Source organism: Balaenoptera borealis, assembly GCF_965194805.1.
Source record: "Balaenoptera borealis genome assembly, chromosome: 1".
Lineage (NCBI taxonomy): Eukaryota > Metazoa > Chordata > Mammalia > Artiodactyla > Balaenopteridae > Balaenoptera > Balaenoptera borealis.
The window spans coordinates 76,511,163-76,654,656 of record NC_138860.1 but is presented as its reverse complement, the minus strand read 5'-3'; the positions used below and the strand labels follow the sequence as shown (position 1 = coordinate 76,654,656).

General features: G+C 42.8%; 5 protein-coding genes across 11 annotated transcripts; 4 read left to right on the top strand and 1 right to left on the bottom strand.

Annotated features, from left to right (window-relative positions):
- The first annotated feature begins 433 nt into the window (after positions 1 to 433).
- Positions 434 to 2,937, top strand: HSPA6 (heat shock protein family A (Hsp70) member 6). Its single transcript, XM_082405646.1, is given in 4 exon segments — positions 434 to 883; positions 887 to 1,015; positions 1,018 to 1,900; positions 1,903 to 2,937. Coding segments are annotated over 4 exon segments (1,932 nt in total). The 5' UTR covers positions 434 to 664; the 3' UTR covers positions 2,604 to 2,937.
- Positions 2,938 to 24,002: 21,065 nt separating this feature from the next.
- On the bottom strand, positions 24,003 to 30,679 carry FCGR3A (Fc gamma receptor IIIa). Its single transcript, XM_082407270.1, has 5 exons — positions 30,532 to 30,679; positions 29,828 to 29,848; positions 29,219 to 29,473; positions 26,286 to 26,540; positions 24,003 to 24,578 (listed from the first exon to the last, which is right to left on the bottom strand). The coding sequence occupies exons 1-5, from the start codon at positions 30,569 to 30,571 to the stop codon at positions 24,388 to 24,390; spliced, it is 762 nt and encodes a 253-aa protein (XP_082263396.1). The 5' UTR covers positions 30,572 to 30,679; the 3' UTR covers positions 24,003 to 24,387.
- A 40,877-nt stretch (positions 30,680 to 71,556) lies between these two features.
- Positions 71,557 to 96,892, top strand: FCGR2B (Fc gamma receptor IIb). 7 transcript variants are annotated; one of them, XR_014248804.1, is made up of 9 exons: positions 71,557 to 80,167; positions 84,447 to 84,467; positions 86,230 to 86,487; positions 90,774 to 91,028; positions 91,768 to 91,890; positions 94,108 to 94,164; positions 95,434 to 95,568; positions 96,122 to 96,159; positions 96,282 to 96,332. XR_014248804.1 is itself a non-coding variant. In XM_082406498.1 (8 exons), the coding sequence occupies exons 1-8, from the start codon at positions 79,912 to 79,914 to the stop codon at positions 96,369 to 96,371; spliced, it is 1,095 nt and encodes a 364-aa protein (XP_082262624.1). In that variant the 5' UTR covers positions 71,557 to 79,911; the 3' UTR covers positions 96,372 to 96,892. The 7 variants fall into 7 exon arrangements, 4 of the variants coding, with proteins under 4 accessions (XP_082262624.1, XP_082262623.1, XP_082262626.1 ...); XR_014248802.1 differs by lacking the exon at positions 94,108 to 94,164; XR_014248803.1 differs by lacking the exon at positions 94,108 to 94,164 and having other exon boundaries at positions 95,431 to 95,568.
- A 13,151-nt stretch (positions 96,893 to 110,043) lies between these two features.
- FCRLA (Fc receptor like A) lies at positions 110,044 to 131,392 on the top strand. Its single transcript, XM_082407844.1, has 5 exons — positions 110,044 to 115,354; positions 119,426 to 119,578; positions 119,899 to 120,165; positions 120,638 to 120,922; positions 121,755 to 131,392. Exons 1-5 carry the CDS (start codon positions 115,276 to 115,278, stop codon positions 122,054 to 122,056), a joined length of 1,086 nt encoding a protein of 361 aa, XP_082263970.1. The 5' UTR covers positions 110,044 to 115,275; the 3' UTR covers positions 122,057 to 131,392.
- Positions 130,608 to 139,996, top strand: FCRLB (Fc receptor like B; the record flags this gene model as incomplete). The annotated part of the gene is made up of 5 exons (XM_082371994.1): positions 130,608 to 130,686; positions 131,327 to 131,617; positions 133,198 to 133,464; positions 134,116 to 134,406; positions 134,714 to 139,996. The coding sequence occupies 5 exons, from the start codon at positions 130,608 to 130,610 to the stop codon at positions 135,127 to 135,129; spliced, it is 1,344 nt and encodes a 447-aa protein (XP_082228120.1). The 3' UTR covers positions 135,130 to 139,996.
- Positions 139,997 to 143,494: the final 3,498 nt, after the last annotated feature.

The following is a 143,494-nucleotide window of genomic DNA, read 5'->3' as shown; positions in this document are numbered from 1 at the left end:
AAAATCGGGCCACCCCTCTTAGCCACAATTTCGAAAACACTGCCTTTAGGTTTCAAAACAACAACAACAACAACATAATAATTAAGACTTAAGAAAAAAACCTACTATTTAAACCCCTGCCTCGAGGCCATGGCTCTATTCGCATGGTGACATGCTTTCGGCTTTTCTCGAGCCGCTGGACTCTGAACAGCCCTCTTCAACCACCCAGAGGAAAAACTGTTTTCTTGAGAAGTTTTTGCTTTACCTGAATTCTGCCCCAACCGCTCGCCCTTAGAACAAGCCGGGAGAAGCTGGAACTTTCTCTGGAGCTCTGAGTCAGACGCAGCTGGAGCCGCCCCTCCTTGCACGGCCCGATCCGCCCGACCCTTCCCCCGGAGTCAGCCCGGCGCCTCCTGGGCTGAGTCAGCCGGAGCGGGGGGCCGGGCGTCTCTGGGCTCGCCGCGAAAGCGCTGGAAGGTTCGCGTCGGCGTGGGCGGGGGGGACGGCGGGTCTCCGGCAACCGGATAAAAAGCTCGTGGAAGCGGAGCCGAGCAGATCCGAGCTGGGCAGGCAGGAGAGTCGCACCGCTGAGCGCACCTCCACGGCTGAGCCGCTCGAAGTTCCGCAGACTCCTGCATTTGAATCGGTCTCACACTCGTCCCCAGAAGCGCGAGAAGCCACAGCCATGTCCGCTGCAAGGGAAGTGGCCATAGGCATCGACCTGGGCACCACATACTCATGCGTGGGCATGTTCCAGCAAGACCGGGTGGAGATCCTCGCCAACGGTCAGGGCAACCGCACCACTCCCAGCTACGTGGCCTTCACTGACACAGAGCGTCGGGTGGGCGATGCGGCCAGGAACCAGGCGGATCTGAACCCACACAACACCATGTTCCACGCCAAGTGACTGACCGGGCGCAAGTTCGCACACCCCACTGTGCAGTCGGACATGAAGCACTGGCCCTTCCAGGTGGTGAGCGAGGGCGGCAAGCCCAAGGTGCGCGTGTCCTACCGCGGGGAAGACAAGGCGTTCTACACCCCGAGGAGATCTCGTCCATGGTGCTGAGCAAGATGGAGACAGCGGAGGCGTACCTGGGCCAGCCCCTGAGGCACGCTGTAATCACGGTGCCCGCCTACTTCAACGACTCCCAGCGTCAGGCAACCAAGGACGCGGGTGCCATCGCGGGGCTCAACATGCTGAGGATCATCAACGAGCCCACGGCGGCTGCCATGGCCTATGGCCTGGACCGGCGGGGCGCCAGAGAGCGCAACGCGCTCATTTTCGACTTGGGTGGGGGCACCTTCCACTTGTCGGCCCTCACTATCGACGCTGGTGTCTTTGAGGTGAAGGTCACGGCTGGAGACACTCATCTGGGTGGAGAGGACTTCGACAACCGGCTGGCGAACCACTTCGTGGAGGAGTTCCGGCGGAAGCACGGGAAGGACTTGAGCAGGAACAAGCGGGCCCTGCGCAGGCTCTGCACAGCCTATGAGCGCGCCAAGCGCAACCTGTCCTCCAGCACCCAGGCCACTCTGGAGATCGATTCCCTGTTTGAGGGCGTAGACTTCTACACTTCCATCACTCGAGCCCGCTTTGAAGAACTGTGCTCGGACCTCTTCTGCAGCACCCTGGAGCCGGTGGAGAAGGCCCTAAGGGGTGCCAAGCTGGACAAGGCCCAGATCCATGACATTGTCCTAGTGGGTGGCTCTACCCGCATCCCCAAGGTACAAAAATTCCTGCAGGACCTCTTCAATGGCAGGGAGCTGAACAAGAGCATCAACCCGGATGAGGCTGTGGCTTGTGGGGTTGCTGTGCAGGCAGCAGTGTTGATGGGGGACAAGTGTGAGAAGGTGCAGGATCTCCTGCTGCTGGATGTGGCTCCCCTGTCCCTGGGGCTGGAGACAGCTGGTGGGGTGATGACTACCTGATCCAGAGGAATGCCACCATCCCGACCAAGCGGACCCAGACTTTCACTACCTATTCAGACAACCAGCCTGGGGTCCTGATCCAGGTGTATGAGGGTGAGAGGCCCATGACTAGGGATAACAGCCGGCTGGGATGCTTTGAGCTCAGTGGCATCCCTCCTGCCCCACGTGGAGTCCCCCAGATCGGGGTGACTTTTGACATGGATGCCAGTGGCATCCTGAGTGTGACAGCCACTGACAGGAGCACAGGCAAAGCTAACAAGATCACCATCACCGATGACAAGGGCCGGCTGAGCAAGGAGGAAGTGGAGAAGATGGTGTGCGAGGCTGAACAGGACAAGGATGTTCAGGATGAAGATGAGGCCCAGAGGGACAGGGTGGCTGCCAAAAACTCTCTGGAGGCCTGTGTCTTCCATGTGAAGAGCTCTTTGCAAGAGGAGAGACTTAGAGACAAGATTCCTGAAGAGGACAGGCGCAAAGTACAAGACAAGTGTCAGGAAGTCCTTGCTTGGCTGGAGCACAGCCAGTTGGCAGAGAAAGAGGAATCTGAGCATCAGAAGAGGGAGCTGGAGCATGTCTGTCGCCCCATCTTCTCCAGGCTCTACGGGGGGCCTGGTGTCCCTGGCGGTAGCAGTTGTGGAGCTCAAGCCCGACAGAGAGCCCCCAGTACTGGCCCTGTCATTGAGGAAGTCGGTTAAATGGCCCCTCCTGGCAAGGCAGCTGTGACTGGAAGGGCTGGGCCTGTGGACTTTCTAGACTGTCTACTATGATCCTGCCTATCTTGAGGGGTGGGAGTGGAGGAGAATCTTGCCCCCAAACAGGGAGTTTTTTTGGTCCATATGTTTTATAACTGAGGTATTTGCCAGTTGACTTTTAAAAAATCTTCTCCTACTTCAAACAAGCAGAAGTAATCATTATGAACATTTGTGTGGCACTTTATCACTGCTTTTATCTACATTTAATGTATTTTGTTACTTGCATGTATGGATTTTGTTATGTGAAATAAGAGAGCTAAATAAACTTTTAAAGTTTCTTCTTAGTTTTCATTCTATCCAATTAAGTAGATGAAGGGGCAGGGCTATCAGAAGCAGAAAATGTTGGGGTGGGTGCTGAAGGAGGGATGGGAAGAAAATTCATGAGGCTGTGTGCATGATTTCTATAAGGGAAAACAAGATAAGAGGAAGAGTTTGAGGCAAGCACATTGAGATAGTATTGAAATGAGGTCAGACAGGAGAGAATTGTGACACTGTGTTAAAAGAGGGAGGGAGGTGGAGCTGGAAAAGCAGAGAATGAAGAGACACTTAAGCCCTAGCAAGACCCTAAAATAAAAATTCTGTATTACGAGCCCAGTTTAGTTTGTCAGTCTGTGTGTCCTAACACACTGCCAAAGAGTTTATATGCTAATTATCTGCCTCTAATAATGTGACCTTATTCATTGTTCATTAGAGAGCAGACCCCAAGTCTTGGACTCTGGGGAATATGTTAGACTAAGAGGGTAAGTCTAGTGGTGTAATTAAAGTTATTATTATCTTATCTGTGTGAGAGAAATAGCATGGCCCCATCTGCTTTCTGCTGATGAGCCCTAGGATGATGATGATGATGACAATGGCAATTGTGTAGCAAAATGGCTATATTGGAACCAGAAGGCTTAGGTTTTCAGTGCTGTTACTTTATCTACTCTGCAAGTTAAACTCTCTGAGCTTCAGTTTTCCCTTGTATATAATGGGGATGATGATGAAATAGTACCTCAGAATTGTTATAAGGGTACAATTAACTAAATATGAGAGGAGTGAAGAAGAATGTTAGGCATATAGTATATGAGCAACAAATATTAGCTATCACTAATTATTATTAATTGATTGTCAACTATGTACCAGGTACTTGATTATACAATGTAATCATCACAGCAACATCACAGTGTATTATCTCTTTTGAAGGTGAGGATCTGGAGGTTAAAAGACATTAAACGATTACTCAAGGTCCATAGCTATTAAGTCGGGGAAGAGGGGTGGTGGGGAGAGTTGGAATTAAGAACACTGTCCTGCCTGATTCTAGAGCCCGTACATTGTCACCTCACAAACAGGCCATAACTCCACGTATTACCAGATCTTCACCCAGATGTTGTGAAATTGTACGTATTGTTCCTTTAGAACACAGTTGGATGCTGAGCCCTGAGAGAAAAAGTATATTTTATTGTATATTTACATTATCCATTAAGTGAATATGTGTTTTTTATAGCAAGTGACTGAACCTGGGAAATATCCTAAGGCTCAACTCTATTGCCAGTTAAATGACATATAAGAGAAGGATAAATTTGTGTAAGTTACTTCCCAATCAGCCCAATCCACACTGTACCTCTCCTGTGTGCAAAGAGAGATTTATTTTTATCTCAGAAAAGAAGGCGGCCTTGGTTAGAGCAATGCTACGTTATATTTAGCTAAGGGTGATTTCTTGCAGGTGGAGAGGAGGTTGCAGTAACAACCCATTTGTCTCCTGGTTGTCATTTCACATTTTTAACTGCTTTTTCGTGCGCCTGGCCTAAGTCCTATGCCAGCTGGCTTCACATTGAAGCAACCTGCAAAAAAGAGATGATGTCACATACACATTCTGTATTATACTTTCCCTCTCCTGAATTTCCTTCCAGCTTCCAACATTGACCACCTCAAACTGTTTGTAACTTCTCAAGCAGAATGATGGCACCTACAGGGTTTGGACAGTTTCCTAGCATTTCAACAATCTCTCTCCCTCTCGTTAAAAACACACACAATATATAAGAAGGAGAATTTCATTGTGCTTAGTTGTCAAAACACCTCAGATCTTCTCATTTGGATGGTATCTATTTTTCTACAGAGGCATTTAAACAAACTAACCATTTCATCTACTTTACTTTTAAATGACTGCTGATGTTTTAGATCCTTTGGGGATTGTTTCCTGTTAATAGGCATCTAAATGTCATTGTATTGTGTGTGTATATATATATAGTCTTAGTTCGATTACTGTAATCACAACTATGCGTGATTACAATAAAAATATTAGAAAAAATTAAATATTTGTTCCCCAAAATATTAGAACAAATTAAATCAAAATATATGCCCATTATTAAAAAATCAAATCTTGCTACAATCCTTCTAATGAAAAACCAGCAGCCTTGGGAATTCCCTGGTAGTCCAGTTGTTAGGATTCTGCGCTTTCACTGCCATGGCCGGGGTTCAATCCTTGGTAAGGGAACCAAGATCCCACAAGCCTCATGGGGTGGGCAAACAACAACAAGAACAAAAAAACCCCAGCAGTTTCTTGCCCCACTCCTAAGTTCTACTCCTAACAGGCAACCACTTTCAAGTTTTTTTTTTTTTTAAGGCCTTTTTATTTTGCAATAATTTTAGACCAACAGAGAGTTGTAAAGATCTACAGAAAGTCACTGTATATACTTCATCTAGCTTACCCTAATGTTAAGGGGATTTCATATTTTTCCACTAATGTTCTTTTACTGTTTCAGAAGCCAATCCGGGTTAACTCGTTGCATTTAGTTATCATGTCTTCCCTACAATCTGCAACAGTTTCTTAATCTTCCGAGGTTTTTCAAGACCTTCACATTTTGAAGAGTACTGGTTAGGTATATTTGGTAGACTGTCCCTCAGTCTACCAAATTTGGGTTTGTCAGTTTTCTCATGATTACAGTGGGGTTTTGGGGAAGTATACCACAGGGTGAAGTGCCTGTCAGGAGGTATGTGACATCAATGTGACTTATAAATGTGGGAATCTTATAAAATGTAGATTCAGTAGGTCTGAGGTACAGCCTGAGATCTGTATTTCTAATAAGCTGCTAGGTCATCTCAATCCTCACAACAATTCTTTCTCCATTTTACTACAAGCAAACTAAGGCTCAGAAAAGTCAAATACATTTCCCAAGGTCGCAGCCTAGTAAATAACAAAGAATGTAGTTTGTCTGGCGAGCTTTCATTAACCAACCTAAGGATCCTTCCATCCTCATGCTTATGGACCTCACACATTCAGCCTCTTCGGACTGGCAGTTCTTCCCTCTTCCGGAAAGCACAACAAGATTTTTCTATAAATCAGCTCCTCCCAAATTAGAGAGTGGCTTGTTTGCGGTCTTCAAGAAAAAGTTCTTGAAACAACTCCATGAGTTTACCTTTGCTCTCTAGTACTTTCCCCCGTTTGGTGTGTTGATTTCCTTCCCGGGTCTTTGAGGACCCAGCAAACATACTGAATTAGAATTGGTGGTGGCAGCTGGCCCGGCAAGATGGTGGGGAATCCGAGTCTCACCAAAGTTTGACACTGCAGTCTGAGCATGAAAAGACTCACGTCAGTTATAGCAAGTTTAGGGATCTGGGTTGAGGGTTTTTCCTTGTTCAGGGGAGTCTTTTGTATCTACATGCAGTAAATAGGCATTGAGAAACCGGAGTCTAAAGGAAAGAAAAAAATTTTTTGTAGTTAGGGATAGATCTAAATAGATTCAGTTTCATAGTAAAAGGGAAGCACAATCTTCATATGTAGATAGGCAGCATTGAAAGGTGTTTATTAATCAATACTCCTTTCTCCACGAATTCAATCCTACTTGTATGTTGGAAAAAGGTGAGTAAAATGCGTATTTTGTCAGAAGTGGGATTCGAACCCACGCCTCCAGGGGAGACTGCGACCTGAACGCAGCGCCTTAGACCGCTCGGCCATCCTGACAGCTGATAAACACTTCTTCTTATTCCCTTCTAAGATTGTCAAACAGCGCGGTAGCATGATGTTAAACTATATCAATGCTGTTTGCTGTTTATTTAAATGAACTTAGAACTCTCCCTGGACTTCCTCGCAAAACAGGAAAAATAAAACTGCCTCCGACTCCTATCTCTTACTTCTTCATCATCCTAAACTGTAAAGATCCATTTCCCCAGTGTCCCTTCGAGCGCTCCTCTCGCTCCTTCTCTCGGGGGACCGAGCCACACCAGGGTGGACTCCCTTGCTGGCCGGTCTCCCTCGAACCCTCCGCCCCAAATCGCCGGTACCGAACCCAGCACCCGGTGGATCCAGTGCTGGGGCGCGCCAAGCGGCGGAGCTGGGAGCGCGGACGACAGAAGGCGGCGGGGGAGAAAATTTCCCGGGCCGAGCGAGGCGTTCGTTGGCTTTCCCTCCGGGCTCCGCGTGTTCCAGCCCTCCGGCTCCGGGCGCCGGGTGGTCTCTGCGTTCCCGGCGCCGCGTCGTTAGTTGGTAGGGCCGACTAAGAGGAGTAAGGACGGGGTCTATTCTCACCGAGAAAAGGCTTTGTGTGCTTTGGGATCTCGGATATAAAGCAATACCAAACGCCATCTGTGACGTCATGGCCAGTAGTATACTTATATAGGTAATTCAAAAAAACTTACAGCGGTGGCGTTGGTGGTATAGTGGTGAGCATAGCTGCCTTCCAAGCAGTTGACCCGGGTTCGATTCCCGGCCAACGCAACTGGTGTTTTTTCACACTCAGCAAGTTCCTGAAGAGAGCGAGAAATAAGGCGTGCAATATATTTTTAAAGCCTGAGCGAAACTGGGAACTGAAAATAAGAACGGCAGCCAAACCTCCCTTTCTCCCCTGATCTCCTTATATACCCTGGGGGCCTCATTCTCTGACCAGCCACATTTTGGAGGGATTAGATTCTAAAGGCTTTCTTTCCTCTCTTACCTTCCCTCCTGCCTTCCTTTTTAAACTGCCAACTCGTGAGAAATCTTTGGTATCTTCTGGATTCTGCGATGTCTTGTCTGAAACTCAGCCTCGGAAGGGGGCCATGGATTTATATCGGCGAGACTCATACGGTAGCTACAAGCTATTGGGCACTTGAAACTGGCGGGTGCGTCTGAGGAACTACATTTTATTTTTGTTCCCCAATCTCCCAATTCATCACACCACCCCGCCCCCCCCCCCCCCCGCCGCTTTCCCCCCTTGGTGTCCATACGTTTGTGCTCTACATCTGTGTCTCAATTTCTGTCCTGCAAACCGGTTCATCTGTACCGCTTTTCTAGGTTCCACATATATGCGTTAATATACGATATTTGTTTTTCTCTTTCTGACTTACTTCACTCTGTATGAGTCTCTAGATCTATCCACGTCTCTACAAATGACCCAATTTCGTTCCTTTTTATGGCTGAGTAATATTCCATTGTATATATGTACCAAATCTTCTTTATCCATTCGTCTGTCAGTGGGCATTTAGGTTGCTTCCATGACCTGGCTATTGTAAAGAGTGCTGCAGTGAACATTGGGGTGCATGTGTCTTTTTGAATTATGGTTTTCTCTGGGTATATGCCCAGTAGTGGGATTGCTGGATCATATGGTAATTCTATTTTTAGTTTTTTAAGGAACCTCCATACTGTTCTCCATAGTGGCTGTATCCATTTACATTCCCACCAACAGTGCAAGAGGGTTCCCTGTCCTCCACACCCTCTCCAGCATTTGTTGCTTGTAGATTTCCTGATGATGCCCATTCTAACTGGTGTGAGGTGATACCTCATTGTAGTTTTGATTTGCATTTCTCTAATAATTAGTGATGTTGAGCAGATTTTCATGTGCTTCTTGGCCATCTGTATATCTTCTTTGGAGAAATGTGTATTTAGGTCTTCTGCCCATTTTTGGATTGGGTTGTTTGTTTCTTTAATATTGAGCTGCATGAGTTGTTTATATATTTTGTAGATTAGTCCTTTGTCCATTGATTCGTTTGCAAATATTTTCTCCCATTTTGAGGGTTGTCTTTTGGTCTTGTTTATGGTTTCCTTTGCTGTGCAAAAGCTTTTAAGTTTCATTAGGTCCCATTTGTTTATTTTTGTTTTTATTTCCATTACTCTAGGAGGTGGATCAAAAAAGATCTTGCTGTGATTTATGTCAAAGAGTGTTCTTCCTATGTTTTCCTCTAAGAGTTTTATAGTGTCCAGTCTTACATTTAGGTCTCTAATCCATTTTGAGTTTATTTTTGTGTATGGTGTGAGGGAGTGTTCTAATCTCATTCTTTTACATGTACCTGTCCAGTTTTCCCAGCACCACTTATTGAAGAGACTGTCTTTTCTCCATTGTACATCCTTGCCTCCTTTGTCATAGATTAGTTGACCATAGGTGCGTGGGTTAATCTCTGGGCTTTCTATCTTGTTCCATTGATCTATGTTTCTGTTTTTGTGCCAGTACCATATTGTCTTGATTACTGTAGCTTTGTAGTATAATCTGAAGTCAGGGAGTCTGATTCCTCCAGCTCCGTTTTATTCCCTCAAGACTGCTTTGGCTATTCGGGGTCTTCTATGTCTCCATACAAATTTTAAGATTTTTTGTTCTAGTTCCGTAAAAAATGCCATCGGTAATTTGATAGGGATTGCATTGAATCTGTAGATTGCTTTGGGTGGTATAGTCATTTTCACAATATTGATTCTTCCAATCCAAGAACATGGTATGTCTCTCCATCTGTTGGTATCATCTTTAATTTCTTTCATCAGTGTCTTATAGTATTCTGCTTACAGGTCTTTTGTCTCCCTATGTAGGTTTATTCCTAGGTATTTTATTCTTTTTGTTGCAATGGTAAATGGGAGTGTTTCCTTAATTTCTCTTTCAGATTTTTCATCATATGTGTATAGGAATGCAAGAGATTTCTGTGCATTAATTTTGTATCCTGCAACTTTACCAGATTCATTGATTAGCTCTAGTAGTTTTCTGGTGGCATCTTTCAGATTCTATGTATGTATCATGTCATCTGCAAACAGTGACAGTTTTACTTCTTCCTTTCCAATTTGTATTCCTTTTATTTCTTTTTCTTCTCTGCTTGCTGTGGCTAGGACTTCCAAAACTATGTGGAATAATAGTGGTCAGAGTGGACATCCTTGTCTTGTTCCTGATCTTAGAGGAAATGCTTTCAGTTTTTCACCATTGAGAATGATGTTTGCTGTGGGTTTGTCGTATATGGCCTTTATTATGTTGAGGTAGGTTCCCTCTATGCCCACTTTCTGGAGAGTTTTTATCATAAATGGGTGTTGAATTTCATCAAAAGCTTTTTCTGCATCTATTGAGGTGGTCATATGGTTTTTATTCTTCAATTTGTTAATATGGTGTATCACATTGATTGATTTGCGTATATTGAAGAATCCTTGCATCCCTGGGATAAATCCCACTTGATCATGGTGTATGATCCTTTTAATGTGTTGTTGGATTCTGTTTGCTAGTATTTTGTTGAGGATTTTTGCACCTATATTCATCAGTGATATTGGTCTGTAATTTTCTTTTTTTGTGGTATCTTTGTCTGGTTTTGGTATCAGGGTGATGGTGACCTCGTAGAATGAGTTTGGGAGTGTTCCTTCCTCTGCAATTTTTTGGAAGAGTTTGAGAAGGATGGGTGTTAGCTCTTCTCTAAATGTTTGATAGAATTCACCTGTGAAGCCATCTGGTCCTGGACTTTTGTTTGTTGGAAGATTTTTAATCACAGTTTCAATTTCATTACTTGTGATTGGTCTGTTCATATTTTCTGTTTCTTCCTGTTTCAGTCTTGGGAGGTTATACCTTTCTAAGAATTTGTCCATTTCTTCCAGGTTGTCCATTTTATTGGCATAGAGTTGCTTGTAGTAGTCTCTTAGGATGCTTTGTATTTCTGTGGTGTCTGTTGTAACTTCTCCTTTTTCATTTCTAATTTTATTGATTTGAGTCCTCTCCTTCTTTTTCTTGATGAGTCTGGCTAATGGTTTATCAATTTTGTTTATCTTCTCAAAGAACCAGCTTTTAGTTTTATTGATCTTTGCTATTGTTTTCTTTGTTTCATTTATTTCTGCTCTGATCTTTATGATTTCTTTCCTTATGCTAACTTTGGATTTTGCTTGTTCTTCTTTCCCTAGTTCCTTTAGGTGTAATGTTAGATTGTTTATTTGAGATTTTTCTTGTTTCTTGAGGTAGGCTTGTATAGCTATAACTTCCCTCTTAGAGCTGCTTTTGCTGCATCCCATAGGTTTTGGATCGTCGTGAGTTCATTGTCATTTGTCTCTAGGTTTTTCTAATTTCCTCTTTGATTTCTTCAGTGATTGCTTGGTTATTTAGTAATGTACTGTTTAGCCTCCATGTGTTTGTGTTTTTTCCTTTTTTTCCCCTGTAATTGATTTCTAATCTCATAGCATTGTGGTCAGAAAAGATGCTTGATATGATTTCAGTTTTCTTAAATTTACTGAGGCTTGATTTGTGACCCGAGATGTGATCTATCCTGGAGAATGTTCCATGCACACTTGAGAAGAAAGTGTAATCTGCTGTTTTGGGATGGAATGTCCTATAAATATCAATTAAATCTATCTGGTCTATTGTGTCATTTAAAGCTTGTGTTTCCTTATTAATTTTCTGTTTGGATGATCTGTCCATTGGTGTAAGTGAGGTGTTAAAGTCCCCCACTATTATTGTGTCACAATTGATTTCCTCTTTTGTAGCTGTTAGCAGTTGCCTTATGTATTGAGGTGCTCCTATGTTGGGTGCATATATATTTATAATTGTTATAGCTTCTTCTTGGATTGATCCCTTGATAATTATGTAGTGTCCTTCCTTGTCTCTTGTAACATTCTTTATTTTAAAGTCTATTTTATCTGATGTGAGTATTGCTACTCCAGCTTTCTTCTGATTTCCATTTGCATGGAATATCTTTTTCCATCCCCTCACTTTCAGTCTGTATGTGTCCCTAGGTCTGAAGTGGGTCTCTTGTAGACAGCATATATATGGGTCTTGTTTTTGTATCCATTCAGCAAGCCTGTGTCTTTTGGTTGGAGCATTTAATCCATTCACATTTAAGGTAATCATCGATATGTATGTTCCTATGACCATTTTCTTAATCGTTTCGGGTTTGTTTTTGTAGGTCCTTTTCTTCTCTTGTGTTTCCCACTTAGAGAAGTTCCTTTAGCATTTGTTGTAGAGCTGGTTTGGTGGTGCTGAATTCTCTTAGCTTTTGCTTGTCTGTAAAGCTTTTGATTTCTCCATCGAATCTGAATGAGATCCTTGCTGGGTAGAGTAATCTTGGTTGTAGGTTTATCTCTTTCATCACTTTTAGTATATCATGCCACTCCCTTCTGGCTTAGTGTTTCTGCTGAGAAATCAGCTGTTAACCTTATGGGAGTTCCCTTGTATGTTATTTGTCGTTTTTCCCTTGCTGCATTCAATAATTTTTCTTTAATTTTTGACAGTTTGATTATGATGTGTCTCGGCGTGTTTCTCCTTGGATTTATCCTGTATGGGACTCTCTGTGCTTCCTGGACTTGGGTGGCTATTTCCTTTCCCATGTTAGGGAAGTTTTCGACTATAATCTCGTCAAATATTTTCTCGGGTCCTTTCTCTCTCTCTTCTCCTTCTGGGACCCCTATAGTGTGAATATTGGTGCGTTTATGTTGTCCCAGAGGTCTCTTAGGCTGTCTTCATTTCTTTTCATTCTTTTTTCTTTGTTCTGTTCCATGGCAGTGAATTTCACCATTCTGTCTTCCAGGTCACTTATCCGTTCTTCTGCCTCAGTTATTCTGTTATTGATTCCTTCTAGTGTAGTTTTCATTTCAATTATTGTATTGTTCATCTCTGTTTGCTTGTTCTTTAATTCTTCTAGGTCTTTGTTAAACATTTCTTGCATCTTCTCGATCTTTGCCTCCATTCTTTTTTCCGAGGTCCTGGATCATCTTCACTATCATTATTCTGAATTCTTTTTATGGAAGGTTGCCTATCTCCACTTCATTTAGTTCTTTTTCTGGGGTTTTATCTTGTTCCTTCATCTGGTACATAGCCCTCTGCCTTTTCATCTTGTCTATCTTTCTATGAATGTGGTTTTTGTTCCACAGGCTGCAGGATTGTAGTTTTTCTTGCTTCTGCAGTCTGCCCTCTGGTGGATGAGGCTATCTAAGAGGCTTGTGCAAGTTTCCTGATAGGAGGGACTGGTGGTGAGTAGAGCTGGCTGTTGCGGAACTGCATTTTTAAGTCTATTTAATTGAAATCAACGCATTAATTAATTGAAATTAATTAATTAATTGAAATAAATCAACGTAAAAATGTAAACAGATACTCAATCCAGCTATTGCAGAACGTTTAAGTATGTTAGGAAGAGCTTTGGTATGTGAATCCACTTTTTCAACTGCAAGTGTCATGAAATCTAAATATTAATCAAGCTTTTCCAATGAAAATTTAACGTCTGAGTAGAAATGTGCTGTCTGTAAGTGTAAAATACTTACTGGTTTGAAAACTAAGAACAACAACAACAACAACAACAAAATCTAATTAATATTTGTGTATTAGTTACATGTTGAAATAATATTTCGGAATATTGGGTTAAATCAGATATATATTTTAAATTATCACCTGTTTCTTCTTACTTTTTACTGTGGGTATTAGAAATTTTAAACTACCTGTGGAGCTCCCATTATGTTTCAGTTGCAACGTGACAGTCTAGATACAGTAAAATAACAACTTGACCAGCAACCAACAGTCTTTCAAGGAATAAATTGCTATGGCAGTTTAGAAGTAACTTCCTAATCAATGATTTTAAACCCTCTACTGTTGTTTTCCTCATCGGCATACTGGTGAGTGGCCTGGCCTTGCCTGGCCTCTCAGGTAGGAGATCGGCGTTCGATTCCCAGATGGGGAGAGATAGAAGAACTTTTTTGTTCTCTCTCACTGCCGAGACAAAAACTAATCTTAAACAACTTTGGGTTCTCTCCAAGAGAACGTCTCTTGCATGCGAATTTCCTGGATGGTGGGCAAGAGTACTAGTAGGTATGGTTGTTTTGACCCTGGTTCTGTATTAAATGCATTGGATGATTAATCCTGCAATCACGTTTCCACCTGATCTGCTGTTGAATGGGCCTACCACTGAGTGTATCTTTTCCCATCCCCATTATTTCCTGTTGCCCTCTGGAAGAGCATCCCAGGATTCAGGCTCTGCCTTAAGCCCTGTATTCCAGGTTCCCACCTTTCCTTCTTATCTTCTCCTTCTCCTTCTTATCGACAATTCTCCAGGCGCTGCTTTTTTCTTCCTCTTGTGTATATTGCTATCCAGTAGGGGCCAGCCTAAATTCTCAAGCCCACACTCTTTCTACTGCCATACTACACGAAAGTATGCAACTTTATGAAACAACCTCCCCTACAAGGGGTGATGAGGAATAAACAGAGATTTTATGTCTAAACCAGATACAGAGAAATGAGACACTGGTCTGACAATCAGAAGACCTGTTTTTTTTGTTTGCTTGTTTGTTTATCACTAACGAATGGTTTGCTTTTTTGCACGTCATTTAACTTCTCTGGGCTGCGGTTTCTTCATCTGTAAAGTGGAGGAGCCAAAGTACAGTTTTTGAGACGCTTTGCAGCCCTAGAGTCCTTTGAAGTAGTGCCTTGCACTAGCACCTGGTACATAGTATATGCTCATTTTTTTAAAAGATAATATTTTTTCCTGAATATAAGGGTAATATATAGTCCTTATAGAAAATATGGAGAATAAGCAAATCACTAAGAAATAAAATGCACCCATATTTCCATCATCCAGGAAATCCTTTTTAATATTTTGCTGTATGTTTATCTCTTTGGCATTTTTAAAACGCAAGGTTGGAATCATATGGTACATACTGTTTTTTTAAGCTACTTGGGTGTTTACTTAAACATGTGAATATTTCTATATTTATTAAATATTAGTCTAAAACATTAGTTTAATGACTTCATTGTGTTATACTATATGGCTGCACCGTAATTTTTTTAATCTCCTATTTTTGAACATTTATGTCTTTTCCAGTGTTTTTTCCCTCTCTAATGGAGCAGTTCTTGAAATCTCTGCTCAGTAGTCTTTTAGCCTTCCAGCTATTATTTTCACCCTGGCCTCCCTCAAATCAGTACATATCAGGTTCAAGGGTGAGTCAAAGATATGACAGGTGATTCATTTGCAGATTTGCTTTTCCTTAATGATGCTCCCTCCTTTCTGAAATTTACTCCTTTAATTTCCAGCCAATTTGGCAGCTCTAAACTCTACCTTGATGTATGAGGTATAAGACTGGTTTTCAGCATGAGTTTATATGCCTGAGGGTTTGACTGGTGAGTGCCCTCAGAATGAAGATATTACACATTGTCGTTACTTCTTCCAAGGCTTGAATCCTCTTTATTTTCTATCTAATTTAATTGCTCTTCAGTGCCTTCAAACAGATTTTTTTTTTTAATATTTTGTCCAGAATTTGTCACTGTTATCTGTGGAGTGGTTAGTCCTATGAAAACTATTCTTCCATTATGGAAACTGGAATTGCTTTTAAATTTTATTCGTAATGTTTGAAGTTCAGAAGTCTCTAATTTCATGTAGTCAAATATTTTTCCTCATAGTTTCTTTCTTAACTTTTTATATACATAGAAAAGTCTTTCCCACCCCCATATCAGGTCAGTTTTTAACCTTTATTTTCTTATAGTAATTTTGTTCATTTTTACTTTTTGGCATTATCTCTTTAATTCTTTTTGAAATTATTTTGAGATATAACATAAGGTAAGTCCATACTTCTACCCATCCCTCCACCTGATGGTTCTCTGTTCAATTTATCCGATAGCCCACCCCCCAATCACTGATTTGAAATCAGTGATTTGACATCGTTGATGAGTACTAACCCATCCATCCTCCTCAAACAAAGCAAAACAAAAACTCTGGGACATCCTTGACTCCAGCCCCAGCTTGGATCCATGAAACAGTGGTGAAACTAGAAGATATCGAGCTTCCTTTTGGATATTGTAGCTGATTGTGAGTCAAAGGCTTACACTCTTTTACTCTGCTGTCCTTTGTGTCATTTTCTGCACATGCTTTTTGATATTCAACTATGTGAGTGATGTCCCACTCTGATTTCCAAAACAGTTTGACAGCAGACCCACCTTGGATCATGAGATGTTAATCATGAATCCAGGAGTTTGCAAGCTTTCTCTTACATATTGAGGATGATTGGGATGGCTCAAACTTTGTTCTATTACGCTGGTTGGATCTTTTCCACAGGAATTTGGGAGGAGGAGTCCAACACAAGGACTTGGAGCCCTTTCCCCACCCCCCACAGGTTGTCATTTATGAACAAAAACATGCACAGACCCTTGCCACAGCTTATCACACCATAACCACATCCGTAGCCCACTACTACCTAGTTCTTTAGAGCTTTCGATCCCCTCATACCCTAAAAGTCCCATACTGAGGGTGGAGATGAGAAGTTTGTTTGCTTTTATTTTAATTTGGCGTTGATTTTATTTTATTTTTGCTTTTCAGTTTACTCATTGCAATGGATATGTGGATTGGTTTGTTCAACACCTATTCCAATGGCATTCTGGCATTGTTGTAGTGGCCTGTGCTGTAGTGGCTGGAAAGCCGAACTATATTTTCTAGATTCCTCTGCAACTGGGGCTCCGGATATGATTTCCTTTCACCAACCAGATACACTTTAGTGAGATTTTGATTTGGAGCCGAGTTACATGGGAGAGAGGCAGGAATATAATTTTGCTGATATAAATAGTGGCTAATACAGCTTTGTTCTAGAACTAGAGATTGTGAAAGCTTTTAAATTTATTTTGCAGCAGTTTTTACTGTATAGTGTGGTAGTCCAATATACAGAGTAGTTTTGGGGGAGTTATTCCTGGAAGTGGGCCTGGAGTCTGTTTTTTCAGTTTTCCCAATGTCTCATTAATTATCTGTACCCCTCAATAAATACTTTGTATTTAAACAAGCTAGAGTAGATTATCTTTTTTGCAGTTAAGAACTCTATGTGCTCATCTTTGAATGAGAAGTAATCTAAGTAATCTATCTAGATCTGGTGTTTGTCCATAAATATGGGGATAGAGTCTTTTTGCTTCTCCCTCATTGTCCACTTAAATGCTATTATTTTCCTCCCAGATCTTAAGCAGAAAGGCTAGTTTGCATTAACAAAGATTGAATTTTAACAAAACAATTCACACAAAACAGCACATTATAAATATAAAATGTAGAAAATAATAAAATGAGCATCCCTGTATTTCAACACCCTGCTCAAGAAAGAAACAGAACAGAAGAAGCCTTCTATGTTTCTCTCTTTGATGCATTTCTCTCCTTCCCAATAAGGAGTCTTATTTTGGATTTTATCTTTATTATTCCTTTGGCTTTTATAAAATTCACTACATGTGTATGTGTTATCAAATAATATTATTTGTATTTTCACACTTTTAAAGTTTATACAACTGGTATCAGGTGGTATGTATTCTTTTGCAACTAGCATTTTTTCCACTAAATATTATTTTTATGGAATTCATTTGTGTTGAAACACCGAGCTAAGAATGGTATTCTGAAGATTTAAAAGTTACAAGAATATATGTTTCAAATATTCTCTATTATTCTTTAATTATATATATAGATAAGTGTGTTTATGTATCTTATAAAACTGATTTCCGAGTAATGTAAGGGCAAATACTAGGTCAAATCTTTCTACTCATCTCCAAATTAGCTGATTTTTAATAATTGTTGGTTTTGTTTTATACAGCTGTCACTAGCTAAATGATGCCGCTACCTGAACCCTGGTTTAACATAGGGGAAATCCATCAAATTCCTCCAATTCCTTTCCAATAAATTGATAGTCATTAGGTAACTTGTCTCAATAAGCAGAAAACTTTTTCCTAAAATTAGGAAAGGATGGGTGTTGATACTGAATCCCTTGTCATCTTCTGTGGAACTAACAGCAATTTTATTAACAGTTTTTTCTAGCCTTTAAAATATTGTCTAAGGTTTTATATATTATCTGTATTATACAAAAATCATATATTGGAATGACATGTATAATTAGGTTGACCTCAGCCATTCAGGCTGGATGAGGCAACATAATGTGGTGGTTAAACACAAGGGCTCTGTTGTACTTCCTGTGTTTGTTTGAATCTTGGCTCTCTGTCTCAGTTTCCTCATCTGTAAAAGGGGATAATGATGATAATTACAATTCCCAAATGAGTTAATAAATGTTTAGAATGGTGCCTGGCAATGCACAAGCATTAATTATTCATTTTATTACTAAAACAAATTTTAATACCCATGGTGGGAGGATGTTTGGGATTAAAAAACAAAAACAAAACCTTGTCACAGGAAAGGAAGGTGAAATAAAACATGGATGGAAAAAGAGAACAACTGCACCTCAGTCATCCCTTAGCCCCCGATTTTTCTTATGCTCCAGTGCCAGAGTGCCAGCAGAGGCCACAATACCTGGCTGATGCCTTCATTGTGACCTATTACTTCCTGCCTGCTCTCTCTGTTATTCCCTGACTCTCTTGGTGCCAAGATTGCGTGGAGGCTGCAGTTCCCACAAGTGGCCACAAACAAGGGTGACTACAGAGGTGTACTGAGTAGTGGTGGGTAGCCACTGTCTTGGGGGACCAAACACTGGGCACTTATTAACTGGACCATGGTTCAGGTAGCCCTGTCCTGGGAGACGTACAGGGACAGGGACCTATATCCAGGACCTGCAGTAGGCTGGCTTAAATTAGACCTGCAGGTTGGGAGGCATTGAGTGGCCTCCTTGGAAGTGACTGTCTACAGTTTCTTAGAGTTGGCCAGCAGTGGTATGGGGTGCGTTTCTAAGGTGTCTAGGGAGAGCCAAAGCAGAACCCAGAGGATGATTCTTTCTGAGGAGTTAATTGGTATGGCACTGACCACTCAGAATAGTTACTAGCTATATATTTCCCTCATTGTAACAGGATCAATTGCATTTCAGAAGTTTCCTGTTGTTTTTTCTCTAACAGATTTAACAGAAAATATTGTTTAACACATATGCTAAACATTGATGGTTAGTACAGTATTCCTTTTCCCAAGTGCACATGTAAAACCTTGAGCATTTGATAATTCTGGTATGTTATATTTTTATTACTACTAAGTATTTTTCAATTTTCATTCAATTTCTCTTTGATCCATGAGTTATTTAAAAACAGGTGTTTTTAAAATTTCCAAATACGTGAGGCTTTCAAAAGTTATTTTTTGTACAGTAATTGCTTTCTGAGTTAAACTTCATTCTGTTCAAAGATACATATGTAGTAGTGCCAATTCCATGAGTACGTTAAGACTTGTTTTATGGACTCATACAAAGTCAATTTCCATAAATATTCCAGGTGCATTTGAGAAGAAAGTATAACCAATAATTATTGGTGGCAGAGTTCTCTCTCTATATATATATCTATTAAATCAAGCTTGTTAAATGTGTTTATATGCTTTTTTTTCCTTCTGCTTGACCTATCAAATGCTGAGAGAAGTATGTTGAATTCTCCCACTGTGGTGATGGGTTTGTCAATTTTCCTCTTGGTATAATAATTCTTGCTTTTATATTTTAATGCTATTTTAATAGATACATATGTGTTTAGAATTATTATATGTTCATCGTGAGTTTAATCTTTTATTAGCATATGGTGACCATATTCATCCCTAGTGAGGCATTATTTCTTAAACTTTATTTTGTCTGATATTATTGATATATAGCTATATACCAACTACCAACTTTCTTTTCATTAGAATATTCCTGACATATCTTTAGCAATTCTTTTACATTCAGTCTTTCTGTTTATGTTTTAATGTCATTCTTCTAAACAAAATAAAATGTATTTTAAAAATCCACTTTTGTCTTTAACTGGCAAGTTTTCTCCAGTTATATTTATTGTGATTACTGCTATATTTTGGATTTATTTACCACCCCATTTTGTACTTTCTTTTTGCCTCAGTTTTTCTTTGACTCTTTTTTCCCCCTTCTTTTGGATTGCTGTAATGTGTACATGCAAAGTGAAGCATAGGAAATATATGTATATTTAGAATAAACTTGAAAGTTATTTTTAGTTTTTGCAGCCAATCCAATAAAGGAGATGAAGATGAGAGTAGTGAGTCCCAAACTTGGACTTCACAGAGGAGTAAAAATTTCCCCGAAATGCTGGTGACCAATATAGGGTTGCCAACTTTTTATTTTGCCAAGTTAGGAAATTGATAAAACAATCGCAGCCACATCAACTATCATCTATCCTCATCATCATTTTATAAAGGAAAGGACATTTAAAAACAAAAATTTAAAGTGTGAAAAAGCAATGCCAGCTTAGAGGTCATTTAGCAAACTTATCTGAGATACACACACATACATATATATAATTTATGCACATACATCTCTATATTTGTGTGTATTCTCATTTCACTGGAAATCATTGAAAACTTTGACCTGCACCGAAACTGGAACCCAATAATTAAGAGGATGGTGGTGCAGAAAGAAGAAGAAGGTTCTATGTGGAGGGTTCAGAGGCGCCCTGGGGCTTGGGCAACAGAGAAAATGGCTGCTTATGTGTGCTTGGGTGCGGCGAGGAACCGGTGTGGTAGCCGGGTTGGGTATGCCTGGGGTGGAGGTGATGTGATTCACGAAGCCCGTGGCTGTTAAATGGCCCAAGAACAAAGAGAGGAGCTTCTCTCTAAGCTGGAGAGAAGAGGAGAAACTTATTAGGCCCAGCACTGACCAGGATCCCTAGGTTGATTATGTTGGATAAAGGGCCTCGGGTAGTTGGATGTGGATTATGTCAGAGTGAAAGTCCTTAAATTACAGGCATTTATAAATCCTGTGTCCTGTCTGGGTGCCTAATATGCTAGTAGAAACCTTTAAAAACAGCTGGGGTTGAAGATTAATTTTGTTATGTTACGCTCCCTTACTTAGATATAACATTTTGCCGGACATGATTGGACATGTGACGCAGTATTTTAAAATTTCACGATAATAAGCTTATTATAAGTTAAGACTCGCGCACGTACACATGAATGCATAAATTGTCTAGATCAGCAAAAAAGTATATTGATATACTTCTCAGAGCAAAACCAAGTGAATTCGTGAACCCACTGAGAGCATTCATTTTGGGTTCCCCAAAGACCCTTCGTTCATTCGTTCTCGGCTGCTCTCGTTTTCTTAGCATCTTCCGGGTAGAAAGTGAGTTCTGTCCCAGATCTAAGCAGGTGCTAGCGTAGGTGCTAGGGAAAAAGACCTGCTTCTCTCGGGGCTACTAACTGTCCTGGTGCGCTGGAACGTGATGGCTCCACCGGTTCCTATGCCAGCCTCAACCAGAATTTTTTTGAAGACGCAGAGAACACTACGGGGTTATTCGTCAGTGAACTGACTTGGTAACAAAAAGTCTTATTGTCTGTCTCTGTGGCGCAATCGGTTAGCGCGTTCGGCTGTTAACCGAAAGGTTGGTGGTTCGAACCCACCCAGGGACGGGAGTTCCACCCTTTTGAACCCCGGGACGTATCACAGTGTCACTCCACTCAGGCTGCGTCCAGCCTACCACGTGCTTTGCTAGCAGTTTCGAGTCCACGTAATTAAGGTTGCAACTACTAATACAATTTTTACTTGCTCTAGTAAGGTTCTACTAAAATTGCATCATGAAACTGACGCTTTAAAAATACTTACCAGCCAGAGGAAGTGAGTATTCATAATCTCAAACTGAAATATTTTATCCAACCTCTGCCTGCGTTGCCTTTGTACTTGTATTTCCTAACTCGTGAAACGGGCGTTTCCACACCCTGGGCCCTTAGTCATTGCTACGTCCTGCTGGTTACCAATATTTGGAGAACCTACCTTCTAAATATTGGAATAACCATCTTCCTCTTCAGCCTGCTGACATTTACTTCCTCATTACTTATCTCTTCGGTTACTGAAATAACTACCTAGCTGCCTAGGCAGTTTCCTGTCTTCAGCTGTCTAATCCTTTCCAGCCTCCAGGTAGCTGCCAGAGAAGCTTTCTTTAGAAAAGACCTGTTTAAAATCCCTCAATGGCCTGCAGGGTAGACTACAACCTTAGCTTGGAAGGCAGTGCCTTTCATAATCTGGCCCCTGAACCCTCTCCTCTGCTTCACTGACTCTTCAGAATTGAACATAACCAAACTGCTTTCTTGACCCCCTTCTCTGGCTTTTGAATCTTTGCCCATGGGCCTTCAGCGTTTCTCCTTTTTGCCTGGCAAACTCCTAGTCATCCATCAACACAACACCAAAAATTAAGCCTCTTTTCTGCAGCCCTTTCTTCATTCTCTCTTTATTTACGTTTTGGTTTTTTTTTTCTCACTAAGAATGAAAGTTCCTCCAGGGAATGACCCTGGGTCGTTCATCTTGGTATCTTCAGCACCTAAACTCAAGCTTGGCACATTGTAAATACTAAATAAATGTGAACTGAATGTTCAGCATTTCCAAATGGCCTTGTCTGATGTCTGAATCTCATCTAATATTCCTATACCAAGCTTGAATTGTCTTGGCATAAAGCTCATAACTGACACAATTAGGCTGGCCAGCTACCTCTGCCCAGGCCCCACCTCCTTCCTAGCTCTTTCCTGCCCCATGCTCTAAAACTACCTCTAATTCTCATTCATCCTCCTATCCAATACCACCTATGAAATTTTCCTTTTGCCCCGTTGTCCCAACAAGATTTGGTGAATTAGCAAGCTGACTAATTCATATGAATTGTGGTGAGATGGTTGCTGAGACGAGAGGGGTTCCTCATCAACCCAAACTGATCCCTGTGTAACCGAAAGTGGGGTCGGGCTGCTCGCCACTCAAAAGCTAGTAAAGAGGCAAGGTTGGTGGAAAGGAAAGTTTGCTTTATTTTGGATGCCGGCAACCTGGGGGGAGGGGTGGACCCTGTCCAAAGGCCGACTCCCCTCACTGACAATCAGTGGGCAAGAGATTTTATAGGCTGAGGGAGGGGGGCTACATGCAGAAACAGCACAGTCAGCTCTGACAGTCATCTTGAAATTGGTCATGGGTGGTCTAAGCAGCGTCATCTTGATTGTTTTAAGTACAGTTCGTCTTCAGTTTGAGGGTCGGTTTGTTCCCATTTCCTTGAGGCCAATTCTTGGAATTGTGGCAGCTTTTGTCATGGCTACAATCTGGACATCATGTAGTTAACTCTTTCCACCCGGTCGGGGTTTCAGTATCTATAAGACAGCTCACAGGAAATGGCTCAGAATATTATCTATAGCCTTTGAGAAAGAACTAAAGGTCCTTGACTATGCTTAATGACTAAACTATTATAATTTGGTCTCCTTTGACTGTTTTCCTTTGTTTCTGCATTTTCTCACTTCTCTGATTAAACTTAGTCTTTGGCTAAAGTTTTTCCACAGACAAAAGGCAGGCAGAGGACATGGGGGACAAGGACCATAGGGTCCTGCTTCATTTCACTGATAGAATTTTGGACAATGGGAGGAAAAAAGGATTTTTTCATTCTTGTTTTATTACCATGGTTTTTCCATCTTCTGTCTGACAGTAGAAGCAGGATCTTGTAAAATGCCTTGCTGAAATCAAGAAATGGTTCTATTTAAAACTTCTGAAACACAAAGAGAGATAGCTAAAGCTTTCTTCTATAAGCAGTGATTGCCTTCTCCACCTCTACTCCATTGTTACTGACATGCTGAGGGATTTCAAAGTTTCATAATTTAACTCAGTAGAGTTTAGTACATTTAATATTGGTTATCCAACATCTGTTTAAAGGATGATGTGATCAAAGCTATATGTGAATTTGATACTAAAACGGAAAAGCTGGTTTTATAGTCCCTGCCACTGCTCTCTAATTCTCACTATTGTGCCCAGTAAAAGCATTCTCACCTCCTACCCATTCCTTCCTGTGCAGTTGTGGTTGACTTCTTCTCATGCTTCCTCTGTTTGGGTGTGGAGGTATCTCTGTTCACTGAGCTTAATCTGGGACAGCAATGTTGCTCTCCTTCCAATGGCTTTATTCTGTGCTTTCTTTTCTAAATCCTCCAACCCCTACACCCCTTCCTGGACCATTTCCTACTCATGACATTAAGAGGGTTGATCATCGTATACTTGCAGACCATCCCAATTCTGACATGGACCCCCCTGAAAAACTCTATTCTGCATCACCTCTGTGATTTTCTTTTACCTCTACCATGGCTCATATTCTAGGAAGACAGCCCAGGTGGCGGTCTTCTCTGGTCTTTCCTGGACTACCCTGCTCTTTCTTAGCCACCCCCTTCATTGGTTCTGCTGTCTCCCCTAGACCCCCCAGACGTACCCGCAGTCTGTCTAGAAGGAGTTTTAGGGTGACTTGAAGGCAGCCAGCCCTGCAGCAACAGATGCAGACTACTATCCAGCTGGTTCTCAACCATGAATTCTCTTATTTACATATCCATTTATTTAAGGACAATATTCATACATCAAGGGTAATCATCAAGAGTCTGTATTGTTGCTTTGCTGGGACGGAATGGTTAGAATAGAGAAAGCATCCATTGTCGCTCTGAGACTTCTATTCCTGGTAATGCAGCTGCTTACTGGGGCTTCACTGTTAGCCCCTGAAGATCACAGTCCCTTCCTTTCCATAGGAGACCAAGAGAAAACAGAGTTGGGTGAAGGACCCTCAGCCTAGAGTCTGAGGTGTAATTTTCCTGCTGCTCCCAGAGATGCCTGTTGGGCATGGTGGGGCTGTGAATTTAGAAAGAGGTTCAGAGATGCTTCTTTTATCACCCCCATGGGATGGGGATGCTGCTTTTATTACCCTCATTTGCCCTGAGGGCCCTGAGTCCATGTGACTTTGCTATTCCTCCAGTCCTCCTTTGAGTTTCGAAGGTCTCTCTTCACAGAAAAATGCAGCCCCGTGTCCACTGCAAACAGGAGTCCCATCACCAGGAAGAAAGTGATTTGGTGCCAAGGTGGAAAGAATGACGAGCTGGATGGTGGACTTTCTTGACCTAATAGGAGAAGCAGAGGGATGAGAATAAAATGACATTTGTTAAGGCAGAAATTTGGAATAAACAGTGAGGTCATCGGTGGAAAGTCTTTCTGACACCTGCTAAGAGGCAGATTCTAAGGAATATGGGGGAGTCTGGCGGAAAACCATAGCTTCCTCCTACTGAGTCTGGGTCTTAATGCTACCTGAGCAAAAGTGTTTTCATGTTTGTTGGAGGTATGTGACATAGTGTTGAGCAAGGTAGGTTGTAGCTGGGTTTTGTGTGAAATTATGAAAGAAGTCAAAGTTGAAGTTGGTGTGAGAACACTATTTCTTAATTCAGTAACTTTCTCTTGTGTCTCAAAATAGTACTCATTGTTTTTACCCCACTAAAGGAAATCTAAAAAAAAAAAAGTGAACTATTGAAATCTGCTACTTACCATCAGAAAATTGATAATATTTCTTTATCACGGGTCAGTAACTAATAACCCAAAATGGAAAGAGGTAGAATTTGCTTGTTCTCAACCTCTTAGCCCTTAATATTGTTATTTTAAAGTCATTCCTCACTGTAGTCTACAAACTGGTAACATTAGAGTGGATTTTTAGTCTCAATTTTTTTAACTCTTAATTTTGATTTAATTTCAAACTTAAAAAAAGGTTACCAGTAAAGTATAAATAACTCTCATATATTCTTCACCTAGATTTACTAATTGTTTGCATTTTGCCCCCATTTTCTTTATTATTTGCTTTCTCATTCTCTATTTGAGAGTATTTATTTTCAATTTAAATTGTGATGAAGTTATTTTTTATACAAATTATGGCACTGTTTTGTTAAAATCTCAGAAGATGTGTGGCTATCTTGCTGTCTTACTACATGTAAATTGCTTACAACAAACTTCTTAGTATGATTACAGGTGGAAGTTTTGTGAAATTAGGAAGTCCAGGAGCACCGTGGCAGGGGATCTCTGACCCTGGAGGATGGTACTACAGAAACTGGAGATGTTTTCTAAGTGACTTAGTGGAATTCAAAATTCTGTCATAGGACATTGGCGCCTGTCCAATCCTTTCATTTTATCTAGTGGTTCAGTATACAGGCTTTGAATCTTTGGTGTGCCCTTGGAGACACATTAATTACCCCCCTCCCTTTTTTCCACCTCAGTTACTTCATCTGTAGAGTCAATATTACCGATCTCTTAATGTTGTTGTGAGGGGTTACTATGATCATCAGACTAGTTGCATGTAAAGAAGCACTCAGCACAGTGTCCAGCACGTTGAAAGATGCCCAATAAATGTCAGCATGTCTTTGTTACAGAAGTGGAAACTGACGTTCAGAGAGTTTAACTGGCCACAGTTACATGGTTAATTAGCAGCAGAGCCAGAACACAGGTTATGGGTCTTTCTGTGAGAAAGTGAGGCACTACTGCCAGCTTCGCTTTTGGCTATGACTTGAGGCTTGGAGGGGAAAGGAGAACAGGTAAAGATGGGCCAGCATGATAGAGACAGATAACATTATGGATATAGTTTGAAAGAGGTTAAGTAAGGACAGGCATATTTATGGGGGAGGAAATGTGACTTCTGCACCTGCTGTCACATTGCAGAGTGAATGATCCTTGTAAAGAAGTCTGTGGAATGGTCAGCAATCTCCTCCCAACTCATCTTCCCAGTGTGAATGCAGAGTCCCCACACATGGTGCTCTGGGCCCTTTAGATGTGCTCTGCACATCTCTTACCTTGAACAGTGATGTTCATAGCCTCTGAAGACTCGTTTTTCCTCCCGATAATCCCCCTGCAGAAGTAGGAGCCACTGTGTTCAAGTTTTGCTTCTGGAATGTAGAAGTCAGAATTCTGATAAGAAAACTTCCTGCCTTTGCCATTCTGGAAAAATTGAACCTTTTCTACAGTAGTATTCTTCCAACTGTGACACTTCAGCTGAATGGGCTCTCCCTCCTGGACCACCCACCGAGGGGCCTGGAGCAACAGCCAGCCTGAAAGACACAAAGAGAACACAGGCCCAGGAGGCCTCAGCATTCAGTGCAAAGCTCTTGTGAAGGGGATGCTCACTACCCAGATCCTGGGGGATGATGGAAAGCCAGACTGGGAGCCATCCTTACGTAGCTTTCTTTGGGAAAAAGCCAACTGGGCCCTGCAAGAGAACGCAAGTCACACCAAGAACTTTTGTCTAATGGTGGAGAGGGAGAGACACACACATGGTCAAAACATAAGGTTAGAGCATAGGGTCTCAGTGATGAGGCAGGTGAGAAGCAATTTGCAGTGTCCTTAATGGCTACACTTGGATTTGCTATGGCAGGTAATAAGGAGCCATTGTAAGTTCTAGATCAAAGAGTAAAAATTGTATTAGAAAATGATGATTTGCCCAATTAAAGGAAAGGTAGACTTCAGAAGGAATGGACAGTTGTAGGAATATTGGAAGACTGTTGCAGCCAGTCAAGAAGAAGGTTACTGAGTGGCCACAGGAGTGGCTGCAGAAATCATGAAGGAGAACTCAATATAAAAGTCAGGGAGGGGGGGACTTCCTGGGTGGCGCAGTGGGTAAGAATCTGCCTGCCAATGCAGGGGATATGGGTTTGATCCCTGGTCCGGAAAGACCCCACATGCCGCGGAGCAACTAACCCCGTGCGCCACAACTACTGAGCCTGCGCTCTAGAGCCCGCAAGCCACAACTACTGAAACCCGGGTGCCACAACTACTGAAGCCCGCGTGCCTAGTGTCCGTGCTCCGCAACAAGAGAAGCCACTGCAATGAGAAGTCCGTGCACTGCAACAAAGAGTAGCCTCCGCTTGCCACAACTAGAGAAAGCCTGCGTGCAGCCAAAAAAGAAAAAAATTAAATTAAATCTTAGGAAAAAAAAAAAAAAGTCACGGAGGGGAAAAAAAAGCATGTGTGGTAGTGCTGATGGTAATTGGTGGTTTCTGAAGGGCCACAGCGTCTCAGCAAGGCCATCTTCATTACTGAGCACAGCCTCTGAGAGAGAGAAGGTTATGTCACCAAGACACTTTTTTCACAACTGCCTTGCCAAGTAACCAGGCTCAACACACATACAGAGAACTTGAAATTGTGGTCAGGAAGTTGGCCTGAATAATTAAAAATGATACTGCAGAGAAATTTTAAAATGACATGAGAAAACATTCATCAGACAATGTTAAGTTAAAAAGACAGAATACAAAAAGTAGGTATGCTCAGAAAAAAAAGAAAAAACTTGGACTTAAATATTAACAGGGGTTACCTATGTAATCATATATGTGTATATATGGTCTGGTTTCTTTGGGGGGAACATTCTTGTTCCATTCTGGCTGTCATGGACTCAGTGAATGTCCATATGTACATTCGTTAAATTAATATTTTATTGAGCACTTACTATGTTGTGCAGACTGGGGATACCCAGATGACTAAGACACATCAAAGAATCTGTGATCTAGACATAGAAATAATTACAATACAGTGTGATAAGTGCTACAACAGGCTATGAACAAAGGACTGAAGGACCAAAGAGAATGGAGCAAAGAAATTCTGCCCAAAGAAAGTAAGGAAAGCTTCTCAGAGAAGGAGATAAGTGAAATGGGTCCTAAAGAATGATCAGGAGTTTGCCTGGTGAAGTTAATGCTCTTGGTCACAGTTTAAAACAGTTCTCACTGATTAGACTTCTAAAGTCAGTTTCTAGAGCCAAGTTTAAGACAAACTAATAACTCCCAGATATGATTTGTCTATTGCTTCCTGTTGGTAATTCCCCATTTTATTTGGTCATAGGTGGCCATCTATCTCTCACCTAGCTAGATGATAGACATTCCTCTTTGTAGCTCTGTAGACTGAAAACCATGTCAGCTAAGTGACACAGTCAGGCAAAGAAGCCAAGAAAATCAGCTTCAGATTCCATGGAATTCTGTTGCAGGTCCACCTTCACTAGGCCCTCCTTCCCCTCCAGACTTGTTCCACTCACATACATTATACAGATGGGGCAGCCATGAAAATAGAGTCAGGCTTACAAGGTGACGCTGCAGGTACCGGGCTATGTGGTGTGATTTCAGGGACACCAGGAGAGATCTCTGCCTCCAAAATACTTCTTCTACTTGCATTAATGACTGGATTCTGTTAATACACAAAGACTTTGATTCCATGATGAATATGCAGGCTGAATGTGTATATATATCTCTATTAGGAGAGATATCACATGGCCAAATTTATGCTGAAGTGTATATTTTGAGTGTGGCATTGATGGGAAGAGAGAGATAGATATTATGGTAAATTAGGGATGGCTTGCGGGGTAGCTTAGGGCATTGTGTGTCTGAGAGTGAGGAGACTGAGGTCCTAAAATGGATTCATTAATTTATTCAATAACTACTATTGAGCATCAGTGTCACGCCCTGACCTTCAGATGACACCATTCATGCTGTATGTATTCTATGTGAATGTTGATTCCTGGAATTGTGCAGTGCAGCAGCCCTGTAGTATACGCCAGGCTCTGACTTTTTACCTAAGGCCTACTTATAGCTAGGACTACAATTCTGATATAATTCAGTAGGACTACAGATCATCTCATCTTAGTTTTAAGCCCCAGGAACATCATCTTCTGGTGCTTCCCAAGTCTTTCAGGGCCTCTTGTTTTACCATTTATTGGTGATTTCCCTTTTCCCCTTCACCTACTCACCAATGTAGACTTTTAGCTTCACCGGGTCGCTGAGTGTGGAGAGGCCTGTCTGACACTTGTAGTCTCCACTATCCTCAACTTTGGCACGTGTGATGAAGTAGCTGGAGGCCTGGTTTGAGATGAGCGTCCCATTGTGCCACCACTGTGTGGAATTGTCTCCAAGAAGGTAGTCCCCCTGGCACTTTAGAGTCACATGGTCATCCTTGAGCACCCGGTCCCATTGAGGGTCTAGGAGCACCACAGCCTTTGGGAGATCTGCCGAGGAGTCAAGAGAATGTAGATAAGGGCAGGGAAATGAGCCAGCCCTACACTGGCATTCCCAGGGAGGCTCAAAACCCATTGCAAACCGAGAGTTGGCAACTCAGCCTTAGCATAGCACTCAGTCTGAGCATATTGGCTTGGAGAGGCTTGGCCTCCTTCTTGGTCTCCCTTTATCTTGAGCAAAATTGGCCAGAGAAGCATAGGGCCAAGCCCTACTGTGTTGGGGGAATTACCCCTGCCAACCCCACATCAGCAATTTCCTATGCAAAGAACATTTCCTAATACCCTGTGGCTATTGCACATTTACATTCCTCACTTGACCCGTCCAAGACCACGAAGCAAACTCACCAGTCTGCGTGCCAGCTGAAACTGTAAGAAAAAAGAGTGAAACGAATATTGAGTAGCAGCAGAGATCAGGGTGACTGGAGTGTGGAGTGAGTTTAAACTCCCCTGCCCACCTCTGCTCTGGGAGGCCTGTGTCCCCAAGAATCAAGGTAAATATAGTGGATAGCTCTCCCATTGCCTGTCCTCTGGTCTCCAACGTCTGTGCCTCCTACTCCCTTGTCCACCCAAACCCCTGTTTTCAACACCATTCCCTTACTCTGTGGTCCCCGTTCGAACTCCCAGATTAAGGGTACAGATCGAATGTCCCTGAATCAAGCCATAAAAACAAGCTCACCCCAAGTCCCCTGGAAAGGGAGGAAATTAAAAGACTTAGAGAGGAACACTGGAATGTGAGAATGGAAGAGACAGACCTTCAGGACCATCTCGTCCATACTCTTCAGTTTATAGGTAGACAAACTGAGACCCAGAGGGGTGAAGTAACGGAGACCTCACGTCCCCCTTCATCTCCTGATTATGCACAAATCAGGGCCAGCAATTCTCCACATCTCTAACGCTTGAAGCTTTGTCCTAGAAGCTAAATCTACATCCATAGACATGGTAAGGGGTCCTATCCCTTGGTAGGGGTCTCATCCCTTGCCTGAAAAGGGATGTCTGCTGAACCCAGGGCATCTTGAGCTCAACTCCCAGGCAGGGTGATTCTGACTTACCTAGAAGCAGCAGAGCCGTTGGTGGTAGCAGCTGCCACATGCTGTGCGTTAGAGTAGACAAGTCACCACAGATGTCAGAGCCCTAAGGGGACCTGGTTGACTTGAAGAGAGGAAGTAAACAGCCTTTCTCCCCACCCCTCAAGCCTATTACTCATCAGTTTCCTTTTTTGGAAACGTCATTTGATTCCTGAATCTGAACTCTGACAAATGAAACCCCACTTCTCTGGTTTGGATCCACCCGCTGACATGAACAGGACAACAGGACCCTGGGAATGAGACTCAATAAGGAGGACATTCCCTGAGGGGGTCTCTTGTTCTACCTCAAAACTTCTCACTCTCCTGCTTGGCCCAGACCCATCTCCACCCAGCCAGGGCCTGCCTACAGAAAGTAGTCATTTAAATCATCAGATCATTAGAAGTGTCCCTCACCCCAATATTATCTCCACCAACATTTTCTTTCAAAATTGGAAATGCATATGCCTCTGGGATCTCTTACTAACTCCTTAGTGTGAATTCCATCATGAGATTTGCATCCTCTAATAAAAGAAACACAGGCAGTGGGAGAGAAATGGGCTCTGGGAGGAGGAGTTACCACTGAAAGGTTGGAAGGAACACAGAAAAGGTGGAAACGGGGTGGGGGGGAAGAGGGCAGGGTGAAGCGAGGACCAGAGCATTTTACCTTCACCCCAGTGTTATTAGGGCTGTGCTGGGCCACAGTAGTTCAGGTTAGCTTGGGCCCCTCAGGGACCCACTGGGCCTCAGCTGGTCTGTGAGCCTAGCAGCCTGGGTTCCAGGGCTTCTTACCAGAAAAAGTGTAGGCGCAGTGGTTAGGAAGTGGTAAGGTTGCTAACCTCTTCTCCTTTTTTCTCAACATCCCTCCTGCCAACACATACACCCCCATACCCTCCCCCACCCTCACCCCTACTTTGTTTGCTCTCACTTCAGTCCAGGTCTCAGACAGAAAATCAAATGGCTCTGCTTGGCCATATCACGCCCCCAGCAGATTCCTGGACATCTGGGGCAGGTCTCACTTGGAAAAGCCTTGGAAAAGCCCAGGAGGTGAGCAGCAGACAGAAGTGAGCCAGTGATGTTTGGCAGGGGTAGAGTGGAGGCAGGGGCTGGCACAAGTGCCTGCTGACCACTGCTTTGGACTCATGCCCCTTTCTACTCCAGAGTCATATAAAAACTGCTTCACAGGTTTTGATTTCTGTTTTGTTTTGCTCCTGAGTAGAGTTAATTGATCCTCCACCATTCCCATCCTCCCCGCCCCCAACATGTTCCCGCAGCAACCCTCCCCCACAGGCCCTTGGATTAGATGTCTGACTAAGATGGACATTCTAGTGCTCCCTCTTTTTTTTTTTTTTTTTTTAATGAAAGCTTCTTTCTTTCTTTATTCATTTTTGGCTGTGTTGGGTCTTCGTTTCTGTGCGAGGGCTTTCTCTAGTTGTGGCAAGCGGGGGCCACTCTTCATCGTGATGCGCGGGCTTCTCACTATCGCGGCCTCTCTTGTTGCGGAGCACAGGCTCCAGACGCGCAGGCTCAGTAATTGCGGCTCACGGGCCCAGTTGCTCCGCGGCATGTGGGATCCTCCCAAACCAGGGCTCGAACCCGTGTCCCCTGCATTGGCAGGCAGATTTTCAACCACTGCGCCACCAGGGAAGCCCTAGTGCTCTCTCTTAAGGGATTTGTTTACATCTTCCAAAATCCAGACTAGTATCTGAAAGCTTCAGGCTCCATGATATGGTACTTCAGATGCTTATCTGGGAAACCTAAAACAGAAAGAGTGCCTTCGGGGCTTTACTGTGGTTTCTGAGGTGAAAGGTGACTACGCCTCAGCGCTCTCTGTTGTTCATTGTTACTGAAGTGGCTTTCTGCAACATGATGTGGTGCAAGGCATTCGCTTTAGTTTTCCTTCTTTGAGGTTTTATTTTCTTGTTAACTCGTTTTCTGTCTGTGGCCTTCAAATGGAGGGAGGAATTGTCAGCTGCCGAGAGGATGGGCTAGACAGGAAGGAGAGGAGGGAGAGCACAGGAGGACAGCAGAAGAATGGGAAACGTTCTTCAGGTTTTCCTGAACAATCCTCCAATTGAGTGTGTTGGGGTGGTATGGCTTAATTTTACAGTGATAGGTAAAATGCAAATTTTAAAAGAAGGACAGATGGTCCTGGCATATTTTATTACTGGAGTGTTTGTCTTCACGCTTGTTTTTTCTTTTCTCCCTCATCCTTTTCTTTACTCCCTCTCTTCTTCTCTTCCCTAATGTTGAAATGACAGCCACAGCACAAGGTTCTGAGATTACAGAGTTCATCAGGTATCATCCCCTGGGATTTATAGTTTCTTAAGGCGAGACTACCGGATGAGCATCTGAAGTGCTTTAGAGACTATGAGAGTATTTCTGAAATTCTGTGTATGCACAAAGAAGCCAGTGGCTAATTCTGTCTGGGGGAGGAGTCCACGTGGAAGAGAGAACACTTTAATTGGATCACAGAAGATAATTATGTGTTCAGCGGGAAGGCTTTTGAGGAAAATAGTCACTTCAGGCAAAAGGAGAAGCATCAGCAGAGACTTGGAGTGAAATAGGCTGGCGTGTTTACAGAGCTGGGTATAGCGCCACAGGATTCGTGAGTACTACAAAGGAGAAGCACAGGCTCTTAAAGGGTTAAGAGGGCTGTGTTTCAGGTGAGAGTGGGATGGAATTCCAACTCCACCGCTTATTTAACCTGTTGAGGTCTCAGTTTCCATATCTCTAAACTTGGGCTAACAAAAATGGTACTAACCCCAAGGAGTTGTTGTGAGGTTTAAATGAAATAATGCATATAAAGTTGTTGGTTCCACATCTGGAACCATACCAGTTGATGACTATCAGAAGTGCAACACAGGAGGTTGAGGCCTTCTCTCGTTTTCTGACTTAAGTTGTGACACTCCCATCCCCTGTACTCCTTCAGGAGCTTGTGCTTCTCCTTTGCAGTACTCATCACATTTGTGGACTGTAAGTTCTTTGAGGGTAGGGCATCTGTTCCTCTTGTTCATCATTGTATCCCCAGCATATTGCACAGTGCCTGGAACAGACCAGTCATTCAATTAATATTTATTGGGTGATCATAAAGTACTTGGTATGTCACGGTGAACAACTTGTACGTTCTGGAACTGCTATCACAGTAGTTTTTACAAAATGTAAAACTGATCATCAAGGTTTTAAGCTGGGGAATGACACAGTCCAAGAAACAGGTTGGAGGGGAGAAAGATTGAAGGTGGAGGGAAAATTTGGGAAGTTATTTTAACAGTTTAGCTGAAAGATAGGAGATTCTCTGATAAAAAAGTGAAAATGCAATGGAAGCGTCTAGGAGAGATGTTAAGAAAGTAGAACGGACGGGATCTGGCTGAGTGATTGGCAATGAGGAATGATGGAGAAGGAGAGGCTAGGTGATGCTCAACTTTCTGATTTGGGTGATCAGGAGGATGGTTACACATTTCCTGGACATAAGAAATAGAGGAAGAGGAGCAGACTTTGGGAGAGGGAGATAATGATCTCAGCTTCTGACACTGAGTTGGAGGTTGGTGGTGATTTTAGGTGGAGATGCCAAGTAGGCAGTTGAACATATGGCTCTGGAACTCTGAAGGTTTGGACAAAAGAAGATTTAGGAGGCACCAACATGGTTGATGTTTTAAACTTTTGATAAAAGCTTTAGGCCCTCTCCCAAGAAAAAATGCACACATACACATCATTTTCCCTATAATTTAAGACGCTCCATGTGAAGCCCATCCAAAGATCCTAGGTTAAGATGAAGTATAAATATCATCTCTCTGATTATGAGTATTGAGTGAGAAAAAAGGGGAACAGTGAGGGAAAGGAAGGGGAAATGAGGGGAGAGGTGGGGAGGGGGAGAGGAGAGGGCCAATGACAGAAACTTGACACTCAGCAACTTTGACAGGGTGTATGAAGGAAGAATAGCTGACAAAGGAGATTGGGTAGGAGGGGCTAAAGAAGTGAGGAGAACAGGACAGCCCAGGGAGGACGGATCTTCAAGGAGGGAGAAGTTAACAGTATAAAATTCTGTAGAAAAGTTCAAGAAAGAGTTCTTTCAATGTGGCAATCTGGGAACAATTCATGACCTTTGCCTGAGCAATGTCAGGGGCTGGGGTTGGGGGACAGGAGCTTGATAACTTTTGGTTGAAGATTGAGTAGAAATGAAATAGTGTTTTAATGAGTTACTACTCCTTTTAAGAATCTCTGTTATGCTTTCATAACAGAGAAAGCATAACAGAGTGGATTCACTCCCCTCCGCCTTCTTGTCAGCACCTCAGTATCCCTGGAGGAAGCCCCCACTGTGAGTAGTCAATAGAAAGTGGTGATTGCTTTTTACTACAGAAGCCAAAGGAGTCAGATCTCCCCTACCGTCACCTTGGGCTCGTGTTATGGGGTAAATTGTGTCTCCCCTAAATTTATATGTTGAAGTCCTAATCCCCAGTACCTCAGAATGTGGCCATATTTTGAGATAGGGACTTTAAAGTTAAAATGAGGTCATTATGGTGGACCCTAACCCAGTATGACTGGTACAGTTATAAGAAGAGGAGATTAGGACACAGACATGCACAGAAGGAAGACCATGTGAAGACACAAGAAGATGGCTATCGCGGGCTTCCCTGGTGGTGCAGTGGTTAAGAATCTGCCTCCCAGTGCAGCGGACATGGGTTCGAGCCCTGGTCGGGGAAGATCCCACATGCCGCGGAGCAACTAAGCCCGTGCACCACAACTACTGAGCCTGCTCTAGAGCCCGCGAGCCACAACTACTGAGCCCACATGCCACAACTACTGAAGCCCGTGCGCTTAGAGCCCGTGCTCTACAACAAGAGAAGCCACCACAATAAGAAGCCCGCATACTGCAACAAAGAGTAGCCCCTGCTCGCCGCAACTAGAGAAGCCCACGTGCAGCAACGAAGACCCAATGCAGCCAAAAAAAAAAAGAAGATGACTATCAGGACTTCCCTGGTGGTCCACTGGTTAAGAATCCATCTTGCAATGCAAGGGACGCTGGTTCAATCCCTGGTCAGGGAACTAAGATCCTACATGCTGCAGGGCAACTAAGCCAGCGTGCCACAACTAGAGCACCTGAGTGCTGCAACTACAGAGCCCGTGTGCTCTGGAGCCCGTGCGCTGCAACGAAAGATCCTGTGTGCCGCAACTAAGACCCTATGAAGCCAAAAATAAAAAAATAAATAAATATTAGAAAAAAAAAGATGGCTATCTATAAGCCAAGGAGAGAGGCCACAGGAAAATAAAACCCTGACAACACCTTGATCTCTGATTTCTAGCACCCAGAACTGTGGGAAAATAAATTTCTGTGGTTTAAGCTCCCCAGTCTGTGGTACTTTGTTATGGCAGCCTGAGTTGACTAATACAGAAAGTCAAAGAGCAGGCATGTGATTTGGCTTGGCCAGTTTGTCTTTTCTGGGATGTTGAATTCTGAATAAGTGAGACTTATTCACTTATAAGGGAGATTCACTTGGAAGAGAGGGAGATGGTTGGGTCCCATTCACCATAACAGTGGGATAGGCTGATCTACCTCCAGCTTCCACCCCACGATAAATTCCTTTCTTTAAACTGAATATATCCAGAATCTGATACAATTGCTTATTATCAAGAGCCCTGAGTGATACAGTAAGAAAGGAGAATTAGAAGATGGTACTTACGAACTTCCCTGTTGGCACAGTGGCTAAGAATCCACCTGCCAATGCAGGGGACACAGGTTCGAGCCCTGGTCCAGGAAGATCTCACATTCCGTGGAGCAATTAAGCCTGTGCGCCACAACTACTGAAGCCCGCGTGCCTACAGCCTGTGCTCGGCAACAAGAGAAGCCACTGCAATGAGAAGCCTGCACACCGCAACAAAGAGTAGGCCCTGCTCGCCGCAACTAGAGAAAGCCTGCGTGCAGCAACGAAAACCCAACACAGCCAAAAATAAATAAATTAAATTTAAAAAAAAGAAGATAGTAACTAGACGGGGTCAAGGAAAAAAAGGGAGATTTTGTTTTAAGTAAAGATTTGAACTTGTTTACGGGCCTTTGGGAAGAAGTCAGCAGAGTGGGAGAAGTTGGATGCATGATAAGGAGGGAATACCTGATGAAGCAAGTGTAGATCCTAAAGACATGAGAATAGAACATGGGTGGAGAATTGGCTCTGAACTGGGTATGGAACACCTCTCCCTCTGAGCTAAAAGCAGGAGGTGAGAAAGAGGCATATGCAAATCTATTTTCAGATATTGAGTAAGAATGTTAAAGTAGTTTATATCTGATAGCCTTGATTTTCTTAGGTAAGGAGTCGGTCATCTGTTGAGAAAGAGGGGGTGAAGGTGATGATAGTAGGGGGCTTAAGGATACCAGAGAAGGTTTAGAATGACCATTATGGTGAATAGGAGAGGGAGCTGACAGTTTGCATGTAAAAGGATTGCCAAGCAATGCCAAGGGCCCAGCAGAGGTTGAAGTTTATGGATTTGTAGCTAGGCCAATCCTCAGTGTTGGTAACTTTTCTTCAGTAGTATTCAGGCCAACGGCTCTCTGACTAGCTTGCCGAGAGCAGTCCTGAGCAGGAATGCAGGTAGATTATGCCACCTGTAGAACCTCCAAAGCAGTGCAATTGGATTGCAGAAATACTAGAATGAAGGCAGGTAGAAGTTCAGTGAAGTCATCCAAGACACAGAGTCAGGAGAGGGAATGTGCGAGGCAGGCTGGCCTGGCCGTCTTTGGTATAGCCCAGGACGAGAATTCCAGCTATCGATTGCTGTGTAACAAACCATCCCCAAATTTAAAATAATAATCATTATGGTGCAAAATAACTATTTTATTGTTCTCATGGATTCTATGGGTCAGGAATTCAGACAGGGCATGGTAGGGATGGCTTAAATCTGCTCCACAATATCTGGGGCCTCCCCTGGGAAGAATCAAACAGCTAGGGACTAGTATCATCTGTAGCCTTTTTCATACAAAAAAGGGGGAAAACTGAAAAAGACAAAGGCGCTCAGAAAGTAAAAAATACTAAGAAAGACACCCAGGTTCACAGACACTGAATCTCAGACATAGATGGAAAATGCACACAGAATAAGACACACACACACAGAGGTCTGGAAACAGATATGAATGTAGAAACACACAGAGGTAGTCGAGATGAGAGAACAACTCCAAAAATAGGAAGAGACAGATAGGCACAAGGGAAGAAAACTGCAAGGAACTGAAATAGGTTTTGTGGTGTAACCTTAAACCACAGCCTGTACTTTAGCAGTGGTCACTGAAATAATATAGCCTATTGACGTGTAAGAGCTTTACAGGAATTTGATGTTATACGCAAATGCCCTACCTTGTTATCTCACATCAGAACACACTTACACTCCTCCCAAACTTGCAGAATTTTAAGTTGGTGATGTGTTATGGTAAAGATACTGATTGAGGGGGAAGGAAATCCAGGTTTTGGTTTCAGTCTGACAGAGGCTAGCTGTCAAGCCACTTCTCTTTCCTAAAGTTCTATTTCCTCATCTGTAAGTGAGGTAACTGAGCTAGAGTATGTGTAGTTCTTTCCATTTTAATATTCTATCGTTTTGAACGCTGGCTTCCACTTGTAATTTCTAGGCATTGCAGAAAGCGAGGCAGGAAAGACAGGGCCGAGCCCAAGGCCAGCCTCCTCATGTATGCGCATTAGGGAGAAGGCAAAGACACTTTCTTGTTTTGCACTTAATGAGGCCATGATGCATGGAGGAATGACTTCTAAAACAGGAACATTGTAGCATCTGAACGAGAAACTCTCACCATGAAAACCGAGGAGCATGCGCAAAAAAAATGCACAGGTTGCCCAATGGCCCTGTAGGAGCTTCCACCTGTGGGGCTCACTCGCCTAGGACGGACAAACTAAAGGGAAAACAACTCTTAGAGTGCATGTACGGTGGCTTCAGGAGACAAGTGCACAGGACCAGGAGCTGATGCAACCTGGTGCACCCAGGCCACACTTCAACCCTCCCCTCAATGAATGTTCCACTGCTAATCAAAAAGACCCCCACCCATTCAAAAGCCTAAAAATAAGATTAAAAAGGAGATCAAAAATTCTGCGGGGCCGGTCTCACTTGGGAGGACACCCACACCCCCTTCTTCTCCGAGTGTGTAACTTTCGCTTCTGCCCTAAATAAACTGCTTCTTTGTTCTCTTTGCTCCTCAGTCTCTCTGTGTTTTTCTTTGTGTTATGTGTTCCTTGCCCAAATTCTTTTGGATGAACTGAACAGGAGCCTGGACTTTTGATAAAGCTTTTCCAGTATCAAAAGTAGTAAACTTTGTCTTTTGAAAATCCTAATGAAGGCCATTGGGCTATTTTTGAGAGCCCAGGGAATTTTCTAACAGAGCTAGCAAATTAATAGCTCTAAGATTTAAAAGTTAATTATAAAAATTGAACTCATGCTTTCTCTTCCATGCAAACCAGATAAATCTACTAGAAAAATAAAAGTGACGCTGAAAAGAAACCTTAATTTTGAAAGGGAAATGGAAATACTGTTTTGTTTTGGTTTTTCATTAGGGCTATCCCTTCATCAGTGGGAATGTGAGCAGAACTCAGAACCATTCCTAGAGATTCAGTCCTTGTTCCTCTCACCTGTATTTTGTGTTGGTGCTTTAAACAATTCTTTGGGAAAATACACACATTATCTATAATATATTCTTTCTGTTTCTATATTCTTCTAATTCAGAAGTAAATAAAGTAAAAATGACATGATACCTCTCTCCCCCAATTTCACTCCCCTCTTCAAGGATAACCACTGATAAATTTGTTGTCCTTCCAGAACTTTCCCTATGCATTCATATTCATGTAAACACACATCTACCGTTACATATTTATGTTTTGTTCATTTTTGTTGTTATTGTTTACATATCACATAATTATTCTGCAACTTGCTTTTTTACAACTATTCCACATACACATAGGCACACAAATGCACACACCACTCAATAGTTTCACTTTTTTTTTTTCGGCCGTGCAGCTTGTGGGATCTTAGTTCCTAGACCAGGGATTGAACCCGGGCCCTGGCAGTGAATGCTTGGAGTCCTAACCACTGTGAGACAGGCTGGGACCTGGGACCCTTTGCTGCAGTGCTGCAAGGCTTGCACCTGGACACACCTCTCCTCAAGCAACAAAATACAAAGAAACTGTATGGGACTAAAAATAACTGTGTGCCTGCACAGTTGGCACAAATTCTGGACCCAAAAGATACAAAGAGACCAAAAAACCCAACTGCAACTTCTGAAGAGCTTGGAGCAAAAACAAGGTACTGAGCATGCTCCCTGCACACAACCCCACCTAAGAGGTGGGCAAAACACCTAAGCCACCCCTCTGTTCCGACCCCCTGGACACACCCCTACCCTCACCCCACATAAGGAACAAGCTTGCCTCCTCCCTCAGGGAGTGAACAAGCAAGGGAACCTGTTGTTTGTTCCCGCTACGCCCTGCATGCGGCAGGGGCCCCAACAAAGCCTTGCCTGAATTTCTTGTCTGGCCTCTAGTCAATTTCTATTGATTGCGAAAGGTCAAGAACCCCGGTTGGTAACATATTTTGTGGCACGCAACGGGGGCTTGTCCCCTTCTGGGGAGAGGATCTGGGCCCCTCCAGGACCACGAACACAGCTTCCCGGTGGGTGACAAGTGGCCACCTGAACCTCTTGTTTCAGCGTCACCGCATTTGGTAAGTCTGCCTTCCTGGCCCCTAGGGGCCTCAGTACCCTCATTCAGGCAACGCTTTCCCCCTCCCCTTTGTCCTTTTTCCCCCCTCACCATTTTCCCTTTTCCCTCTCCTGATATCTCTCTACTTCTCTCTCTGTCCTCTCCTCCCTCTGTCCTCTCTTACTTCTGTCCTATCCTTCTGAGAGAGTGGACATAGGACAGCTACAGTGTCACTCCTCTCAGCTTGTGAGACCATGCTCCCTCTGACCAGCAATGGGTGACAAGCAGAGGTGGGAGAGGCTCGCCTCATACCATGCAGACCTCGGTCCAGCGGCCTCTCCCTGACCGGAGATTTATGAGCGTGATAGAGGTTCAAACCTCATCTCGTGTACTGGCTGGAAGTCCGATTGTCCCAGTATTCTCCCCTTTATTTTCCTGCCGCCAAGAGAAGTCCCATTGAGAACGGGCTGAAGTGGCAGATTTCTATATACTGGGGTACACGTGGGTGAGAGTCCCGTCTGTGGGTTGGGGACCCACAGACTGATCTCGGAGGGACATCGGTGAGCGGTCCTGAAGAGAGATCTTAGTTCCCTGCCCAGGAATTGAACCTAAGTAGCCTGGATGAAAACCAGGAATCCTAACTGCTAGGCCACCAGGGGCTAGAGGTTAGAAGTGAAGTGGCCCTAGCTCTTTCCCCAATTTGAAAGCAAGAATGTTTCAAGGAGGCAAAAACTGTTAAAACAGGTACAAAGTTTATTATTAAGGTCACAGCACAAGGAATGGGAGAGCACACAGAGAAGCAGTTTGTTTATCTAAGACAGAAGCAAGGCAGAAATAACACGCCCAGAGAGGAGGGATATGGGCGTCCTCTCTAATGAGGAGAGGGGCTGTAAAGAGGTGATTTAAATCCCTTGTATAGGACAGTTCTTCCGGGTCTCCGTTTACCTTTGGCCAATTATCTCGTTTCTTTTTTCACACCTGACTGGTCCCAGGACCCTCCCCAACATGCGTGCGCAACTTTTTGCTAAGATGGATCCCACCCCAGAGGTGTGTGGGTGCATGTCCACACTTATTATGGGGTGGTGCCCCCTCCATTTTTGACCCCCAAGGAGCCTTCCTGCGCATGTGTAGACAGGGAGGTTTTTCTTGACCTCAGGAGTGGGCACCTTATCTCTTTACTTCAGCAGAGCTCAGCTCTGCCACTGGCTTTGTCCTTGGAGTGTCTGGGTGAGAACAAAGCTTCAGTTTTACTCCACGTGACAAACACCAGCTGTCTGGCCCAGGTGCCCATCCATCTCGTACAAGACAACGTACAAATTGTATGCATGGGTGAGAGTCCCCCCTGTGGGTTGCAGTCCTGCAGACGACGTAAAACTGGCTGGTTTCTGGGCTTGATCACCCCGGTGGGCAGTGGACCGGGCGCTGCCTCCTTCACTGGCCCTTTCTGGAAGCGCGGAGGTTGGTGCCTGAAGAGACACCAGCAGGGGGCAGGTTGAAAAGGCAATCTCTCTCTTTCTGTCTCTTTTCTCTTTTTCAGTCTTTTCTGTCCCTCCTCCCTTTACCTCTCCCTTGGTCCTCACACCTGCACCCCCGTCCCCTTTATCTTGAAAACGTCTTGTTTGTGTCTTTTAAGTTTTTTCTTTTTTAAAAAATTTTTATTTATTCATTTATTTACTGGCTGCGTTGGGTCTTCGTTGCTGCATGCAGGCTTCCTCTAGTAGCGGCGAGCAGGGGCTACTTTTCGTTGTGGTGAGCGGGCCTCTCACTGCGGTGGCTTCTCTTGTTGCGGAGGGCAGGCTCTAGGCGCACGGGCTTCAGTAGTTGTGGCATGCAGGCTCAGTAGTTGTGGCTCGCGGGCTCCAGAGCGCAGGTTCAGTAGTTGTGGTGCATGGGCTTATTTGCTCCGTGGCATGTGGGATCTTCCCGGACCAGGGCTCGAACCCGGGTCCCCTGCATTGGCAGGTGGATTCTTAACCGCTGCACCAGTAGGGAAGTCTGAGCTGGTTATTTCTGAATGGAAAGAATAAGGGACAAAATATGGGTACAGAAAGTTATAGAAGGTTTGCGGAAGGGGAACATTGAGAAAAGAATTTTGTATGTAGTCAGAGTCTTCTAAGGTTGCATTAAATTTAATTAGGTAAATGGATTTTATTAAGAGTAGGCTGATACAGGACTGGATTTGGTTTTCCTCTCTCATAAGAGAACAAAATTTTCCTGGAATACTCCTTTTGATATCAGATTGTGTGAGTTTCTCTGCCTTTAAGTGATCTGTGTTTACTTTTGATATTTTTTTTTCCCACCTTAGCTCAAGGAATAATGGTTTCACAGCGACCTGCGACTCTTTCTGACCAGGTGTTTTAAAAGTTTTTCAAGTTTTTGGCAGACTTCCCAAATATCTAATTCTAATTGAAATTCTCTTGACTTCCAGTTAACTTTGGGGCGCTTCAGGGGACCCCTGGAACATCCCAAAGAGAGATCCTAAACGAATTGGGTTAATCTGTAAGGAGAGGTTTGGCAGGTTCTCAGAGAACCCTGACAAGTTTAGGGATGAATTTACCACGCTGGGGTTGACATTCTCTCTCACCTGGCAGGACATCACAGATATTCTGGCCCACTGCTGCACCCTGGATGAAAAGGAGCGTATACTGAGAAAGGCCAGGGACCACGCAGATGGCCTGCTGGCCGCCAATCCACACCACCAAATTTATCGGGTGGGGATGCAATCCCAGAACATGACCCACACTGGGACTATGAAGAATGTGTAGGCCAGGCTAGGATGAGACATTATATTACTTGTCTGTCAGAAGGAATGAAAAGGTGTATGGTGAAGCCTGTAAATTATGATAAGGTCCGAGAGGAAAAAGATGAAGACCCGGCAGTCTTCCTGAGCTGGGTGACAGGCATTCAGCAAGTACACCAATACAGACCCTAAGTCCACAGAAGGGAGGACATTATTGGCCATGCATTTTATCACCCAGGCTACTCCTGATATCCGGAGAAAATTGCAAAAGCTTGAGGCTGGGCCCCAAACCCCATTGTCAACCTTGGTAGAGCAGGCCTTCATGGTCTATAACAACTGAGGCTTAATGGAGGTGACCAATAAGGATAAGAGGCTAATAAAACGCAGCTTTTGGCTGCTCTGATTCACCCACCACCTCGAGGGGACCCTGGAGGGCTGAGAAGGCTGGACAGACCACCAAGAAGCTGCCTGGCCCGAACCAGTGTGACTTTTATCAGAAGGGGGGCACTGGAAGGGGGAATGTCCTGAGCACCCTCCTGCGGCATGCCCGAGGGGCAACCCCAGCAGGTCCCAGTTCCTTGCAGATCTCTCGGATGAGAGATGCCCGCACGCTGACTGATAAGGCCTGAGCGCCTGCCAGCCTCCAGATCCCACTTGATCCATCCTCATGACTCCAGCGGAGCCTCGGGTCACCCTTGATGTGGCAGGCAGGAGAATTGAATTTCTTGTAGACACTGGAGACGCCTGCTCTGTTCTGACTTGGCCAGCCTGCCCCCTCTCCGACCGTGACTGTACTGTGACAGGGGTTGATGGACAGCCAAAGGTAAGGCGATTTACGTCTCTCCTTGCCTGCAGAATCAGGTCCATTATTATTACTCACTCCTTTTTGTATATGCCAGAATGCCCTGTCCCTCTCCTGGGGAGAGATTTGTTAAATAAATTAGGAGCTACTATATTCTTAGGACAGGGTGAAGTCCAAGGAGGTAAATAATTCAAACAGAGAATGTGTCTATTAGTAGCCCCAGATGACCCACCTGTTGGGCATCAAAATATTCCCCAAGACATCCCCCAAGGAATTAGAGAACAGGTAGATCCTACAGTTTGGGATACCTCGGTGCCAGGAAGGGCAAAATGTGTTCCCCCTATAAAAATAAGGTTAAACCTGGGGAAAATACCCCTGGAAGAGACAATATCCTTGTCCTTTAAAGCCTGAGGCCCTGAGGGGAATCCAACTGCTGCTCAGCAGATTCCTAAAACACAGACTCATTAGGCCCTGCCGATCCCCTTGCAGCACCCCGATCCTCCCTGTTCAGAAGCCTAACGGGGAGTATTTGTTTGTGCAAGAATTATGAGCAGTGAATGAGGCAGTCATCTCTCTTCACCCACTGGTGCCAAATCCATACACCCCCCCTCACCCAAGTGCCAGGGAGCGCTCAGTATTTCTCTGTTTTGGACCTCAAAGATGCATTTTTCTGTATTCTCCTACATCCAGACTCTCAATACCTTCTTGCCTTTGAATGGAGGGACCCTGACACCCTGGAGGCTACCCAGTATACCTGGACAGTGCTTCCGCAGGGTTTTCGGGACAGCCCCCATCTTTTTGGAAATGCGTTAGCAAGGGAACTGAGGGAACTGAGCCTTGAGAAGGGGACTCTGCTACAATATGTTGATGATTTATTGATAAGTAGTGAGACCAAACAAGATTCAGATCAAAATACTGTTAGGGTCCTGAATTTTCTGGCAAAAAGGGGATATAAAGTGTCTCCAAACAAGGCTCAGATCTCACAGCAACAGGTTCAATATTTAGGATTTGTTTTGACCCTAGGGGCACGAGCCCTGGCCATAGATCAAAAAACAGCTATTAGTGCTTTACCATCTCCAACCACAAAGAGGCACCTCCGAGGCTTCTCGGGACGGCTGGTTTCTGTCGTACCTGGGTTCCAAATTATGGCCTTATAGCAAAACCCCTATATGAGGCTCTGAAGGGAGAAGAAAGGGAACCCCTTCCATGGAATAGGGACCACCAGCAGGCCTTTGAGATTCTAAAGACTGAGGTGAGTAGTGCACCAGCACTGGGGATTCCAAATTTGGACAAGCCCTTCACCCTGTATGTTCGTGAGCAGTCAGGGATAGCACTAGGAGTCCTGACCCAAAAGCTGGGACCGGAACAGAGACCAGTGGCTTACTTTTCAAAACAACTGGACTCAGTGGGGCTGGGATGGCCAAGCTGCCTTAGGGCAGTAGCCGCCACAGCCCTGTTGGTTAATGACGCTTGCAAGCTCACCCTGGGACAACACTTAGATGTGTTAAGCCCTCATCAGGTACAATCTGTGCTGGAAGTCAAAGGACATCATTGGTTGACTGGAGGAAGGTTAACAAGATATCAGGCCCTTCTAGTGGACGCCCCCAACATTACCTTAAAGGGGTGCCAAACCCTGAACCCAGCAACTCTGCTTCCAGCAGTCGAGAGTGGAGACTTACTGCATCAATGTATAGAGACCATAGAACAGACTTACTCCAGCAGGCCTGATCTTCTAGATGAGCCTCTTGACAGCCCTGAGGTCAGGTGGTTTACTGATGGGAGCAGTTTTGTAGAAATGGGAACCTGATAGGCAGGGTATGCCATAGCTAGTCTAGATGAAGTCATAGAAGCCAAGGCCCTGCCACCCCAGACGTCAGCCCAGAAGGCTGAACTAATTGCATTAATGAGAGCTTTGCAATTAGGGAAGGATAAGAAATTAAATATTTTTATTGACTCTAAATATGGGTTACACATGCTACATGCTCATGCTGCCATTTGGAGAGAAAGAGGAATGTTAACTGCTAAAAATTCCCCCATAAGACTTAAAGATTTGATTCTGGCTCTTTTAGAAGCAGTGCAGCTTCCGACCCAGGTAGCAGTAATCCACTGTAGGGGCCATCAGAGGGATGGATCTTTTGTGAGCCAAGGGAACAGCAAAGCTGATCAAATTGCAAAACAGGCAGCTCGACTACAGGAACCTGAACAAGTTATGGCTCTACTCACTGGCCCCCCTGAACTCCCTAGCCTCCCCCAGTATTCCCCACAGGAACAGGAAAATGCTGAGAAATGGGGCTATGAGAAGGGAAGCACAGGCTTGTATAAAAAGGAGGATAAGGTTCTAATCCCTGAGGCCCAACAATGGAAACTCACTAAGAGCTTACATGATGCCGCCCACTATGGGCGGGATATACTATGGGACTTGATGCAAAAGGCTTTTTCAGGGACGGGACTTAAAAGAACAGAAAAACAAGTAATGCTTGCCTGTGATTTATGTGCCCGTAATAACCCACAGACCCATCCAATCTCCTTTTCGTTACTCAAGCCAGTCCACAAGGAGGGACATATCCAGGGGGAGACTGGCAGTTAGATTTCACCCAAATGCCCCCATGATCAGGATATAAATATCTTCTTGTGTTTGTTGATACTTTCACAGGATGGGTTGAAGCCTTCCCCACCCGATCTGAAAAGGCTATGGAAGTCTGTAAATCCCTTTTAAAGGAAGTAATTCCTCGGTTTGGACTTCCAAAGTCCTTCCAGAGCGATAACGGGCCATCTTTTATAGCCAAAATCACCCAGGGACTCACAACGGCCCTAGGGATAGGATCTATGAGCTACACACCTCTTGGCACCCCCAGTCTTCAGGGAAGGTAGAGAAAATGAACCATACTTTAAAGAAAACCTTAGCAAAGCTCTGCCAAAAAACTCATGAACCCTGGACCAACCCCGAGGAGTGGTCTGAGGCTTAGCCCATTTAAAATGACCTATGGGAGGCCTTTCCTTACTACTGACATTCTACTGGATGAGGAAGTGAACCAGGCCCTGAGATATATTATTAATCTAGGACAAGTTCAGAAGGCAATCCAGAACTATGCCCACAAGGCACTGCCAGCTCCCACTAAAAGTACAGAGGAAGGAACAGTTCCTTCACAAATAAACCCTGGGGACCAAGTTCTTCTTAAAACCTGGAAAGAGGGGTCCCCTTGAAGACCAACTATTGCCAAAATGGAAGGGCTTCTATAAAGTAACTTTAACCACCCCCACTGCTGTCAAACTTCAAGGGGTATCTAGTTGGGTACATTTGTCCAGACTAAAGCTTTTACCTTCAGAAACCCAGCAGGTCACAACAGAACAATACACCTGTGAGCCAGTGGAAGATCTAAGATACCTATTCAAAAGACAGGCACCATCAATAGATAAGTAAAATGATGTAGTGGGTTGGCTCCTATTTGAAGCCTTAATGGGACTTGGGACCTCTCTTGTTTCCTTGGCTGATGTGGTTCTTGACGATCGTCTGGACCTTGATTACCTTCTGGCCGAACAAGGCAGAGTGGCTTCATGATTTTGGCAGGGTGATTTTGCCTCCCTTGTCTGGCCAGCAGTTAAGGAAGCCCAGAGTTAACCCTGGTTCCTTCCCTTACTAGGCCCTTTAATGGCTGTCAATGTTCTTCTCCTTTTTAGCCCTTGTTTGTTTAACCTTTTGGTTAAGTTTGTGTCATTTAGCCTCCAACAGTTTGAAGTAAGGCTCATGATGGCTCAAGGAATTCAGCCCATTCCAGCGGAAAGTGGCCCAGGTACCTACAGGTCCTTGGAACAGTCAGCGAGGGACTTCTACACCTCTAGGTTAGGCTAGGGTCTGTGGCCCCTGTCCAGCAGGAAGAAGTTTCAGAAGAAGAGAACTCTGGCCCCTTACCCCTTAAGAATAAGGGTGTAGAATCTCTCAGGGGAGAATGAGACAGGCTAGGACCTGGGACCCTTTGCTGGGACCTGAGACCTTTGCTGCAGTGCTGCAATGCTTGCACCTGGACACACCTCTCGTCAAGCAACAAAATACAAAGAAACTGTATGGGATTAAAAATAACTACGTGCATGCACAGTTGGGGCAAATTCTGGACCCAAAATGTACAAAAAGACCAAAAAGTCCAAGTGCCACTTTTGAAGAGCCTGGAGCAAAAACAGGGTACTGAGCACGCTCCTTGCACACAACACCACCTAGGGGGTGGGCAAAACACCTAAGCCACCCCTTTGGCCTGACCCCTGGATGCACCCCTACCCTCACCCCATATAAGGAACAAGCTCGCCCCCACTCGGGCAAGCAAGCAAGGGAACCTGTTGTTTGTCCTTGCTCCCTCCTGCTGCAGCAGGGGCCCCAGTTAAGCCTTGCCTGAATTTCTTGTCTGGCCTCTAGTTAATTTCTATTGATTGGGGAAGGCCAAGAACCCTGGTTGGTAACAAATAGACCGCCAGGAAATTCCCTCACATTTTTTTTTTGGCTGCGTCGGGTCTTAGTTGCAGCGTGTGGGCTTCTCTCTAGTTGTGGCATGCGGGTTTTCTCTCTCTAGTTGTTGCACGTGGGCTCCAGGGTACCTGGGCACTGTAGTTTGCGGCACGTGGGCTCTCTCATTGAGGCACGCGAGCTCAGTAGTGGTGCACGGGCTTAGTCGCCCTGCAGCATGTGGGATCTTAGTTCCCCGACCAGGGATCGAACCCACGTCCCCTGCATTGGAAGCCGGATTCTTTACCACTGGACCACCGGGGAAGTCCCTCCCTCACATTTTTTAATTGAAGAAAACATACTAAAAAAATAGGTATTTTTGAGGAGTGTGTGGAAAGGAAGACAGTGTTACTCCATTGACTTTCTTGTATCCTTAAGAGACTCATTATGAACACTAGAACAGAGCTTTCTCCTGTACACACCTTGCCTACGTCTCCCTTTCTTCCGGACTGGCAGAACCTGATTTTGTTCAGATATATGGTGGCCATGAGCTTTAGAGAAGGCTAGACCCTTTCCTAGCCCCAGGAGGTGGTTTTTGGTTAGTCTAAGTCAGTGGTTCTCATATTTGAGCTGCATCAGAGTCATCTGGAGGACTTGTTAAAACACAAATTAGTGGGCCCCACTGTCAGATTTTCTGATTCTGGTAGGGCCCCAGAATTAGCATTTCTAACAGATTATGATGTTAATACTGCTGGTCACACTTGAGAACCAATTCCCTTGCCAGTGATTGACTTAGGACTGAACATGTAATACAGCTCTAGACAATGAACCCTCAGAGGCAATCTGCTTGGGGGGGATTCTGGGGCATAAGAAGTAATAAATTCTCTGTCAGTCTTTTAAGATGGTGATGTTTAAGGATGTGATGCTGGGAGCTGCTGCAGCCATCTTGCTTACATGAGGGAAGTGGCTAACATGCTAATGATAGCAAAGCAAAGAGAAAAATCTGGGTGACTGGTGACATTATTGAGTTATAGATTAACCAACCCTGGAACTGCCCTATCTTCAGACAACTTGATATGTGACATAGAAAAATATATCTTGTTTAAGCCATCTGAGAGGAGTTTCCTGGTACTTGCTGCAGAAAGTCACCTAACTGATACATACACCTCTCTCAGTGCCCAGGGAGACTCCAGGTGATGTAGTTGCAGAGCGATTTACCTAAAGTCAGATTTTGGACATTTTTAGGTTTTTTCTAATTTTCATTATTTTCAATAGTGCTGCAAAGAACAATAGTTTTTCTTTTTTTTTTTTTTTTAATATTTTGGCATTTTTCCAAAGGCCATTTTCCCAGAAGTGAAATTACGATGTCATAGGCATGCATATTTCTTAGCTTTTGATAGTATTTCCACATTTCTTTCCAAAACAATTGTTTTAGTTTACACTGCATTCAGAAATCTGTTAGAGGGACTTGCCTGGTGGTGCAGTGGTTAAGAATCCACCTGCCAACGCAGGGGACACAAGTTCAAGCCCTGGTTCAGGAAGATCCCACGTGCCGCGGAGCAACTAAGCCCGTGTGCCACAACTACTGAGCCTGTGCTCTACAGCCCACGAGCCACAACTACTGAAGCCCGCGCACCTAGAACCCATGTTCCGCAACAAGAGAAGCCACCGCAAAGAGAAGCCCGCTCACCACTATTAAGAGTAGCCCCTGTTCACCGCAACTAGAGAAAGCCCACACGCAGCAAAGAAAACCTAACGCAGCCAAAAAAAAAAAAAGAAAAAGAAATCTATGAGAATCCACTTAATCACATTCTTTTTCTTAATCTTAGGCAATTAATAGACGAAAAATGGGGTCTCGTCATTCTAACTTGCATTTCTTTGATTTCTAGTGTGTCTGAACATTACTCTGGTTGCAGCTTCTAAAGAGGTTGGAGGGAGTAAGACTGGCGTAGAAAGATGAGTTAGGCTCTTGCAGTAGTCCTGGTGGCAGATGAAGATGGCTTGGGACCAAGGTAATGGTAGTTGGGTTTGGATATTTAGCAAGGAGAACAGGCAAAATTGGATGTGGGTTATGAAAGAGAGTAAGGAAACCACAATGATACCTAGATTTCTGGCTTAGGAGGTGCCATTCCTTGAAGTGGGAAATATGATGAGTTTAGATGGGATGGAGTGGGGAGATATAAGTTCAGGTGTGGCTATTCTGAGTTTGAGGTGCCTGTGGGACATACCAGTGGAGTGGTCAGGATCAGTTGGATATCTGGAAGGAGAAGTATGGGCTAGAACTAGAGACATGGCCTCAAGCTGAACTGTGCTTTAGGAAATTAACCGGAAACCATAGAAGTGATTCCTTTATTTGCTAAGGCCTTGAGGTAGGTCTATTTCCAGTGACAAGATGATAATTTTTAATCACTTAGAACCTCATTTATAGTTCTTCAAATGTTCATATCAAATATTTACTTGCTGCTGAGCTGGGCAGTTTCGGCCCTCCCCAGGAACAGTTTCCAGCAACTCTCAGCATGTTTGGCTTAAGACAGTGTTTCTACCCTCCTGAATCTTTACCCTTGCTGAAGACCATGCATTTGATACAGTTAGAGGACAAGGCATGCCTGAGGGGGAGCTTCTAAGCCATTTGAGTAGCAGACCCTAGATGTTGGGATCTAATTCCTAGTTTTCTACTCCCGCTTCAAATTGTGCCCTTACCACTAAGGGCCTAAAGCCAGAGTGCAAGTGAATGAAAGCAAGACGTTGATGCCATTGTCTGAGGTCAAGGGTCACTCAAGCACAAGACCAGAGCAGGTGGCTTAAAAAAGAGCATCCCCAGGTTCTCCTTGCTCCTGAACCTGACTCCCACTACCCTAGCCCGTTAGCTGGCTGCTTCTTATGTTAAACCACTCAAATCTTTCTTAAGCTTTTTTTGAAAACTGGGTATTTCATCCTGCAGAGGAGACTCACATTATCCACTTTGTCTCAAAAGAGGGCAGTAGAGAGCAGCAAAGAGCCTGGTTTTGTAAGCCAAGAAAAAAATAAAACAAGTCAGTCTACAACATTATCCCAACGTCAAGGTACCCAAAATATGGCACATCATGCTTCATGTGTTCATGAATGGGAGAGATCTTTGTGGAGGCAGGGCCATTGCTGGAGAGTCAGCAGAACTTAGGTGACTCCTCTTGCAAACAAGAATTTAGCTATGTGCAACTTATGGTTTTATGGAGAAGGAGCCTGGTCTTGAGGAAGGAGCACCAATTGGCAAAATAGCTCTGTTCACAGAAAACAGCATGGGAGAACATATGGCAACACATGGCAAATTTGGGGAAGAGCAAGAAATTTGGTATTGGTGGAACATAGGATTGGGGTGGGGATGGCAGTGATAGGTGCACTCTCAGATGTTATGTGCCGTCCTGAAGGGTTTAGATGTCATCTTGAAGGGCTGAACATCATTCTGAAGGCAATGGGAAGTCATTGAAGGATTGTGAGCAGAGCAGTGACCTGATTTGTGAGGCAATTTTGGTTTTCAGTTTTCGTTTTTTGTTTTTTTAATATTCATTTATTTATTTATTTGGCTGCGCCAGGTCTTAGTTGCAGCAGGCGGTATCTTTTAGTGCGGGATGAGGGATCTTCCCCTTCTTCCCCTCTAGGGTCTTTGGCTAACCTAATTATTAAATTATTAAATTGACATAAGACACATTAACAGGGGAAAAATAAATTTAATTTTGTACATTCATATGTGTGTATGGGAGCTCCACTAAAATATGAGACTCAAAGAAGTAAACAGAGCAGGAAGCTTTTATACCTTTCAGACAATGAAACAACAATTTTGTGAAGAATTGACAAGGGGGGTGGTGTTGGGCTATGGGTAGTAAATGGTGAAGAATAAACAAGGTTTTTTTTTTGTTTTTAATAAATTTATTTATTTATTTTTGGCTGCGGTGGGTCTTCATTGCCTCACGCGGGCTTTCTCTAGTTGCAACAAGTGGGGGCTACTCTTTGTTGTGGGGCTTCTCATTGCAGTGGCTTCTTTTGTTGTGGAGCACAGGCCCTAGGTGCACAGGCTTCAGTAGTTGTGGCACGCAGGCTCAGAAGTTGTGGTTCACAGGCTCTAGAGCGCAGGCTCAGTAGTTGAGGCGCATGGGCTTAGTTGCTCCGCGGCATGTGGGATCTTCCCAGACCAGGGCTTGAACCTGTTTCCCCAGCATTGGCAGGCGGATTCTTAACCACCATGCCACCAGGGAAGCCCAACAAGGTTTGTTTATATAGCCTTCTTGGCCCTAAACTTCCCATCTCTGTTGATAAGAATGTCTCCCTTTCTCCTGGTACAGGGAGGGTACCTTTTACTTGGGGTATTTATCTCCTGTTTTCAGGGAAGAAGGGTGTGGTAGGGAGGTCAGAGTGACCTTCCAGCTTCTGCCATTAAGAAAAAAACTCCTTCAGCTTAAAATACTCAATATGCCAAGCTACCATATTTTGGGACAGTGTATCCTGAACCCCAGCAGAGTATAGTGATATCTTGCGTTTTCAATTTGCATTTCCCTGATAAGTAATGATGTTGAGTATATTTTCATGTGCTTATTTGGCCATTTAGATATCCTCATTCATGAAGTGCCTGTTTATTTATTTACTTACTTTTGGCTGCGCCACAGGGCTTGTAGGGATCTTAGTTCCCCGACCAGGGATCGAACCCGGGCCCCTGGCAGTGAAAGCGCAGAGTCCTAACCACTGGACTGCCAGGGAATTCCTGTGAAGTGCCTGTTTAAATCTTCTGTTCACATTTTAACTGGGTTGTCTGTCTTCTTATTGACTTGTAGGAGTTCTTTATGTATTCTTGATATGAATCCTTTGTTAGATATGCCTATTACAAATATCTTCTCCTAGTCTATGGTCACTCACTTCTTAAGTGTTGTCTTTTGACAAAAGCTTGATAAGTCTTTTTGAAAACAGTTATAGAAGATGGATTAGAATGGAGCAAGACTGAGGAAGGCAAACTAGTTAAGATTCTGTTTCAATATTTTAGGCAAGGAGTAATTAGGACATGAAATTAATAATAATAATAATAGCAAGTACTTACATAGCACTTACTATGTGCAGGCACCATTCTAAGCATTCCAAGCAATAAATAATTAACTTATTTAATCCTTATATCAAACCTGTGAGGTGGTTGAACTATTATTGTCCCTATCTTACAAATCAGAAAACCAAGGCACAAGTAGATTAAGTGACTTGCTCAAGGTTTTATACTGCTAATAACTGGCAAGAGGGAAAGAAGTTTGAGAAAATTTAATTATCGATTGGATAGGAATGATGAAGGAGAGTAAGGGACCTAAGATAACTTGAAGGATTTTGACTTAGGTAACAGATCATAGAGAAAGAAGTGCAAGTTTGGAAGGAATAAATGAGTCTCATTTCGGAAAAAAAAATTTGAAGTGGAAATGCCTAATAAATAGCTGATTATACTTTTCTAGAATTCAGAAGAAAAGTGTTGGCTGGAGATAAAGATTTGGGAGTCATTAGCATACAGGGAGCAGAGCAGGGTGTTTTCACCTCAGCACTGCTGACATTTGAGGTCAGATAATTCTTTGTTGTGGGGGACTGTTCTGTCATTGGAGGATATTCAGCAGCATTCTTGGCTTCTACCCAGTAGATGCGAGGAGGACTATTCCCCAGTTGTAACAACCAAAAATATCTTCAGACATTTGTCAATATCCCCGGGAGGAAATCACCTTAGTTGAGAACCACTGGTCTAGTAGAAGCTATGTGTGTGGGTAAAATCATTTAGAAGAGATGAGAAATATACAATATCATGTTTCCCAATTTTAAAAAGTTTATTCTCAACCCTTTTAAACATAAACATAAAATTTTTCATCTTCCTTTAATTTTTTCTTAAGTTTCAAAATTGATTTGTCAAATTGCAAGTATAAAATTGTATCTCAATGCTGAATAATCTTTTCAAACTACACCTCTACCTCTCTTTCCCCTTCCTATTCTGATACACCCCCTGGGGCAGTCTCTCCCCATTTAGAAAATCATTGGAGGAGAGAAAAGTACACTGAAGACAGAGGGATGAACAAGCACCAATATTTAATGGGTGGGTGAAGATAGAGGAGCATTCAGAGAAAGTAATGAGGCATCAGAGGGGCAGCAGGAGAACCCCGTCTTGATGAAAGAGATGCTGTACAACATCAAAGTATTTTGGCTCTGCAAACTGCAACGATACATTCTGCCACTGGGGTTCATAAGTTATTTCTTAGAGAAGCGAGAGGATTTTGAGTACTCCCTGGGCTTGGAATGAAGGGAGAGTTTTATGTGGCAGGACCCAAGGCAACATCTAGGACAGCTCATGGGAGGAAGCTTGGAGATTCAGAAAGAAAAGGTACTTCCTCTTCAAGGCAAGAGATAAGGAAGATTGCAGAGCAGCCCCCTGGAGCCTGAGGAGATGACCTAAAATTTTCATCTTGAAGGGAAGACTAGAAAATAAGGTCTAGACACCACTGAGGTTCCCACCTATTTTGGAAGGACATTGTTGTATGGCATGCTTTAGAAACTGGGTTCTGACATTCTTCTTTTTTTCATTTCCATTTCTTAAAAAAATGTTCTTTTTAAACCTTCTAGACAATTGTGAATTGGTCAAGAGAAAGATTTAAATGTCTTCACATTTATGCTAATACAGCCTCTGCAGCAGTTATGCCTTTGGTGGCTGGCTATGGTGGTGGCACTGATAACATAGCTAAGATTTTTAAAAATTAAGATCTATTGGTGTTTTGATTATTTTTCTCTTTATCTCTGGTTTCAGGAGTTTGGATATGATGTGTTTAGGTGGTGTGTATGTGTGTGTGTGCATGTATTTAGTCTGCTTATAGTTCTCTCAGTTTCTTGGATCTATGGTTTGATAACTTCTATTATTTTTGAAAAATTCTTGGCCATTATCTCTTAAAATGTTTCTTCTGCCCCATTTTTTCTCTCTTCTTTGGCATTTCTATTACACATACATTATACCAATTTATAATTATTTCACACTTCTTAGATGTTCTATTTTCTTTCTTTTTTCACATTTTTTCCTTTGAATTTCAGTTTGGGTAATTTCTGTGAATCCATCTTCAAGGTACTGATTATTTCTCAGCTGTTTGGAGTCTACTGATGAGCCTATTGAACATATTCTGCCTCTCTCTTACCATGTTTTAACATTTTCTAACATTTTCATGTGACTCTTCTTATAGTTTCTCTCTATTGAAATTCCCCATCTGTTCATGCATGTTGTCCATGTTTTCTACCAAAGCCTTTAACATATAATTAGTGTCAACATCTAGATCATCTCTGATACAGTTTCTCTTGCTTGAATTTTCTTTTGACAAGGTTATTTTTATCTTGCTTTTTTGGGTAGTTTCATAATTTTTTTTTTTTTAATGTATTTTTGGCTGTGTTGGGTCTTCGTTTCTGTGCAAGGGCTTTCTCTAATTGCGGCAAGCAAGCGGGGGCCACTCTTCATCACGGTGCGCGGGCCTCTCACTATCGCGGCCTCTCTTGTTGTGGAGCACAAGCTCCAGACGCGCAGGCTCAGTAGCTGTGGCTCACGGGCCCAGTTGCTCCGTGGCATGTGGGATCTTCCCAGACCAGGGCTCGAACCTATGTCCCCTGCATTGGCAGGCAGATTCTCAACCACTGCGCCACCAGGGAAGCCCCAGTTTCATAATTTTTAATTGAATTCTAAATATCATATACAGGACAATAGAGACTGAGGTTATTTATACTTATGCTTGGAAATGGGCACTCCTTTCTTCTGTTAAGTTATTAGTGTGGAGGTTGAGACAATTCAGTCAGGGGTTGAGCTGGGTTTGGGTTTTCTTTTTGCCATATTTACCTTCAATTCTTCTAGTGTTATTTTGTGCTTGGGGTGGGGTCTGGTTTTCCTGGGTTTTTTTTCTCAGTGTTCCTGCTCCACCCTCAACTTTAGGCCTTCCTTGTGTACCTGCACCTCAGATGGTCTCTCTCCAGCAGTACTGTGCTACTGCTTCTTTTTCAGGACTTGCTAGCCTTGGAGGTGGGGCAGAGATTTACCTGTTGTCCTGGATTCACCTCAGTCTTAGGCAGGCCCTTTATCCCTGGATCTTGAGGATGGGACTTTCTCCAGTGATTCTGTACCTCTCCAGTTGCACTCCATCTCCTTCTCCTTCTCCAGGGGTAGAGGGTTTTTTCTCTTCCCTTCCTCCAGGTGTAATGATCTTTTATCTGTGCTCTGGGTCCTTCTCCTAATAATTTAAGGTGTTTGTTCCTTAGGGAAAATGGTTTAGGTGGGCTTCGTGCCCTTCCCACAGGGGCAGCTGCTCCTGTTATCTAGGCATGTGCCACCAGGGAGGCTTTCTCTAGTCTCCCTCCCTGACCCCAGCTTTTTCATGAGTACTGGATAGTGGTCCACAGAGAAGACCCTTTAAATGGGTGTGAACTCCTCTTGAATCAGCAGCTTCCAGTTCTTGGCCATGCTGGGCTTTGTTTAAAACGTTAGCTGAATTCTTCTAACCCATTTGTATGATAGGTCCTTCTTCCTCCTATGCTTTGTTACAGGTAAGCCAGTGCTCATCTCCTAGCTCTCCTTGCAAGCACCTATCTTTCCCTCTATTCTGTTGCATTGGTCTATGTGTCTATTTTTGTGCCAGTGCCATACTCTTTTTATCACTGTAGCTTTGTAGTATAGTTTGAAATCAGGTGTGATACCTCTGGCTTTGTTCTTTTTCCTAAGGATTGTTTTGGCTACTTGGTGTCTTTTGTGGTTCCATACAAATTTTAGGATTTTTTTCCTATTTCTGTGAAGAATGCTGTTGGTATGTTGATGGGGATTGAATCTATAGATGACTTGGGGTATATAGACATTTTAACAATATTAATTGTTCTGATCTATGAACATGGAATGTCCTTCCATTTGTTTATGTCTTCTTCAGTTTCCTTCAGCAAAGTCTTATAGTTTCAGTAGTACAAATCTTTCACTTCCTTGGTTAAATTTATACCTAAATATTTTATTGTTTTTGAAGCTATTGTGAATGGAATAGTTTTGTTTATTTCTTTTTCAGATGTTTCATCATTAGTGTATAGAAATGCAACTGATTTCTGTATGTTGCTTTTGTAGCCTGCAACTTTACTGAAATCATTGATTAGTTCCAAAAGTTTTTTGGTTGAGTCTTTGGAATTTTCTGTGTACAAAATCATATCATCTGCAGATAGTGAAAGTTTACTTCTTCCTTCCTGATCCGGATACCTTTTATTTATTTGTCTTGACTAATTGGTCTAGCTAGGATTTCCAGTACTATATTGAATAAGAGTGGTGAGAGTGGGCATCCTCTTCATGTCCCTGATCTTAGAGGAAAGTTTTCAACTTTTCTCCATTGAGTAAAGTGTTAGCTGTGGATTTGTCATATATGGCCTTTATTATGTTGAGCTATATTCCTTCTATACCCAGTCTTCTGAGGGTTTTTATCATGGAAGAATGTTGTATCTTGTCAGATGCTTTTCTTGCATCTATCGAGACAATCATGTGATTTTTATCTTTCATTTTATTAATGTGGTATATTACACTTACTGATTTACATACATTGAACCATCCTTGCATTCCAGGGATAAATCCCACGTGGCTATGGTGTATAAGGTATTACTGGCCTTGTAGAATGAGTTTGGAAGTATTCCCTTCTCCTCAATTTTTTGGAAGAGTTTGAGAAAGATTGGTGTTACTTGTTCTTTGAATGTTTGGTGTAATTGTCCAGTGAGATCATTTGTTCCTGGGTTTTTCTGTGTGGGGAGGTTTTTGATTACCAATTAAATCTCTTGTTATTGGTTTGTTCAGATTTTCTATTTCTTCATGATTCAGTCTTGGTAGGTTGTATGCTTGAAATTTATCCACTTCGTCTAGATTATCTGATTTTTTGGCATATCATTGTTCATAATAGTCTCTTATGATTCTACGTATTTCTGTAGTCAGTTGTAATGTCTCCTTTTTCATTTCTAATTTTATTTGAGTCTTCTCTCTTTTTTTCCTTAGTCTAGCTAAATGTTTGTCAATTTTGTTTAGTTTTTTGAAGAACCAGCTCTTAGTTTTGTCAATCTTTTCTGTTGTTTTTCTGGTGTCTATTTTATTTATTTCCACCCTGACTTTTTTTTATTTCCTTCCTTCTGCTAACTTTGAGTTTAATTAGTTCTTCTTTTTCTAGTTCCCTGAGGTGTAAATTTAGGTTGTTTATTTGAGATCTTTCTAATTTCATGATAAATGAACTTATTGCTACTAACTGTCCTCTCAGAACTGCTTTTGCTGTATCCCACGTGTTGATATGGTGTATTTCCATTTTCATTTGCTTAGAGATCATTTTTATTTCCCCTTTGATTTCTTCTTTGGCCCATTTGTTGTTTAGAAGTGTGTTGTTTAGTTTCCACAAATTTGTAGATTTTCCAACTTTCCTCACTTGTTGATTTCTAGTTTCATACCACTATGGTCAGAGAAGATAGTTGGATTGAGTTAAACTTTCTTATATTTGCTAAGTTTTGTGTCCTATCTTATGATCTGTCCTGGAGAGTGTTCCATGTGCACTGTAAAAGAATGTGTATTCTGCTACTGTTGGATGGAATGTTCTATATGTGTTTGCTAAGTCAATTTGTTCTAGTCCATTGTTGACTTTCTGTCTGGATGACTTATCCATTGCTGACAATGGGGTATTAAAGTCCCATACTATTATTATATTGCTGTCTATTTCTCCCTTTATATCAGTTAGTATTTGCTTAATATAGTTTGGTGCTCTGATATTGGGTGTGTATATGATGTATTGACCCTTTCATAACTACGTAATGACCGTCTTTGTTGTTTGTTACTGTGTTGGGCTTGAAGTATATTTTGTCTGATATAAGTATGGCTATGCCTTTCTTTTGGTTTCCACTTGGATGGAATATCCTTTTTCATACCTTCACCTTGAGCCTATGTGTGTCTTTAGAGCTGAAATGAATCTCTTGTAGGCAGTACATAGTTGGGACTTGTTCTGTTCATTTTTATTTTTTCATCCATCCAGCCACTCTGTATTTTTTGATTGGTGAATTCAATCCATTTATCTTTAGCATGATTATTGATATGTAAGGACTTACTATTGCCATCTTGTCATTTGCCTTCTGGTTGTTTTGTATCTCCATCGTTTCTTTTTCCTCCTGTTTCTGTCTTGAAATGGTGTGTTTTAAAGCTCCTCATCAAAAGTGACTAAGAGTTAGACCCTAACTATGACTAGGGTGTTACACAAGCAGGAGCCATGCTATAATGGCAGGATTTCTATATGTTCTTCTCGTCACTACTTCAATTTGCAATCTTTCTTTTTGCTAAATTTTCACCACCTGTGATATTGGTTTTGGTTTTCCCTGAGGCTATACTGTTTGTAACACAAACATGATTTCAATTTTATGACTACCATAACCCTTTATGGTGCAAACCTGCCTCTCTTAGCTGCTGTAGTCTTCATTGTTTTCTCACATTTATGTTATTACTGCTTGATCTCAGACCTACCTTGCAGCTAACCTGCAAATGTGTCTGAAATCAAATCCCTTTTTGATTAAAATGATTTGGCGCTACAATTAATAATTACCTTGTCTAATACTCATACTTTTCCCCAATTTTTAATTCCAGTCACAAACTCAAAGCTCCTTTCTACTATGCTAATACAGGTGAAAGACAGGATGTGTTTGTGTTGCTTTATACCTGTCTCTTGCATGTATCCTGTCTTCCCCATTATAATGAGAGTTCCTCAGGGCAGAGACTCCTGCCTCTATTTCTTTCTTCATCTTCTCCTCCCACCATTACCCCATTTTATTTTATTTTTTATTGAAGTATAGTTGATTTACAATGTTGTGTTAATTTCTGCTATACAGAAAAGTGATTCAGATATGTATATGTATTCTTTTTTAATATTCTTTTCCATTATGGTTTATCATAGGATATTGAATATAGTTCCCTGTGCTATATAGTAGGACCTTATTGTTTAATCACCCCATTTTATCAGCAGAGTGGGTGTTGACTGAGTCACTCAGTCTCTAGTTAATCGCTTCCCTGTGGGCAAGTTCTCCCTTGCACAGCATTTGGTGCTGTTGCCAGTCTCAGTATCCAGTTGTCCCAGAAGACCTAGCTTCACTTCTGCAATTCTGCCAGGGCCCAAGTTTACTCCAGCCTGCCACCTGCTTTGCACCTTTGCCAGAGAAAACTCTTTTTCTGGGGTCCTCTACTGAGACTAGGGGCCACAGGAAAGAACAGATGCTAAGCTGAGAACTTCCACTGTCTTCTTGTACAAAATAACTTCCCAGTTTCTAGATTGGTAAAGTGACCCCCATGGAGGAACTTTTCCATAAGGCTCCTCAACCAGAAACAACACTAGTTTTATATTTGCAACTTTACTCAACTGCTATGGTCAGAGGAGATCTCCTTTATTTATATTCTTATCCTTTTAGGATCTGTCCTTTCCTAGCAATCTGCCAACCAGTGCATGAGAGGAATGAATGATGGGAACTTCATTGTGGCAAGATTTGTTACAAACTGAATCTTGACCCACCACTTCTCTGGATACCTTCCTGACTTCTCATCCTCCAGTACTTCTGCTCTGGATACCTGATTAATGGGCCTCTCTGGCTCCTCACTCTTCTCCTTCTCTCCAGGTGATGGCGTGCCTCCTTCCTCATGGCACAGCACCTGCTTAGGATAGCAGTTATGGTAAGCTATCTCTTTGTTCCACCCTTCTGTGTGTTGCCCCAAAGAGTAGCCTGCCTGGGTGTGACCTAGGATCCCAACACTCTCTTGTCCTTGACAGGTTGTGGAAGATTGGTCACTCTCAGCCTAGGAATCACTATTGAAGAGAAAGTACAGTCTGGAGCCTTAACTGGGTAAAATTGGAAATGAACCAATGTTTATCTTCATTAACATATAGTTTAATGACCAGGAAGAACTGATTAGAACAGGAAGAGCTCTCAAAGAGCATCCTATTATTGGCAAAAGAATAGACAAATAAATCACTGGACCAGAATAGAGAGCCCAGAAATTGACCCTTATAAATATAGTCAACTGATCTTCGACAAAGAAGCAAAGGCAATACAACAGAGAAAAGACAGTCTTTTCAACAAATGGTGCTGGAACAGCTGGACATCCACAAGCAAAAAAAAAAAAGAAAGAAAAATCTAGACACCAACCTTACACACTTCACAAAAATTAACTCGAAATAGATCATAGACTTAAATGTAAAATGCAAAGCTATAAAACTCCTAGAAGATAATAAAGGACAGGGGACACAGTTTCGAGCCCTGGTCTGGGAAGATCCCACATGCTGCGGAGCAACTAAGCCTGTGCTCCACAACTACTGAGCCTGTGCTCTAGAGCCCGTGAGCCACAACTACTGAAGCCCGCACGCCTAGAGCCTGTGCTCCACAGCGAAGAGTAGTCCCCGCTCAATGCAATTAGGGAAAGCCCGCACGCAGCAACAAAGACCCAACGCAGCCATAAATAAATAAATAAATAAATAGATAAATAGATAAATAAATAAATAAATTTATATTAAAAAAAAGATAAAGGAGAAAAATCTAGATGAGCTTGGGTATGACAATGACTTTTTAGATACAACATCAAAAGTATGATTCATGAACAAATAATTGATACTTGACTATTAAAATTTTAAACTTATGCTCTGCAAAAGACTGTTCAGAGAATAAGACAAGCCACACACTGGGAGAAAATATTTGCAAAAGTCATTTCTGATAAAAAGCATCCTGTCCATTCCCCTCATTTCACTGAGGTCCAGAGAAGCAAAGTGCCTTGCCCAATACCAATACCAGAGCAAAGATGGCTCTGAAATCTGGTCTCATCTCTCCCTTCCTAACCTAGGTCCTCAGAGATAAATAGCCCTCTGTTGTCTAAGCCCCTCACTTTGTCATGGGTCTTTGCTTCCTGAGAAATAGCCCTTCCTTTCTCATATTATTTCTCTCTCCTCTCATCAAAATTCTTCAGCACTCTGCTGTTCTGAAAAAGAGTGACTGGTGAGCAGATCCTCACTCTGAAGTTAACGATCAACATAGCTTAGGGTATTTGCATTTCTAAAAGTTTGTTAAAGGTGACAATGCTTTAACGCAAAGACCTGAACTCCCAAAGGAAGTTTTCAGGCTGGACTGTTGATGCTAGTGTGTGGACCTGGCTGAGCCCCTTCAAACCAGGGCTTCTATAACTCCATCATTTGTTCTTCCCTCTTCCCTTCTGTGGTTGCCTTTCCTTCCAGACTTCCTCCTCCTTTGTGGTCAGCAGTTGATTGTAGTGTTGCCTGGGTGTCTCGGCTCTTGAGGAAGTGGCTGTAACAAGGAAACCCTAGAAAGGACTGATAAAGCAGTTACAGAGATCTGCTGAAAGGGTGGTCAGGGTATTAAGAAGACGAGAACAGAACCCAACCAAGCAGAGAAACAAAGAAAAAAGCAGCTTCTAATTCAAGTGGCTGGAATCTGAGAGTATCTAGAGTGGGGTCAATTGAGTTTCTAGCATTTATCTGTCCTTCCCAAAGTGGGTCCATAAACACCATCCCCCACTGGAAGCAGTGGACTAGATTCTCCTAGTCTTTTTTTTTTAACTGACTATATGGCCCACACTGTACCTTTCATATCCACGACTCATTTATTTTGCAAGTGAAAGTTTGTACCTCTTAGTCTCCCTCATCTATTTCTCTCTTTGGCACCCCCCTCCCCTCTGGCAACCACCTGTCTGTTCTCTGTGTCTATGACTCTTATTATGTTTGTTCATTTGTCCTGCTTTGTAGATTCCACATATAAGTGAAATTATATAGTATTTGTCTTCCTCTGACAAATTTCACTTAGCATAATACTCTCTAGGTCCATCCATGGTGTCACAAATGCAAGGTTTCTTTTTTTTTTAATGACTGAGTAATCTTCTATTGTGTATATACATCATACCTTCTTTAATCCATTCATTTATAGATGGACACTAATGTTGCTTCCATATCTTGGCTTTGTAAATAATGCTGCAATGAATGTAGGGGTGCATATAACTTTTCAATTAGTGTTTTCATTTTCTTGAAATACCCAGGAGTGGAATTGCTGGATCATATGATAGTTCTGTTTTTAATTTTTTGAGGAATCTCCTCAAAAACTGTTTTCCATAGTGGCTGCACAATTTGCATTACCACCAACAGTGTATGAGCGTTTCCTTTTCTCCACATCCTTAGCAACACTTGTTATTTGTTGTCTTTTGATAATAGCCATTCTGATAGGTGTGTGGTGATATTTCATTGTGGTTTTGATTTGCATTTCCCTGATGATTAGTGATGTTGAGCATCTTTTTATGTGCCTGTTGGCCATCTGTAAGTCTTCTTGGGAAAAATGTCTATTCAAGTCCTCTGTCGTTTTTAATTTTTATTTATTTATTTAGTTAGTTATTTTTATTTGGTTGTGCTGGCTCCTTGGGTGTGGCATGTGAACTCTTAATTGCAGCATGCATGTGGGATCTAGTTCCCTGACCAGGGATCAAACCTGCGCCCCCTGCATTGAGAGTGTGGAGTCTTAACCACTGCAGCACCAGAGAAGTCCCATCTCTGCCATTTTTTAATTGGTTTGTTTTTTTTGTTTTTTGTTTTTGTTGTGGGTTGTATGAGTTATTTGTATACTTTGGATGTTAACCCCTTGTCAGATACATTGTTTGCAAATATCTTCTCCCATTTGGTAGGTAGCCTTTCCATTTTGGTGATAGTTTCCTTTGCTGTGCAAAAGATTTTAGTTTGATGTAGTCCCATTTGTTTATTTTTGCTTTTGTTTCCCTTGCCTGAGGAGACATATCAAAAAAAATATTGCTAGGACTGATGTCAAAGAGTGTACTGCCTGTGTTTTATTCTAGAATTTTTATGGTTTGTGTCTTACAGTTAATTCTTTAACCCATCTTGTATTTTTTTTTGTATATGGTGTGAAAAAGTCCAGTTTGATTATTTTGCATATAGATATCCAGTTTTCCCAACACTATTTACTGAAGAGGCTGTCTTTTCCCTATAATATATTCTTGCCTCCTGTGTCATAGATTAACTGACCATGTAAGTATAGGTTCATTTCTGGGCTCTCTATTCTGTTTCAATGATTTATGTGTTTGTTTTTGTGCCAGTACCATATTGTTTTGATGACTATAGCTTTGCAGTATAGTTTGAAATCAGGGCGTGTGATGCTTCCTGCTTTGTTCTTCTTTCTTAAGATTGTTTTGGCTGTTCAGGGTCTTTTGTGTTTCCATTCAAATTTTAGAATTATTTGCTCTAGTTCTGTGAAAAATGCCATTGATATATTAGTAGGGATTGCATTGAATCTATAGATTGCCTTGGGTAGTATGAACTATCTAACAATATTGATTCTTCCAATCCCTGAGAATGGTATATCTTTCCATTGGTTTGTGTCATCTTTAGTTTCTTTCATCATCTCCTAGTCTTTTAACAGTAATGATAAAGACTAAATTTGTATGCCAGGTTCTGTATGAAACACTGTTAAAAACGATGGGCCCAAAATGGAGTCAGTTATGCTAAATACCACATCATGAAACTGAGACTTACTGCAGTTTTGGCTCTCCCAGAAATGGAATCTTAAACCCGTCAATCAGGAATTACCTAATAAGCACCAGTTAGGTAATCTGCCTGATAGACCCTTGCCATCCCTTAAAGGAAAGTAACCCTGCCATAACCAATCTGTTTTTTTGGCCTAGTACAACTTCCTTGTTCCTGCTCCTATCTGCCTATAAAAGTCTTTTATTTTGTACAGCTCCTCAGAACTCCTTTCTATCTGCTAGATTGCATGCTGCCTGATTCATGAATTATTGAATAAAGCCAATAAGATATTTAAATTTTACCCTGTTGAATTTTATTTATTAACAGCACAATTTATGGATTTTCTCATTTAATCTTCACAGCATTATATGGTAAGTAGTAAAGTAATCTCCATTTTACAGATGAGGCAACGGAGCTTAGAAGGGAAGATTAATATGTCTAAGATTACACAGCTGGTAAGGGATGAGGCTTTTGATCTGTGTCTGCCTGTCTACAAAGTCCATACTCTTAATCACTGGACTTTTCTGACTTTTGAGTTATTCATACATTTGCTATCTCCAGACATATACATTTTATTTTTGGGGGGTGAAAGTGTTTCTATTTTTCTTTCACTTTTTAAGGATATTTTCACTGGATACAGAATTTCTAGGTTGACACTTTTGTTTTCTTTCAACACTGCAAAAATATCATTATATTGTTTTTTGACTTCCATACTGCCTGTTGAGAAGTCTGGGGTAAATCTTGTTGCTTCTTTGAAGGAATGTGTTTTCTTCTCTGGCTGCTTTACAATTTTTCTGTTTGTATTTGAGTTTAAAGCAGTTTTTTATTTTTTATTTTGTGCTTAGATGTGCTTTTACTTCAGACATATACATTTTAAATCGAGCTGTTCCTTTTAAAGAATTCTCCTTTCTCATTGGCATATTTCAGTTTTGAATAAATTGTGTGCCCCTGTATTTATAATCACTTTCTTTTAGAAACATCTCCTTGTACTTTCTTTAGTTTTGTTGTTGTTGTTTGTTTGTTTGTCTTTTCCCCCAGCTCTGAGGGGAAAGAAAGACTCCTCTTTCTGTTTTGGTTCTGCCAGGGAGGAAAAATAGTTTTCCCTCCACCCTTCTAAGGTCTTGGCTGAGACATCCCCCCACCCTAATAAAAAAACAGATTAACAGGAGAAAAACAGACAGAATTTTAATAATAGGCATAACTCCTATATACATGGGAGATACCCAGGAAAACTGAGTGACTACCTGAAATGGCCAAAGCCATCACCTTAAATACTATCTTCTGCTAAAGGCAAAAGAAAGATTTTGGAGTTGGGGGAGCCAGTTTTGGGAGGTTATCAAGAAAGGCACAGTAAAGAATAAGGTTGTTATGCAGATTTAAGTCTGTGACTTCTCCATTGATAAGAGTTTCTTGTGATTTAGAGTCATCTTTCTCTTCCTGGTATATATAGACACCCTTATAGTGGAGATTTCCCTTATAAATGTAAAATTCCCTTACAACCGGTAACTTCTCAGTTTTCAGAACTTTTCCAGTGTCTGCTATTTCTTAAAAATAACCAGATCAAGGTAATTCTTATGCCAAAGAAGCATGTTTTGGAATGGCATATTCTGCTCCCCTTCACAATGAATTACAAACAGCCAACTGCTCTTTTCCAAATAATGCAAATGCTTAAGCTATAGCTAATCAAATAATTTCCTTGCTTTGCTGTCACCTTTTCTCCATAAAAGTCTTTCTCCAAGTTCCTATTTGTGGAGCACTCCTAACCACTTTCAGTTCATCACTGCCCAATTGGAATTGATTTTTGCTCAAACTCTTAAAAAATTTTTAATACGCATCAGTTTATCTCTCAATAGTTTGTGTGCAAATGAGGATGATGTAATTTACCTTCCAAAATTGTAAGTATTAGAGGTAATATATGTAAAGTGCCTCCTCCATAGTAAGCATTCATATGCTTACATACTAACTATTAATTTTGGTCTCTTAGTGTGTAAACTATATATTGCTCTTTGCTTTTGTCTTGTCAAATGACAAAACTAAAACAATTAAAGAACAAGTTTGATGATTTTTATTCAAGGAAAAGCAGTCTTTGGATTGGGGGTGTATAGTGCCTCACAAGAAGTGGAGCACATTTCCTGAGGGATTTTGGGCAAGAGTGAGTTGTTTTCTTTTTTAATAAATTTATTATTTATTTATTTATTTTGGCTGCGTTGGCTTTTGTTGCTGCGTGTGGGCTCTAGCTGTGGTGAGCGGGGGCTACTCTTTGTTGTGGTGCGCGGGTTTCTCATTGCAGTGGCTTCTCTTGTTGCGGAGCACAGTCTCTAGGCTCACGGGCTTCAGTAGTTGTGGCACGTGGGCTCAGTAGTTGTGGCTCACAGGCTCTAAAGCACAGGCTCAGTAGTTGTGGTGCATGGGCTTAGTTGCTCTGTGGCATGTGGGATCTTCCTGGACCAGGGCTCGAACCCGTGTCCCCTGCATTGGCAGGCAGATTCTTAACGACTGCACCACCAGGGAAGCCCCCAAGAGTGAGTTTTATAGGGAAGTATAAGGGGCAATGTGAAAACAAGGCATGATTGGCTAGGAGGTCAGGTATTTTCCTATAAGCCTGGAAAGTCCTATTTTCTAGGAAAAGGTAAGCTAGTTAGAGTTGAGTTTGAAAATTCTAGTTGATGTATTTTAGGTTTCCTTGATAGGTGTTTTCTTAAGTGCAGGCTAACTTAGGTTTAAATCTGTGATGTGGCAGGCCACTGGGGCAGCTGACATTTTTGTGGATCCCAGTATACTAATTAACTGTATCAATTCCCCCCATTTTGATCAAACTTTCAGTTGCACTGAGAGTATTGATCAAAATGTAAGGTATTAGCCCCACTCTAAGCCATCACTTCTTGTCGATGTTGGCGTCAGGTTGACTCTCTCCATAGGTTAGTATATGGAGGTCTCAGTCCCTTAGTTGACTGTTTTCTTCATCTCATTTTTGACATTCTAGGCAAAGGGAGATCATTTGTCTCATTGCCAGTGGCTACATATTTGCACTTAAAGCTTTTGAGACAACACAGCACACAAGGGAGACTATTAAAATGACTATAGGCAGAATAATTCCCGCTCCAAAGCCACAGTCCCCATGGCCCAAAACAACTTAGATCAAATAGATCAAAGAAAGACTGCATTGAAGAAGACAATTTTTAAAAAAAATTTTTATTGGAATATAGTTGATTTACAATGTTGTGTTAGTTTCTGCTCTACAGCAAAGTGAATCAGTTATACATATACATATATCCACTCTTTTTTAGCTTCTTTTCCCATATAGGTTACTACAGTATATTGAGAAGAGTTCCCTGTGTTATACAGTAGGTCCTTATTAGTTATCTATTTTATATATAGTAGTGTGTAGATGTCAATCCCAATGTCCCAGTTTATCCCTCAGCACTCCCCACCACTTTCCCCCTGGTAACCATAAGTTTGTTTTCTACATCTGTGACTATATTTCTGTCTTGAAAATAAGTTCTTTTGTACCGTTTTTTTAGATTCCACATATAAGTGATATCATATATTTGTCTTTGTCTGTTTGACTTACTTCACTAAGTATGACGATCTCTAGGTCCATCCATGTTGCTGCAAATGGCATTATTTTGTTCCTTTTTATGGCCGAGTAATATTCCATTGTATATATGTACCACATTTTCTTTATCCATTCCTCTGTTGATGGACATTTAGGTTGCTTCCATGTCCTGGCTATTGTAAATAGTGCTGCAATGAATATTCTGCGGTGCATGTATCATTTCAAATTATGGTTTTCTCAGGATATATGTCCAGGAGTGGGATTGCGGGATATGGTAGCTGTATCTTTAATTTTCTAAGGAACCTTCATACTGTGTATGAACCTTCGTACTCCACAGTGGCTGTACCAATTTACATTCCCACCAACAGTGTAGGAGGGTTCCCCTTTCTCCAGCACTTACTGTTTGTAGATTTTTTGATCATGGCCATTCTGACTTGTGTGAGGTGATACCTCATTGTAGTTTTGATTTGCATTTCTCTAATAATTAGTGATGTTGGGCATCTTTTCATGTGCTTGTTGGCCATCTTTATGTCTTCTTTGGAGAAATGTCTATTTAGATCTTCCATGCATTTTTTGATTGGGTTGCTAATTTTTTTGATATTGAGCTGCATGAGCTGTTTGTATATTTTGGAGATTAATCCCTTATTGGTCGCTTTGTTTGCAAATATTTACTCCCATTCTGTGGGTTGTCTTTTCGTTTTGTTTATAGTTTCCTTTGCTGTGCAAAAGGTTTTCAGTTTAATTAGGTCCCATTTGTTTATTTTTGTTTTTATTTTCATTACTATAGGAGGTGGATCAAAAAAGATCTGGCTGCGATGTATGTACGAGTGTTCTGCCTATGTTTTCCACTAAAGTTTTATAGTATCCAGCCTTACATTTAGGTCTTAATCCATTTTGAGTTTATTTTTGTGTATGGTGTTAGGAAGTGTTCTAATTTCATTCTTTTACATGTAGCTGTCCATTTTTCCCAGCATGTCTCATTGATCTATATTTCTGGTTTTGTGCCAGTACCATACTGTTTAGATGACTATAGCTTTGTAGTATAGTCTGAAGTCAGGGAACCTGATTCCTCCAGCTCCGTTTTTCTTTCTCGGATTGCTTTGGCTGTTCAGGGTCTTTTGTGTTTCCATACAAATTGTAAAATTTTTTGTTCTAATTCTGTGAAAAATGCCATTGGTAATTTGATAGGGATTGCATTGAATCTGTAGATTGCTTTGGGTAGTATAGTCATTTTGACAATATTGATTCTTCCAATCCAAGAATGTGGTGTATCTCTCTGTTTGTGTCATCTTTGATCTTTCATCAGTATCTTATAATTTTCTGAATACAGATCTTTTGCCACCTTAGGTAAGTTTATTCCTAGGTATTTTATTCTTTTTGATGTGATGGTTAGTGGGGTTGTTTACTCAGTTTCTCTTTCTGATCTTTCATTGTTAGTGTTTAGGAATGCAAGAGATTTCTGTGTATTAATTTTGTATCCTGCATCTTTACCAAATTAACTGATGAGCTCTAGTAGCTTTCTGGTAGCATCTTCAGGATTTTCTATGTATAGTATCATGTCATCTGCAAACAGTGACAGTTTTACTTCTTCTCTTCCAATTTTGATTCTTTTTATTTCTTTTTCTTCTCTGAAAAAGTCCTAGCTGTAGCTAGGACTTCCAAAACTATGCTGAATAAAAGTGGCAAGAGTGGACATCCTTGTCTTGTGACCTTAGAGGAAATGCTTTCAGTTTTTCACCATTGAGAATGATGTTTGCTGTGGGTTTGTCATATATGGCCTTTATTATGTTGAGGTAGTTTCCCTCTATGCTCACTTTCTGGCAAGTTTTTGTCATAGGAAACACTTTCTTAAGCCAAATGGCTTTTTCAGTAATCTTGGGTAGCTGAGTTTCAACTTCCCCAGAACTGTGACTCCACGTACAGCAAGTGGTGTTGGCTAGAGCACAGACACCTTCTTTCTGTCTAAAAGATAATCAAGGCCTATTCTATTACAAGAACAACTTTGGCCAGAGAGTCTACAGATTATTGTCAGGCAGCTATTGGTTTGCCAGTAGCTTCTGTGATAACTTTAAGAGTTAAGGAGAGGTTCCTGATCACAGCCTCATTTACACTTCCTCCTAATCAGGGAAGTAGGAATCTGCCACAGGAAGCAAATTTTGAATCAAGAATGCCTCCTGGTAATTCTCAATTGATCTGTAATTTTAGTTGAGAGGAGCAGCCCAACGTGAAGACTTGGTTTGATTGTGGACAGTCAGAGACATAAAGAGTTAGCTCAGACCATAGTGTCCCACCAATTCCCCAATTACTTAAACATTGAGCTTCCCGTGCATGCAGGGGCACTATCCTCCACAGATAAAGATAAACCTGGGAGGAGCACAGATGGCACCACCAAAAGAGGTATTCCATGGTGGAGAATATTGGAATAGGAGTGCAGAGTGATCAGCCAAGCCCTGGAGGTCAGATGATTTATGATTTAAGAGTTAAGGGTCTGTAGACTGCACAGAGAGTATTGTTCTGATTTCTCTTTCTGTTAGTTGTTCTGATTTCTCTTTGTATTAGTTGTTAACTGGACGCAGAGAAATTGACTTACAGGGTCAAGGTTAGGAGTCTAACAGGATATAGAGGGTACTTCATTTGGTCCAGAGAAACTGAGGCATTGGAAATCAGGGAGATGTTTGTAACAGGCAGAACTACAAAATCACGAGCATCATAGACCAACTGGGGTCTTTGGTGGCAAACCCAATAATCAAATAGGTCTCCCCCTTTGCAAAAGCTCCAGAAATACAGATGCTAGCATTATCTTTACAAGTGACAGAAAGAAAAAGAAGAGTGATGAAGCAGGTACAAAGGGGAGAAGGTATTTCATGATGAGAGTGAAAGGACCAGGATTCTTGTTCCAAAGTCTCGGGTGGAAGCATTCTACTTCATGAAATCAGCAGCTTCTCATTCAAATAAACTTGATTTTGAGCATTTGTACAGGACCAGATGTCAGGTGGAGCCTTTTTCAGTTGTGAAATATACATGCAAGATTTGATAACCTTGTAATTTGGTAGCAGTGTCAGTGGTCAAGGATTCTTGGTAGAGTCCTTTCCCTGAGTCTCACTTTTGCAAAAGCATTAGAGTAAAATAATAACTGTCTGTTAATGACAAAAGACTTAAAATGCCCATGGATAAAAATCTGATAATTCATTTGATAAGGAAATGTAGTTAATTCTGTGTTATACAATAAGTTAGCATGATAATTAGACACTGAGTATGTTGACACAATTCTAGAATCTTTAAACAATTTCTGGAATACCTGTATCAGTAACATATATCCACACACATATAACCTAAGAAGGTTTATCATCACTTATTGGACAATGCTTCCCATGTAATTTAGCATACCAAATAAACCTAATTAGTTCAACATCTCTCCTTTACAAGCTGAGAGACAAATCCCTTGAGAATTCCAAGGGGGTCTCTGGGAAATCTCAGTGTTAACTCTGAGGTAAAAAATGCTGCATTTAGAATTTGATTTTGGGAAAATGTGAAAATGACAAAAGGTTTGAACATTTGACTAAATAGGATCACAGATCATTATGAAAAAATAATTATCTATTTAAAGTGACTATAAAAGATTTTAAAGGCAAATGCAGAAGGTTGCATAGTTATGAACAAAACTTAGCTCTTTTAATATTGAGAAGACTGTGTTTTCTTAAGTAGTCAGTGACCTGATAAAGGCAACATGAAGCACAGGAAATTATTTTGGTAAGACGCAAAACATTTGCTTTCCAGGTAGATTATCGGAAAGATTAAAAAATAATAACAATAAACTTTCACAGCCTTTTACATTAAGAGCAGACCAATAGTACAATAAAACTTTGTTTTTTTTAACAGACAGAAGACCAAGTCTAATTTTGCCCCAGGATACTTTTTGATATTAAAATTCATTTTTTAAAAATTTAAATAGATCCTTTCCGATCTTAGCCACACCTTCCTGCTTGACCACACTCAAAATTTCTTTTCCAAGAATCCTTTTCCACAAATATTCTCCAACTTTTTATATCCATTCTAGTTTTGTCCTGTTTTTTCCTTTTTCTTTTTTTTTCCTCTTTCTCATTCTGGAATAAACATTTTACTTTAGGACAAAATTACTCTTTTTTCCCCTAACAAAAACACATCTCCATGTCTTGCATAGAAATGTTTCCCTTATTATTTCTAGTAGTTTTATATTAATTATAATTCTTATCCTTAAGAATCCCTTGATTCCTAGTGAAAACTAAAAAGTAAGCAATTGTGGACTGTCACTTGCCAATTCTGTTGATTGGCAAATTTGCAAATACATTTCCTAATTTCGAGAAACATATTCTTCCTCATACCACATTTTTTCAGTGTGACACAAACCATGTTTACTAAGAGATCAAAATATTTTTAGTTCCTCTGTAAAAGGAAGTCAAAAGTGGATAAATCTATGTTCAGTACTTAATGTTTCAGTATTTTATCTTACTTGGAAATGAACTAGATATTCAGCAAATATCCATCATTTAAGTTACCTTAGTGTAACTTTAGGATTCAAATAACCAAAATAATTTTGGAAACTGTTTTTAAGTAGATGTACCAAAAGCATAATAATTGTTGAAAAGTTCACTTACAAACTTGTATCTTTTTTACATATATTTAATTTACTTGTTCTGAACATTTATGTTTAGATTCTTCAGGACAATTTAAGAGACATTAAACAGCTAACCATCATCATAAGTTAGCTTTCTTGCTGACAAATTCTCTAACAGAGATAAAGTGAGCTTATTTGACTTTTAGTAAACCTAGGTAAAATAAAAGTATTGTATTTAATGCTGGTAACTCTGAAGACATGCCTGTTTGAATTAAACCAACAAATTTAAACTAGCTTTATCTTACAGAAGCTTATCTTACATCATGTGACCTTGGCAAACATTTGGGTTAATTTCTGTATTACTGAGAGTATAGTTGATTTATATAAATGCTTAAATTTCTTTAAGCCAATTAAGTAGAGCTCATTACAAATTAATTTTGGCAGTACCACCTGAAGGTAGAAAAAAACCTATGTATGTATGTGTTATAACATATATACATAGACATACGTAAACATACAGACAGATGCAAACAGAAGTCTTACAACTTTCATTTTAAAATTTTAGCCATGAGACAGCTATGATAATACAAAACTCAGTGGTTTATAAAGGAACAGTTGGGTCAAAATTGTGTTTCTGGCAGGTGGAATAAGTTAAAACTAGCTGCTCAGATGGCTTAAATTTTTTACTAATATTTGTGAAGACTGAAAATTTTTCATGTATGTAGTTTCCAAATAGCCTTTCCTTTTTTAAAAATTTTTTTTCCTAGTAAGGATTACTTCTCTGAAGTTTGAATTTCAAAAAAATGGCACAGGGAAAGAATGCAAGTTCCTCCAAGAAGGACTTTTATTTTCTATATCTAGAATTTTATGATACCTACAAGCTTTTTGAGATGAATGGGGAGGTTTGGGAATTGGTAAAAAGGATAGGTTGGTTTTGAATTTTTTCTAGAGCTGCGTTTCTGATCTTACAAGACAAGGACAGTTTTTTCCCTAATTAATTAATTAATTAAGTTTTGGCTGTGTTGGGTCTTCGATGCTGTGCGTGGGCTCTCTCTAGTTGCGGTGAGCAGGGGCTACTCTTAGTTGCAGTGCGCGTGCTTCTCACAGTGGTGGCTTTTCTTGTTGCAGAGCAAGGGCTCTAGGCACACAGGATTCAGTAGTTGTGGCATGAGGGCTCAGTAGTTGTGGCTCATGGGCTCTAGAGCTCAGGCTCAGTAGTTGCAGCACATGGGCTTAGTTGCTCCGTGGCATGTGGGATCTTCCCAGACGAGGGCTCGAACCTGTGTCCCCTGCATTGGCAGGCAGATTCTTAACCACTGCACCACCAGGGAAGTCCCAGGACAGTTGTTTTTAATTCCTCAAAGAATTGGGTTGAAGCCTGAATGATCTCAAAGCGTTGACCCACCCATCCAACTATACATTATCTTCATTTTGCTTCTTTATATCAGGGAAATCTTTAACTAAGATACAAATCAAAAGAACTCCATGTTCTAGATTTGTAGGTTTTTTTTTTTTTTGAATATTTTCTTTCATTCAGCTTAGGCGAGAAGGCCTTAAAAAAAGGTCCTATCAGACCCTGAATATCAGCTTCCAATTTGACCGACTTCTGACCATAGAGCTACTTTAAAAAAATCCTTTCAAATATCTTGTCAGGTTTCAGCTGGGAAAAATAGTAAATATTTCTGGCAGCATTGAACAACCCCATGAACCCAAGGGTGTCCCGAAAGAGGGTACAAAAGATACGAACCCTCCCAAGGTCCAGAGTGACTCGCAGAGATAGCCACGAGAAAGAAGACTTAGACAATTCCCCTGAGAGCTGGCAAAAGTCAGCAGAACCCCAGAAGCCAATGGGGTGCAACCCTGTTTTGTGCTGGTCTCAGCCTATCAATAACCAGTGTTGTGGTTGGACAAGCTCTTGGGGTTCTTATAATGATTGCAAGATGCCCTTCAGCAATAACCATCAGGAAACTTTGAAAAAAACAGAGGCTCATTACTTATAACACCTGGAAATTACACAGCACACCTGGGGCCACACAGCAAGGTCATGGGGAGACAGAGTGCACGTGGGCCTGGGGTTCTGCTTTTATTGGGGCTGAGGGTGGGTCCTAGGGTTTTGGGGGCTCACTCTTTATTGGTGAATTTAAAATATAAGAGCAGGAATTTAAAGGACAGGATGGAAAAAAACAAAAACCATGTAGACCAATTGGTCAGTTATTTAAATCTACCAAAATCTCTAAAACAAAGGAGCCTCAGCAAGTGGAAGTGGCCTGGCTCTTTATCTACTTGTGTGGTTGGTACTGTGTTTAGCTGAGATAGCCTTCTTTGAAAGGGCTGCCCCTTGAAATGGATGCCTTGGCAATCAAAGCTTAAGTCAGCCACTTGTATTGCAAAAAAGAAGAAAACTGTCAGGGCTTACACTACAAACCCATATTTCTGCCTGGCCATATTTTGGGGGCCCCAACCTGATGGTTGCCAAGTCAAGTTCTCAACACAAAATGAGACAAACAGAAGAAAATAGCTGTCCCTGGGAGAGAAGAATTGACAACCAATAGGCACCCCAAAACCAAAATCAAAAAAGCCTGAATTTGGAAAAGAAAGGACAACATGAAATTTAATTTTCCTCTCTTGACCAGGCACTACAGAGATCTGGGAGACCTGACTGTGGTAAGAATTCTCATCCTTCACCAGCTTCTGCCAGTTTTTCCAGGATCCCTTCTGGAGGCTCTGGAGCATGAGGTATTTAGAGTGTAGCTCTGGTATCTCTCAGAATTTAACAAGGGTTTCCATTAATCTTAGTTTTAGTGTCCCCTTGGCTGTTTAAGGGAATAATTGGTAGCAGTTTACCAGAGACGCCCTCAGAGTCTCACCAACCCTGAGAGGGGCCATTTGGTGACCTTCCTTTGAGGGTAGATACGGGGTATCTGTAAGGCCACTAACTTGGCAGACTTTTGTTTACAGTTCTATAGTCTCTTCAGAGTGGAAAGGCAATTCAGATAGAGGATTAGCAGAGTGTGGGTACTCAGGTAAAGGAGGACAGAGGGGAGTAGTAGGAGTCACATCAGGCTTGTAGTCTTTTGTTTTAGGTACCTCTTGTGTCTTTACTTTTTTTTTTTTTTTTAATTTTATCTATTTATTTATTTATGGCTGTGTTGGGTCTTCGTTTCTGTGCGAGGGCTTTCTCCAGTTGCGGCAAGCGGGGGCTCTTCATCGCAGTGCGCGGGCCTCTCACTGTCGCGGCCTCTCTTGTTGCGGAGCACAGGCTCCAGACGCGCAGGCTCAGTAATTGTGGCTCACGAGCCTAGTTGCTCCACGGCATGTGGGATCTTCCCAGACCAGGGCTCGAACCCGTGTCCCCTGCATTGGCAGGCAAATTCTCAACCACTGTGCCACTAGGGAAGCCCTTGTGTCTTTACTTTTACGTTCCCCTTTTGCAATGAATCTTTCAATGAAGCTCTCTGGGACTCTTGAAGCCTTTGGGAGGCATACCAATTAAAATAGGTATCCCATTCTGTTTGTTTGATTTGAGGGCTCTTACTTTCAAGTGCACTCTTAAATGAGCCATCTTGTCTAACTGGAAGATTTCCTATAATGGCCGTTGTCATTCTAGGTTGTCTTAGTAAGATGTTGCCACTTTTGTAGATATCTATAGCTTCTTGGACCGCATTTATCAGACATAAAATAGGCAGGTGTGCCAGAAGGTGACAAGCTTAATTCTTTGATATTTGAGGGTCCCACTTCTGTAGCTAAGCCTTGGATCTCTTAGAGCCAAATTAATGCCTAATAGGGATCTGCCACCAGATTATGTGGTTTGTTTTTTTTTTTTAACAAATTTATGTATTTATTTACTTTTGGCTGCGTTGGATCTTCGTTGCTGCGTGCGGGCTTTCTCTAGTTGCGGCAAGCAGGGGCTACTCTTTGTTGTGGTGTGTGGGCTTCTCATTGTGGTGGCTTCTCTTGTTGTGGAGCAGGGGCTCTAAGTGCGTGGGTTCCAGTAGTTGTGGCACGTGGGCTCAGTCGTTATGGCTTGCGGGCTCTAGAGCACAGGATTAGTAGTTGTGGCACACAGGCTTAGTTGCTCCGCGGCATGTGAGATCTTCCCCGACCAGGGCTTGAACCTGTGTTCCCTGCATTGGCAGGTGGATTCTTAACCACTGTGCCACCAGGGAAGCCCCGATTATGTGGTATTTAACAGTGTACCTTGTTACATGGAAATTTTCGTGAGGTTGGCATGTGACTTACTTTTCATCTAACCCATGCCTTGACCAACTTATCCTAGCCCAGGAGTCTGAGAGTGAGGTGGTGAGCGCTCAGTACACTCCACATTTATTGTCTTAATTTAATTCCCCAAGTCCCTCAGCAGTTCATGCTGTGGACTTACCTCAAGCTTTGTGAGTTTCCTAATGGATGCCATCAAGCTTTCTTTTGCTTCAAGGGCTCCTATTATTTTCCCTCATTTAAATAATTCTCCCTAGTTCAACCAGACTTACTGTTTCTGACTGCTTGAGCACTGTTCCTGAGATCCGTCAGTGCCTCCTGAAGGTGTTTACACTGTAGCTGAGATTGGGCATAAACTCAAATGTTGTGGCCTACTAGATCTCACCATGAAATATCTGAAGTCCCTCACACCCCAAATTTCCACCTAAAAAGATTAGAACAAACAAACTTGAGCTTCAAATGGGAACTTGGTGGAGCTCGGTCTAAGAGAAATTACCAGAGATACTGGAGAGCAGCTGGAGAGGTAGCAAACTAAAGTGGCTCTGTAGGAAACTTCACCTTCATCTAGGAGCCAACCCGGGAATCTTCAGTAGCTGTTTTCACATCACACCTCGTTGACAGTAGAGGCTATACCTTGCAAAGATTGCGGGTTTGCTTCCAGACCACTGTAATAAAGACAATATTGCAGTAAAATGAGTCACACAAATTTTTTGGCTTCCCAGTGCATGTAAAAGTTACGTTTACACCATAGTCTATGAAGTGTGCAATAGCTTCATGTCTATAAAACAACATACATAGCTTAATTTAAGATGACTTTATTGCTAAAAATACCAAAACAATTTCAATAATAACATCAAAGATCACAGATCATTATAACACATAATAATAATGAAAAAGTTCGAAATATTGTGAGAATTACTAAAATATGACACAGAGACACAAGGTGAGCCAAATGCAGTTGGGAAATAATGGTACTGATAGACTTACTCAACGAGGGTTGCCACAAACCTTCAATTTGTAAAAAATGCAATATCTGCAAAGTGCAGTTAAGTTAGCACAATAAAATGAGATATGCCTGACCTGTCCAATGATAAAACTAAAACAATTTAGTTACAAGATTATTCAAGGGAAAACAAGCCATGGATTGAGGTAGCACAGTTCCTCATAAGCAGTGGAGAACTCTTCCCAAGGGATTTGGGCAAGACCAAGTTTTATAGAGCTTCAGAAGAGGCAATGTGGAGACAGGGCATGACTGGCTAGGAGGTTGGGAATTTCCTTATAAGACTAACAGGTCCTGATTTCTAGAGTAAGGTAAGCTAGCTAAAGCTGAGTTGGAGGATTGTGATTGGTGTATGTTACGTCTCTGGACAGGTTTTTCCTGTTAAGTGCAGGCTGACTTAGGTTTAGATTTGTGATGTGGTCTGGTCCACTGGGTGGTTCCAATGTGTGGGTCCCATTATATAAATTAACCTTTAAAGTGTTGACGTCAGCTCACTGGAGTCTTTTCAGTGGTTAAAGAAATTTTTTCACCTAAAAATCAGATAAGGGCTGGAGGTAGGTTGGGGGTGGGAGGTGGGGTAGAACGGGGCCAGTAGAAAAGCCTTGGCCAAAGGAGTGGGGCTACTGAGGTTTCTGAAGACCACAGAGTGTAAGAACAGGTTTTACAATGTCATTTCCTTGAGTATTACAGCTTGCTTCCTGAGAGAGCTTTTGGGAAAGAGGCCCCAGCAGAGGGCCCCAAGAGAGATCACAGAGCAACTCATGTTCTGGGGATGTTGAGGGTGAACAAATATTGATGAGGATGACAACAGAAATCAAAAAAGGGAAACTAGCATTGACTGTATACCCACAACACGCCAGGGACTTTGCTAGCATGCAAATTCTCTTTTGATTTTCAAAAACCTTGAGTGCAGTGGTTCTCAACCAGGGGCAATGTTGTCCCCAAGAGAACATTTGCCAATGTCTAGAGACATTTTTTTTTTTCACAACTAGGGGGTGCCCCTAGAGGTCAGGTATGCTGCTAAACATCCTACAGTGTATAGGACAGGTCCTCACAATGAGAATTATTTGGCCCCAAATGTCAATAGTACTGAGGCTGAGAAACCCTGCTTGAAGGACGGGCACGCTAATCTTCATTTATACAGATGTGGAATCTGTAGTTCTGAGAAGCTACCTGTCATTCAAAATTAGACTTACACAGCTCTAAAGCCCTGCTCTTTGACCATGCCATAGTGATAAGAACAGTGATGGGTAAGAAAGATAAAGAACCAGGGCACTAATTGCTGCTCAAGGATATTTGTTGGAGGAATGAGTACAAGCGTGAACGACAAAGGGGAATAAGAGGATGGGTGTGATCATCCTATTGCCACTCTGACACACGTCTTTGTCCTTGTTCCACAATCCAAAACAGAGTCAGGATTATGATAATAAAGAAAATCAAATGGTGGGGGGTGGCCACAAGTCGCTATGCTCGATCTCAGGAGGGGTCTGATGCCAGTGTCTGCGCCTCTAAATAGATGTAGAAGTATGAGGAGTCTTCTGACTCACTCTCCTCCATCGCCTTTTCTAAGCAGAGAGACAGACAGGAGGTTCTGAGCTGAGTTTGGGTGACCATTTATTCCCCTCTTCTCCCAGAGGCTGAGCCCAGCTGTGGCCCCAGAGGAAGAGGAGAATCTGTTTCCCAGTTTCCACATTTTCTGTGAATTTGGAGTGGGACTGAGCCAGATTGATTCTGGGAAACCCTGAACTTCTGGGAGAGAAAAGTTGAGATGAAAGAGGGTGGAAGGGGAGGAGCCAATGACAAAAACAACACTTCTTTTCACTTCCTCTTTTGGACTCCAGAATTTGTCTGTTCTCTGGGGTGGAATCTGTCAAGCCTTGAGAGAAGTCTGTGTCTGCCGTGCTGGGCTGTCAGAGCCAACCTGCTCTCTCCAGGAGGTGATGGGGATCCCCTCATTCCTAGCCCTCCCTGCTGCCAGGAGTGACCAAGCTGACTGCACATCCTGCCATCCTTTGGGCCACATGCTACTGTGGACGGCTCTGCTATTCCTGGGTGAGGCAGGGTCCCAGGAGGGACAGTGGAGCAGGGACAGAAGCAGGCATGCTTTTCTAACTCAGCTGCTGTCACCTCGGTTGGGGCTGAGCTTTGGGCAAGGATGAGGGCTGGCGCGGGAAGCACGTCAGGAAAGTCAGGAGGGTGAAGGCAGGCTGATAAAAATCAGATTCTGACAACCTTGCTGGCCTTGGCAAATTATGAAATTGGCAGAGTTCTTTTTTTTTAAATTAATTAATTAATTTATTTTTGGCTGAGTTGGATCTTTCTTGCTGCACGCGAGCTTTCTCTAGTTGCAGTGAGTGGGGGCTACTCTTTGTTGTGGTGCATGGGCTTCTCACTGCGGTGGCTTCTCTTGTTGCGGAGCACAGGCGCTAGGCGCGCGGGCTCAGTAGTTGTGGCGCGTGGGCTCAGTAGTTGTAGCTCGTGGGCTCCAGAGCGCAGGCTTAGTAGTTGTGGCACACGGGCTTAGTTGCTCCGCAACATGTGGGATCTTCCCGGACCAGGGCTCGAACCCGTGTCCCCTGCATTGGCAGGTGGATCCTTAACCACTGCACCGCCAGGGAAGCCCGGAAGAATTCATTTTTTTTTAAGTCTTTTGCCCAATTTCACTCAGCACCAAAGTCCCTGGTGCTCTGCCACCCCCCAGAGTGGAGCCAGCTGTGAGGAAAGTCTAGTGACCTAGACTTGAAGGACTAATGAGTGGCCAAGGTGTTTACCTTCCTTAGAAATTTGTGTTTCACTGGGACCATATCTTAGGTGGGAGGGCTAATGCTGTCTTAGGCAAATAGGAGGTGGGGGGAACACATTGTGGTTGGGGGCAGTGGCTGTTCTCTGTGCTCCTGAAACCACTTCAGGCAGCAGAAGCGTATTCTCTTTATGTGAAAGGAGATTCCCCTGGGAAAAAGCACAGGAGGGTGTGGGTTATCCAGGGAATGGGGATCAGAGAATACATAAGCCAGGCAATTCTAAAATCAGTTGTGGGACCAGAGGAATCATGCATGTCTCTTTGCACTGCACAAATATGGGGATACGTCCTGTCACCGTTCGAATAGAAAGACAGGATCTTAGGCTGCAATTGAGCGCTCCTTTCTGACCATGTTCTCAGCTGTGAGCTAGGGACCAGGGACTGATAGTGCTGGTGGGTGGAAGAGTCTAGGGAAGGCCGAGTACGGGAGCCTTATTGCCAGGAATGTCTCCCCAAACTCAATTTCTAGAGTATCTACCCTCAAATCTGCTTCAGTGTGGTCCCAGAGGACATGCAGCCACTTTCCAAGTTATGTACTATGATCGATAGTAAAATCTGTTCAGCTCTGGGAGCCTTGGCCCTCAGTGCTGGATGATACTGGGGCAGGAGGTGGAGGTGAGGAAGCGAGAGTATCCTCCCATGAGCAGGATGAAATGGATTGAAGCAGAATAGCATGAAAAAGGAGCACTGAACTACCTCACTTTTCGTATGGAGAAGCTCAGGCCTGGAGTAGTGGCATGCTTCCCTACCTCTGCTGTAGTGATACCAATGTGATGCCTAGACAAGACTCCTGGGAGAGACTTTTGGAATTTTTATCCATTTGCCCTTTTGCTAAGTCACAAGGATTTACTCCGTCTTTTCCATTCTCATCTGGGCCACCATATTTAGGTCTTCATTGCTCAGTAACTCCATCTTTACACCACCTTCTGATCCAGTCTTGACTGTCCTGTCTCCTGTTCTCCGAATCCATGCTGCACACTGAGGCCATGACTTCTTCAACTACAGCTATGGCTGAGTCACTGTACTTCATAAATGACTTCAGTGCTGTTCCATTGCCTACTTTATAAAGCTCCAATTCTACTCTTAAAAGTAGATTCTCATCTAGAGCCAGGCAGTGTGTACACATATTCTCTGCTTTCCAAGATTCCACAAACTGCCTTGTTTAAACATTAAATAAATGCTATGTGCAGGCTCTGTTCTAGGACTTGGAGATTTATCACTGAACAAGAGAGACAGCCTTCTTGACCTAAAGCACAAGGTCTTTGCCTCCCTCACAGTGACAGTATTATACTGAGTATGAACATATTTAGTATTCACTAATATTTGTTGAATGAATAAATGGAAGGTGACTTCTCTCTACTTTTCTCATCTCTTACTTGTTTCTTCTCTTCCTCCTCCTCTTAGTCCTACTTCTTTACCCGTTCCCTGCACTGCCACATTGTCAGCCCTACACACTCTGCTTTTCAGCTATCACTTCTGTGTCAATGATTTCCAAACCTATCTTTCTTGTTTGTGTCAAGTACAATTTCATATTTCCACCTGCTGGTTGGAGACCTCCAAATTGATTTGTCAGCTCAGAAACAAAACACATTCAAAATCCAACTATCATCTTCCCCTCACAAATGTTCTTCTCCTCCTAACATTTATATTTGTGTGAGCACAACTAATGTTTTTCCTAGTCACCCATTTACAAGACCCCCATATCTCTTCAAGTGCCACGTTCTCTCTCCCTCTTAAATTTCTCTCATGCCCGTGTCCTCATCTTTACGTTCTATTGTCAACACAATTTTGGGCTCTCTTATCTCCCACCTAGATGGACTCAATGAATGATTTCCAGAGCATTGGCAAATAAAATTAATATGGCCACTGCCCTCTTTGAGCTTACATTCTACTGAGGGATATAAACAGTAAATAAAGGAACACAAATGCATAAATATGAATTGGAAAATGGCTATGAAGCTGTCAACAGGATACTCTGATAAGAACACTTGTTGCGGGGGACATGAGAGAACAGCCTACATTAACAGGATGATATGGCAAGAGTTTTCTGAGGAAATGACTTTTAAGCTAAGACCTGAAGCATGTTAAGGATTAAGCCATCTGAAGATACAAAGGAAGCAGGTTTAGAGTAGAGGGATCAGCATACAGAAAAGCCCCAAGTTTGAAGAATGTGAAGAGGTCTGGTGTTATTGGAGCTCAATGAGTAGGGGAAGTGTGGCTCGAGATGAGGCTGGAGAGGTGAGCGGGGCTTGTGTCAGGTGTGGCCTTGTAAATATTTACATTTTATTTTCAGAGCAAAGGAAGAGCACTGAAGGCTTGTAAGCAGGAGGGTGATATTATCTGATTTGTTATTTAAAAAATAACTCTAGCTTCTCTATGGGGAATGAATTGTCGGGGGAACAAAATAAGGGAAGGGATAAGTTAGGAGATGGGAGAAAGCTGCTGGTGACCTAAAATAGTGTGGACATGGACTGAAGCTGACGCATTCAAGAACTAACTGGAAGCAAGATGATCACGACTTTACTGGTGCAAAGGCCGATGGGGTTTGGGAGAGAGAGAGGAATAAAAGAGGACTTGGAGTTTTCAGGCACGAGTACCTGGGCAGATGGTGAAGATATACACTTACATGGGGGAACCTGGGAGAGAAATAGAATGTGTCCACTTGATTTGACATTGAGATCATTGGTGATTTTGACAAGAAAAGTTTTAGTGGACTGGTGAGGGCAGAGTTCAAATTGCAGAGAATGAAACAGTGATTGGAAAGAGAAGAAATGACGACAGCCTTTGTAGAAAAAGAATTGAGAAATCAGTTTGGGAAAGGGAGCAGAAAAATAATTTTGGAATTATATGTGGTGTCAAGTGAGATTTTTTCCTTTCAGTGAAAGATCCTGGAATATATTTATGTTGATAGGAAAGATCCAGCTGAGAAGGAGAAATGGGTGAGGCAGAGGAGAAAGGGAATAACAGAGAGGGGAAAATCCTTGAGCGGGTGAAAGGGAATGTGACCCAGGATAGAGACTGACCACAGATAGGAGGAGAGATGTCCCCAGTGAAAACCAAGAAAGGAAGATGGATAGAGATGCAATAGGTTAGATGACTTAGTTGGGGGAACATGTGAGACCTCCCGTCTAACTGCGTTTGTTTTCTCTGTGAAGGATAAAGGAAGGCATCATCTTTGAGTGAGACGGGACGGGAGGCAGAGGACTGGACAGTTTGAGGAGTGAGGAAAAAATGAGTGTCCCTACCAAGAGCCGCAGAGCAAACATACTAGACAAAAGTGTCAGAACGGCAGTTTAGTGTCCTTTTGAATATGGAGACAGTAAATTTACAGAGATACCAACCTGCCTGCTTATGTGGTAATTTCATTAACACACGGCTGAAGAAGTAAAGTCATGGACAACCCAGGTGGAACGTAATGCAGACAGAGACTGGCAAGAGAGTTAAGGGGATTTGCAAGGAGGTGATTATTTATAATGATGAATCATCATATCTAATGAGAAAGTAGGCTGATCTTTGCTTTCTCTCTTACAGCTCCTGTTGCTGGGAAACCTGGTAAGTGCTCACCACATCCTCTCCCTCCCCCAGCTACTCTCTCTCTCTCTGCTCCCTGCACCCTGTCTGGAGGTGCTCTGGGTGCACCAGCAACCCAGGACCGAGGTAGAACCAGGAAAGAGTAATTGTTCCCGCAAGATGCCCTGCCCGCTTCTCCTTCCTCCTTCCCTTCCTCCCAGGGAAGCCAGGGATGGGCAGCCACGGGGCACAGCCTTTCTGTTCCTGTTCCAGTGAGACCTCACAGATTCTGTCACAGAAAATAACTGTCTTCTGTCTCAGTTGCCTTCCTCTCTCCAAACTAAATCACGAACCCAGGCCATTTTAGTTTCAGCCACATGCAAAATCACATGATTTGCTTAGGTTAACCCCATGGGTTGATAAATCCTCTACTTTGCATGTATCTGAAGGCTTCAGGGCCTGTTCCCTTGGACACAAACAGGAGATACCACCGGTTGCAGCTTGGTGGGATGAACACTGCTGGGCACTGCTTTCTCTGCACCACTAACCTCTCCACCTCCCAGGACTGGTAGTGGGGTGGGACTCTACCTGGGCCACTGAACGCAGGGTTCCCTAGACTGGCCTGCCAGCCTTTCTCCTCTTTTCTTGTTCTTCTGAGACCACAGAGACTCCTCTGTGCTTGGGTGTCAGGACAGGTCTATTCTAAAAGATAAAGAATGGGGACTTCCTTGGTGGTCCAGTGGTAAAGAATCTGCCTTACAATGCAAGGGAAACAGGTTCGATCCCTGGTCAGGGAACTAAGGTTCCCACATGCCCTAGGGCAACTAAGCCCACACAACTAGAGCCCACAGGCCACAAACTACAGAGCCCACGCGCCCTGGAGCCTGTGTGCCACAATTAGAGAAGAGAGAACCCACACGCCACAACAAGAAAGAAGCCGGCGCACCACAACTAAAGATCCCACACTGCAACAAATATCCCTCATGCCGCAACTAAGACCCGACACAGCCAAAAAAATAAAATAATAATAAATATATCTTTTTTTTTGTTCTGACTTCTTCCATTCTTTTTTTTAAAGATGTATTTATTTCTTTTTATTTAGAAATAAATACATCTTAAGGAAAAAAGAAACTAATAATAAGCTGCTGTATAAAAAAATAAATAAAATTCTAAAATTCAAAAAACAATAACAAGCTGTAAGGATATATTGTACAACAGAATATAGCCAATATTTTATAAAAACTATAAATGGAGTATAACCTTTAAAAATTGTGAATCACTTTATTGTATACCTGTAACTTATATAATATTGCACAGCAACTATACGAATAAAAATTTTTATTCCAAAAAAAAAAGAAAGAATGGAAGAACTCAGAACAGAAACGTGATGCCTGACTCTCAGCCTGGCACCTCCACCAGATGTCCCCATTTGTCTTCTTCCAGCTGTGGAGAGAGTTTATCCACTAGTGTCCAAATGCCTCAGCTTACAGGGGAGGAAAGTGATTCCCCAAACGATGTATGTGTGTGCGTGTGTGTATGTGTGTTTGCCCCCTCTCCCATTCCCCTACCTCTTGTCCTCTCCCCTGAGTAGGAGCCAAGCTCCCTGAGAGAACCTGGGTTCCTGGGGGCCCCTGTGTGGGCTGCATGAGTTGCAGGAATTGCCTTTAGTTGCAGAACAGTTCTGCGTTGGGTTCCTCTCTTGATGTCTCCAGCGTGGCCACAGTTTTCCATCATCTGCGATTTGGGGTCTGCTTAGGCCCTTGGGGTCCCTTTCCTCATGCTGCCTTCTCTCTCTGCCCCTCAGCAGGTCTCCCGAAGGCTGTGGTGAACATTCAGCCTGCGTGGATCAATGTGCTCAAGGAGGATGACGTGACGCTGATGTGTCAGGGGACCAACTTGTATGAAGGCAACCTCACCCTGTGGTTCCATAATGGGAGCTCCATCCAGAGCCAGAACCAGCCCAGCTATAGCTTTAAGGCCAGCAGCAATGACAGCGGAGACTACAGGTGTCAGAGAGAGCAGACCAGCCTCAGCGACCCTGTGCATCTGGATGTGATTTCCGGTCAGTGGAGGAAGGCCTGGGAGAGTTTGGGACAACAAGGATAGAAGGAATCTGCTTATATGGGAGAGGTTTTTCAGAAAGGGGAATTGCCTGCTTACTGGGAAGCATGGCTGTGAGTTGTTTGAAGGGGCTTTTGTCCACTCATTTCCCTTTTCACGCACCCCATTGCTTAGTATTTATGGTGAGGTGGAAGTTCCTAAGAGATTTCTCAGAATATGTTGGGCTCTTTTGTCTCGGGGCTGATTGAGCAAGAAGGTGACAAGGCCACTGACAGGCAGCTGGGTATGAGAGAAGCAGAAGGAAATCCCTAATTCACAGAAATCCTTCCATTTTTATGGCAGAGTCGAATGCACAGACAGACCACAACTGAATCCTAGCCCTGGAAATTGCTAGCCATGTAAACATGATGATTTCATTTACCTTTGAGCTTCAGTTTCCTCATCTGCTCAGTGGAGATACTACTGCCTCCCCCATCAGGTTCCGGTGAGAATCAGCATTTCCCTGGCCCCCTGCCCTCTGTGCAACTTGAGGTGAAAGTTGTGTCTTAACCACCTTTTATGTCCAGCCCCAGGCACAGGACAGGGCTTAATAAATGTTTGCTGAACCGATCAATGATCCTCCAAAGCTCCTGGCAAGAAATACGTTCTCCACAGAGAAAAGCTGCAGTGTGATTATGATGAATATTGTCATTGCTATTCTTCACTTAGTCCCCTTCCCTCACCCAATTCTCAAATTCTCCTCAAAGGTATCTAGGCCCGGTGGGCCTGCAGCTCCAGGCCTGCAATCTCTACCCTCTGTGCTCAGCAGGAAAAGACAGTCCTGGAGGGAAGCCCCAGAGGCCTGGCAGGGCCTCAACCTCAGTGCTCCTGCCTCTCTAGGAAGGGGTGGAGGTGAGGGATCCCTCCCCCGAGACTGAGCAGGTGCGTTGACAAGGAGCCCTGGCCCATGAGGTGGACACCGCCCTGAAGGACCTAGGTGAAGAGCTAGATGTGAAGGCCTGGAGCCAGAGCACCAGCCATGGGGGCCCTGAGCCACTGTCATGGAGACTAGAGTCAACAGAACGCCGACTGCACCGATGGGAGTCCCCACTCAGGTGGTGGCGCTCGTTCCCAGACAGCTCAGGGCCACGGTCTGAACAGCAGGCAGAGCAGGCACTGCGGGGCAGCTCCGTGGGCCTCAGTATCTCCACCAGTTCGTGTCCAGCAGCAGCTCAGCAGGCCCAGCTGCACAGCCTGGCTGCCATCTAGTGGCCGCAACTGCTGCTAGTCAGCAGGCCAGCTCCCCCAGACACCAGCACAACGCAGCAGCTGAGCGCCACCCCGGCCTCAGTCAATCTGGCCACTGCATCAGCCTCCCAGCTCACCAGCCAATCCCGAGTGAGCTCTCCCAGTGTTACCACTGTGACCCAATCTGTGCTACTGGGGAACGCCACCTCCTCCCCCTCAACCTGTCCCGGGCCCAGATGCATCTAAGACCACAGCTGGGAAACCTATTCCAGGTAAACCAGACCTTGGCCCAGCATGTGCCTCTAGCTTCTCAACGCATCCTGATGCCTATTAGGGCAGTGGCAGTCATCCAGCAGGAGGGGCTGTCTGCTCAGGCTGCTGGAGTCCACGTAGATGCAGTTCAGGTAAAGAACTTGGCACTGAGGGACAACAGGCTCAGCCCGAAGCTCCACCCAGAACGCTATTCCCCTGTTGAGCCTCCCCCAGGTCCCTGTTGTCTTCTGCATGCAGTCCGTGCACCTGCCGGGCAAACCCAGGCGTTGGCTGCCAAATGCAAAGAGGAGGGCGATGATGTGTCCACATTGGGTTCCGTGCTCCTGCCAGGGCTTCTCCAGTAGCAGAGAGCCCCAAGGTCACGGAGGAGGAGAGCAGGCTTGGAGAAGAAGCTGAACTAGTGACCAGTGGGAATGCTAATTCACCAAGCAGTGAATTAGCAGCCGTGGCCCCTGCCCATCAGCACCTCCTCCTACACTAGCCATGGGGTCCAGATAAATGGTGACTCAAACAAACCTCCACAAGCCATTGTGAAGCCCCAGATGCTCACCCACGTGATTGAGGGCTTTGGTATCCAGGACGGAGCAGAACCTGTCCCGGTGTGGTGTTCTCCATTACTGAAAAGCCACTACAGACTGGTCTCCCGACAGGGCTGAATGAGAATCAGTCAGGTGGCCCCTGGGGAGGGGACAGCCCATCTGCTGAGTAGTCAAGAAGACAAATCTCCTGAAGTTCCAGCACTGTGGGAAGTACATTCCTGGAGAACAGTTTTGTGACTCCAAGAGTTTCTGCTCCATGACTTGTACTAAAAGGTAGAGTGTGAACTGTAGCTGCCAGTTCTGGTTGAAGAGGAGAAACATGAAAGAGTTTCAGGAAGCCCACTATGCTTGTGTTCACCAGTGCGGACCCAGCTGCAGCTCCTCTGCCATCACCCATGCTAAGATCCAGGGCAAGTGCCACAGGGGTCAACAGGACTCTAGCTGGGGTTCAGAGAATTCCAGTCATGGTAAAGGACTCTCTCCAATGTCCCTGGGCCTTTATCGGTGAGAGCTGGACATAGGGAATGTGACCCAGGGAACCTCCATACAGCTGTGCCTACACCAGGATTCATGGCATCAACCTTGTGTTCCTGTCCAGTAATCTTAGCCACTGGAGTGCAGAGGAGGTATATGAGTTTATTGCTTCTCTACTAGGCTTCCAGGAGATTGCAGAGGAGTTTTGTTCCCAGGAGATGGATGGAAGGGCCCTTTTTTGACTTAAAGAACACCTCGTGAGTGCCGTGAACATGAAGCTGGGCCCTGCCCTCAAGATCGGCACCAAGAAATTGTCCTCGAGGAGACCTAAGGTGGCCCTCTTGCACAAACCAGCCTAAGGCTGGCACTTCCACTGTCCAGGTTACAACCTGGTACCAGTAGAGACTTTGCCGAGAAGAAAGTGCTGTTCATATGATGTGCACCTTCAGTAGAGGGGATTACCCAGACAGGGAGGAGAAGTGCAAGAATTGGTTGCTGGTGCTACATGGAAGCAGCTTTGACATTTTCTCTGGGTTCTACTTCATTTAAAAAAATCTTCACAATTCTCAGCATTCCCACCTACCCCAATCCAACCGTTATAAAAGAGGCAGTCTAGGGAACCAGGACTGCTCACCTAATCCTGGAGTGGAATGTCTAGCCAGGGCCTGAGTTCCTCAAGAGGAGGAATACACAGGATGGTATGGGAGGAAATGGGTGGAACGCAGAGGGTGCCTCCCCAGTGGGAGAGGTGGGGTTTTCTAGCTTGTGTGACCCAAGTCGCAAGATCGGGTGCTCCCCACCTTCCCTCTGGATTGTCCCACTGTAGCCGTGGCCCAGAGTTTTCTCTTCATTGTCACTCCCTCCCTCAGTATTGAACATTTTCACCTGCATTTGTGGCAGGCTCAGCAGCCAGTGTAGAGACTTTTTTGGCATCATTCCGATCTGCTGAAGGGGCTAAGCGTGGTTGACTAGCACACGTGTGGCTGTTGTCATTTCTTTCTCATGTCCCGGCTCCCTTCCAACGTATCTATTGTTTTCTACCCTTTCTTTCCAATTCCAACTCTACTGTGTCCTATGGCTTTAGGAAAAAGGAGTGCGTGGGCTGAGGTCAGATTATAAGTACCCACCTTAGCCTCTATTCCCTATACGACAAAGAAATTAAATATCTTTTTCCTCAGTAAAAGGATGAAAATCGGGGGAAAAAAGTACATAGCAGGCTAATGGCCCACCCATGTCACTGCTGCCTTTAGACAAAGTCCCCGCTGAAGTGAAATTCCACTTTTACTAACATGCACCAAATAAGCTAATATTTGTTAGATGTCCGTGACTTTCCCCAAAGACACTTGACTCTGTTGTGTCCCCCTCACATGTTGTCTCCTATGTCAGAATGGATCCTTCCCTCCCTCCCTCCCTCAGGGAAGGGAGTGTACTATTGGGTCTCCTGTATCCTTCCTGCAGAGGCCTGTTGGGCAGGACAGGAACGGGAAGACAAGCATATCCTGAGCACCTCCTATGTGCCAGGAACTACTGTAGATAGCTAATGGGATTATTGTGACTATTTTCACATACGAGGAAACGGAGGCCCAGAAGACTTAAATTATTCGCCCAAGATCACAGAGCTCATACGTGATGGAGCCAGAATTAGAGACCAGGGGTGTCTGATTCCAAACTTAAGCTCTTCCCTCCACACACAGCGGCCCACCAGTAAGGATGGTCTGGGTCTCAGATTTGAGTCAAGACCGCCTGGGTCCTGTGGTCCCTTTGTGTCTTTCAGACTGGCTGCTGCTCCAGACCCCTAGCCTCGTGTTCCAGGAAGGGGAGCCCATCGTGCTGAGGTGCCACAGCTGGAAAAACAGCCCTCTGAATAAGGTCGTATTCTTCCAGAATGGAAAATCCAAGACGTTTTCCTATCTGCGTTCCAACTTCTCTATCCCACAAGCAAACCTCAGTCACAGTGGCGAGTACCACTGCACGGGATTTATCGGGCGGGCACTGGTCTCATCACAGCCTGTGACCATCACTGTCCAAGGTGGGAACTCTGTGAAGATGAAAGGAGGGGAGAAGAGGGATTAGACAATTAGGGGTAAGGTCACATGGACCTACAGGGAGATCTGAGAAATGCCCTAGCAGCAAACCTGGGCTCTGGGGCAAAGGACAGGGGCATGGCACCTCGCTAAGTACTGGCCAGAGCTTGGAGCCCTCAGCTTCCAGGTGATAGGTGACAAGGCTCTTGTTCCACTTTGAAACATAGGGCCCATCGCACCAAGCCCAGCAGTGGATCAGAGCTATCTCATTGGTGCAGAAGCTGTCTAAGCTCCTGGACATTCCTAAGAGCTGAGGTTTTCCTAATTTCTTCTCATGTCTCATGATATGTCCATTCACTCTCAAAGGCATGGCATGTCCTTGGCAGTTCAAGGCTGTGCTGGGTACAGTGGTGGAGGCGTCAGGTCCATCCTCCCTGCCATCCCCGAGGACTAAGAGGAACCCTTCCCTCTGCCTTACACACTCAACAGCGTGCCTTCATTTGATTAGCAGAGAAACATGGGTATAGGAGAGGCACAAACCCAGTTCCAGAAATCCTGTGCAGGCGAGGTTGAGGCACACTCAACAGCGTGCCTTCATTTGATTAGCAGAGAAACATGGGTATAGGAGAGGCACAAACCCAGTTCCAGAAATCCTGTGCAGGCGAGGTTGAGGGGGGAAGTGCATGTTGCGTTGGAGGAAGGACAGGGATGGGTACTGCCTGTTCCAACGCCTGTGTTCCCCAGGGTCCAGCTTGAGCAACTCCTTGTCGGTGACGATAGCGGTGGCTGTAGTCGCTTGGATTGCTGCAGTGGCTATTGCTGGTGCCATAGTAGCCTGGTTCTGCCTCAGGCGAAAGCAGATTTCAGGTTTGTGCCTCCTCTTGGTCCCTCTTGTCATCAGTCCCTACTTAGCCAAGGCCCTAACCCCAAACATTGCTAGAACCCTTATCTTTGGGCTAGAGAATCCTTAGCATTCAAATATAGTCCCATATTTTATTCATTCATTCATTTGACAGGCCTGAACAAACTTGCTTATGTGTCAAGCACTGTGATAGACTCTGTGGATGATGCCAAGACAAAGAAGTTCAGTCTCTGCCCTCAGGGAATTCATAATATTGTGGGGAAGACTGAAATGCAAATAGATCAGTATAATTAGAGGGGATAAGACCAGTATTAGAGAATGCAAAGGCTATGACGGGGGACAGAAGAGCTGGCGCAACCCAGCATGGGCCGGGGCAGTTAGAGAAGGCTTCAGAGGAATGCAGTGTTGTGTCGTGACTGAAGCACACCTGGTGGGGCCAGACTGCCTGAGTTTAAATCCCAGCTCCTCAGGTCACCAGCTGGATAACGTTGGGTGAGTTATGCAATATGTTGAGAAGATGGAGTTGGTGTATTAATTTAAGAATATGCCGATCATGACCTGCTGAAAGAGGAGGCACAAGCCACCCACATGGGCTTGGCAGCTCCCTCAGCAGCTGATTTCACTTCCCAGATTGGTGAAAGTGAAAACCCCGGGGTCATTTTGATTGAAAGTACAGTTTCGGTACACTCACGCAAAGGAAGTAGAGTCACAAGACTTGCTACTTACAGATCCCAGAAATGGGAAGGGGGGGTGGCAGTCCTCTGTCCCAGGTCATGGGTGAGCAGGAGAGAGAGAACAGTGTAGCAAGCAGCTATTACTTATAAGGTGATTGGGGTGGAGGACGCTATCTTGCGGGCTTAACTCTAAGTGGTTATTTTAAAAGGGGCCCCAGGAAAAGCAAAGCGAGCACTTATGGCGGGAATCTTAAATTCAAGTCCTTATCTTAAATGTTCCGATTCTGGGTGTAAGCAGGTTATCATACTGTAAAATGCCTAGGCAGCAACTCAGGGAAACAAAGTTGTTTTTTCAGGAAAATAAACGTTGTTTTTCTCATCACATTCAACTTCTGTGTGCCTCAGTTTCTTCATCTGAAAAATGAGGCCACGAATAGAACCTACCTCCTAGGGTTATGAGGGTGAATGAGTCGGCAGCTAACAGACAGCAAACATCACGTAGTATCACACATAGTATGAGTTATCGTTATGGAGGAGAGTTCTGATGTTTGAGAGTAGCAGTTAACCAGGCAAAGAGGGCTAGAAGAGCATCCCAGGCATGGGGCCAAGACATGGAAATGAGAAACACTGTGGCTAGGATGGGGATCATGGGACGAGTAAGGAGGTTGCTGTAGGCAGTTTGATGCCATTGAAGCCATAAATCACGAGGCAGAAAAAAAGGAGAGATGAAGCAGGGCAGAAGGATGTATTCCAGGTCATGGAATCCACGTAGGCTACCTTTAAAGAACTAAGCTGTATTCCAAAGGGGTTGGCAAGAGCACAGGAGGGCAGTAACCACGTCTCCTTGTTCTGCGCTCCCCCCTCCTCCGCCCCCCCGCCAGCACCTAGCACATGCTTGCCACGCAGCAAGATGGTCGATAAACATTTGTTCACTGACTGATCAGCTGAAGAATTTCAGCTCTTGGAAAGCAGCCTCCTTCCCCCATAGTACTAATGTAAAAGAGCCGAGAGAGAAGGGAAGGTGCCATACAAATCTAATAAGCAATTCATAACACTGAAAAGCTAGCTTGCTGGTGGGAGAAAGCGCTTAAGATAGCCAGATACAGAGAAAGTAAAGGGGAAAAAAGACTCAGAGCCATTGACAAAGAGAAAATAATACTACTAATACCTCACAAAGCACTTTGCAATTGGTTCATAGCCAAGACCTCAGTTACTGATGATAAGTAAATGTAGAGATTCAGGGAGAGATACAGAGAGAGAGAAAGAGGTGTTTTTTAAAAGGCAGAGCAAGCTTAAGGAAGATGCAATAGAATGGCCTTTCTGAGAGTCCCAGGAGTCCCTACTGTTAACCTAGGCAACTTACATCTCTCTAGACCAGCCCTTTTACAGGCTAGGGCGGTCCCTGGGGAGTGGGGAGGAGGGGGGAGGCGTCTGTGTGGGAGAAGGGGGTGTGTTGGTTCTAACCCGATCTTGCCTCTGGTGGTCTTTGGTCCTGAAGACTCGGGTCCTACCCCATAATCCTACTAACCTCCTATGTGCCCCTCCTAGCTCTCCCAGGAACCCCTGAGCACAGGGAAATGGGAGAGACCCTCCCTGAGGAACCAGGTGAGTGCAGCTCCCACTCTGGGGGCTCAGTGACACCCTGCCTTGTGCATCAAGAAGCTGCTTGTGTGAGTTCTGCTGGGAGCACAGGAGAGGGAGGGGGCAGTGGGAGGAGGGCAGGGGCTCAAATCTCTTGGTCAGTTCTGAGACTAACTCCTGGGCCTAAAGAGGACCTCACTGGAGATAAGGAGAAGATGAACACCTGTCCTAGATAGAGAGGCAAGGGCCTTGTCTTAGTTTCCAGGGTCAGAAATGCTGGGGATATTTCCAGAGCAGGACATCAGAGATACTTAGGTCTTTCTGTGGAGCTTTGGAAGAGCTGGCAGAGGACTGGGGTTAGATGTTGTAAGACTAAGGCAAATAGAATTAAGGGGATAAAATTCTAGAGGAAAGGAGAAAGAGCCCTAAGGAATAAAACTTAGATTTGCTGCAGAGTCTGTCTCTGTGGAATGATTGGGTAAGGGTAACAGGGCTCAGCTCTTAGTGGAACATTAAGAGGAGATTTTGGCCTGAGAAAGTTCTGGGGTACTAGGTGCATTAGTGGGCTTTACTCTGTGGGCAAAGCTTGGTTCTAACGCCCACTCATGTAGGTTTTTTAAAATGCAGGCCTGGCACTAGCTCTGTCACTATCATAAAATGGAATCTTGAGTGTCATTCCCCCTCTTGGGGTTTAGTCACCTCATTGAGGAGACGAGTGGGTTAGCCTGGATGATCTCTAAGCCCTTCCAGGTCTGACATTCTGAGACTCAGTGAGCATCCAACCCCTGGCCCAAGTGGGAACGTGTTAAAGGAGCAGTAATATTCCAGGCGACTTCCTGACTGGAGTTAAAGCCAGAGCACGAAGGAAACTGGAGCTTTCTCTGGGGACTCCCAGGCAGCAGAAACGGACAGGAGAAAGAAGCCCTCGAGGACTCCACCTCAGATGGCTGGAGTATGACTCAGAGCAGAGCCAACAGGTTTGAGAGCTTGAGCAAAATGGCACAGCTTTCCGGCTGCGCTTTGAGCAAGGCCCCTGTGTCCTGTGGCCAGGCCAAATGGGGATATGGACCAGTCTTCACCAGGACCAAACTGCTGTAGAAGAAAGTCCAAACACAAGTGGATTAGCCATTTTGATGTTTGGTTCTACCTACACTGGCATAAATATATTTCACAAGGCATTTATTTCACAGGAAAGCATTGGGGCTGACGGTTTCCCAAAAGGCACAGCTAGGTTGCCGGGATGGTTGAGGGATGCATTAGAAGGAGAATTCAGGACGTGGTTTGTTCCAGAAGTTGGAGCATGGCACACAGGGACTCATTGTGTCCTGGAGATGAATGAAGACACTAGATGCATTGTCTCAGACTCCCTCCCCACTTCCTGAGGAATGCTGCTTTGCAGTTACTGAGGCTGCTTTTCGCACTGGCAAAGTGAGTTTATTGGCAAAAGCATGAGGACATTTGGATGTGTTTTAGATATTTACCAGGGAGAGTACTGGCTGGGTTGCTTGCTTCCTTCTTTCCTTCCCTCCAGCCTTCCTTGCTCACTCTCACTCTCATGCTTTCTTTCTTTATGAGATCAGGGAGTGTCAGATCCTTCAAAGTTCCAACAAAGATATACCACATCTGGCCAATGTGGAAAGGCCACCATCTGTGGCTGGCAAAAATCTGGATTACTTCACTCTAATACTCAACACCCCCATCTCCTCCCCAGTATATCTCCGATCCCCAAAGCTGCCTGGTTGCTTTGAGGAAAACCCAGTGATCCTCTGAAATGAGTGCAGCACAAATGATCGCCTCCCTCTGCTAGTGTGGCCCGTGCGGGAGGCCATGTCTGGGATACCAAGGGCGAGTAGGGGATGAAGCTTTTGGCCTGCAGGCCTGAGTTGGGGTTCAGTGGTCCTCGCCTCAAGCCTGGTTTGGGCCTCAAGCAGCAGCGCGGGTAGGCAGTGCCCCCGCTGATCTCTGTTCTTTTTGCCCACAGCCAATCTCACTGATGCTGAAGAGGCTGCCAAAATTGAGGTGAGCCGTCCCAGCCGCCTGCTCTTCCTTCTCCCTTCTCCTTCTCCCCTGCCGCTGCTTCTGTTGCCTTCATTCTTGTGACCTCTCTGTGGATCCCCATTGCTCCTTTCTGCTTTCTCTAGGCTGAGAATACAGTCACCTATTCACTTCTCTCGTATCCGGAAGTTGCAGAGGAAGAAACAGAGTCGTCGGATTACCAGAACCACATTTAGTTTTCATTGTCTTGCCTGGGACTTGGGGAAGAGAATCAGAGAGGCCAAGATCTGGTGTCTTCTGTCCTGAATTCCTCTTAAGGAGGAGAAGAGGATGCTGCAGTTCTAAAGGAGAATGATTCTTCCAGAGTTATCTATGTGAATCCTGAAGCTCCCTGTTTTGAAAGCCACAGACGATATGGTCTCAGCTAACTGACTGCTGATTTCTTCTGTGCTTCAGCACTTCTCGCCATCAGGACTCTTCTGTTATACATCCACAAAGCCAGTGAAAATTACCTTTATTAAGAGATTGTAGAAACATGGGAAATGCTTATGTTACAGGTTACACGAGAAAAATTAGATAAGTATGTATGATTTCAAAAATGTTGAGATAGACTAACATATGCCACTATATTAAAAGTGATTGTTTCAGGGTGGTGGAATTATTGGTGATTTTCATTTCCTCTGTTAATTTTTCTGTACAGATCATGTATTACTTTTATAATAAAATACTACACTAACAGCATTACCTTTTAAACGCTGTACCGGTTGGAGTGTAGACTGATTTGGGGTCTGTTTCTTTTCAATGGTAAGAATCTTGGGAAGGTAGTAATGGGTAGGAAGTGAGGGAGAGAAAAGATTTAGAGTGTAGGACGAGTATCCCTCTTCTAAAAACTGAATATCCGTCTTCCAGTGAATTTGTGTTCTTGTTTTCATGTCTTCTTCCGCTTCCTCCCATGACAAATAAACACCAGTTCTCAGGAAGCCAAACTTCAGATGAGTCCTCAGTGGAGACTGCTGACTCTGCCCTGCTCTTCTCCTATTATAGTCACCAGAAGGATGTGAACTTCTCAGAGAAGTTCCCGGTAGGTTTGAAACGTGACTGACAGCTTCCTTGGGAGTTTGGTTGGTGCCCTTGGAGAGGGCTCGTTTTCCTGGGACTCTAAGAACTTCACTGTGCAACATTCTTGCAATCAGGATTTAGCTGCTTCCTTTGTTGGGTAGTTTCCATAACTTTCTATAATACTCACATATTGTATTTCATACTCACATATTGTTATAATAATAAGGAATAGTAATTGCAATTACTGGGTTATTGAGGGGCTTACTTTATGCCAAACTACATGCTTTAGAATTAGAGCATTTAAGAGTATTGGCCATTTATAGTTCTTCTTTTGCGATTTTCTTGCTCACATACTCATGCCCATTTTTATAGTAACAATGTATGTCCCTTTATTTATACATTACAAGGTAGCAACTTATTTTATTTATATGTAAATTATTTTACTCTGTTAATTTTTAAAATAAAATTAAAATACAGATAAGCAAAAAAGATAATTAAGATTACCTATAAATTCACAAATCAGAAACAATCAATGCTAAGTTTTTTTTTTCGGTTTTAATATTTTTTTATTGAAGTATAGTTGATTTACAATATTGTGTTAATTTCTGCTGTACAGCAAAGTGATTCCGTTATACATATATATGCATTCTTTTTTTAATATTTTTTTCCATTATGGTTTATCATAGGATATTGAATATAGGTCTCTGTGCTGTACAGTAGGACCTTGTTGTTTATCCATTCTGTATATAAAAGCTTGCATCTAATGCTAAGGTTTAAAAGATGTCAATCCACATTCCTGTCTATAGCGATATGTATAAGCATATGGATCACATTAGGTTTTTACACATAGGCAAAAACTCATACTCATTGTGAGCGTGAAAACTCAAACAAATATAAAGAGGAAAATTGAGAGTTCCATTTTGTCCTTGCCGCCCATCCCCATTCTGTTCTCCCTTCTGTGGGTAACCACTGTCGAACATTTGGAGTATATTTGTTTTTTTTTTTTGATATGCATCCAATACATATTTATAGTTTTTTTAAGGCCATAAATGGGATCACACTTTACATATGCTTATGCATTTGATTTATTTTGATTAATAGTTTATTATGGAGCTCTTCCATGGAAGTTTTTTTTTTTTTTTTTTACTTTAAATTTATTTATTATTTATTTATTATTTATTTTTGGCTGTGTTGGGTCTTCGTTTCTGTGCGAGGGCTTTCTCCAGTTGTGGCAAGCGGGGGCCAATCTTCATCGCGGTGCGCGGGCCTCTCACTGTCACGGCCTCTCTTGCTGCAGAGCACAGGCTCCAGACGCGCAGGCTCAGTAGTTGTGGCTCACGGGCCTAGTTGCTCTGCGGCATGTGGGATCTTCCCAGACCAGGGCTCGAACCCGTGTCCCCTGCATTGGCAGGCAGATTCTCAACCACTGCGCCACCAGGGAAGCCCCATGGAAGTATTTTTTTAAGGTTTATATAGTATTCTGTAGAACAAATGCTATGCCATATTTTATTTAACCAACATTTTAAATATTAGCACTTTTTCATTGTTATACACAATACTTCAATGACCAACATTCCTGGATGATTATTTTGACTACACGTGTATTTCTGCAGTATAAATTCCTAGCAGTAGAATCATTGGCTCAAAGGATACTCTCATATAATTTTAAAAAAGCAGTTTACATGTCCTCCCAAAGGAGGACATATTAGGGTACCCATTTCCTGACCCCCTTGTCAATGTTGAGTGTTTTTAATTTTTGCCAATCCAATTATAATGGACAGTGTTCTTATCCAGCATGAATTTTCCCTGATTCCAATAACGGAGCCTGATTTCCCTTTGACTAAATAGCTCTACCTCCCCTCAGTCCATGTGGGTAGGTGGGCTGACTTCATGCCTGATTTTAGAGGAGAACATGCACCCCAAACTGGGTCAATCAGGAGCTGTTTCCCTGGAATTTAAATCTTGAGCAGAGTGACACTATGACTGAAAACAAGTGAAGTTCATTCATCCCAATGGCACTGCCCAGATGAGACTAACTTCCTACAGCCCTGAATTGGCCCTGTTTCTTATAGTTTCTAAGATCCTTCAACTTCCTTTTATATCAGTTAATTTAGATTTGATAGAATTCTCCTATAATATCCTATGGGCTTGATACCTTTTTTAGGATAGACCTTTGACAAACTTTTTTTCCTGTAATTATTGGTCTGATCAGGCTTTTCTATCTCTTTTGGAGTCAATTTTGAAAAATGTTACTTTCCTAGAAAATCATCCATTTTATTGATATGCAGCTGTACACTGTATTTTCTTCTATTTTTTGGTAATAATTTGTGTCTGTACTTACATCCCCCCTCTCATACCTAGCTTTTGGGCTTGCTTTCTTTTGTCAGATGATTTCCGCTGGAAATAACAGGAAATCTGATTCAAGTTGGCTTAAACAATAAGGAAATGTATTATCTCACACAACAAAAAGTTCAGAGACAGGGTGTCTCCAGTGCATCAGGACTCTGGATCCGCTTTTCTACAATCCTTTGGGCATTGTCCTTGGCCTAGCAGCATGATGATTATAGCAGTTCCAGGCATCACTCCGAAAGATCTATAGGAAGAAGGGACTAACTCTCTCTTCTATGTGTCTCTTTCTTAAGAGTGAGAAAACCTTTCTGCAGCAATCTTCCCATCACATCATATTGGTCAGGAATATGTCCATTTCTAAATCAATCACTAGAAGGGGAATAACCTACTTTAGCTTAATCATTTTGAGGTGGAATGATTTTTTGAAGAGTCAACGACCTTGACCATTATATCTGTTTACCTTAATCAGGCTTGCCAAATGTTTGTCTTTTTTGGTCTTGTCACAACTTTGGACTTAATGATCAAGTCTTTGCCTTTTGTTTGTTTTCTTTTCTTTTCCTTTTTTTCTTTTTTGTTGGCCACGCTGTGTGGCATGCAGGATCTTACTTTCCCAACCAGGGATCAAACCCACGCCCCCTGCAGTGGAAGGTGGAGTCTTAACCACTGGACCACCAGGGAAGTCCCCTTTTTGTTTGTTTTCTAATGTAGTATTTCTTTCTTCTACTTTATTTCTTTATTTTTAAAATATTTTTTAATTTTCTTTATCTATTTTCTTTTAATTTTTTTGGCTGCGTCCAGCCTTAGTTATGCATGGCGTGCAAGATCTTTCCTTGTGGCGCGTGGGCTGTTCGTTGCAGCGTGCGGGCTTCTCTCTAGTTGTGGTATGCAGGTTTTCTCTCTCTAGTTGTGGTGTGCAGGTTCCAGGGTGTGTGGGCTCTGTACTTTGTGGCATGCGGGCTCTCTTGCTGAGGCGTGTGAGCTCAGTAGTTGTGGTGCACAGGCTTAGTTGCCCCACGGTATGTGGGATCTTAGTTCCCCGACCAGGGATTGAACTGGCGTCCCCTGAATTGGAAGGAGGATTCTTTACCACTGGGCCACCAGAGAAGTCCCTCTTCTACTTTATTTAGATTTACTGTATTATTCATTTATTTCTAAACTTCTGTTTTTAAACAAATTCACAAAAGGCTATAACTTTTCCTCTTATTGCTATTTTGGCCACATCTGTTAGATATTTGATATGTATTTCTGTCATTGCTATTTGTTTTATTGCTTTTGTTTTATTTCCTTCTTAACTTAAGGTTTATTAAATGAGTGTTTCATTCTGTCTGTTTGTTTTCTTTCCAAGGGGAATGAACACTATCTTTTTTGTTGTTATTTTCCACTTTTATTGCACAGTGATGTGGTCTGTATGATTTTTCTGCATGTGAATGTTTTAAATGTGTATGTGAAGACAATGCTTTCTTTCATTTTAAAATAAATTTTAAATTTTCTGTTAAAGTAATACACACATAATTTAAATTATATAACAGAATACAAGGCATATAACAAGAAATAACTGATTCTTGTCCCTTCCCTCGCATCTTCTCAGTCCTGTTCCCCAGAGGCAATCATTTTCAACAATTTCAGATATGTAGTCTGTTAATTTATCTCCATATTTCCAAATAATACAATATACTATGATTTCTTGATTTTAAATGTTAGATATTATTCATTTGATTTCCTACTATAGAATATGAAGACTGTTCTTATTATACCATGGTTACTCAGTTCCCACTTTCCTTACCCAGTGCTCCAATATAGTTTTATCACCATTTTATGGCTACTGTTCATTCCTGAGACAAATAGTATTTTCTGATTATGTTTCTTCTCCTGAATAATCTTTTTTTTCCATCTAGAGATAATTACTGCTTCATTTTTGTCACGTGCTTAGTTTTCTATGTGCCTATTATTAGCTTTTTCCAAATTTTTCAAAAAGTTTCTGAAGCAGATTAATGCTATTTCCCATATGGGCAAATGAACCAAATACTTTTTCATTTTCTTTTTCTTTCTTCTTCTTCTTTTTTTTTTTTTCCATCAGCAAGAAGTTTCTCCTGGAAATCTCTTTCTTTGACACTAATTTGGATTGTTTGATCTCTAGGCCCCCGGCACAGCTGTTGTCCTGAGACTTCCTTTCATCTGTTTTTTGTATTAAACCCATTTTTCCTGAATTTTATGTATTCCCATTTCTTGATTTACTTGGTTGGAGCAAGTTTGCCATGTGTCCTGAGAAAAGGTGTATGGGTGATACAACAGATGCCGTTGATGCCCAACCTCATATTCACTCAACTCACCTGAGTTCACCTGCACTTGCTGGCTGGTTCAATTTCGCCTGAGAATTAAACTAAGGTAAAGGAAAATTAGTCACCTGGAAACACCTGCTCCCCCTGGATATGAGAGAGGCCCTAAGAGTCTAACTTCTCCTTTTATAGATTTTCCAGCTATCTCCTATTTTCAAAATCATTCCTGATCCACATCTTGTGCTGTACCTAATTCCTCCAATTCCTGAACTTTTCTGGGAACTTCCAGGAAAATTGTTTTTCTTCTCAATACCATTCCCCTCATTAGGGAAATAAAATCAATTCCCTATGACTCAATTTTCTATAACAGCATGACTAAGATTTGTGGTCATCCCAACATTGCTTCATAGATATTAAATAAAATATTATTGTTAAATGGTTGAATACTAAAGAGACATCTTTATTCCCCTGTTTATCTTAATCAGACCTGTCAAAGGTTTATTTCATTGCTCTTTTCACAGACTTAACTTTTGATTGTTTGATCAAGTCTTTTGTTTGCTTTTTATTTTGTACATTGAAACCTCTTCCATATTTGTAATAATTTTTACTCTTGAATAATATCTCCTTTCTTATTTCTAATTTTACATTTTTTTAATACCAAAGAATATGTATAAAGCCATCTATGATATTTGCTCCACTAGTCTCTTATTTATTGTATTCCTGTGTCCACTGGAATTAAATATTCCTTAATTTCATTTTTATTTTTGTTGAAAAGCACAATTTCATCAGAGTATTTAAATTATACAAGTATTTATATCAACAAGATTACTTAAGACTTAACTATTAGTCAGATAAATTAAACTCTTCAATTTATTATTTCCACATATCCAATGAAAATCTCTGTCTTTTAATAGAGCATGCTTTTGGTATCAAGTCTAAGAACTCTTTGCTTAGTATTAGATCCCAAAGACATTTCTCCTGTATTTTTGTAAAAGTTTTATTGTTTTACATTTTATATTTAAGTCCATCATCCATTTTGAGTTCTTTTTTTTATGACGTGTGAGACTTAAATCGAGGTTCTTTTTTTTTTTTTTTTGCTATGAATTACCAACTACTCAAGCAACCATCTATTTAAAAAGTCTTTCCCCATTGAATTACTTTTGCACCTTTGTCAAAAGTCTGTTGGGCATATTTGTGTGGGTCTATGTTCTGTTCCATTAGTTTATATGTCTGTTCCTCTGCCAGTCAAGTCTTGATTACCGTAGATTTATTTCTCTCACTTTATTCTTTTTCAACATTATTTTGAACTATTCTTGTCCCTTTGTCTTTCCATGTACATTTTAGAATAATATTGTCTATAACTACAAAATTATCTTGTTAAGATTTTGACAGGAATTGTGTTAAACCAATATATTAGTTTGGGGAGGAATGGCTTCTTTACTATGTTAAATTTTCTAATCCATAAAACATGGTATGTCTCTCCATTTATTTATATTAAAATTTTTTTCATCAGTAGAATGTAGTTTTCATCATACAAATCCTGTACATGTTTTGTTAGATTTACACCTGTTATTTCTTTTCAGTGATTATAAATGGTATTGCATTTTAAATTCCAGAGTCCACATGTTCATTGCTAAATATATAGAAATACAATTAATTTTTTACTCTTTACCTGTGATTTGCAAACTTGCTGTATATTCACTTATTAGTTCTAGGAGTTTTTAATGAATTCTTCAGATTTTCTACATAGACAATCATCATGTACAAGTAGGGATATTTTTATTTCTCTCTTCCCAATCTGAAAGCCTTTTTATTTTATTTTCTTACTTTATTAAACTGGCTAGAACTTTTAGCATTATGTTGAGTAAGAGTGGTGAGAGCAGACACCTTTGCCTCGTTTCCTATCTTAGCGGGAAATCAAGCAGTGTTTCACTGTTAAGTATGATGTTAGCTGTAGGCCTTTTATAGATGCTCTTTGTCAAGTTGAGGAAGTTCTTTTCTATTCCTCTTTTTTTTTTTTCCTGACACCTTTTATCTCAATGGGTGTTGATTTTGTCAAGTGCTTTTTTTTGCATTAACTGATGATCATCTGGGACTTCCCTGGTGGTCCAGTGGTAAAGAATCACCTTCCAATGCAGGGGACATGGGTTCAATCCCTGGTTGGGGAACTAAGAGCCCACATGCCACGGGGCAACTAAGCCCGTGCACCACAACTACTGAGCTTGCACGCTTCAGTGAGAGAGCCTGTGTGCTGCAAACTACAGAGCCCATGTGCCCTGGAGCCTGCATGCCACAATTAGAGAGAAGCCTGCACCACAACAAAAGATCCGGCACATCTCAACGAAGACCCCACATGCGGCAACTAAGACCCGATGCAGCCAAAAGAATAAAGAAAATAAATAAATAAAAATTTAAAAAATTGAAAATCATCTGATTTTTCTTCTTTGGCCTGTTAATGTAGTGAATTACACTGAAAAAATTTTTAAATATTAAGCGTCCTTACACCCCAGGAATAAATCCCACTTTGTCATGGCATGTAATTCTTTTTTATATGTTGCTAAATCTATTTGCTAATATTTTGTTAAGAATTTTTGTATTTATATTCATGAGAGTTATTGTTCTGTAATTTTCTTTTTATATGTGTGTTAAACCTGTATTTGTTTTGGGCCAAGGATATGGTCTATCTTGGTACATATTCCATGGGCACTTAGAAATAATGTGTATTCTTTGTCTGGCTTTGGTATCAGGTAACTTCTTAAAATGAATTGGGATGTGTTCCCTCATCTTCTATATTCTGGAAGGGACTGTAAAAAATTGGTGTTAATTCTTCTTTAAATGTTTGGCAGAATTCTCCAGTGAAACCATCTGGGCCTGGAGATTTCTTTTTGGGGAATTCTAAAGTTACGAATTCAATTTCCTTTATAAATATAGAGCTATTCAATTATCTATTTCATTTTGGATGAATTGTGGTAGCTTGTACATTTCAAGGAATTGTTTCATTTTATCTAAGTTGTCAAATTTATGTGTATAAAATTATTTGTAGTATTTAAAAATTTTCCTTCTGATATATGCAAGTTCTGTAGTGATAGCCCCTGTTTCACCGAGATATTGGTAATTTGTGTCTTCTTTCCTTTTTTTTTTGGTCAGTCTTGCTAGAGGTTTGTCTATTTCTATTTAATCTTTTCAATAAACATCAACTTTCTGTATTTTTTTGTTTCACTGATTTTCTCTATCTTTTCTCTATGTTCATTGTTTTCTGCTCTTCTCATTTTTTCATTTCTTCTTTTTACTTTGGACTTATGTTGCTCTTCTTTCTCTAGGTTTTGAGGTGGGAGTTTAGATGATTGATTTGAGATTTTTCTATTTTTTAATGTAGTGGTTCATGCTCTAAATTTCCCTCTCAGCAGTACTTTAACTGTGTCTTACAGATTTTGATATGTTGTATTTTCATTTTCATTCAGTTTAATGTATTTTTTAATTTCCTTTGAGACTTCCTCTTTGACCTGTGTATTATTTGTAAGTATGTTGTTTACTTTCCAAGTGTTTAGAGATTTTTCTGTTCGTTTTCTGTTTGACTTCATTGTGTCTGGAAACCATGCTCTTTATGATTTCAATTCTTTCAATTTTGTTGAGTTGTTTTTTTGTTTGTTTTTGTTTTGTTTTTGCCCAGGATGTGATCCAGCTTGGTGTATATTCCATGGACACTTGAAAAGAAATGTGTGTTCCACTGTTACCGGGTGAAGTGTTCTACAAATACTAGATCCTATGGGTTGATGGTGTTGTTGAGTTCTTCCATATCCTTGTTGATTTTCTGTCTAATTGTTGAAAGAGAGATGTTGAAGCTTCCAACTGTAATTGTAGATTTGTCAAGTCCTCCTTCCATTCTATCACTTTTGCTTCACATATTTTACAGCTCTACTGTTTGCTACATATTAATGTAGGGTCTTTTTGGTGGATTGATCCTTTTATCATTATATAATGTCCCTCTCTGTCTCTGGTAATATCCTCTGCTCTGAAGTTTACTTTATCTGATGCTTTTGTGGGTAGTGTGGGGCCACATTTTCCCCTGCGATATTGCTGGAGTGGAGCATTTATTGTCTGAATGTTTTTGGTCATGCTAAGCTGGTCCTTTTCTAGTCATTTGGCTAGAGAGAACATACTTCTGCTGGGGCTTCTTTTTTTGGCTGTGCCATTGGTATTTCTGGGTCTCTGGTTTTCAACTCCAAATTTGAGATATAAAGCAAAGAGAAAACCCAGGGAACACACCACTGTGTCATTCTTCAGGTCCTAAAGTCTCTAGCTGGTCTACTTTCTTCTCCCCAATTTTTAAGAATCTTATTACATTATATGTAATGTCCAGGACTTTTATTTGTGCTTAGTAGGAGGAATAGGGAAAAGAGTCTTTTACCCACATTCCCAGAAGATGTCTGAAGCGTTCTATTTTTAATATGCATACTTAAACTTATATTTTCTATCAATATATAGAGTTAATCATAGGCTATAGTTTCCTCCTGAACTTGTTGTGGGGAAAAACTCCCAACCAAACTCTCCATAGGAAAAGTCTCTAGGTAGAGGAATTATGTGTGACTTTCTCTTTATTTCCTTTTTCTGTGTTTTCTACACTTTCTACAATTAGCATGTATCATTATAAATTATATTTGGAAGCTCAATGTTCTATGTGCCTTATGTTACTATTGTGAAGTAAAACCGTATCCATTTCTACATCACTTCTACTGCAAAATAGAATTTTCTAGGCCTTCTTTTTGCTTATAGTGCTAAACAATTAAAACTGCAGGTTCTAATCTGAAAAATGCATCTTCATAACTAATAAAAGAAGTCTCAGAAAGAGATGTCCCCTCTCTCCTGGATCAACAGAGGGAGCATTATCCTTCTGCCTAATAAAGCTGGCTCAAAGAATCCAATTTGATACATTGTTAAACTGAAGACTTTGATAAGAATATCAAAAATCTGAAATGCATAATTCTATTTGGTTATCTTATTTCATAATTTGTTACTTGGGCAATAATGTAATTGACATCTCTGTATTCCTGCACAGAATAAATACTTATAAAATTGCTCTGTCAAAGAAGAGGCAGTTATTGACACTTTCACTTTCTCGGTCATGTGTCGGGGGAAAGAAGCCTATGGTTCTGCTAGATAGCCTCCTTCAACAAAGACATTGAGAGACTTATTTCAATTAATTAACAAATTACATTAATAAGTCCATGTGGGGCTGAAAGCTGAAGGCTGTGCTCTGTGCTGACAGGCCCCAATAAAGCAGCAAAGAGAAGGCAGATAGACCATCATTTTGGGCACCAGCAAGAGCCTGCTTGCTTCTGTGATGTACCTCTTGCCAGCTCAGAATAACTCTGTTTTGCTGAATCAATCTGCAGAACCATCACAAAGAGACTAAGGGACTTCCCTGGTGGTGCAGTGGTTAAGAATCTGCCTGCCAATTCAGAGGACACGGGTTCAAGCCCTGGTCCAGGAAGACCCCACATGCTGTGGAGCAACTAAGCCTGTGCGCCACAACTACTGAGCCTGTGTTCTAGAGCCGGTGAGCCACAACTACTGAAGCCCGCGTGCCTAGAACCCATGTTCTGCAACAAGAGAAGCCACTGTAATGAGAAGCCTGTGCACCGTAACAAAGAGTAGCCCCCGTTTGCCACAACTAGAGAAAGCCCACGCACAGCAACAAGGACACAACGCAGCCAAAAATAAACAAATAACAAAGAGAGTAAGAAAAAATGCACACAAATATATTGTTTAATCCTCTGTGGTCCAAGAACCTCAAGCAGTTTCATTTTCTCAAGGAGAAAGAGCCCAGGGCACTATCCTCTGAAATACTCTTAATTCTTTTATTTGCTGCCAGCAATCAGGTTAAAGGAATAGTTCCAAGCACTATCTTCCAGGAATATGTGAGTTTTCTTTATGAAAATGAGGTCCACCTGGCAGCAGGGTGAGTTTCCTCATACTTCTAGTCTCCTGGAGGTAAGGAATTGGCTTTATTTGGGAACAGGGAACTGCTTCCTGGAAGAGAAACAATAGCGTGAGAGGTCTCGTGCATCGGGGAGCTCAGAGTATCTTTGTACATGCTTTCTGAATGTGTGTTCTAAAACTCTAATTGTGGACTTCCCTGGTGGTGCAGTGGTTAAGAATCCACCTTCCAATGCAGGGGACACGGGTTCGATTCCTGGTCCGGGAAGATCCCACGTGCCGTGGAGCAACTAAGCCCATGCGCCACAACTACTGAGCCTGCACTCTAGAGCCCGCGAGCCACAACTACTGAGCCCACGTGCCACAACTACTGAAGCTCGCACACCTAGAGCCCGTGCTCCACAACAAGAGAAGCCACCGCAATAAGAAGCCTGCCTACTGCAACGAAGAGTAGCCCCTGCTCGCCGCAACTACAGAAAGCCCGTGTGCAGCAACGAAGACCCAACGCAACCAAAAATAAATAGATAAATGATTAAAAAAAAAATCCCCCCCTCTAATTGTAGGTGAAACAGGCATCCAAAGAGGGGTATGTCAATTCATATCTGGCATGTCTGGAGATGTCCAGCTTCTACCTGAGCAACCTGAAACTGGACCTGAGTGTATTCTTTCTTTTTTCCTCCCCCTTCCTCCCTTTTTCCCTCCCTCCCTCTCTCTCTCATTTCTCCCCTCCCTTCCTTTGTTCCTTCTTTCTCTTGGAAGAAATATAAAAACAAGCTAAGTCAAGATGTGAGGAGTAACTTAGTGTACTGCAATACCTTTTCAAATCTTAGGAATAAGACAGGTGGCACCACTATAGATCCTATAGCTTTGCAAATAGTCATCCAAGCACTCTATACCTACAGTGTTGCTATAGATAGTAAAAGGACAATAAAACTTTATGCCAATAAATTTGATAACTTAGACAAAATGGACAAATTCCTGGATGTACAAAAACTATCCAAGTTTATTCAAGGAGAAATAGATAACCTCAATAGCCCTATATCTATTAAAGAAATTGAAATTATTATCAAAACTTTCCCACATAAAAACCTCGAGTTTCAGATGGCTTCACTGGTGAATTCTAACAAACATTTAAGGAATAAATAATACTAATTTTACACAAAGTCTTCCAGAAAATAAGAGGAAAGAACACTTCTCAACTCAGACATCCAGGCAAAGACATTATAAGAAAAGAAACCTAGAGACCAATATTTCTCATGATCATAGATGCAAAAAATGTTAAACCAAATTTTAGCAAGCCCAACAGTATAAAAAAGGACAGGATATCTTGACCAATGCAAGGTTGGTTTTATATTTGAAAAGCAATTAATGTAATTCACTGTATTAATAGAGCAAAAAAAATCATCATTTCAATAGATGCAGAAAAAGCATTTGATAGAATTCAACACCCATTAATTGTTTTTTAAAAATAATAAGTGGGAACAGAAGGAAACTTCCTTAACCTGATAAAGGGCATATATAAAAAACTTACATCTAAAGTCATTAATAGTGAAAGACTGCATCTTTTCTCCCCAAGATCAGAAACAAGGTGAAGATGTCTGCTCTTACTACTCTGATTCAGCATAGTCCTGGAAGTTCTAGCTAGTGAAATAAGGCAATAAAAGAAACAATTTAAATGCACAGATGGAAAGGAAGAAATAAAATTTTCCATATTTGAAAATGACGCAATGGTCTATGTAGAAAATCCCAAAGAATCTATATTTTAAAACTCCTATAACTAATAAGTGAGTTCAGCAAGGTTACAAAGTCAACATACAAAACCGTTTAGTATTTCTATACAACAACAATGAACAATCAGAAATTTATTTTTTGAAGTATCATTTACAATAGCATGAAGAATATGCCATATTTAGGGATACATTTGACAAAATATGTGCAAGATATATATATACTAAAAACTGCTAAGAGAAATTCAGGAAGACTTAAATGGAGAGCATGCTGTGTTCGTGGATCAGAAGACTTGGAATTGTTAAGATGTCAATTCTCTCCAAATTGATCTATGGAATCAAAGTCCCAGCAGGCTTTTTTTAAGAAATAAATTTATTTATTTTTGGCTATGTTGGGTCTTCGTTGCTGCGCGCGGGCTTTCTGTAGTTGCCGCGAGCAGGGGCTACTCTTCGTTGCGGTGCATGGGCCTCTCATTGCGGTGGCTTCTCTTGTTGCAAGAGCACGGGCTCTGGGCGCGTGGGCTTCAGTAGTTGTGGCTCGTGGGCCCAGTAGTTGTGGCTCATGGGCTTAGTTGCTCTGTGGCATGTGGGATTCCTGGACCAGGGCTCGAACCCGCGTTCCCTTAGTTGGCAGGCGGATTCTTAACCATCTGCGCCACCAGGGAAGTCCCCCCTTTTTTTTTTAAGTTGACATGCTGTTTAAAAATTTTATATGGAAGTGCAACAATGTTTGTATGGAAATGCAAAATTTATATGCAATAGCTTTTGAAAGTTTGAAAAAAAGAACAAAGTTAAAGAGAGTGCAGACATACAATCACAAACATATGGCCAATTTATTTTTGATAAAGATGCCAAGGCAATTCAATGAGGAAAGTATAATCTTTTCAACAAATGGTGCTGGAACAATTGATAGCCATATGTAAAAATTAAACTTCAACCCTCATTTCACAGTATAAATTAAAAAATTACTTAAAATGGGTCCTATATCTAAATGTAAGCACTAAGCCTATAAAACTAGAAGAAAACAGCAAAAAATCTTAATGACCTTAGGTTTGGCAGAGATTTATTAAATATGATTAAAAAACAATATATAAAAGAAAAAATTATTCTATAAAAGAGAAACTGATAAATTGGACTTTATAAAAACTTTAAATGTCTGCTTTTCAAAAGACAGTGAGTGGTGATCATTGTAGCACATAGAAATATCAACTCACTATGTTGTGCACCTGGAACTAACATAGTGTTGTAGGTCAATTATACTTCAATAATAAATTTTAAAAAAAGAAAAAGAAAAAAGAAAAGAAATACTGGACCTCACACACACAAACCCCACAAACACACATACACAAATTATTTGGATGATACCCCTCCAAAAAGAAAGACAATGATAAGAAAATAAAATGACAAGTCAGATTGGGAGAAAATATTTCTAAGACATATTGCCTGATGAAGGACATATATCTAGAATTTAAAAAGCCCAAACTCTTACAACTCAATAATAAGAAAACAAACAACCCAACTTTAAAACATGGGCAAAAGATTTGAATTAGTGTTTCATTAAAGAATATATACAGTTAGACAGGAAAAAAAAGGAGAATATATACAGTTAATAAATAAATACATGAAAAGATGCTCCGCATCATTAGTACATGGATGTTTATAGCAGCTTTATTAATAATTGCCAATCCTTGGAAGCAACCAAGACGTCCTTCAGTAGGTGAATAGAAAAATAAACTGTGGTATATCTAGACAGTGGAATCTTTTTTTTTTTAAGTTTTATTTATTAAAATTAATTATTTTATTTATTTTTGGCTGTGTCCAGTCTTAGTTGCGGCACATGGGATCTTTGTGGAGGGAGGCATGTGGGATCTTTCATTGAGGAGCGCGGGCTCTTCGTTGTGGCGCGTAGGTTTCTCTCTAGTTGTGTCGTGCGGGTTTTCTCTTCTCTAGTTGTGGTGGGCAGGCTCTAGAGCGGGTGGGCTCTGTAGTTTGCTGCACACAGGCTCTAGTTGAGGCGAGTGAGCTCAGTGGTTGTGGTACGCGGGCTTAATTTCCCTGCAGCATGCGGGATCTAAGTTCCCTGACCGGGGATCGGACCTGTGTCCCCTGCATTGTAAGGCGGATTCTTTACCACTGGACCACCAGGGAAGTCCCTGGAATCTTATTTCCGGCTAAAAAGAAATCAGCTATCAAGCCATGAAAAGAAATGGAGGAAACAAGTGCATATTGCTAAGTGAAAGAAGCCAGTCTGAAAGGGCTACACAGTGTATGATTTCAACTATATGGCATTCTGGAAGAGGCAAAACTATGGAGACAGTAAAAAGATTAGTGATTTCCAGGGGTTGGAGAAGTAGATGGATGAATAGGCAGAGCACAGAGGATTTGTAGGGCAGTGAAAATACTCTGTATGGTACTATAATTATGGATACATTTGTCTAAACCCATAGAATGTACAAACCCAAGAATGCACCCTAATGTAAACTGTGGACTTTGGGTGATTATGATGTACTAGGTTTATCAGTTTTAACAAAGATACCAGTTCTGGTGGGAGCTGGCAATAAAGAGGGAGGCTGTGCATGTGTGCGGGCAGGAGGGATGTGGGAACTCTCTGTACCTTCCCCTCAGTTTTGCGGTGAATCTAAAACTACTTTTAAAAAATAGTTTTCAAACATGAAACACACACACACACGCACCCACACACATGCACACACACATCTGACCTGAAGTGTGCCAGAAAAGGAATTAAGAACTTTTTGTCCCCACCAAAAGGCTAATAAAGAAATTCACAGAAAAAAGAGAAGAAAGTAAGTTTCAGAACAATAAATACAATATTATTCAATTTACTGAAGTTTATAGTGCAAAATTATATTTATTACAACTGTAAAATAAAGGGAGTGATACTTTACTGTACACCAGAAAATGAACATAACATTGTAAATCAACTATACTTCAATTTTTAAAGTAAATAAATAAAATTTAAAAAGCAAAAATAAATAAAATAAAAATAAAATAAAGGGAGTGATAAATGCAAGATCAGGATTGTGGTTGATTGTCACAGGGAAGGAAGAGGATGAAATCAGAAGAGACCCACACAGTACTTCAAGGATAATGGTAATACTCTATTTCCTCAACTGGGCGAGAGTGCAAAAGTCTGCATTGCATCATTATTCTTTATACCTTCACATCTTTTATAAATATCTTTTATCTATCCAATTAAAAATAAAGAAAAAATAAACATCAGCCCACTTGTGACAAGCCAGTAGCAGTTGGGGATGATATCAAAGGTCTAATTGGTATTGGGATGGGATGAGGACGGGGACTTGCCCCATTGCCCTGTGAAAATTCTGGGGTGATCTTGATGGCAGAACTAACTCAAGAAACTGAGGTTGGACTCCATAAGCATGTAACAGACCCAATGTTGCTCTTTTCCAAGTGAATCACATCTGTTCTAAATAGCTCATGGATCAGGCTTCAAGTGAGTAAAATTTTCTAGAGGCTTAGTAGAAATTACAGTGTAAAGAACATGATAGTTTCATCCCGTATGTTCAGAGACCTTCTTGCTTTCCATTTTGAGAGTAGGATCCTGTGAGAGTTGATGCAGACGGTACGTATAGATGAGAGCCTCTATTCAGGTACGACTCAATGGTAAGGACAGTTAAGGAGAAGGGGTGGCATGAGAAGGAAAAGATTTCTGGGGTTAGTTTGCAAGCCCCTTAAAGACCTAATGCTGAGAGTCTATATTTTAGGGAGTGCTAGGGGTGGAGGTCCATCTGAACACATTTCATTTTCTTAATTTTCATTAGGTCTGGCCTAGACTTCTCTTCCTCTTCTGAGGCTGCTGGTTCTTTCACATCACATCACATCACCTGCAAGGCTTACTGCCTCACTGCCTCCCCCCACAACCATATTCACCCCCTACTCCAACCAGATTCCCCGGGGCCACCTGCACAAAAACACTTGTCTCTCAGATAATGGAAAATTTATTCTAAATTCTTATTTTAGATTGAGAAGTATCCGCTCTCTCATGCCTCCGTTGCTAATATGTCTGTTCTGATGTGTGGTTTTTGCACAGTTGAAGGGTCATGCTGGCCCTCCTTCTGCCTTCAGGCAGGACTGCCTTCCCCCATTTATGATGGCTCATTTCATCTCCAAGTAACCAGCTGAGGGCCTGGTGGGTATTATGATGGGGAGGGGAGAGGAGTGTGGTCCCTGTGAAAAAAGGCATGGGCCCTGCCATTGAGGAGACCTCAGTCAAACAGCAAACGTTCAGAGGCAGGGACAATGGTTCCCATAAGGCACCCTGGAACTGAAGATAGATGCTGTGGCCTCCATATTGCCCCTATTCCTGACCCTCCTCAGGTTTCTCAAGCTATCGGATGCCTTCTGTCTCTAATTTCTTCAGGATCAGTGGTTTGTACTTTGGCCATGCGCCTGAGGCCTGGGCTTACTGCTAGGTCCTCTGGAAATTGACTTTCTTTTTCTCCCCCTCTGCTCTTTCCCAGGGGACTCTCTCTGCCTTGTACTCAGATTTCCACTGAGACTGAAAAGCCTTAGTCATACTCTAGAAACAGAGAGTTGAGACATGAGTCTAGAAAACTTTATGTACAAATTTGTGTGGACCCTGGGGGGGCTTCCCTGGTGGCGCAGTGGTTGAGAATCTGCCTGCCAATGCAGGGGACACGGGTTTGAGCCCTGGTCTGGGAGGATCCCATGTGCCGCGGAGCGGCTGGGCCCGTGAGCCACAATTGCTGAGCCTGCGCGTCTGGAGCCTGTGCTCCACAACAAGAGAGGCCGCGATGGTGAGAGGCCCACGCACCGTGATGAAGAGTGGCCCCCGCTTGCCACAACTAGAGAAAGCCCTCACACAGAAACGAAGACCCAACACAGCCATAAATAAATAAATAAACAAATACTTAAAAAAAAAAAAAAAAAAGAGCCCAGGGCTTAGGTGGGAACACCTGAATTAAAAAAAAAAAAAAATTGTGTGGGCTTTGGATGGTAGGATTATACCAGGGGACTAATCTGATATCTAATTTGGTGCCATTACCAATCTTCTTCCCCGTTCTGTCCTGCTCCAGTCTGGTTACTAGAAACATGTAAGGCTTGGAGCAGGACAGGGCAGGACACTTGAATTCTCACCATTGCTCTCCCTGTGACTTTCTGGGTAGGCTTCAAGCAATTTCCTGCCTCCTGTCCCTAGTTATTTCATCAGTGAAATGGATGATTGTTGCATTGACCTTTCCCAGAGTTTGTGAAGGCTGGTGGGATATCAGACAATTGTGTGCTTTGGAAGGTCTCTGAACTCTATGGGGGAATTGTTGAACAATTGAGAGGGCTATCATTTCATCCACAACCCTAAGGGTGCTGTTGATGCTGGAACCAACCTGGTCAATCTGAAGGATGAAAGCTGATTGCAAAGCTGAAAATAGGCCCCAGGGACTTGCCTGGTGGTCCAGTGGTTAAGAATCCACCTTCCAATGCGGGGGATGCAGGGTCTGTCCCCTGGTGAGGGAACTAAGATCCCCCATGCCTCGGGGCAACTAAGCCCGTGCGTCGCAACTACTGAGCCCACGCACTCTGGATACTGTGCGCTAACTAGAGAGAAGCCCGCACACCACAACTAAGACCCGACACAGCCAAAAATAAATAAATAAATAAATAAATTTTAAAAATAGGTCCCATAAGAAAGGAGATCAGACAGTTAGATTTACTTCCCCTTTTCTAATTTGAGAGGTATCGTGTTGAAGAAAATCAGTGTGTTAGAAGCTTCAGGAGGCCTAAACACAGTCACCATGAAGCTGGGCTATGTCCTCATGGCTGGGGCCTTCTACTTTTCTCCTGCTATGCTCTGGGCAGCCCAGATGCTGCTGGGTAAGTAAAATCTTTGAATGTGTGGAAATGGAGATATTCCTGACTTTGGGGAAAAGACCCAAAGGAAAGAAGCTTGGACTAACTTCAGCCCTCCAAAGAAGCCGTGTTCAGGTGGGATAAGAAGGATAGTATAAGAAAGTTTGGTGCGCAGGACTGAATGGCTCTTTCTGAATATAAAAATCTTCAAACTTTTTCCATCCTAAAAGTCCCCTTGACTATGATGTCTTCTTTAGCTACAATCTCAGTTCTTTTCTTCCTTTTCTCAGATGAATTTCTTGAAAGAGTAGTCTGAACTTGCTTTCTCCACTTCCCCACTTTTCACTCACTCCTCAATGCTTGCAGTCTGGCTTCCACTGGAGTCAGTTTTGGTCAGGGTGCTATGACCTTTATATTGACACTGCACATTTTTAAAATCTTATCCTGCTGGACTTCTCTGTATTGGGCACTGTTGATCACTTATTCTTCCTCGGCAATCTCTACTCCCCTGGCTTCTCCCTGTACTCCATGTATCTCTCTTGGTCTCTTTGGTAGCTCCTCTTCTCTTTCTCTTTTTTTAAAAAAATTTTTATTTTATTTATTTATTTATTTATTTATTTTTAAAATTAATCAATTAATTTATTTTTGGCTGTGTTGGGTCTTCGTTTCTGTGCAAGGGTTTTCTCTAGTTACGGCAAGCGGGGTCCACTCTTCATCGCGGTGCACGGGCCTCTCACTATCGCGGCCTCTCTTGTGGAGCACAGGCTCCAGACGTGCAGGGTCAGTAGTTGTGGCGCACGGGCTTAGCTGCTCCACGGCACGTGGGATCTTCCCAGATCAGGGCTCGAACCCGTGTCCCCTGCATTGGCAGGCAGATTCTCAACCACTGCGCCACCAGGGAAGCCCCTATTTATTTATTTTAAATTAATTAATTTATTTAATTTTTTTTTTGGCTGCATTGGGTCTTCATTGCTGCGCATGGGCTTTCTCTAGCTGTGGCGAGTGGGGGCTACTCTTCATTCTGGCGCACGGGTTTCTCATTGCAGTGGTTTCTCTTGTTGTGAAGTGTGGGCTCTAGGTGCACGGGCTTCAGTAGTTGTGGCATGCAGGCTCAGTAGTTGTGGCTCGCGGGTCTAGAGTGCAGGCTCAGTAGTTGTGGCGCACAGGCTTCGTTGCTCTGCGGCATGTAGAATCTTCCCGGGCCAGGGCTTGAACACATGTCCCCTGCATTGGCAGGCAGATTCTTAACCAATGCGCCACCAGGGAAGTCCCTCTTTCTCTTAAAGACTGGTGTTTTCTACAGTTGCATCCTTGCCTCCCTACTTTTTAATTTACAGTCTCCTTAGTGAGCTATTTGTCTGTATAATTTTTACCACTACGACTCTACAATTAAGAGTTCTAAATCATATCTCCAACCCTAATCATGCTTTTGAGTTTCACATTCAAACATCAAGCTTTGCACAAGACATAGCTACCTGTATGTTTCAAGGTATCTCAGCACAATATGACCAGAGCTCTGTCCTCTTGGTCCCTCCCTCTCCTAATTTCATCTTTTTTTGGTTTTTTTTTGGCCGTGCCACACTGCTTGCGGGCTTGTGGGATCTAAGTTCCCTGACCAGGGATTGAACTCTGGGCCATGGCAGTGAAAGCCCAGAATCCTAACCACTAGGCCACAAGGGAATTCTCCTAATTTCATCTTTCACTATTTCTGATCTCAGTTAATGGTATCCACCCAGATATCCTGGTCAAAAACTTGGGAGACAACCTAGATTCCTCCTTCTCCTTCATCCTCTACACATGATGAATTATCAAGTTTGGCAATGTCTACCTTCTAAGTTGGTCTTAGAGCCAGTCTCTTCCCTGAAACATAACTAACGGTATCATAGGACAAGCCCTCATCATTTCTGTCTTGGGCTAGTCCAACAACTTCCTAACTAATCTTCATATCTCAGCCTTGTGTCCTTGAAATAAATTCTGCACTCTGCAGCCAGAGTGATTTCTAAAATTCAAGTCTGCTAGCCTAAGCTCCTTATCATGGCGTTAAGGGTCCACCATAACTTGGTCTCTTTTAAAACTTTTCAGCCTCTTCTCTCACCCTTTGAGCCTTGCAATTTATTCTCTAATAAATCCCAACTTGCTTATATTCACACACCAGACTCTTACCTATCTCCAAAGTTTTGCTCATACTGCTACCTCTGCCTGAAATGAGCTCTCCCCATTACTCCCTATTCCTCTCTCACTTACAAACTTCTGGGCATCCTTAAAGACTCAGCTTAGGTGGCGTCTTTACCAGGAAATCTTCCTTGAACCCTCCTCTCTGCTTTGATGGCTGCCTGTGATAATTCTTTCATATTACTTTCTTCCTCATGCTGAAACAATCTCTTCACATGCCTGTGCATCCACTGAACTGAGAGTTATTTGTAGTCAGGGACAATGCCTTTTTGTTTGTTTTTTAACTTTCTCTTATTTATCTTTGAATTCTCAGCACCTGCTTTATCCCTGCACAATAGTTGTTTTATTGAATTGTTTTATTGAACTCATAGAGACAGGACTGGGTGACTGTATTAAGATACAGCAGTAGTATTGTTGTGAGAACTCTAGACATGGAATCAGATGCTCTGTTTTCAAGCCCCTCTTCTTTTATTTACCAGCTCTATGCCACTTTGAAAAAGTCACTTTTCATATTTCTGAATTTGGTTTTCCTATCCATAAAATGAGAATAATAATAACTACCACATAGTTTACTGAGTGAAAGTGCCTGATACCCCAACAGTATTTTATTTTAGAAAAAGACAGGAGGCTGAGTCTAGTTGAGTGACAGTGGAGGAACTGAAAATGGGTAGCAGAGTGGCGAAGGGAGCTGAGAGAGGATCTAAAGAAAGCACTTGGTACTGATGTAATGAGAATTAGGAAGTAGAGAGGGGCCTTGCTAAGGGAAGTTACAAGGTCAAAGAAGAGTCCTGGGCCTTTGGAAGTGGAAGGGAACAAAAGCAAGTAGGATAGGAAAGGACAGAGTGGAGAACTGAGCACATGTTAATGACCATGGAGCCAGAAGAGGAGGAGAGGCATTACGAGGGACACGAAGTAGTCATGGAGATGGGAGAAATTTACCTTGCCTTGGTCAACCATGGAACTAAGAGAGAGGTTGAGGAGACATGTGGTGAGAAATCTGTAACTCTATTCAACCCCAAGCAAAGAAAGAATTGTTCCATAGTTACCAGTACAGACTGGGAGTAGAGGTTCAGGTGTAGAGAGAAAGACACAGGATGGACTCTACCATTGCCAGGGAAAGTTCAAGGGACAGAGGATATTAAGGTAGAGATGGTTGAAAAAGGAAGACCTGAAAGGGGGAGCAAGGAAGAAGATACTAAAAGCTAGTTTGTAGATAACATATTCAAGGATGAAGAACCAAGTGAATTTGGGGAAATGAAAATTTGGAAGAAAGTCCCCAAGGACGGTCTGAAGACTAAAGTAGATCACGTCTGAACAATGAAGTAAAAAGAACACTGATTTTGGACTCAGACATACCTGAGTTTCTTGCTCCGCTCCCTACTCTCTTTTTAAATTTGGGGTAAATGAATTGGCTTTTCTAAACCTGTTTCATTTAAGATTTATAAAATGGAAGTGAAATCACATACCTAGAAATCTTGCAAGATTTGTGTGATAAGGTGTGAACGTGCCTGGCAGTGTCTGGTATGTGGTAAACACCCAACAAATGTTAGAATCTGATCATCTCCCTTTCCCTCCTGTCCTGTGTCTGCCTGCTCTGGCGTCCTCGTTGTCTTTGGCCTCTGGTTTCCTGCACCTGCAGCTGGATGTCATGCTGGTGAGTTCACCATTCTCTCCCCTGTACCCCTTCTTCAAACCACAGTCCATTCACTGACAGCACCTGGAAGCCAGCGAATCAAGTCAGCTGTACCCCTCTGAGAGATCCATATGGGTCTCTTGGAAAAAATGTTTTGATGTCTTCCTATTCTACTCTAAAAAATATAATTCCCTGAGGAGATGGAGGAACACTTGTGGAAAGCAATTTCCTGTCCTCTTTCCCAATCACAGCATCAGTTTCTGGTTCTTCTCGGACCACGCCCTCCTCAGCTGCCAGTTTTGAGGCGCTCCAGTGCGAAGGACCTGTCAGCACCCAGGAGAGCAGTTGCCACCCTGAGGATGACTTGACGGACCCAAGAGAAGTCGACTTCCAGGTCAAGGGCTACACTTTCAGCGCACCCTTCCATCTGGTTGTGTCCTACGGTGAGGTCCCAGGAAGGACTGACCAGTGCAGGCCAGGTCTTTCTCCCATTTCCCAAAGCTCTCCTTTCAGCCCCACAGCCCACTCAGGAAGGTGCCCCCTGAAACTGGCCATGGGATGAGATATCATCTGCCCCATCTTCAGCCCAAGAAGCCAGGGTGCCCTCTGTGCTAGGCCCTAGAGAAGTTGTTCCATACTCCCAACCAGTGGTGAAAGTTACCCGGCCCCTCAGAGAAAGATTAGAGGGGTCTGTTGTGGGCAGCACTGAGGGAGCTCCCAGGGAAGGCAGTGGGTCACACTCAGCCCTTGCTTTGGACCGCAGACTGGCTGATCCTCCAAAGTCCAACCTGGCCTATATTTGAAGGAGACCCTCTGGTTCTGCGCTGTCAGGCCTGGCAAGACTGGCCACTGACCCAGGTCACCTTTTACCAAGATGGCTCAGCCCTGGGTCCCCCTGGACCTAACAAGGAATTCTCCATCGCCGTGGTGCAAAAGGAAGACAGCGGGCATTACCACTGCAGTGCTATCTTCAGAAGCCCTGGTCCTGGGAGCCCAGAAACGGCATCTCCCGTGGCTATCACAGTTCAAGGTAAGAGCTAGAGGCAGTGTCATTGTGGCAGAGGCAGGTGGGGAGAGGCAGAGGGACCAAAAATGTCTCTCATTAGAGATGGTAAGGTCACTGAAGGGTTAAGGAGTAGGTTGCTGGCAAACGTCCAAGTTGGGCTTCAAAAGGGGCAGCATCTTAGCATTGCCTTTTCAAGTCATTTAGCCCAACTCCAAGTTCAGCATGTTTCCTGCTGCTTTGTCCTACAGTTCTATGCTTCCCAATGTTCACTGACTGGGCATCTGGATTACAGTCAGATTTGCCCATCTCTAGATCTTTTCTAGTCCTGTCTATTGAAGAGAGAGAGGACTTGAAAGGTTCAAATGGAACTTTTCTAAGAGAGCTCCTTCCCGATAGAAATAGGGGAAGGAAAGTGTGACTGGGGTTCTTTGCCTGTCATGGGTCCACCTGAATGTAGGATGGCTGAGCTCTTCTTTCTCACCTATCTCTCCCCCAGAACTGTTTCAAGCCCCGGTTCTCAGAGCCACACCCTCAGCTGAGCCCCAAGAGGGAAGCCCGGTAACCCTGAGCTGTCAGACAAAGCTGCCCCTGCAGAGGTCGGCTGCCCGCCTCCTCTTCTCCTTCTACAAGGACAGCAGGACAGTGCGCAGCAGGGGCCCTTCCTCAGAATTCCAGATCCCCACTGCTTCGGAGGCACACTCTGGGTCCTACTGGTGTGAAGCAGCCACTGAGAACAACCAAGTTTGGAAACAGAGCCCCAAGCTGGAGATCCGGGTGCAGGGTGAGTTAGTGTGTATATGTCTGGTGTGTGCGAAAAGGCAGGGGAAGGGGGAGAATAGGACAATTGGGTTTTTGAGCTAAGATTCAGTGTAAGCAGGTTAAGAAAGGACACATGGGAGGCAGGAACAATAAGCCAGAGTCCCTAGTGATGGAAGAAAGCACAAATAGGAAACTTCTCCCTCAGACTGTGGTGTATACCTCATCAAACGAAGACCTGAGCCAACTCCACAGCTGCTTCCCCATAGACTTTACACTCCCTACATGACCTCTGGGCATTTGTAGGAATATAGTATCTAGTGTGAGGACGAAGTAGTCTGGAGTTTCTATTCATTTCTGGGAGTCCCCATTAACAAGGCTGCATTTGACCTGAAATATACCCAGAGGAGGTGTCCAGGGTAGTGAGGGTGCTTGAGTCATGTCATAAGGTGAATAATGGGAGGAATGCTCATTCTGAAGAGGAGGTGACTCGAGGGGCCAGCAGAGGTGTCCTCAAAACACTGAAGGCTGGCACAAGGATAAGGAATTACACTAATGTCATATACAATAAGAGGTTGACCTAGGGCCAGTTACCACATGCATGTTGCAAGGAATTAGATTGAAAGAGGAAGAATTGGCTAATATCCATAGCCCTCTAATGATGAGGTCTCATTGTGGAAGATTTTCAAGCAGAAGTAACTATGCTTCACATTCAAATTTGGACCAGAGTCCTCAAGATTTTGATGCCATTGGGCCCCACAGCTATTTTCAGAGAATAAGAAAGACTGACCAGGAATATGAGGGTAGGGCCAGAGTCAGACTTCACTCTTGTCTGTGTCTCCTATCCCATAATCCAGGTCCCTCCAGCTCTGCTGCACCCCCCACATTGAATCCAGCTCCTCAGAAATCAGCTGCTCCAGAAACTACTTCCACGGAGCCCCCTGGGCCTCTGCCTCCACGGCCCACCCCTTCTTCTAAGGATCTGGGCTCCTCTTCTCCTCTGCAGTTCCCAGATCCCCATCTGCATCACCAGATGGGTGTTCTCCTCAAACAAATGCAGGATATGAGGGTCATCCTTGGTCACCTGGTCATGGAGCTGAGGGACTTGTCTAGCCACCTGAAGCTCAAGACCACAAAGGGTCCTGCCAAATATGAGTAAACAATTCACCTACCGTGTTGCTCAACTACCCCCAATAAATCCAACTCTTTCTATTTTTCCTCTTTCTGTTCCATACCTAAGCATAAGTAGTTTTACAAGTTGCCCAGTGTTTTGTTAGAGTAACAGGGATAAGTGAGTATAAATAAATGTGTACAAAGTGATCATTGGAGTTTAGTTATAATTGTATATTCTCCCTTAACATGACAACATATTCCTGCTCTATCTAGACCAGGAGTTGCCTTCTGTTGCCCAGACCAGAATCTGGTGATTGAAAGAGAAGCAATGAGATGATAGATTTAATGCAGCAATCTCAACCAAGGGCAATCCCTCCCCACCCTAGGGGACATTTGGCAATGTCTGGAGAAAGTTTTAATTGTTACATTGCGGGGGGTGGTGTGCTACTGGCGTCTAGTGAGTAGAAGCCAGGGATGCTGCTAAACATCCTATAACACACAGAACAGCCTTCCACAGCAAAGGATTATCTGGTCCAAAATGTCAATAGTGCTGAGGTTGGGAAACCCCAGCCTAAAGGAGGTGTTGGACTCTGGAATGGACCTTTTCTTCTTCTACTTATTCTCTCCTCCTAGCCTTATTCAGCAAATATTAACTACGTGCTGGTATTTTGTTGGCCTCTGCTACATACCCAAGTTGATGCTATGTTAAGTATACCCATAAGACAGTGTCTCTGTCTATAGAAAGTTTACAATTTGGGATGGAGGGGCAGTAATACTCCTACCCATTAAACAATTAAAGCAGGGTATATAAAAATTCCCTATGGGATCCTACTGGACTCAGAAACATGTGATCGAGTAGAACAATGCCAGAGCAGCAATTATTTGTTTTAATCCATCTCTGAAATATTTTTCTTTAAAAATATACATAAATCTATTTTGGTACCATAGTAATACTTTTTTTTTAATGCTTGGACTGTTATTGTACATTCTCAGCCAATGAGAGCTAGCCTGCCAGATTCTACAGTAACCTTTGGTCAGTGAGTTAGCACACCATTTTATGACCTCAGCCAAAGAGCATTCTACCATGTTTCTCCTAAATTATGTGGTATGAGGTTATCCAGTGTACTTTTTCTTTGTGCCATTTATTCTGTGTGTAGTTTGGACCCACAGTGATCTACAAAATATGTATATGTGATCGTTCCAGACATGCCACAAAGAAATAAAGGAATAGAATCATGCTGGATGTTAAAATTCGAGTCTTATGGTGGTTCCTAGCTCCCTCTAAAATGCCAGTTTTACGGTGGCTTCTAACACCTTCAAGTGGAAAGATCAGAAAGCAACTGGAAATTGGTAAAAGTCCACAAATACCACTGCAGCATGAGAGGATCGATTAACAACTGTATGAATGGGAGTTGCAAGAAATGATGACCAGATATGTCATTTGGTGGATGACCAAAGTGGAAGCTCAACTGCCAGTGGACTATGCTGGACCTCCAAAGATACTATGTTATAACCATTCTACATGGAATTGATTTCAGCTAATGGTACCATGTTCATGAATGCATCCTGCAAGCTCATGCTAAATAAGGAGGTCATGTACAGACAATAAAAGCGAACCGAGATCAAGGAAGGAAGAAATGGGTGCAGCTGGCTAAGTGTCTCACTTCTGTACTCCTCATCCATGTGTCTGTGTGGACCTCTATCGTCACACTGCATTTTAATTTTTTACTACCTTATTTCTGCTCACTAGAGGGTGAGCTCTTTGAGAGCTCCTTGAGCTCTCTGTTCCACATTGACTCATTGATGTCTAGTTTAATGAGGCATATTTAAACTCTCAGTAAATTTTGTTTCATTGAATTGAATTGGGTCAGCATAATAAGGGAAGGCATCGTGAAGAAGATGGGAATTAAGCTGAACCTTAAAGGATGAGTGGTATGTCTGGCATCAGCAAAATCTCCAGATTCTCCCCAGGGGACCCAGATTAGGTCAGGAACTTGGAAGCCTCAGGGAGAGAATCTGCTGTCATCAGGGATGAGGAAGGCAAGAGCATAACTGAAAGAATGAGAGAGAGAGAGAGAGAGAGAGTGAGAGCACTTTCATCTGTCTCTACCTGTCCTGGGGAAGTTGGAGAGGGGGTGGGAAAGAGGAATTGTTATACTAGATTGGGTTTATGGCCTGTGCAGTTTAGGATTCTGTAACCCACAGAGGTCCTAATGCAGCTACACTGGATGTTATCTCTGAAATAAACATTAGATACAAAGCACATCTATTATCTTGTAAAGGCGAATACTTGCATACCCTATAACCCAGAATTCCATGCCTGGGTATATATGCCGAGTACATGTATACCAGAAGACAAGTACAATAATGTTCATAATAGCACTATTTGTAAAATCAAAACATTGGAGTCAATTCAGTTGTCCAACGGAAAAATGGGTAAGTTGTGCTATCTTCACAGAACAGAATACTATACAACAGTAGAATAAATGAACCATAGCTACAATGCAGCAACATAAAAGAATATCAGGAATATTAACATTCAGTGAAAAAAGCAAGTCCCAGAAGACACCATATGGTTTGATGCCCTTTACACAAGGGAATATATTGTTTAACCATTCACTCATACATATGATAAACCTTTTTAAAAAGGCACAAAAATGGAAACACCAAGGTCAGGATAGTAGTTACCTCTGCGGGGCTAATGGGAGAAACCATCGGGGAGGAGCACATAGGTAGATATAAATTATTAATTTCTTTAATTTAAAAAAATTATTTATTTTATTTATTTATTTTTGGCTGCATTGGGTTTTCGTTGCTGCACGCAGGCTTTTTTAGTTGCGGCGAGCAAGGGCTACTCTTTGTTGCGGTGCACTGGCCTCTCATTGAGTGGCTTCTCTTGTGGAGCACAGGCTCTAGGCGTGTGGGCTTCAGTAGTTGTGGCTCGTGGGCTCTCGAGTGCAGGCTCAGTAGTTGTGGCACACAGGCTTAGTTGTTCTGCGGCATGTGGGATCTTCTCGGACCAGGGCTCGAACCCGTGTTCCCTGCATTGGCAGGCGGATTCTTAACCACTGTGCCACCAGGGAAGCCCTAAATTATTAATTTTTAAAATCTTCTCAGAGTAGGAATTTAGGCCTCCTTAAATATATATATATTTCTCTAAATCATCTTCAAATTCCTTTATATTTTCTGCCATTGTCTTTTCTTAGAGGTAATAAGAAGCCAAGTTTATTACCTACAGTATGAAGTAGTTCTTTCCTTTACTGATCCCCAAGTAACCCCAACTTACTAAAGATTGCCCCCAGTATACCCTTAGTATTGCTGGATTTGGTGAACATTTTTTTGTTGACCTTAAAGGCATGACTGTAGATGTTTCACACATTTTCCCAGCCAGACAAGACAGCTAATTTTTGTCAGTACAGAAGCACCTTCATTTAATTTGACATTTATGTGCAAAGTACTGTGCAATGTTCTAAAAGAAAAAAAGAAGACAAATTTAACATGATCTCTGCTCTCAAAGGAGAGTTCAATGGAAGCTTATGAAGAAAATCCCATCTCATTGATTTGTAGTTGCATTTTAAGAGCCTTTTCATATAATTGTGGATATTCTCCTTTGATGCTTCCTGAAAACTCGACAAGGGGTAGTTTCTTAAACAGGAGTTGCATTATGGAATCTGAAACCATAGCAGCAAGCATTTCTTACTCTGTTACATTAAAATTCATTCATCCTTCTTGTACTTTAAACAGATCTTTCACCCATGCATGGGTCGGTTGAAAATATTTGTTCACAAAGTTATACAGATCTTTCAAATGTTGATACCATCTCACTATATACAATATTTTAAAAATCGAATTTAATATCACCACCAATATCATCAGAAAAGTCTTTAATTACTGGGAAGCTGTCAAGCTCATGATCATGAATACAAATTTTTCCAAAATTCTAATTTTCATTTGAAAGCTTGAATTTCATCATTGGCAATAATTACTGTCAGATGTTTTCCTTGAAGTGACAGACTCACTTTGTTCACTTTTGAGAAAATGTCTGAGAAATACCCAAGTCTGAATGACCATAGTTTTTTAGTCATTCTTTCAATTAAAAATGATATTCCAAGAAAAAGAGTAGCTTGTTCTGGTTCACCTCCGAACTCAATTGTGTAACAGCTTTCAATGAAGACAGCCTTTGTATTTCAGTACAGAAGTGCATACTTCCTATTTCATCACACAGAATATTAAAAGTATGTATATTTTGAGTTCAATATTTAATAAAATTAATTTTAAAAATTATTTCATCAAGGTTTTGTTTTGGTTTTGGTTTCTTACTGTGAGTACATAACATAATGGTGAAAAATACAGTTTGGTGCCACTGCCTTAAATTGTGCTTTGGAGTTAGCAGTTTTATCCCCTGTTGCTTTATGCCATCAATGCAAGTGTCAACCTAGTGAAAAAGGCAAATAACCTCTTAGTATTATTATAAACATAGTTTTGACTTTGCAGGCCCCTTAAAGGGTCATTAGAACCCCCAGGTATCTACAGACCAAAGTGAGAATTATTGAAATAGATCATTCTTAAAGCCCAGCCTGACACTACTCTTAGAAATCCCAATATTTATGCATTTCTGAAGAGAAGAACCCATTTATTTTTCTATTCCTAAATCAGTTCTCTAGGTATAATAAAATAATTTTGACCTCAACTTCAGGTCAATCATTTTAAAGCTTTTAACTGGATGCTTTTTAAAAGTCTAAGTTGTTTATATTACATGTTTCTTTATTCCTTTGTACATCTATGAGAAGAAGCAGCAGCTTCTGCACAGCAATGGAAATAATCAACAGAGTGAAATGGGAGAAAATATTTGCAAACCCTGTATCTGATAAGGGGTTAACATCCAAAATATATAAGAAACTCAAACAACTTAATAGCAAACAAACCAATAACTGGATTAAAAAATGGGCAAAGAATCTGAATAGACATTACCCAAAAAATGACATACAGATGGCCAATGGGTATATATTATAAAAAGGTGCTCTATGTCACTAATCATCAGGGAAATGCAAATTAAAACCACAATAAGATATCACCCCACACCTGTCAGAATGGCTGTTATCAAAAAGACAAAAGATAACAAGTGTTGGCAAGGCTGTGGAAAAAACGGAACACTTGTGCACTGTTGGTGGGAATGCAAATTGGTGCAGCCACTATGGAAAACAGTATGGAGATTACTCAAAAAATTAAAAATAGAACTGCCTTATGAACAGTAATCCCACTTCTGGATATATATCTAAAGGAAGTGAAATCAGTATCTCAAAGAGACATCTGCATTCCCATGTTCATTGCAGCATTATTTACAATAGCCAAGATGTGAACACAACCTAAATGTCAACAAATGAATGGATAAAGAAAATGTGATATATGTGTATATATATTATATTATATACACTATATATTGTATGTATTATATATATCTATTATACACACAATGGAATATTATTCAGCCATAAAAAAAGAAAATCCTGCCATTCACAACAATATGGATGAACTTGGAAGACATTATGCCAAGTGAAATAAGCCAGACACAGAAAGACAAATATTGCATGATCTCATTATGTGTGGAATCTGAAATAGCCAAACTTGTAGAAGCAAAGAGTAGCATGGTGGTTGTCAGGGGCTGGGGGAGAGAGAGAGAGAGAAAGTTGAGTATGAGGAATTGACTCACGAGATTATGGAGGCTGAGAAGTCCCATGATCTGCCATCTGCAAACTGGAGACCTAGGAGAGGATAATTCAGTCTGAATCCGAAGGCCTGAGAACCAGGGGAGTCAATGATGTAAATCCCAGTTCAAGGGCCAGAGAAGATGAGGTGAGATGTCTCAGCTCAATCGTCGAGGAAGGAAAAAAAAAGAAAGAGGTAAATTCCTCTAAACCCTGGCTTTTGTTCTAAATGAGAAAATAATATCTAAAACACAATACATTTATGTAAATTAATAATACAAAATATTTCTCAAGCATAAGTATGTGCATGTATAAAGGATTGTAAACATTATATAGTGGGTGCTCATGTGGGGGAGAGAATGGTAATGTGAATGAAGGTAAAAAATCATAATAAAATGAGAGGAGACTTGAAAAGACTAGTGATGACAGTCTGCCGTGAGCACGAGACACAGAGCAGATTTTAGAGTGAGACAGATTTCTATTCAAATTCCAGTTCTATCACCACAGTTTCCACACATGTAAAATGGAGATAATAATAATCCTTCCTTAGAGGGCCCTCGTGGGGATTAAATAAAGTAACATCTGTGAAGCACTTGGCGTGGTGCAGGCGACATGCTCACGGCTGCAGCACTCACTGAAAGTAAGCTGGTGTCATCATCAATAGCAACAGCAGCAATATCCCATTATCATCACTGAAAACATCTTGTTCCTCAGAATTCTTATCAGATGACAGCATATCTTGTCCAGAAATTATGTCATGATAGGCTTCAAACAATTGCTCAGCTAACAAATGATAACTGTTAAATTTCTCTGCATAGTAAAGGCGTGAAGAATTAGAAATTCTGCAGGGAAAAGTCCTGGATGGAGAAAAAGATCCAATTTGGGAAAAATTTAGAAGAAAGCCTAGAATACAGAAGTGTGGGTGGGACATTCTTCAAGCCAAAATTTGAGCACTGTATGATATGAACCCTATGGGTGATTCTAGAAATTTTCAGGGAAGATCGGACACCTCACAAATTTTGAGTGTAATCAAATCTCTTATGGAGGGACTTCCCAGGTGGTCCAGTGGTTAAGACTCCGTGCTCCCAATGCTGAGGGCCCGGGTTGATCCCTGGTCAGGGAACTAGATCCCACGTGCTGCAACTAAAAAGATCCTGCAAACCACAACTCAAAAAAAAAAAAAAAAAAAGATCCTGCGTGCTGCAACTAAGACCCGGCGCAGCCAAATAAATAAATAAATATTTTTTAAAAAAACCCAGCTCAACTGCCTAAATACATGAATCACCTTCAATGACTTAAAAAAAAAAAGTTTCTTATGGAATCAGGTGAAGAGGCTGAGATCTGTCTTCTGAGTGATAAGAAACCAAAACAGAGTCGGCTTGTGTAGACTAAGGGACAGCTGATGGGTGCATTACATTCTTATCATAGAGGTGGTGACCTGGTGCAGAGGTCAGACCTTGGGGGCGGGTTGTAGATGATGTGGGAAGGCCCATACAGGCCCCGGATGAGGCATCAGGCAGGAGGTGGGGAAGCTGGGGGCACTGCCTAGCCTGGACCCTCCCAAAGCAGGCAGTTATAATCTCTGTTCCCGGTATCTAGTTCTCTCCCTCCCCCACTCCTGAGCACCTTATCAATTACCTCTCTACTGTTCAGACCCATATGACTCTATCTCTCTTTTATCAAAACATGCTCTCAAAACAGGATCCGAAGTGACCAGCTTAATTTAAAGGACCAATCACATTTCCCTAAGGGGCACCTGCATTTCAACAAGGACTAGCACATTAAGAGAAACTATGAGGGAATTCTCCGAGGGAAGCTTCGGGCATCAGCAAGGAAGAGGGGAAGGGACTGTCTTTAAGAGAGTTGACAGGGTCTGAAAATCGATCTCCTTCCTGCCAGAGCTCCAAGGGAAGGAGATGCCCCAGTATTAAACAGCCACGGGTGAGGACAGAAGACGGTCCAAAGAGACATACTATCAGGTTGGAAAATTCATTAAGTATTTACAGGAGAATTCAGGTTCCCCATTGCTCAGGGTATGATCACATGGCTTGGAAAGCACAAGCAGTAGAGTTGGGAGGACGGTTCTGAGAAGCTTCTAAGGGGCTGATGCAGTGACTTCTCTAACACAGGTAAGAACTATTAGAACTGGGGCATGGTTGGGGACAGAGAGAAGGAAGGAAGGCACAAGTGAGTGGAGATGCTATAGGGTGAGATCATTGAGATGGGTAGGAAAGAAGAGTCTTCTAATTTCTGAAGGTTTAAGGTTCCAGGAAGGGAGAAAGGGGAAACATAACATTTCTATTCTTGACTGTGACACTGTAAGACAGTGACAGAGAAGGTGGTTGGTGAGTCATGCTTTTCTGTCTATTCACCCATGGGAGGATGTGAACTCTGGGTGCACGCAATCCAGTGTCAACCTCACTAGGCCTCACGCCAATGTCTGTCACCAGGAAGTGAGCAGAATAAACGTCCTGGGTGGCCCTCAAGGACATGAAGATGTCTTTCTCAATTGAGGCTTATGGAGCCTGCTGGAGGATGGGGAGGAGGTGGGATGGGAGTGGGATGTTTAGGGGAGCCTGAAGGTGGCAGGGTCACCTGCCAGAGTCTGGGGTTCTGTGTGGCTTTCGTGGGCTGCAAAGGGCACAGACTCTGCTCAGCAGGCCTTCTCTACAGGAGTTGGGGCTGGCCTGAGATGTGAGGCGGCTTCAGGGGTTGTAGTTGGGACGATGTTTGGTGCCTGGGACACCTGAGAGTTGACACGTATCCAGCCTGTCTCCTGCTCTCTCCAGCCCATCGTCTTCAGGAATTAGAAATGGGTGGGAGAAGCAGCAGTGTCTCCGAGTACTCAGTGGTCAGCATTGGCCATCTTCTCTCTCTCTCTTCCCCCATCCCATGCCGGTGCATCTCCATTGGTCTGCAGCTGCTGCTGGCAGATCCATCATGTGGGAACTGACAGCCCTCCTGCTCCTGGGTGAGTCCTCAGTGAGGTAACAGCGGCACAAGGACTTTGGGTGTGGGGAAGAGTGGGGGCCAGGGTATTTCTGTGTGTGCGTGTGTGTGTGTGTGTGTGTGTGTGTGTGCGTGTTGGGGGAATATTCAATCCTCGATTCGTTACCTATTTTTGGAGAGGAAAAGAGGAGGGGGCTTGCTGAGAGCTGAGAGAAATAAAGGCAGAAGAAAAACAGGTCTTGAGACTTGTTGAATCTTTCCTACGGTCAAGAGAGTCCCTTTCTTTCCTCTCATCTCCAACATCCTCCTTCTTCTTGCTTCTTTATTTCTTGTTTTGCAGTTCCAAGCAGTGGGCAAGCTGGTGAGTCTTACACATCCCTCATCCAAATTTTCTACAACTTCCACTCCAACCATCCTAAGTGACCTGCTTGGGTACTCCCCACTTCTTAGCTGCTCTGGGGTAGTGACTCTTCTCATGGCTCCTCAATCCCAGTGACTCAGTTTGCCTGTAGGCACTGGCACTTAGAAATGGTGCTGACCAAGAGACTAGTTTGTAGCCCGATGAGGTCTCTCCTCTCGCAGGGATGGGTCCTGGAAGCTAGCGTTTTCTGAGATTTCCCAACCTCAGACCTCATCTTTGGGCACCTCACCGTGATTCTCTTTTTCACATTGCCCCCTCCCATACCCCACCCTCCCAGCTACTCTGGAGAAGCCCATATTGTCTCTACATCCACCCTGGACCACAATCTTCAAGGGGGAAAGGGTAACCCTGCGGTGTGATGGGTATCACCCTCTGCTCCTGGAGCTCCGACCCAGCAGCACTCTCTGGTATTTGGGCCACCTACTCCTGCCCTCTCACAAGAAGAGCATCGAGGTGCAGACACCAGGGGTGTATCGATGCCAGACACGGGGAGCACCTGTCAGTGACCCCATCCACCTCTCTGTATCCAATGGTGAGTGTTTGAGCATGGCGGAAGGGCAGCACACATGTCCTCTGGTAGTGGTGGCCCTCCTGTGGGGGAGGACACTGGGCCACTCCCATTGGGGCAGGAAGGAGGGGGTTATATTGAGTCTCTGGGGGCAGGCAGGGACCTGCTTGGCACTATGTGAGAGATGCAGTAAGCCTTGCGTGGCCCCAAAAGTTCCCTTACCATCCTGCCACAATGGACACTAAATAAACATTTCTGTTCATTTAGTAGCTCAGAAGAGAAGAGGCTCCAAGGACCTGGTATACTGAATAGAGAACTTCTGAGGAGGGGGGTTGGGTAGGGAGAGAAAGGGCAAAGCAAAGCAGGAAAAGTGAGGGTCCCTGGGCAGGCTGCGTGCAGCTGGGGGAATTACTCCTGCTTGAACAGTGTGATGCTTCTCTGTGCCTCCCATCACTAAAATACGGCCAATGATAGTATCTATTTCTTTGGTTGTTGTGAAGATTAAAAATGAATTATGATAGGTTTTCAAAGAAAAAAGCAGATGAAGAAAGCACTTCAGCAAAATTTTATTATAGACATGTACACATGTGTACATAAGAGTCAATTAAACTAATTCCCTGGGGGATAAAAGGATTGCCAAACAGGATAAGAGAAGTAACAGTAATTTGTTCATTAGGGCACAGGATTGGCTACTTTGCAGGGAATATTATGTCATTTTAGCCTGGTAGGTTATATTTTGTATTCAGAATTTAAAGATCATCACTCAGTGTTCAGATTAGCACTTATACTTCACATCCATACTCTGTGGTTTCTTGTTTGGAAATTGATAGCGAGTACAGATAAGATATTGAATATGATAGACGGTAGTTACTGCTTGCAGAACTGTGAGTAGCACAGAGATTGTGGCTATCACTTGCGGAATTCTTTCTCCATGTAAAACACCTGAAGTGGCATCTAGCGGACACTAGGGCTATGTAAGTGTTGGCTATGATGATGATGGTGATCAGGTAAATAAGGGTGCTGGGGGAAGTGCCTAAGGCTGGGGGTGGGGTCAGGTAAGTTTTCTCAAGGAGACAGGATCTAAGCCCAGATCTGCTGGATAAGTAGGCCTCAACTACAGCAGGTGAAGTGGTCTTCTCGGCAGGTACAAAGCCTCTGGGCTCAGAGCAGGGCCAGTTCTCCCAGCAGTCCAGTACGTATGGACTTAGTCTGCATTAGGAATGGAAGGTGGAGAGAGAAAAGGAGACATGGGGCAGGGGAGAATCCTGAGATGGTGCTGAAAAGGTAGGCAGGGGCCAGGTCAGGAAGGCCCTGATACCATCCTAAGGAGTTTAAACTGGATTCTGACGGGCATTACTCTTTGAGGCTGGAACCAAGTCTCAGGCATCTTTGTCTTCTTAGTACCTAATAAAAGGCTGGCCTTCCCCTTTCCTTCCCACTCACCTTCTGATGCTTCTTGTTCTGAGGCTCCTGGGGTGCGCAGTAAGGGGCGAGGGAGTTGGTGAGGAGAAAGGGAGAGGAGGGGGGAGCAGGGAGGCGGAGAAGTATGGGAGGCCTCAAGGGCTGGACTTTCTCTTGGAGTCTGTCTGTGCTGACTGTCGTAGACTGGCTGATCCTGCAAGTACCCTATGCTGCGGTGTTCGAGGGCGAGCCGCTGGTCATGCGCTGCCGCGGTTGGTACGACAAGGTCGTCTACAAACTTCACTACTACCACGATGGCCAACCCGTGCGCTACTTCCACTCCAGCGCCAACTACACGGTGCCCCAGGCGCGCGCCAGCGACAGCGGGCGCTACCAGTGCTCCGGCACCATGCGCATCCCGGTGGAGAGCGCGCCCATGTTCTCCGCCAAGGTGGCCGTGACCGTGCAAGGTGGGGGAGACTTGGGGCCGGGGACGGAGGCAAACGAGCTCTGGGAAATTCTGGGACAGAAACCAGGCGGGGAAAGGAGGGGCGGAGGTTACAGTAGCTGGCACGTGGCGGATTTCTCTGCGGGACCAAGTACACATTCTCCTCTCCTCCTCCTCAGTGAAGTCGCACTTGATCTGTAGCCTGCGTGGGAGCAGGTGTCCCTTCTCCCCGATACACATCCGGCTTCTTACTCCGGGTAGAGGCCCCCATATTGGGGGCAGCTCTCTCCGCAGCCCCAGCCAGAAAGACAGCGGCAGTAGATGGGATCACTGTGGGACTGGGGCGAGGGAACTGCTCCTGAGCGTCTTGCGAAGCAGGCGCAGCGACCCCCTTCTAGGTTGGAGAACCCGAGCTGGGTGCCAGTCGGGAGGTGACACGAAGCGTCATACCTGGTCCCGCCTCCTTTCAAGCTCTCCCCTCCCTCGTGGACTCGTTCCCCACATTTCAAAAGACTTTCCTCCCTCCACGTGTACACACAGCCTCCTCCCTGGTCGGCTACGGGCCCTTGTGGGAAACCGGGAGAGGGGTCGTGGGACCGTGGACCAGCCGGTTCCCTGGGACCCCTGCGCCGGCCTAAAGTGCATCCTTAGCCACTGGACCTCCTCTCCGCAGAGCTGTTCCAGGCGCCGGTGCTGAGGGTGATGGGCCGGGTGGAGGCTCGCGGCGCGGCCCTCGGCGGAGTGGTCTTGCGGTGCGAGACGCTCCTGCACTCTCAGAAGCGCGACACGCCGCTGCAGTTCGCCTTCTACAAGTACAGTCGCGCCGTGCGCCGCTTCGACTGGGGCGCCGAGTACACCGTCCCCGAGCCCGAGGTCGAGGAGCTGGAATCGCACTGGTGCGAGGCTGCTACCGCCACCCGCAGCGTCCGGAAACGCAGCCCTTGGCTGCAGCTTCCGGGGCGGGGTGAGTGACTGCCCTTTCGGGAGCCCACCCTGGCGGGTACCCCCGCCTCCGCCCCTCCGGAACGCCTGTCTCCCCAGCCCCGCCCCTTCTCCCCGCGCCTTCCATCTCCATCCCCCATCTCCGCCCGCCTACCCCTTCCTTTCCTCCCCTCCACCTCTGTTCCCACCCTCCTCACTCCCCTTACTCCTCTCCCCGGCCCGGCGCTTCTCTCCCACCCCCACCACCCCCATCCCTTGCCCCCTCCTCACCCCGCAGGCCTTGGGAGAAGGATTTCAGCCGTGCGGTTCTCTTTGTGTTGCGTTCACAGGTTCTCCCCTGGACGTGGCGTCCACCACCGTCCCGGTCCCACAGGCCGCGGCTTTGGCGCCCGGTAACAAGCCACTTTCCTTCAGAAAGCCCCCGCTGTCCAGATCGGTCCCGTCGGTCACCTCCGTCCCTAACACCCCCTCAGCCGGGCTGCTGTTCCCCGCGGGCGGAGGCCCCACTGCTGGGCCACCGGCCTGCGCTCCGCTGACCCCCTTGGAACAAACCACTGGAGCCCTAAAACCCGACGTGGACCTTCTGCTCCGAGAAATGCAGCTGCTCAAAGGCCTTCTCAGCCGGGTGGTCCTGGAATTAAAGGAGCCACAGGCCTTCCCAGAGCCCAGGGACACACTCGAGACCCCCGCTTCCCACTTTGCTGTGAGTCAGGGAACCCCTGAGACCGCTGCTGTGGGGAGCTGAGAGAGGGGGTGGCTACTGCCCCCTCTCCAGGCGTATCCATCCCTGGTCTCTCCTGCTTCCCATCACGTGGAGACCCTACAAAGCCGTCTCTGTTTGCATCCCTCTGTCTTACTGTGGCTTATAAAGTGTGGCTGCCATGTCCGTCTAACACAGCACATCCTTGTAACCACAAGGCCTTCCCTCTGATGGCTTCCTTCCCCTCACAGATTTCAGTAAGGAAGGAGAAACCTGTTATTTACTACTTTGAGGTATATGTTTGGAAGTTGAATTCAGTCATCCTTAGCTTTTCATATAAATCCACCCAACATGTATTTCAGCACAGGCAATTTTTTGGTACTTAAGGTTATTTGGTACTAAGCTCTTTGGAACGTCTAAGGGTCAAGTTGTAATTATTCATCATGAATTTAATGTTAAATTTTAAAAGACTTTCAGTTCTGTTTCTGATGAGTGTATACCCTCAAAGTCCTGGACTAGTTTTAGAGAGGGAAAGGGACTTGTGTGGGCCTCCATTCCAGGTTACAAGGGTCAGCATACTGTTAGACTCACCCAGATGCACCTCCTGCACCAACATAGCTAGACAGGCTGATGAGCTCTGGTGGCAGCAGGCAGGCCATGCTCACTTTAGCCTAACTAAACAAGAGGTACTATTAGCATCAAGAAATCTCTTTGAAGAAAGTTTAAGACAGATTCTCAAAATTGCTGAATTCTAGTTTTTAGCAGGTTCTTACCTCCCTAAGAGCCATTCCAACGCTAACATACAATTCAATTTTTATAAGTCCCTCATCTGCCTACTAAAACTATTGGTTTTCTGCAAGTCTGGTGTGAATTATTCCCAGGAGGTTTATTTCTCATTGGGTCCTTACCCTTCATCAGTTAACCTTTACTGCTAAGGCTTAGAACTGATAACAACTCAACCCTCCCATCCTTCTACTTGATACATATTCAGTCACAATGCAATTTCCCATTTCTTTTTGAACAATTAACCAGAATAACATCAACATCCTTCATCCTTTTCTTCTTAGTATTATCTTCACCATGTTATTACTGCAAAGTCACTGAAATTATAAAAAAGAGAGAGGCAGGTGGGTACACACATAAATTACAGTGCACTGTGATAAGTGCTCTATGAAACACTGGGAATTCAGAGGAGGAAACTGAATCTTGAAGGAAGAGCAAGATTTCACCAAGTAGAGATGTGAAAAGATTGAAGGGTAGGGCATGCAGGCTGAGGGTGCAAAGGCAAAGAGACATAAAAGACCATGGTGTGTTTGTAGAGCTGCAAATAATTGAAAGTGGTTGGAGAATTATGTGTATTTATGCATGTGTGTGTGGGGGGGTGTTTTAGGGAGAAGGTGGCAGGAGATGAACATGGGGAAGTAGAAAGGGATCAGAACATGAAAGTCTTGTTAAGAGATTCTTTAACCTGCTGGATATTTGGGACGGATATTTGGAAGCATTCCTTATTGAGGGCATCAATAAGCCTTACTGGAGGAGAAGCTAATTTAAAATTACAAAAGAGCAATCAAATAAACTGATCTCAGTGGACACTTGCTTAACCCTGAGGAGGTATGTCCAGGCCCTATAATCCAGTACTGGGGTTCTGGTTTACAAGGGTCTTTGTGGTTCTGATTTCCAGCTTTCTAATGCAGGCTTAGCTCACTTCTCAGAACTCTCCCCCAGCAAACCTTCCCTGGCTAACCCCACTCTACTCCCGTGGCCCCTGAAGTTTCTGCCATCCCTGATCTAGATAGGAAGTGACTAGCATTAGTATCAAGAGTCTAGGTAATCAAAGAATCAAGTCATTAAAAAAAAATCAGTTGATACGTATAACTGATTCACTTTGCTGCACGGCGGAAATTAACACAACATTGTAAAGCAACTATACTCCAATAAAAATTAATTTTAAAAACTCAGTTGATCATTTTTTAAGAGAGCAAAAGAGTGAAATAGCCATTCAAAAGAGAGTTTTATCTCTTCAGTATCTCTTCATTCACACCTTTTTAGCAGCCACAATATCTTTCTTCCTGTCCTGCCACATACCTCCATTTAGGGCTAGGGATATGGGGAGTGGGGAAGAACAAGAACTTATGGGTTAGAATGATGTGTGTGTGGCAGGGGAAAGAGTGAATTTTATGCCCTCTAGTCTCCACTGTCTTTAAGCCCCCCAGCTCTCGTTGATCTTCCCCTACAATGTTAATGATCTCCCGGGAAGACCGGCACTAAGGAAATATCAAGAGATATCAGGCAGGCAGCTTACTGGCCATGCTCCTATGGGGGAAAAAAAAAAAGTCCTCATCCAGCTTCTGTTTCAGGTTCCAGCATGCATTTAGGGAAACACTGGGCTAGCCCAGGCTGCCTAAGGAGAATCTCAGGCTCATTCCCAAGCAGCAAGGGTAGCAACAAAATGCTGGAGAAACCTGGGGAGGAAGATGCTTCTCTCTGGTTCTCTGATCACTTCTGTGTCTCAGACTCAGACCTCGACCCTAAACCTGTGGGTGTCCATACCAGATACCAGACAAGGAACCCAAATGTCCTCCACCAGAGAGCAGAAAGGGTTCTGGCAAGTTTCATTTGGATCTCAGCTTTACTCTCTCATTCTGTCCTCCCTGAGTCTTAAGTTTCTTATCTGGACTTAACTCTATGGAAAGAAGGAACTCAACTCTTTGGGTTCTACACTTATGACTTTTTCCCTAAAAGAGTGAATCAAATCCTCTAGGTTAAAGTCCAAACTCCTTATCATGACATATAGAGCAGTCACACTGACCACTTGCTCTTTCCCCAGCACACCACCCTCTTTCATGCCTCTGTGCCTTTACATATACTTTGGCCTCAACCTCTATTGGTGGGGAGTGGGCTGCACATGCCTTCTGAGCTCAAGATCTCTCATTTGTCAAAAGAGGGAAATAAGAGTACCCTTACAGAGAGAGACAGACAAATGAACAGACTTTTTCATTACTAGAGGTTTTAAGACATGGGATGCTAAGGTGCTTAAAAGCACAGAGGAGGGGCACTAAGCTCAGCGTGGAGGTTCACAAATCACTTACCAGAGAGATGACATTTGCCAGTTCCTACTGATGAGCTCTTAGATGATTTTTTAACTTTTGCTGTTTTAAATTATGCTGCAATTAATATTCTTACACCTATATCTTTATGCACATATTTGAGCATATCTGTGGGATAAACTCCTAGACTTAAGTAGAATTGCTGAATCAAGGAATGTGAGTCTTTTTTAATTTTAATAGATATTTTCAAATTATGCATGAGAGAGCTTGTTTCTCTTACCCTAGTCAGGAGAGCACATCATCATACTTATATATTTCTTAATTAGACCCAGAGAACCTCTTGACTCTTTATCTGCTATTGAATTCCCCCAGTTGGATCTTGGTAACATTACTTAACCTTGTGTTGTGCAACAGCCCAGCAGTACAGTCCTTCCAGAGTCAATATCCCTGTTTGTAATCCTAACCCACCCGTCTTCTGAATTCTTGTTAGCTAGTCTGCAGTTAACTAAGAGAAATGTACTCCTGTCTATATTTCCTTATTAAATGAGAACTTTCTGCCAAGTAGAGCTCTTATTCCAAACCACGTCATCCTGGTTCTTTACCAAATTCCCAACATGTACTACAGTTTGCCCATATTGGTTTAGTTTATTCCCCAGTCATTACACCTGCAAAGATAATTGGTTTCAAAGCTTGACATTCTAATTATAACGAGGCCTCATATAACTGTACATCCCTGATTCAGCTAACATCTGAGGCTGAAGAATTGGTATAGTACACATTAGCCTTTTTCAGTTCAAAGGAGACAATCTCATTACAGTGATGTGGGAAATGACCAGTCTCCCCTTTCTTTACAGTTAATATGCTCTTAATGTAGCGTGTTAAGTTGTAATAGCCAAGCTAATTAGCTTTGGACCTAGAGGTGACAAAGTATAGAAATTAAGAACCCTGGCTAAGCAGTTAATAGACTTGGGTTCAAACATCACTTTTACTACTTACCAGCTGTATAGCCTTGGGCAAGATACTCTGTTTCTGAAGTTGTGTTTCCTCATCTGCAAGGCATAATTATAATAGTATCTTCCTTACAGAACTGCTAGAAGGATTAAAAGAGATTATGCAAGTAACAGACTTGGTAGAAGCAGTAAATTGTTATTATGACTGTAATTCACTGAATCTAAAATGACGTTGACTGTAGGTTGCACCATTAAAGAGAACACTAAGAAAGGAAATTGTGGCCAAGTAGCCACACGATGTCTTTTAGGCTTAATTAGAAACAGAAAATTAAAAAATCAGAATCACTCTAAATATTCATAAAAAAGGACACTATAAGGGAAATAAATTGGGTAAGGTATTCCTAAAACTATTTCACTTTCAGAGTCTGACTTTTCTGAAACACTTTTCCACTCAGATTTAGCCAAGTCTGTGTTTTCGCATTCTTGTAACATACTCTTTCTTGGGAGGAGCATTAGTAACGCAGCGTTTCTTAAAAGAAGCCATAACAAGAGTAACAGTTATCGTTGCCAGACTTTTAGGCTGGTTTTGCAATTATCTGGAGTTAGCTTACTTTTGACTTCTACTTCAGGAATGTTGCTAGACATGTCTGCATCACCACTCACTCCACTTCTCCTCACAACCTATGAATATTTCACCTTCATCTCTAGAAATTTCTCCCAATATGCTCACACCCATTCTTTTTTTTTTTTTTTTTTTCAGAGGTGGTAAATCAATTTTTTTAAAAAATTGAGATATAATTGACATATAACATGACATTAGTTTCAGGTGTACCACACAATGATCCTATATATGTGTATATAATATCGTGAAATGATGACCACGGTAAGTCTAGTTAATAGTTAACATCCATCACCACATATGGTTATTCCAAATCTTGACTTTTGTAAATAATGCTGCAATGAACATGGAGGTGCAGATATTTTTTGAGTTAGTGTTTTCGTTTTCATTTTTCAGATAAAGACCCAGAAGTGGAATTGCTAGATCATACGGTAGTTTTATTTTTAAATTTTTGAGGAACCACCGTACTGTTTTCCATAGTGGCTGCACTAATTTACATTCCCAAAAACAGTGCACAAGTGTTCCCTTTTCTCCACATCCTTGCCAACACTTGTTGTCTCTTGCCTTTTTTTTTTTTTTACATTTGATCTTTAGTTCATTGTATTCTGCTCCTTACACCTTCCCTATATATCACAAAGTTCCTTAAGGAAGTCCCAATTCCAAAATATCGGGCTTATTTTCTTTACTTAAACATTATTTTGTAAGAGGAGTTTTAGATTCACAGCAAAATTGAGCAGAAAATATAGAGAGTTCCCATATACTCCCTGTTCCTACATATGTACAACCTCCCTTACTACCTACATTCTTCCCCACAGTGGTACATTTGCTACAATTGATACACCTACATTAGGATACATTATCATCACCTAAAGTCTATAAATTACATTATGGTTCATTCTTAGTGTACAATCTATGGGTTTGGACAAATATATGGCATGTATTTGTCATTACAGCATCATACACAGTAATTTCACTGTCCTGAAGCAGGCATTCCTCTCTGTCCTCCAATCACACCCATTCTTAAATTTTGATGCCAGTACTTTAATGTTCATGCTTGTTTAAGCAATGAAAACTATGACAAGACAACAATTATAAGATGCATCGTGGTTTCAAAGATGCTAAATGTAATTTGAAAAAAATTATTTCTTAGAATTAATAAAATACAAAATGCACCCTAAAAGCAAATCTAGGAAAGCAAATTTTAAAATGTCTAGAAAAAAAGTTACATATGACACTACATGTAGCCTGAGACTAAAGGTGGACTTCTTTTGAGTTGAAGTGGAGGTTCTCAAAAATCTGAAAGGAGTTTAAAGCCTGTTTAGTTCAACCAAGAAACCACTTATTGAGACCTTCTAAACTTCTCCTGCCATGTGGCCACGCTTGACTTTTTGTGAGGATGTGGTCCTTATTACCTCCCAAGGACAGCCCACTCTATCTCAGGATAGCTCTGGTAATTAGAAAATTCTTCCTATGGATAATGAGCAAAATGATTTTGTTATAGCTTGTACTCACTGTGCCTCCTAGGGTTACACAGAGCAGATCTAATTCCTGGTCCTATTGTCAGGACTTTAGATGTTTAAAGACACTGCTTAGGTTATGCTTAGTTTTCTTAAAGATAGACTTTGTTTCAGTGTTTTCAACTGTTCCTAATTTTGAGTTCCTTCTGCATCCTGGCTTTTCTTTCTTTCTTTCTTTCTTTTATAATATTCAGAGTTCTTTTTTTTTTTTCTTTTTTAATTTATTTATTTATTTTTGGCTGCGTTGGGTCTTCGTTGCTGCGCGGGCTTTCTCTAGTTGTGGAGAGTGGGGGCTACTCTTCGTTGCGGTGCACGGGCTTCTCATTGCGGTGGCTTCTCTTGTTGCAGAGCACGGGCTCTAGGCACTCGGGCTTCAGTAGTTGTGGCTTGCGGGCTCTAGAGCGCAGGCTCAGTAGTTGTGGCGCCCGGGCTTAGTTGCTCCGCGGCATGTGGGATCTTCCCGGACCAGGGCTCTAACCCGTGTCCCATGCATTGGCGGGCGGATTCCCAACCACTGTGCTACCAGGAAGTCCCCATCCTGGCTTTTCTGAGCACATCTCCAATTTCTCTAGATTTGGTTTAAAATGTGGGACCGACAACAGAATGCCGTTTCTCAGGTGGGTGTGTCCAGGGAGAATGAGGCAGGAAGGCAGAATTTTATTTTTATTTTTTACAATTAAGCAATTGCACTTGTGACAGGATATCAAAAGTGATATTTCATGATACAAGAGACATGGAATTCTGAAGCCGGATCATCACACCCAGAATTTACAAAGGAAATGGTTAAGGATCTGTTCCCTGACTTTTGGACTCTGAAATCACATCAAGGAGATAAAAAGGGGTCAGAGTATGGAGAAGAGAGAAGGTCTGTGAAGGTTTCTTTGCCATGTGAATAGTCTCCATCACAATTCTTACTCACAGTGGGGAGTTTTGGAAAGCTTACCCTCTCCTCATCAAGCCTAATAAGGGAGATGCCCATGGACTCACCCAGAGAGGTCTGAAATGTGTTGCCCACAGTAGGGAGACACAGGGAACTAAGCCTGACTCACCCCTGAGAAAGCTCAGGTGAATTGTGGCTGTAGGATGGAAGAGCCTGTTTTGGGATTCTGCACTACAGAAGTTGCTGGGACAAAGCCACGTGTGTATGTATTTCCATAGTCCATGAAAGACAGAGAGCTGGCATGGGTTCCCGTACAATAAGGAGGGGTTGAAAAAAGCACCAAAAAGCTGGAGGTGAATCTAGATTCTTAGGGGTTGAGGAAAGAGGTGCAAGTGCACTCCTGGAAGAAAGATGCATCTGCCTTGAATAGAGGAGAGCAGTCCCCCCAAACAAACACCTCTAAAAAGTCCGCAGAAGTGCCCATGGGAGAAAGAATTGGCCAATCACCTCCAAGCTGAGAGAGCAGGAAGTTATTTGCCCAGCCAAAGAACTTTCTACTTCCTTATCTATCCTCCCTCCCTTCTCTATTCTCTCCTACTTTGGCCTAGGTGAGGTGAAAAGGAAACAGACGCTAAGGAGAAAGGGAGGAGGTATGGAGAGAGAAAGAGAGAGAGAGAGAAACCAGTCAAGCTCCTTTCCCAAGTCAGGAGCTAAACTGAGTAAGTAGGAGGACAAAGAGTTAACTCTGAATTAAGATTGAAGGTCTGATTAACATCTAGGACTGGGCACTCTAATTCATAAATTGAAACTATGCTTGTGACCTAAAGTTGTTAAAAGACTATCCATTATCAAGAGAAGCACAGAAAGCAGGGATTGGCTCAAAATTTAATGTGCACATGAATCACCCCGGGCTCTTCTGCAAATGCAGATCGTGATTCAGTGGGTCTGGGGTGGGGCCTGAGAATCTGCATTTCTAACAAGTTCCCAATTGATGCCAGTGCTGGCATCTTGGGTCACACTTTGAGAAGCAAGGGGAGCAGAGGATTACCCCACTGAATGAATTTTAAATGGATTAGAGAAGATTAAAAAAGCTGCATTTGGGGGAATTCTCTGGTGGTCCAGTGGTTAGAACTTCCACTGCAGGGGGCCCAGGTTCAATCCCTGGTCAGGGAAATGAGATGTCATGTGGCAAGGCCAAAAAATTTTTTTTAAAAAAGGTGCATTTTCAATGTTCATTTCAGCACTATTTACAATAGCCAGGACATGGAAACAACCTAAGTGTCCATCGACAGATGAATAGATAAAGAAGATGTGGCACATATATACAATGGAATATTACTCAGCCATAAAAAGAAATGAAATTGAGTTATTTGTAGAGAGATGGATGGACCTAGAGT

Coding starts and splice junctions, on each gene's coding strand:
- FCGR3A (XM_082407270.1), bottom strand. CDS start 30,571: ATGTGGCAGCTGCTACCACCAACGGCTCTGCTGCTTCTAG. Junction 26,541..29,218: donor GAAGCTAAAAGTCTACATTG/GTGAGTAGGTGA, acceptor TGTGTCTTTCAG/GCTGGCTGTTGCTCCAGGCC. Junction 24,579..26,285: donor TATGAACATCACTGTTCAAG/GTAAGAGATGTG, acceptor TTCTCCTATTAG/GTCAAGAAAGTCCACCATCC.
- FCGR2B (XM_082406497.1), top strand. CDS start 79,912: ATGACAAAAACAACACTTCTTTTCACTTCCTCTTTTGGACTCCAGAAT. Junction 80,168..84,446: donor GACGGCTCTGCTATTCCTGG/GTGAGGCAGGGT, acceptor TCTCTCTTACAG/CTCCTGTTGCTGGGAAACCT. Junction 91,029..91,767: donor TGTGACCATCACTGTCCAAG/GTGGGAACTCTG, acceptor TGTGTTCCCCAG/GGTCCAGCTTGAGCAACTCC.
- FCRLA (XM_082407844.1), top strand. CDS start 115,276: ATGAAGCTGGGCTATGTCCTCATGGCTGGGGCCTTCTACTTTTCTCCT. Junction 119,579..119,898: donor CCATCTGGTTGTGTCCTACG/GTGAGGTCCCAG, acceptor TTTGGACCGCAG/ACTGGCTGATCCTCCAAAGT. Junction 120,166..120,637: donor CGTGGCTATCACAGTTCAAG/GTAAGAGCTAGA, acceptor TCTCTCCCCCAG/AACTGTTTCAAGCCCCGGTT.